General features: G+C 42.8%; 1 protein-coding gene across 1 annotated transcript; it reads right to left on the reverse strand.

The window, feature by feature from the left end:
• Window positions 1–11115: 11115 nt before the first annotated feature.
• IRS1 (insulin receptor substrate 1) lies at window positions 11116–75956 on the reverse strand. Its single transcript, XM_040349140.1, has 2 exons — window positions 72004–75956; window positions 11116–12207 (listed from the first exon to the last, which is right to left on the reverse strand). Exons 1-2 carry the CDS (start codon window positions 75260–75262, stop codon window positions 12203–12205), a joined length of 3264 nt encoding a protein of 1087 aa, XP_040205074.1. The 5' UTR covers window positions 75263–75956; the 3' UTR covers window positions 11116–12202.
• Window positions 75957–144179: the final 68223 nt, after the last annotated feature.

The raw sequence follows: 144179 nt of genomic DNA on the forward strand, positions 1-144179 counted from the left end.
TGAGAAGCAGACTCCTCTGGGTCACTGAGGATTATAGTATCTGGAACTGCCTCCTCCCAGTCACGTTCTACTCCCAAGGATTCTGTGGATGGAAAACCATCTCTTACTGTTTGACGTATGTCTTCCTCTGCTTCAGTGCCTCAGAAACTGCCAGAATCCTCTCTCTCCTCTTGCGTGTTCTGTGACATAGGAACAATGGTGTCTGCTTAAAGTCCTGCTTCCTCCTTCTGCTCTGCCTCGTGTGCCTTGTCCATAATGCCACACAGAGTCTGGTCCAGCAGGAACACAACAGGGATTGTGTCACTGATGCATGCATTGTCATGGCTCACCATCCTTGTGGCCTTCTCAAATGGTGACAGTACAGCGCATGGCTCCTTTATGAGCAACCATTGGAATGGGGAAAAAAAAGCTGAGCCTGTCCTTGTGCCATACTTACACAAGTACTCATTTATGTGCAGCCGCTGCACTGCCAAAGTCGAGTTCCACCTGGTGGGCATGACACAAATAAGGTGGTTTACGTCAAGGAATTTCAGCCAACCGAGCACTGTGTATGACCACTCAAAATGGTTACAGACTCTTCTGGCCTTCTTTAGTAGATCTTCCAACCCAGGGTACCTATTTAGGAAACGCTGCACCACCAAATTGAGGACATGTGCCATGCATTGGCACATGTGTCAACTTTCCCTGTCTAAGGGCGGACAGGAGGTTTGTGCCATTATCGCACACCACCATTCCTGGCATTGAGGAGGAGTGGTAGAGCGAACAAATCTTGCATCATCACCAGATGCTGTATGGAGACATGGGGCACAACAAGCTGCAGCACTGAACCCTGTCCTGAATACTTCTGCATTGCAAGCAGAGTTACTCAATGTGCTGTGAATGAAATATATTGTTTCTGGCCATGCTTGCTGGACCACGTGTCAGCAGTAACGTGGACTTTGCGGCTGACTGCCTTGCCCAACAATGCAACAGGATTGCCCTCCACATGTTGGTAGAAGAGCAGGAATGGCCTTACATGAAAAGAAATAGTGGCTGGAAACCTGACATTGTGGTAAAGCACATTCTGCAAATTCACAGAAGGGGGGAAGGCAGAAGTTGTAGAGCCAGCAGCTTTGACAAACTTACATTTGGGCATGTGGGTGGCAGGGACTGTATTTTTTTCGCGCTGCAGCAGATGGGGCAGAGAAATTTGCCAGCTATAGTCTACAGCTGGTGGTGTGCTGCTGGCAGATGTGCTCCAAAGACCTGGGAAACCCTGCGCTATACCATCATCCTTGTCAGTGGAGGTTGCTGAAAGGTTATGAGATATAGCAAGGACAGACTGAGGTGAGTAAGGAGGAGGGACAGATTTGTGCCTCTTTTGTGTGGCTTTTATTGTGCTCTTGCCAACCGGCTGAGTTGTGGGAGGTTAAATACCTTGTCAAGCATGTGATACTCAAATGGTTGGTGTTCAAACAACAGCTTCAAAGCAACAGTGCAACAGTGCAATCGGCTGCACTTGTACAAAAAAAAATGCCCAGACAGCTAAGCTGTGGGAAGTGGGCCAGGAGATAACAACTTAACAATGTGATGGAATAGGGTGGCTGCTCTATACTCTTCCATGATGGCTGCCTCGTTGGGGTTGTGTCTCACCCTCACTTTCCTCTTCTGCTCTATCCGGAACCCATCCTTATTACCACTGGAGACAACTTGGAAATACGCTGCAGCTGGGGGAACATGAATGTCAATTTGTGTACCAGTGTTCTCCCCTCTCTGTAGGCTCATGTTCCTGCTTTCCTAAACCTCAGAACCAACATCTGAATCGAGTAATGGCTGTGCATCATCAAAGAACAAGAAGCTGATGCTGTGTTCAAATAACTCCTCCACGCCTGATAGCATGGGCAACATCACTAAAGAGAAGAAAATTATGCCCTGCCTGAAGACTGACCACATTCACTTTTGCCTGTGGATACATACGCTGCTGGCCTCTTTACAGTGCCATGGGAAAGTCTGCCTCTCCTTGCTGTCCTCCCAGACATAATGGGGTTGTGCTTATTAACCAAATGTAATAAAGATGTGTAAATGGCTATGTGGATGCACTTTAATCAATGGAAAGTGGTGTTTGGTGCACTTTATTTTGAGTATTCACTACACAGACACACTCCACGAATACACTGCAATATATTGCATCAAACTTGCAGTAACGCAATGAAATATACAGCGTTAAACTTGCAGTAACGCACAGAACTAAATGGTGTTAAACTGCAGTAACGCAATGAAATATACAGCATTAAACTTGCTGTAATGCAATAAAATATATGGCGTTAAACTTGCAGTAACTCACAGAATTATATGGCGTTAAACTTGCAGTAACAAAATTAAATATACAGCGTTAAACTTGCAGTAATGCAATGAAATATATGGCACTAAACTTGCAGTAATGCATTGAAATAAATGGTGTTAAACTTGCAGTAACGCAATGAAATATACAGCGGTAAACTTGCTGTAACGCACTGAACTGTACAGCGTTAAACTTGCAGTAATGCCCAGAAATGTACTGCGTTAAATTGCACGTAACGCACTGAAACGTGAAACGTGTTAACGGTCACTACACTCACACTGTTAAATAGAGGGGGCCTATACCGCGCTAAAAGTGAGAAAATTACAAATTATTCATGTGAAAAAAAGCTGCCACACAAAAAACACGCGATATCCATGCAAGATAAATAATGTAAAGAGAAAAATAGTTGCGCTACTTCTATACAGTGAATGTCTAAATATAAATAACATACACTGAGTGAATAGTTAAATTTGAATAACCATAACACACGACATATACAGTTGTCCACATATTCTGTTACAGACTTGGAGCAGAGAGTTTTGGAGGTTGAACGGCTGGATAGAAGCCAACTTTTAACAGAGGCAAGTGGCGGTGGATGGACAAAATAACTTTGCGTGGCCGTTCGTCACAGGCTTCTCAAATAAGCATTTCTTAGTTAAGAAATTGATACGCAAACACTGGCATCTAATTAAAGACGATGCGATGTTGGGTTCCATTCTTCCTGAGCAACCTCAAGTAGTCTTTAGGGGAGAGTCCCTTCCCTTAAAGACTCCTTTTCCCCTAGTGATTGTGACCCCCCAAGCAACAAACCAATGTTCTTTCAGAACTTGGTGGGTTACCATGAATTTAAAAAATCTGCAGCATAAATCAAATCAAAGATCGAAAGACCACTAGTTTTGTTTCTAAGGCCCCGTACACACGTCCGAGGAACTCGACGTGCCAAACACATCGAGTTCCGTGTTGAAGCTGCCGAGGATCTCGGCTGGCCGACTTTCCTCATTGAACAACGAGGAAATAGAGAACATGTTCTCTATTTGGCCCGACGAGTTCCTCGTCGGCTTCCTCGCTCAAAAGTGTACACACGACCGAGTTTCTCGGCAGAATCCAGCTCCGATCGAGTTTCTGGCTGAATTCTGCCGAGAAACTCGGTCGTGTGTACTGGGCCTTACAGTACTTCTCAAAAATTTAATATCAAGCTTGCTCTATAACCCATGTGGTTTATCTTTTAGTCTGTCCATGTGGGTTACAGTATATTGGGCGTACTGTACAACCTTTCCAAGTGAGACTGAACAAGCACATAGGGAATATCAGGAGGGGATTTAGGGGACACTCAGTCTCTAGGCACTATTTGGAGGTACATAATAGGGACCCTAGAGGCACCTCCTTTTTGGCTATAAATAAGCTCAAGCTTCACTGGAGGAGTGGCCCTAAGAGCAGGGCCATCTCCAAACTGGAAATGAGCTGGATCTAGAGGGTTAAATGTCTCAAGCCCTTGGGCTTAAATGTAGATATCGAGATCAACGCCTTTATCGATAATTCTTAACCTGTTCGAAATGACAGAGTGAGGTAAAGTGTTACATCCTTCTGTCTTGATTGTTATGAAATATATTGATGAAAAGGTATAAATGTGTGTACAAACAGATGTTGTATCTTAAATTGAATCTTAGAGTATTTTTTTGGTATATCGATTTATTCGATTTATATTTCTCCGGCCCTTACGAGTCTCCAATTTGATCATAACAAATTCTCAAATTGCGTTATCAGTTTGGATTTCTATTGTTTTAATTGAGGTGCGTTTTATGTTTTTGGTGCAGATTTCTCATATTCTTTAAAGAATATTATGTGTCGTACCATCGTCCCCAGTCACTGTATTTGTAGCTGATTGACTCAGAGGTTCAGTGAGATATGATATCTGTTTTAATGTTTTTATATTCAAGTATGGAACTAAGCTAAAAAGGTTCTACTTTAATTGCCTTGGTTCGCCCTTTTGATATATAGGAGTGAAGCTTGGTCCCGAATGGCCCCATTGACAGGTGATGGGCAGGAGTATTGGCCATCTGTCCTCCCTCCCTCTGACCATAATAACTGAAATCGAGATGTGGCTTATTGTTATTAAGATGGCCGCCATATGTGAAAGAGGCTTGGGAGATGGGGAGGAGACCTGGTCATACATCCTGCCCCGTCCCCATCTAAAATGAGGCTTGGTTTATTATCAACAATATGGCCGCCATACGAGAGAGCGGCTTGGTTGCCTCCCCGTAAATATTTAAGGTGACAGTTTAGTGCGTTGCCCGTGCCCTTTGAAAATTTCACATGTGACAAAAGATTCAGGGCGGAGCTACGCATTGCCGTCACCATGTTTTACATGACCCTGGAAGCACAGCTGTTTTTGTATTTTTTATTAAGTGTGCTGTGGAATCACGGTGGTGACTGAAGCATTTCATGTGTAGCAGATTTATGCCTTAATTAGAAGGACATAGACTTGCTTTTTACCAACACAGTTCCCACTAAGGATATACCACTATATATATGGACTACTGATCATAATAAGTCTGGGTACTATGGCGCAACTCTAAAACCCCTATTTTTTCCTATATCTCTCTAGTGCATCTGCACAAGAGCTGCTGCCTTCCTTTTCATCTGTGTCGGTGCAACTTTGGGTTGACATCGACTATTATATATATAATTATTTACTTATTTATATATTTTTGTGATAAGCGCAATTTTTTCTTTTGTTTGTATTTTTATTGCCGGCAAACTTTTAAATAACTTTTTGTACCTACTTTTTAAGGATAATACACTATTGGAGCCTTTTTTTTTTTATTCCTCTACAGGTCCCGTTCTGGCCTGAGAGAGTGCATAGCTTTCTATTAGAGGGAAGGTTCCTCCCCATACTGTACAGAAAATTGGCGTGGTGAGCAAAGAAAACGCTAGGAGTCCAAAGGGATCCGTGTCCTGGACAGACCAAGGACCCAGCAGAGGATTGTATCTGCAGGCGATAACGACCTCGCTACCAACAGGAGGTCCATCACATTTTGTAAGGGTCTCTAATTAATTCTGATGTGTACTCCAAGGAGAGGCCTTTCCTTCATCCCCTCGGTGGTGGTGGAATTACTTTTCAACTTTTATCTTCAACGCATCTTCTTTCTCTGCTCCACTTTGGAATTGGACTCATTATTCATCATATTTTGTGCTTAAAATTTCATTTATTCACTTTTTTGCACTATTTGATATAATATTTAGTATATGCGGACAATTTTCAACTGTATATGTTGTGTGTTATGTTTTTTCAAATTTAACTATTCACTTAGTGTAAGTTATTTATATAATATATTTAGACATTCATTGTATAGAAGTAGAGTGACTATTTTTCTCTTTACACTACACCTCACACTGATTGAACTATCCCTACATTCACACTAATGTAAAGATAAATGGTCGCACTACACTCACACTGAACTATCCCTAGATGCACACTAAGCTGATATTCTGCACCGACAATAGAATCAGAATAGCACACTGTCTAAAAGCACTGAACAGAGCCTGGTTCTCTCTCCACACCGCTATCACACTACAAGTGGCCACTATGGAAGGAATACTTTTATAGTGTGGGGCGGGATTAAGAGAAATAAGGCATGATTGGATACAGTCATCATGACAGCATCCAATCATGGCTCCGACAGTGCTCTGTGCACTGATTAGGTAAAGCTTTCATTGCTTCAGCCAATCAGGCTTTCAATGCACTGTGCGGCAGCACAGTGCATTGTGGTCGTTCGGCAGGCAGAACTACCCTATAATTTTGGTTGTTCGTAGAATGTCTGAACAGCCAAAGTTCGGGCCGAACTGGTTGCCATCCCTACCGACCACTATACATACAGTGCCTTGAAAAAGTATTCACCCCTTAGAATTTTTCGTGTTTTGTTGCCTCACAACCTGGAATTAACATGGATTGTTTGAGGATTTCCATCATTTAATTTACAGAACATGCCCACAACTTTGTAAATGTTTTAGTTTTTAATTGTGAAAGCAAACAACAAATAGGACAATGTGCATAACTATTCACCCCCCTAAAATCAACACTTTGTAGAGCCACCTTTTGAGGCTATCACAGCTCCAAGTCGCTTTGGATAAGTCTCTATGAGCTTGCCACATCTCTACCACTGGGATTTTTGCCCATTTCTCCTTGCAAAACTGCTCCAACTCCTTCAAGTTGGATGGTTTGCGCTTGTGAATAGCACACTTTAAGTCTGACCACAGATTTTCTATTGGATTGAGGTCTGGGCTTTGACTAGGCCATTCCAACACATTTACATGTCCTCCCTTAAACCACTCAAGTGTTGCTTTAGCAGTGTGTTTGGGGTCATTGTCCGGCTGGAAGGTGAACCTCCATCCTAGCCTCAAATCACTCACAGAGTGGTACAGGATTTGCTCAAGAACATCCCTGTATTTAACACCCACCTTTCCCTCCACTCTGACCAGTTTCCCAGTCCCGACTGCAGAAAAACACCCCCACAGCATGATGCTGCCACCACGTTTCACTGTGGGGATCGTGTTCTTTGGGTGATGTGATGTGTTGTATTTGTGCCTTTGGGTGATGTGAGGTGTTGTATTTGTGCCAGGCATAGCGTTTTCTTTGATGGCCAAAAAGTTTGATTTTAGTCGCATCAGACCAGAGTACCCTCCTCCATACATTTTGGGAGCCTCCCACATGCCTTTTCGCAAACTCAAAATGTGACATTTTGTGTTTTTCTGAAAGTAATGGCTTTTTTCTGGCCACTCTGGCATAAAGCCCAACTCTATGAAGTGTACAGCTTATTGTTGTCCCATGTACAGATACTCCAGTCTCTGCAGCTCCTCCAGGGTTACCTTAGTTCTCTGTGCTGCCTCTTTGATTAATGCCCTCCTTGCCCGGTCCATGAGTTTTGGTGTGCGGCCATCTCATGGCAGGTTTGCTGTTGTGCCACGTTCTTTCCATTTGGTTATGATAGATTTGATGGCGCTCCTAGGGAATCATCAAAAATGTGGATATTGTTTATAACCTAACCCTGGCTTGTACTTCTCAACAACATTGTCCCTTACTTGTTTGGAGAAATCCTTGGTCTTCGTGACAGTGTTTGGTTAGTGGTGCAGCCTCTGGGGCCTTTTAAAAAGGTGTGCATATGTAATGACAGATCATGTGACACTTATATTGCACACAGGTGGACATCATTTCACTAATTATGTGACTTCTGAAGGTAATTGGTTGCGGCAGAGCTTTTTATGGGCTTCATAACAAAGGGGGTGAATACATCTGTTGCGTACATGCCAATTATCATTTTTTTATTCCTGAAAAATTGTTTTATATATATTTTTCAAATTTTACTTCACCAACTTAGACTATTGTGTTCTGATCCATCACATAAATTCAGATTAAAAAAACATTGAACTAAAGGCTGTAATGTAACAAAATAGGTAAAAAGACAAGGGGGTAAATACTATTGCAAGGCACTGTATTATAGGATACAACACCTCCTACAGCATTCCCCTTTCCATGAAATAAAACTCCCTAAACAGCTGGTGAATTTCTCTCACTTCCAACCAAGTGTCAGTAAATTTCCCTCATTTACAATATACTACAGAAGAAATTGATCTTCAATAAATCAAAACTATTTCGACAACGGGAAGAGGACTTAGACACCACCTCAGTGTGCAGCAATGCCTTAAGGACGATTTCTAAAGCCACACACTGTGTACAACACTAGGAGTTGACACAAAACGTTTCCCTCGGCTGGTATTTCGTCTGGCCCAGATAACTTCTGCAGTCTCCCCTTTCTTGGAGAGGATGTGTCCAAACAGGGTTTGTTATACATATGGTTTTGGTCATGCAAATGCATTGTGAGCTTCTGGAAAAATATATTTCAAATAATGTCTGTGATAACAGGACTGATATTGGTGCCTACCCTTCATTTAGCGATCCTAAATGTATGCATTGATAACGTGACTTACCAGTTATGCACAGAAGTGACACATGTACTCGTTGCAGCCAGACTCACGATCACCAAAAACTGGAAAGCCCAATATGATAATCCTTCAGAAGTAGTGGCCCTTACCAAACTCCACCACTCATATGAACGTACCTTGGCTGTCTGGAGCAGGCAAAGAACTTACTAAAGAACCAATAAATTAAACTGTAGAATATATTGTACCTTGACTGTTGTGGATTAACTTACAAAATGTATGCATATGTAAGGTTACATGAAAACAGACACTGTTGGTGAAACACGATGACTGGTTTGGAAAACAGTCTATTGACTAGTTTGTAGATAGAAGCAGGAATCATTTTATATTCACTTAAACATCTGTTAGTAAAGGAAATAGTTTGGGCCAGCTTGGCTATATAAAATCATGGTAAACTTAGAGGTATGTTTTAAAGTGCATCTAAATCCAAGAAGGAAATCGAATATATATTCAGACTTCTTTTTTACCTGGTAATCCTGTCAGTAACAGACTGTCCTAGGGTGAAAACAACTCACTGTACTGCATGTATGCTGAAGGAGCATTGTCACCTTAGGCCACCGCCTGTTACAGAACACCTCCCCTCTCAACATGGGAGCAGGGTGTTCTGTAGTTCACAGATATGAACAGGGCAGAGCTGATAACACTTTTGAGATTTCTCTGTAGCAGTGGAAGGGTGCACAAGATATTACAAGCTCACTGGATTTCTGTCAGGACAAATAGATTAGTGCAAACAAAAAAAACACCTAACAGATTGTTTGTAGTGGTGCATTGCTGCATGAGGAGCCACAGTGGCTATTATGCAGCTGGAATTATGATAGAGGAATCAGCTTGGTGGAATATTCGGAGAGAAACATCCATAAAATAAGGTAAGACCCCTTTCACACTGAGGCGCTTTTCAGGCATTTTAGCTCTAAAAATAGAGAGCAGATGCACGTGGCTGTCGGCCGCGATGTCTGCCAGCGACCCATGATGGCTCCTCAGAGAGCCAGAATGGGGATCTGTCAATGCAGACAGATCCCCGTTCGGTCAGGAAAGTAGAGAGAGATTGTCTGTTCCTAGTGACCAGAAACAGAGATCTCTCTACTCCCTGTCAGTCCACTCCCTCCACAGTTAGAAACACCTCCCTAGGACACACTTAACCTCTTGATCGCCAAGTGTTAACCCCTTCCCTGCCAGTGACATTTATACAGTAATCAGTGGCTATTTTTAGCGCTGATCGCTGTATAAATGTCAATGGTCCCCAAGAAAGTGTCAAAAGTTTATGATCTGTCCGCTGCAAAGTCACCGTCCCACTAAAAATTACTAATCACCGCCATTACTAGTAAAAAATTAAAATGTCATAAATATATCCCCTATTTCGTAGATGGTATAACTTTTGCCCAAACCCATCAATGTACACTTATTGTGATTTTTTTTGTTACCAAAAATATGTATAATACATATTGGCCTAAACTGATGAATATTTGTTTTCTTTTTTTTGGGATATTTATTATAGCAAAAAGTAAAAAATATTGTCTTTTTGAAATTGTCGTTCTTTTTTGTTTATAGCGCAAAAAATAAAAACCGCAGGATGTGATCAAATACCACCAAAAGAAAGCTTTATTTGTGGGGGGGGGGGGGGGGGGGGAAAGGACGAAAATTTGTTTGGGTACAGAGTTACAGGTTAAAGCGAAGCAGTGCCGTTTTGCAAAAAATGGCCTGTTCAGGAAGTGAGTAAATCCTTTTGGGGCGGAAGTGGTTAATCTGTGTCGACAAGCTTTTAAAGCTGATCAAAAATGTTAACTCTTAAAAGTAAAAAATATTATATCATTGGTTTCCCCTCAAAAGACACTGTTACTTTGCCTATACAGAGTTTGCACAGCATATACCCAACTAAACTTTCCTGCCACCTTCCCACATTGTTGGAGCTCTGGCTAGTGGCGTTTCTGGATATTGGGAAACATGTGACCTCCTGTATGTTATAATGCTCCTGCTTGAGCAGCCATTCACTGTCACAACATCTTCTACATCTAATCTCTGACACTGGGGCTTAAACAGGTGGAGACTCTGCAGCTAGGTGGTGTGGTTGGGTACGTTTACCTGCTTCGGGGTGGTGGGCAATATGCAGACACTGTCACTGTGCCCTGAAATGACAGGGTGAAAGCATATTTTTTAAAGCGGGGGTTCACCCTGTTAAAAAAAAAAAAAATGTTTTTTTTTATTATTCCATTACTTTCGGCATCGTAGCGCGAGCTACGGTATGCCGGTCCTAAATTTTTAATCCCCGTACTCACTGTGCTATCGTTGATTGAAGAATCCGGGGAATGGGCGTTCCTATGGTGAGAGAAGGTGATTGACGGCCGGCCCTGGCACGTCACGCTTCTCCGGAAATAGCCGAAATAGGCTTGGCTATTCACGGCGCCTGCGCATAGCCTGTGCGCAGGCGCTGTGAATAGCCGAGACCTACTCCGGCTGTCTTCGGGGAGCGTGACGTGCCAGAGCCGGCCGTCAATCATCCTCCCTCTCCATAGGCACGCCCATTCCCCGCGGGAGTCGGATTCTTCAATCAACAATAGCACAGTGAGTACGGGGATTAAAAATTTAGGACCGGCATACCGTAGCTCGCGCTACGATGCCGAAAGTAATGGAATAATGGGGTGAAGGAGGGTGAACTACCGCTTTAAAGATCCCACTCACTGGGAATTCAAAGCTGCCATGCAGTGAATAGTAGCAGAATCCATTTCACAGAAATATGCTGATAATTGTCATGTAAACCCTTGTGTGGGATGATTATAACATACAACACGCTTGCCAGAAAAAAAAATTAAACGGTATCTAGTTTATTACATATAGAAAGATTTTCCAGAATTTACAAACAACCACATTGTTCATTCCAGGGTGTTTTCATTTTTAGAGTTCAGACAAGTTCTACTTTCTTCTCTTTTTCTTAATTTTTCTCACACTTTTTTTGCCTTATTCTTATACACTATTTACATTGGAAGACTTGAATCAATATATATTTTTACTTTTAACCTGTGCAGTGAAAAGATCTGTGTTTATTCTAAAACCTGTGAGTATCATGTATTAAGGGACTTTCAGTTCTGATAATGCTTTTAGTGAAAACTGTAGCCCTATCCGGCACAGAACAAGTTAAAGCACAACACTGCAAGGAGTGCAGAGCTGATGTATTATTTTATTATTATTATTATTATTATTATTATTATTAAACGCTCATATTACAGCCACCACTAAATAGCACTGAAAATAAGAGTCCAAGTAATCTAGGACCCTTTTTAAGTCTTACCTTAGAAAGGAGAATAGTACCCTACCCTTTAATTTTCTTACTCTTATTTAGCAATTACCCAAAGTCTGTTTACAACAGAATACCTCATAGTCCCATGTAAAAAGATGGGCTCCAGCAGGAGGGAAGAAAATAATAAAAGTACATGTATAAATCAAAAACCTATGTTAAATATTTAATTCTCACCAATCATTATTAACAGTTTGTCGTACTTAATAATTTACACCATTGATTTGTAATACAGTTCTTTTTCTTGTAAATTTCAGCAGCAACTTAAATAGAGTTGTGGACAATGTGCGGGTTAAGCGAGTCCATGGGCACCATGGCTTGGTGCTGGGAGTACCAGGTCACTGAGGTTGACTCCAAACATGAAGTAGAGCAGACTGTCTGTCGTCACAGTGCTTTTTGCTTGGCACAACAGGGAAGGTGCAGTTCAGTCAGCTGACTCCTGAGGTTTGCGTGTATAGTAAACAATGTGAAGTGGATGCAGCGTACCATCTATTGAAGAAGAGGATGTGAGGTCCTAGTTGTGATGTGTGAAGGCTACTGAGAGTCCATAATCCCTTGAGATTGAAGGGGTGATTTGCTGAGGTTGTGGAGGTTGTTTATTCTGGAAAGAAATCACCAAAAAATTCCATTAAGCATACAAAACATGTAAAATGCAGAGAATAGTCAAACATTGCATGAAAAATGAACATGCAAACTGTTATAGTGCCAGCAAAATATCTTCACACAAAAGATTTAAAAACATTGACCATTATAAAGCTTTGCCATGTGTCTGGGAACTTCCAACTCTAAGACCAATACAGTGTATGGTAAAATTGACTGCAGACTGGGTGGTCAATAACCGAGAATTGTTGGATTACAGCGGGATTATGAAAACATGAGAATACATTATAGCAGGGAATTTATAAAAACTGGAGCACCAATCAGCTTCTATCTTCAACTTGTTCAGTTAAACTTTGGAAATGAAAGACAAGAGATGATTGGCTGTCATGCACAGCTGTTTCAGGTTTGATAAATGTGTCTTAACCCTTCCCGCCACCTGGCCCTTTAAGAGCTTCAAAATGCCAGAGGCGGGCATTCGGGTCATGTGACCTTTGTGATTTGCTGTCACACAATCGGAAAGCCCACGATTGAAGTATGCATCGGGAGCTTTCCAGTCCCTGCTGACGACTGTGCTGAGAGTTCACAGGGTGCACAGTTTCAGCACAGAAAAGGGTTTAAATAGGGCTACATATATGTAGCCTCTGCATTAGGGCCCACCCTCCGAGAGGCTGCATTTATGTGTCAGCGGGAAGAGGTAAAAAAAACATCCCCACTTTATCTTAATGCTTAGTTGAACAAAAAGTTAACTATTTCTGTGGGCTGCTTTACCACCTAAGCAAATGATAAGCCTCTTCTCACCTAATGTTCTAATGCACAACAAAGCTACTACAATACTTTTTTCTCTAAGGCTGCATTCACACCTAAGCGACAAAACGCCCGACGCGGGACGCTTCTGTCGCTAGAGGGGAGAATTCCCATTGCCGTCTATGGAGATGGTTCACATCTCATAGACGCGCAACGCCTGTCGCCTGAAAAAAAGTCCCGGACCCTTTTTTTCACGCGACAGGCGCGTTTTCCCATAGACAGCAATGGGAATACTTTAGAAAAAAAAAAAGATACATTTGTAATCGCGGCAAATCTGCCGCTACACGCGTACGCGGCTGTCGCTTAGGTGTGAATGCAGCCTTAGGCTCCATTGGGCTTTTAACCACTTGCCGACCTCCTCATGTAGATATACGTCAGCAGAATGGCACGGACAGGCACATCAACGTACCTGTACGTGCTCTGCTTGACGTGGGGGGTCCGATCGGGACCCCCCCACTACATGCGGCGGTCGGTAAGCCTCGGGGAGCGATCCGGGACGACGGCGCGGCTATTTGTTTATAGCCGCTTCGTCGCGATCGCTCCCCGGAGCTGAAGAACGGGGAGAGCCGTGTGTAAACACGGCTTCCCCGTGCTTCACTATGGCGGCGCATCGATCGAGTGATCCCTTTTATAGGGGAGACTCGATCGATGTCAGTCCTACAGCCACACCCCCCTACAGTAGTAAACACACACTAAGTGAACACTAAATGTTACAGCGCCCCCTGTGTTTAACTCCCAAACTGCAACTGTCATTTTCACAATAAAGAATGCAATTTAAATGCATTTTTTGCTGTGAAAATGACAATGGTCCCAAAAATGTGTAAAAATTGTCCGAAGTGTCCGCCATAATGTCGCAGTCACGAAAAAAATCGCTGATCGCCGCCATTAGTAGTAAAAAAAAAAATGCAATAAAACTATCCCCTATTTTGTAAACACTATAAATTTTGCGCAAACCAACCGATAAACGATTATTGCGATTTTTTTTTACCAAAAATAGGTAGAAGAATACGTATCGGCCTAAACTGAGGGAAATTTTTTTTTTATATATATGTTTTTGGGGGATATTTATTATAGCAAAAAGTAAAAAATATTGCATTTTTTTCAGAATTGTCGCTCTTTTTGTTTATAGCGCAAAAAATAAAAACCGCAGAGGTCATCAAATACCACCAAAAGAAAGCTCTATTTGTGGGGAAAAAAGGACGCCAATTTTGTTTGGGAGCCACGTCGCACGTTCGCGCAATTGTCTGTTAAAGCGACGCAGTCCCGAACTGTAAAAACCCCTTGGGTCTTTATATTGGTCCGGGGCTTAAGTGGTTAATAGACGTTTTAATAGGCATGCAAACAGTTTAGTAGCATTCTGTAAGATGATGACACTATCCAACATGCAGCTCATTTTCTGATGCTTTCACAACCGAAAATATATGGCTGACGGCATAGACAGATTCAGTGGACTGTACACTATATTGTGGAAAGTATTGGGAAGCCTGCTTTTACACGCACATGAAGGTTAATGGCAGCTCAGTCTTAGTCCGTAGGGTTCAATATTGAGTTGGCCTAACCTTTGCAGCTATAACAGCTTCAATTATTCTGGGAAGGACGTCCACAAGGTTTAGGGGCGCATCTATGGTCAGGCACTGATGTTGGACGAGAAGGCCTGGCTCACAGTCTCCTCTCTAATTCATCCCAAAAGTTGAGGTCAGGACTCTGTGCAGGCCCAGTCAAGTTCCTCCACCCCAAACTAGCTCTTTTTTATAGACCTTGTTTTTGCACCAGTGCACAGTCATGTTGGAACAGGAAGGGCCATCCCCAAACTGTTCCCATAAAGTTGGGAGCATGAAATTGTCCAAAAAGTCTTGGTATGCCGACACCTTAGGCCCCTTTCACACTGGGGCATTTTTCGAGCGTTATTCAAGTGAAGCATCATCTGCAATACCAATGTGCTGGTAAAGCACCGCTAATACCCTAACATTTTAGGGCGTTTTTGCAGTGCCTCAGTGTGAAAGGGCAAGGCGTTTTTACAGCGCTTTCAATTCATTTCAATGGAGAGGGGCGTTTTTGAAGCGTTTTTTTAGCGCTCAAAAGCTGCTCCAAAGATGCTGCTTGCAGGACTCAGTGTTAAAACTTGTGGAACACATTGAGTCTTCTGCGTTAGTTTAGGAATGGGGCTGTTCAATAGATCAGTTTGATGCTGTAGTGCCTTCACCACACACCTGCATATAGTCATTTGAGTGTTTTTTGTTTTTTTTACATAGGGGTCATGATAAATGTCCTCATATGACACCTTATTGTGCTTAAACTGTACAGTAAGGTTTTCTGGACCTGTAGTTTTTAGCACAGAACTGTAAAAAGGCCTCAACATTGCTGAAAGTAGGAAGATGAGAGCATTAGCAAATAAAAAAAATAAAAAAAGTACACATATAATCTGAAGAGATTATAAAGCTGAAGCATGCTGCTTTGATGTCTGCAAATTCCAATCGTTTGCTTAAAATCTCTGAATGACTTCATAAAAGTGCCTCTCAGTCTTGCGCAGCATTACAACTTTCACATAATCTACTGCTGTAAATCCCACTGGTTATGCCTAAACGGTTCATTACAGCCATGTCAAAGGCTTCAGAAACAATAGCTGAAGAGACGGGGAGAGCTAAAAAATCTGTGCTTAGATCACAGTCTGGACTCGCCATTGTTTCTCATCAACAACAGTCAGTATTTCCTTAACAACCTATAAAACAGTTCTCTGCACAACTGGCTTAGAGCAGGGGATCTCGGGCTACACTGAGCTCAGCGTAGGATCATTTAATGTCACTGACATCACTGCTGGCAGCTTTAGAACAGGGAAAACCTGTGTTTAATCTATTTCCTACTTACCGCCAGCATTAGCTGGAGTCCCCGATAATACAGCTTTGTGGTTGGGCCTGAACATTTTTGCTAGATTACTCAATCCTTCCTGGCAAGTAAAACATGTAACTGAAGGCTACATGGGGTACATTTTATGCAATGGTGTATGTTTCACATCTGCTCTGAGGTGTGTTTAAAGGAGATTGAACCTACCTTTCAATTATATCACAAAAGCAAAGATCAGAAAATGCCAGTTCTGTACAGAAGAGACAGACAATATGTACACAGCGAGACTACTACAAAGTTCTCTTTAATAGTATATTATATTTCATCTTTACTAGTTTCATAAAAGCAAGCCTTTCACCTTAAAAAACACCCAGTCTTACTGAAATACAGAACCAGGCAGAGGCCATAGGCACTACACGCAGAACAAGGTTCTAGCACTACTAGAGGCATGGTAGGTGGTCTTAATAGAACGCTGCAGACAAACCAATTGTATCAAAGATGAAATCTGCTAAATCTTTTAAGCTTCTCATATATTGAGCGGAGTTATCAATGCTTCGTTTTCAGTTCAATTGCTACAACTAGCTTGGTAGGCGACTGTACCTACTCAGCTTTAAGATCTATAACCTGCATGTGTTTTATTCTTCACATAATATGCTCCAGTCAATCAAAGCATTAATGAACTGGTTTTATAGAGTTAAATTGTAGGCGGTTTTTAACCACTTCCCGCCCGGTCAATAGCATATTAACGTCCGGGAAGTGGTTCTGTTATCCTAACTGGGCGTCAAATGACGTCTAGCAGGATAACATGCCTGCGCGCAGCGCGGCGATCGCCAATGCTGTGTGTCAGTCTGACACCCCGCATCTCAGATCGTGATAAGAAGCCTCTGTCAGTTTTCTTACCACGTGATCAGCTGTGACCAATCACAGCTGATCATCGCGTGAACCAGGAAGTGCCGGTAAACAGTATTTCTCGGTTCGCACTGACAGGGAGAGCCGATCGGTGGCTCTCCCTGTCAGAGGGGGGGTTTGTGCTGATAATCAGCACGTTGATTATCAGCACAGCCCCCTCAAATGTACAAATCACCTGCAAACCAGTGCCCCAATAATAAACTCTGCAAGTGCCCACCACAGTGCAAATCCATGCCCACTACAGTGCCAATCACTGCCCAGCAGTAACACCTGTCAGCACCTCATCATCAGTGCTGCCCATCAGTGGCCATTTTTCAAAAATGTTGGTCTTTTTTGGTTTGTTTAGCAAAATATAAAAACCTCAGAGGTGATCAAATACCACCAAAATAAAGCTTGGGTTAGTTTGGGTACAATGTTGCATGACCGCGCAATTGTCATTCAAAGTGTGATAACGCTGAAAGCTGAAAATTGTCCTGGGCAGGAAGGGGCATAAGTGCCTGGTATTGAAGTGGTTAAACTCCACAATAAATGTTACGGTTATGCATTTTTAGAAAGGTTCTAGGAAAACATGCCAAACTTTAAATAATATACCATAGCCTGTGACATCATGAAAGTATAAAAATAATACCTAAAAACTTGCAGTATACACACACACACACACAATGACAGCTAACATTTAAACATTGCTGCTCTCTGCGGGTAAGGCAATATATTACTATGATCTTGCATTTTTCTTCTAAACGATAATGTCTACATTAAAGCGGGGGTTCACCCTTAGAGGGCACTTTTTCCCCTTAGATTCCTGCTCGTTTTCTCTAGGGGAATCGGCAATTTGTTTTAAAATATGTGCAGTACTTACCCGTTTACGAGATGCATCCTCTCCGTCGCTTCCGGGTATGGGCTGCGGGAATGGGCGTTCCTTCTTGATTGACAGTCTTCCGAGAGGCTTCCGACGGTCGCATCCATCGCGTCACGATTTTCCGAAAGAAGCCGAACGTCGGTGCGCAGGCGCAGTATACAGCCGCACCGACGTTCGGCGTCTTTCGGCTACGAGTGACGCGATGGATGCGACCGTCGGAAGCCTGTCAATCAAGAAGGAACGCCCGCTCCCGAAGACCCATACCCGGAAGCGACGGAAGAAGATGCAGCTCGAAAACGGGTAAGTACTGCTCATATTTTAATACAAATAGCCGATTCCCCTAGACCGAACGAGCAGGAATCTAAGGGGAGAAAATTTTTTTTTTAGAAATGGGTGAACTCCCGCTTTAACTAGGGGCGTTGAATATAATTGCTGCGAGTTGATCGATTTGATGTCTGGTGATGTCATCTGTCGCTCCGTGCGGTGCTCCGCCTCTCCAGGAGAAACACAGAGGCAGAGCCTGCCTGGTGGATAAAGCCTTCTCCTCTTTACTGAAGCAGAAAGTCAGCCGATGAGCTGACAGCCAGTAGAGTGAAGGGGGAGGAGCTCAAGGAGACCCGCCATCAGGAGAGGCTTCACTGAAGGCACCGGAAGGAGAAAACAAACTGAGCAGCATTGGAGGAGGGAGAATCGACTGACACAGAGCAGGTGAGTGCCCGTGTCACTGATCTCATCCCTCCACTACCATCACTTCACTGCCTCTGATCCCAGCCATCCCTCTGCCTCTGATCCCAGCCATCCCTCTGCCTCTGATCCCAGCCACCCCTCTGCCTCTGAAGAGAAATGCAGTTTTTCTGACTGCTTGAATTTTTGGATAGAAAGCTTTTAACCATGCGCAATAATCATGATGCATCGCAGAATAAAATAGTGGACAGGATAATTATAACCTAATCGTGAGACCAGTGAAGATGCGCACCCCTATTAACCCTTTTTATAAAAACAAAGTATTTTACTAGCAAATGACATAAATAAGATTTCCTTAAAAGAAAAAGCGTCAAAAGAAAAATGGAGGCTGACTGTTGCTCTGGGTCAGTGACTCAAAATATTAAAGTGAAACTGAACTCAAAAAGTGAAGAAGGTTTACTATGTTATCCACTTGAGGCTTTTTTTTTCTGGCACTTTGTTTAAATGGAACAAAAAAATCACTTAGAACCCACAAACATTATATATTTTTTAAAGCAAAGGCCCTAGCGGATACATTTTTTGGGAAAATATAAATGATTTTTTACGCCAAGTAAATAGATACCAAACATGTCATGCCTGTGCGACGGCGACAAACAATGTCAATTTTACTATCCCTAGGCAATTCTTTAAAATCCTTTACAGGATACCACTTTAGATTTACAGATGACGTCTACTGCTAGAATGACTGCCCATGGTCTGACGATGGCCGTTTGCTTGCGTGCTAGACCGACGTGCATGGAGGCCTTTGTGTGCCAGCACTTTATTTTTTTTACACAGTTGTTTTCAATTATTTATTTTTTTAATCACTTTTATTGCGGTCACAAGGAACATCCTTTGTGACAGCAATACACATGTGACAGGTACTCTTTATGGAAGGATCTGGGTTCACATGATCACATGTCAGTTCCTGGGCCACACAACAAAATTGATATATTTACATTTCATATTAGAGGGGGGGAGGAACCTGTTCAGTGAAACCTAGATAAGATTCAAGAAAGAAAACATGTTATCCGAGCCTAGGCTGGCAGTGTCACCAAAGAGCTTAGTTTAAATTAGTAGCTGAAAAGATAATAGTATACTGGGCTCTGAACTATGACCTAGATCTTCACATCAGCGATAGATTTTGCTATAAAAAAAAAATGCAGCCTAAAAAATAAATAAAAATAAACAATTTAAAAATGTTTTGGAGGAATCAGTATGGAACTTGTTAAAGCAAAACAAAACCCATCAATTTAACGGTTTCTTAAAACCATTACATTGGAAGCACCGTCACAGTTGCCTATGCTCTTAACCAAGCTGTAAAACCATTAAATGTGCAGAACCATGGCAACTGCAGATCAAACAGAGGCTAAGGTGGTAGCCAACTTGGCTGTAAAAGGACAGAGGGGTTTAGTTCCACTTTAACACAGTCTCAAAAAGGAACAGGTTGCCCAAAGCAATCTCACTGTAACTCACCTTATAGTGCTGAAGTAAAAAAAAGAAAAGGTTTCTGACACTTGCTGTTCCTCCAAGTGTATTGGGCTTATGTACAGTATATGACAAACAAAAGAAAACAAAGTGATCCCAACACAAAGCAATTTCTAGATGTGCAGTTAGCGGTTTCTACGAGAAACACAATCAGCATACTTGCACATAAAATCTGGGTTTCAGCTCTGCCTATAATTCTGAGAAAGAACTAATGAGGCCGAGAAAAGACGTCATGTCTGGTTTCATCTAACCATCTTTAGAAGTCTTGCAAAAGTGATCATTAAAGTTACGTTTCCATATGTGGAAGCCTTGTTCTGGGCATTGCCTAATAATTTAGCCATTACAGCATTCAAAGCCTTGCAAAACAGTACACTGTCAAAAGGGTACGATTAAGATTTTGGTCAGAGCCTTCCAGACAAAGCGAGCCTAGCAAAGACTTTCCAGAAAAGCAGACTAAATTACTCCATTAAACGTATTTTCAGGAAAATAAAAATGTTGCAGTCTTATTGGTGAATGTGCACTGGTGAATTTGACTGATGGTTTTAAAATAATGCACTTCACAATGGCTGTGCCTATGCATGCCACCCATGAAGTAGTGTCTACCAATGTGAACAGGCCAATAACCAGGGCAGACAATGGTATAGGGAGAATGTGACTGCACAAGCTAGGGAAAGGAAAAGGATAAGTGACAACATACAGTTGTGGAACACGTGGCTTGCATGGAACAAAAACGTGGCCAGTAGGGGACAGGATGTGGCTGGAGGGGAATAAAGAATGTGGACTGCCCTTGTTGGCAGTCAGCAATGTACTTGCATTACTGGTAAAGACACCGCTTGAGCTGCTTCTTTGTACAGATATCATGACGATTGTCACAAAAGAAACACTATGAACGTCTCTACAACCTTACCACCAATATAAATGTACCTTTGGTAAAAACACTTTTTTTTTCTTTTAAAAAAGGTATAACTAAAGGCAAAGCATTTTTTTTTTTTTTTAGTTTTGAATTAAATGGAGAGGGACAAACAAACACCAGTTTGTCCTGTTTACCCATATCACCAAGGTTGAATGTAACAGAAAATCCTACATTTTGGGCTGCAACCGGAACAGGAAGAGAGGAAAAATCTTACAACAGTGACACTATTTATGGCGATGCTGGTGACAACCAGGGGTTCTCGCACACGGGCGGGATTTCCGCTTGTTTCCATTTTTGACTAAGGGGTCTGGAAATTAAGGAAAATATCCCAAATGGAACACCAATGGCAGAAAATCCTCCCTTGATGTATCCAGAATAAAAAAGGGCATTATGCTTACCCACAGGTGAACACTTGCCTTTTTTTCACATGAACACTTGCCCTGGAGAACATCCTATTTAAAGCCCTGTACACGCGTGCCAAATATTGACTGAAATCAGCCAGTACAGTTTAAAACAGCCGACATTTGGCCTGCGTGTACAATGCCCTGTAAAAACACAATCGCACAGCAGGGAGAACGCTGCACTAACATCACATAGTTAGTACAGAGATCGCCTCAGTTTTTTTTTTCATTCTGCCCGCTAGATTGATCGAAAAAAAAAAAAATAGAGGCCCCTTCCACATTGACTGTCTGATCAAGTTCGCCTGTCAGTTTTTCAGGTGGATCTGTTTGGACCCTCCAGTCTAAATTTGAAACATCCCAGTGTACCATGTAGTGAATTATTACAGAAACAATGAAAAAGGTTGTTCCCTTTACTATGGGGGAGTTAGAAGCCCTTTGAGTGTATGCCAGGGCCAAACAAGCACAGTAGTGGGAAACAATATAAAAGATAATTTGTCAAAGGTGGATGGGATGTATAATGTCCATCAAGTTTACCTTTATTATGGTCAAAATCTGGTGATCTAGGTTTTTACTGGAGGAGCTCCAGAGAGTAAAGTTCTACATCCATCTCAATAGCACAGTTTGTATCACAATACATGACAACAAAAGCTAAAAAGATTGCTACAAAGATTGAAGCTAGAAAATCCACAGGCTCTGCTCAAATGAAGCCATCTTACTAGTTTAAACTAGAGGCATACACCATCTATATATAGAAGTGATGCCTCAGCACCAACGCTTTGTAGCATGCAGCATCTTCAGAGCCAGGAAATGCCAGGATAAACCCTCAGAAGAATGTTCAGCTAAATAGATGCAGCATAAACACAAAACAAAAAAATGGCACAGAAGTTAAAGAAGCCCTCATTATTTATCATTTCTCAACATAACCATTTGATCATCTAACAGGTTTGTAAAAAAAAAAAAGGTACAGGGTCAGACTACTATATCAATCACAAATGTATGCAATATCAAAGTGCCCTATTAATTAACACACTGGCATCAGAACAGCCAAGCAGAACATGCAATATCATAGCAGCTGTTTCATGGTAAATAACAGGTTTAATAATATCACAAACAATATCATAATAATACTGATTAGACAAAGATTTGCAAGGTTGCTCGCCCGACACGATCTCCGAGTGTATGTGGCAGCCTCAGCCAGCGCTGCTTCACACCCACTGACGCATTTTGCATCGCCCACCAGCAGGGGAATACATTTTACTTCTGCTTAGAGTGGCACTACAAGACATATGAAGGTCACACTGATCAGACAAATTAACAAAAGCTGGCCATAGATAGAATGAATCTCAGCTGGTTCAGCAGGGACCGGCTGAGATTCAATGAATCTATGAGGAGGCTGTTTTTACCCAAACTGATCAATGGATTTCACTTATAATTACTGCCAGCTATAGCCACTATCAGCCATCATTTTTTTCTGCCGGCCGAGAAGGGTCCCACACTGACAGAAGACAATAGTGCTGCGGAGGGGATTCCCCCATCAACACTGGCAGGTATAGCACATGCAGCAGTATTTAAAGCAGATTTATCAGCATATAAGCATTGCATGCATGCATGTACTAATGAGTGAACGGGGGGGGGGATGAAGAGGGACAATCCATATTATGGTGATTGCTTTGGCTTTGGTTAAGCAGGTTTTAAATATTGCTAAATGAAGGTGAGGATGAAAGCGCTTCAGGTCCGAAGTTCAAGAGCCAGTACACTCGCTATACAAGGCAACTAGAATGAACTGACACCATATGGTACCTGCTGCTATTTGGGGGGGGGGGGGGGGGGGGTTTCAGCTTTGGTTGGAGTAAAGGATGGTAATGACCTATGCGTTGTGGTAACACACAGTAAAAACGTGGATACCACTACCCACTAAACCAGCAGACAAACTTGCGGACACCCACAGCACCTAGGTTACAGCATAGCACAGCATCCTATAAAATATTTTCTCTGTCTGATTTAGTGATTGGAAATCCACCACACGCGCGCACCTGCTGCTAACCCATGCTGTCACTGGTTACAGCGGAATTTTGTCAACTGGTCCCGGCCAACAATTTACAGCTGAGACCTGCTGATCGGCTGTTGCCAATCACAGCACAAAGCTCTGCAAAACAAGAAAACACAGCCAACAACAGTATATTGTGCACACAATATACACATTACAATTAGGCACACAGTTAACCCTTTGATTTCCCCTTGATGTTATCCCCTTCCCAACCAGTGTCATTAGTACAGTATATAATTATATATGATCAATGTATTAGCGTCACTATTGATGGCAGTGCCAGTTAGTCAATTAGTGTACCTCCTAGTGAGGGTTGGTAAGCATCAGATTGCCCACCACACTATCACAGTCCCAATATTTATCGCCATAAGCATAGTGTCATAGCTGTGTAAATTCCAGTATATACACCATAGTTTGTAGACGCTATAACTTGCACACAGATCAAATAATATACACCTATTGGGATTTTTTTGTTTACCAAAGACATGTAGCAGAATACATTTTGGTCTAAATTATAAATTATAATTTTTCCCTCTCAAAATTAAAATCAGTCTTTTTTCGTCTTTATAATAAAAAACCCAGTGGTTATCAAAGTATCACCAAAAGAAAGCTCTATTTGTGAATAAAAAAAGATATAAAACTTAATTTGCGTGTTACATGACTGCGCAATTGCCAGTTAAGGTAGCGCAGTGCTGAATAGCAAAAAATGCCCTGGTCACGAAGGGGGTAAAGGGTCCTTTGATAACGTCCCAGGGGAGGGACGAAAAGCGCCAGTTTACCACGGGTGACGTTAGGTTCGGCCGGTGAGACGCAAGTCGCCAAACACTTCCGGTTTTAAGCATTCCAACGTGTTTTAAGATGTAAGTGGATATTATTTATTTTTAATTAAATAAAACTGAATTACACCATCAATTTCTCTCTGCCATCTGTTACCTGAACATACTCAAGAGGGCATCTCAAGCTGCTATTGGAGTTCCAGCCTGCAGGACAACAAAGCCCAGCCATCAGTCTAAGCGTTTGAGACTTCTGTCATAGAAGTCCATGATATCTGGTGAGAGTAAGGGCACACTGGAGGGGAGCACAGACTGCACAAATTGAATCACAGCATTACTTGGCACTTTATTATTTGCACGTGGAAATGGTTATACACTAAGAAGATTTGGAAGTTGTTTGTGAATATTTTTTGTGGACTTCATGAACTGCATTGTTGTACATGCACTTTAAATTGATTTGATAGTTGCACAGTTTTTTATTCATAATTTGTAACGTGGGGTAGTGCTTTCTAACCAGCTACATATTTAAAGGCAAATGCACTTTCAGAAAGCAGCAACCCATTTAATTCACCAGTACACACATATAATCTATTAATTTGAAACACATATTATTGTTGTTGCACATATTCTCTACTAATCGCAGGAAGTATCAATTTGTTATACACAGATTGATTGGTACATTATGAAGGGGGTAAAATCTGTGGTTAATAATGAAAATGTGAGCTCTTCCAATCACTTTAATTATGAACACAGCAGTGAAAAAATAGGGTCAAGCAGCCTTGAATGAACTAAATAACGGAGCACAAAGAAAGCCATTATAATCCTGTGTTGTGAGAAAAATAGTGAGATCACAATGGATATAAACTTGCCCGGGATACCATCTTCTGTTATTTGTCACTCATCATTTACAGATACTGTATACACCAGCTCCAAGTATTCCTGAATGCCACTGGTGTTTTCACATCTGTCAGATATTTGCATGGAGATCAAAATATGCAAGGAAAAGTACATTGTGAGCAATTCTAATTATTCAGTGGTCTCAAGACTATAGTAAAACACTGCATTCATCAGCAACGCTGAAACTTTCTCATGAGCCAAGTATTTCATGTAGCCTTGCCCCACAGGAACACCAGAATGCCAACGACACTAAAACAAGGCCTCAACACAAGGTACTGCATGTTCATCTAATGGCAAAGTTAATGTGGCAAGACTAAAATCTATATTCAAGAGCAACTTTGGCAAGCCACAAGTATGTGTATCCAATCACATGTTCACAGGCGCATTAAACTCCCCGGGGCAGGTATTTATATATATAAAAAAAGAAAAAGGGTATACAACACATTTAAACCTGGGAAGAACTGGTTGTTCTTGGTTGCGACATACACTAAATCTATAATACTTCAGATGTAAGCAGTTAAACACCCGTAAAAGCCATTATTCCTGGGTGCACACATTAACCTTTGGGAGAGTGTTTAGCTTAAAAAAAAACTACAGCGCTTACTAGGCATAATGAAGTTCAGGCCATCAGTCCAGATTTTGAGATGTTATAATCCTGTAACTCAGGGGTGTCAAAATCAATTTCATTGCGGGCTGCATTAGCATTGCGATTTCCCTTAAAAGGGCCGGTTGCATCTGTAAGATTAGATGTCCAGCGCATCCCCTCCCCTTACATTACATTTCAAGAGCATCACAAGTTGAGTCCCCCACTCTCCCTTACATCACAGTGCACTCTTTCCTTGTGCTGCTGCTGTGAAGAAGCTGGATGCAGTGCTTGAAAGCAGAAAGTAAGGGTCTGGAGGAGGACCAGAGGAGGGCTGGAGGCAGCTGCAGGAGAGGTGCAAGGGCCACATGCAATAGCCTGGAGGGCCGGATTCGACCCGTGGGCCTTGTGTTTGACACCTGTGATGTAACTGAAAGAACACTTTGCCTGGAGCTCTGCCCCTTCAGAATTTACCAACGTTGTTTTGAGAACTAACATACATCCTTCAGTTTGTGGCTTTTTTCACCTTTATTTCGTCAACTGACTTCACTTCATTTGATCACACAGGAGAAGGCAAATTTATCCTCCACAATTCTGGTACATTCATACAATGTACAGACCAGGTTTCTTACAATTAGACTGGCTTTAAACTTGTGTTTAAACAAGCATTTTACTACGATGCTGCAAAGCAAAGAGAATGCACCATCAGCGATGCAATGAAATTCATTCAGAATGGCACTTCTACACACTTTGCAAACACACTTCAATGCACGTGTTCCAGTGCGCCACAACACACAGAGGTCAAACATCTGCATTGAAAAAGTATTTTTTCGTGCATTTTGGCGATTTGGCATTCCATTCCAATAGTCTACTTTAACACGTAGAAATATACATGTTATAGTGCAAGAATGAGCTGCAAGACAACAGACTAGACTCAGGCAGCAACACGTAGCAAGAATGGATTCAGAATTTACCAGTCCCCTCAGTCATGCAGAGAAAAGCTAGGTTAGATAGTGTGCAGCCCCATGGCTCCAAATAAACTTACTTGAGAAAGTGGCCATAAGGCACTTTTTGCTAGCATTATAAAACAAATATCTACCTTTCTAGACCACCTTAAAGGAAAAGTATTGTCAAAGCTCCTTTGGCTATACATTTGATTACAGGAGTGAAGTTCATTCTGCACTCCTGTGACCCCTTTCCAGCCAACAGCGGGCTGAGGGGCAGAGCAAAGAGTCGGTGACCGACAGTCACCACTCTCTGCTCACTGACGGAGAACGGATAGATTAGTGGTGTTTGATCGCTCAATTCTCGGCGTAGAAGCGCGGGGGGGCAGATTCAGCATCAGATCGAAGCTGCATCCACATAGGCGAGTATAAATATTTTTTCAAAGTCCATACTTCAAGTTTGTTCTTTACATTAAATATTCCATTACTGCAATGTTTAGGTGAGTATTAACAAACTGCTGCTTTACCACCCATCCTCAAAGTGAAAAAGTAAAGCTGTTGTGCAATTAAACATGGCCACAGATGAATAGAATTTTAAACGAAAAAGCTTAGGAAAAGTATTTTATTTGCTTTTAACATTCGATTTTGGAATAGAGTTTAACAAATGAAAACCACATATACTATTAGAAATTGGTTAGTTTAAAGAAACATTTCCCATCGTACTCCTTTGAATTTTCACATCACTACAGTCAAAAACAATCATCAATTTGACCCCAATAATGACAACGTTTGAAATTCTACCAGTCTATGACCAGCTTAAAGCACAATTAGAGTGTAGTGAAGGTATGGTCAGTTGACGTAACATCTTTTGAGATTATCTTTACTAGAGCAACCATGAGCCCCGAATACTTGGGAAATCTGATATACAAATCTCACCATCTCCCAGTCTGCATCTTGAGCTTTGCTATTAGCCAATTACTATGGTGGATGGCTTCACTAACCAACAGTGAGCTTAAGGAGGCAAGAGCATTGGCATTTAGGTAGCTGGGAGCACATCTGAGCACCCCAGTATCTGGTGTTCACTGGGCAATGACTTCAGGTACCTGAATTGTCACCATTGCATGATTCATGACCGTTTTGCACAGCCGGTATAAATAAGTTTTAGTTTTCCAAGCAATGCCATATATTGAATCTAGTAACAGATGCTGGCCATGCATTAACATAGGTTTGAGCAAACAAAAATGTGTTTCATAGGTGCTCCATGAAAACTTGTGTTTTTCTACACCCTTAAAACAAGCTGCAAATACTGGCATTGGTCATTGACTAACTACTAATCATACATGTAAATTTAAATAATAAAAATTTTACTTTTAATGCAACTGGAAGCTTCCACCTGCAGTTCACACAGGGCGGCTGTGGACTGAAACTTGTGCAGAATCGGTGGCATTTTTGTTGGTAGCGACACATATACCACCCATAGTAAGTATTAGGGCATGTTCACACTGCTGTGATGTTAGAGATCGGATGTGAATCGCACCGCACTGCAATGAAAATCACATGCAATCTCTGTGCGATGCGATTTCAGCTATAAAGATGGTATTGACTGAATTTGCATCAAACTCACACAGGACCCTTTTTTGTCCGCAGTAGAATCGGATCGCATGTTTGAGTTTGCAGATCGCACTGCAATATGCAAACCGATTTGGGGGTGTCATTAACTTTTAACTGACACTCCCAGCAGTTCGCATAGGGCAGTGTGAACGGTTGCTGGGAAACATACGATGCGAGAACCCGCAGTGGATTTGCAGGGTTCCCGCATTGTAGCAGCAGCGGGCCCTTATACAGATCAGAACAGAAATGTTGCAGGCTGCAGAAAAACAATGTAAAATGTAAAACACCTTTATTGTTAAACACTTCAACTTCTTAAGCCTAATAATAAAAAAAAGACTTAGTTTCTCACGGTTTTAGAGCGAAGTCAAACACATGATGTTCTGCGAAGGATCAAGAACACCACAGAGAATACATATTTATGAATAACCACTAAGGAAGTTATTTGAACACTTCACATTTCGAACTCTGTTTAGCACTTGCACATCACAAGAGTCCTTTCCTAGGTTTGACTTTGAATGGTGCTGAAGTGCTCTTGGGATAAGGTTACGCATAAAGTAAGGCAAGGAGCAAAGAGGGAGTGTACCAGCCAATACTTCCCCTGGATTCTCACAGGGCTGATTCAAAGCACTCTGCTCCTGGAATGCTGCCAGCTGGGGAACATGACGCACTCACTAGCATCAAAACGCATGTGGGCCAGCATGTGTGACAGATGCATTATTTTTAAACCACTCATAAGAAGGGGGAAAGGAAATGGCCTATAGCTGTTCATTAATTATACTTAAGGGCTGAGGACAAAAGAGAACCATCTGCAACATACATGGAGCAGCCATGATACAATCAATTATTTATTACACAACACTTGTGCAAGTGACTAGCATCTATCGTGCAGAGTGCAGTAGGTAGCACTCAATGCTGCTATGGCAACAGTAAAAAAATGTCTTACAGCTTTAATAAATGATCCAAAGAAATGTGTATTAAAAAACGTTATCTGACCATGGTCAGTCTTCCAGCTTTAGATATTAAATCCGCTGTATGTACTAAATGCCTTTGCAAAATCAGTTAGTGTCTTGTAGCATCATCACTGTGCTGTACATAGCGAGTGCGGCTCCACCCTCTACATACAAGTTACATACAGAAAAGTACAGTAGGGGGTGGGTACAAGACCAGTCACCCTGCACAAAGAGAAAGAGCAGCATTGATTGGTCTTTATTACAAGAAGATTACTAAAAAATTACTGCACAAGACTAGAAGAAATGCATAAAACACACCAAGATTCAAAAGAAGAATACGCATGCCTTTTGCATTTGGATAAGATTTGCTTTTTTCTGAAGTTCAGCCTTAACTGAAAGGAAGTGCGATTTGAACAAAGCAAAGCCTGTCTTAGGCTGCATTCACACCTGATCATTTTGTCGCCTGAAGCGCGACACCCCAAAACGCTAGAGGGGAAAAAATACATTATTCTCTATGGAGATGGTTCACATCTCCACTACAAAACGCCTGACGCCCAAACAAGTTCTAGACCCTTTTTTGTAGCTCGAATTTGGGCATTTGGGCGTTTTACATTGGTGACCCTAGACCTGTAAAACAAAATGCGGTAAAAAACGCTGCGTTTTGTCGCGGCAAATCACGGTAAAAAACGCTGCGTTTTGTCGCGGCAAATCGCGATAAAAAATTCCGCAAAACGCTACGCTCAGGTGTGAATGCAGCCTTATGGTCAAACATTCATTTTTACCATAAAATTGTAAAAAAAAAAAAAAAAAAAGGTCAGTGCTAGTTGAAAAGCAGAATTGGCGAGAATCAGGCACACTCAACTAACGCTAATAGAAGAGACTAAGGCCCAGATTCTCGTAGATCGGCGTAAAACTGGGCGGGCGTAATGTATTTGATTTATGTTACGCCGCCGCAAGTTTTTCAGGCAAGTGCTTTATTCACAAAGCACTTGCGTGTAAAGTTGCGGCGGCGTAACATAAATCACCCAGCGGAATTCAAATTCGGCGGGTAGGGGGCGTGTAGCATTTAAATGAAGCGCGAACAGAACTGCGCATGCGCCGTCCGTAAAATATCCCAGGGTGCATTGCTCCAAATGACGTCGCAAGGACGTCATTGGTTTCGACGTGAACGTAAATGGCGTCCTGCCCCATTCACGGACGACTTACGCAAACGACGTAACTTTTCAAATTTCGACGCGGGAACGACGGCCAAACCTAACATTGGTTGCGCCTCATATACCCAGGGGCAACTTTACGCCGGGACAAGCCTAACGTTAACGTTGTAACTTTACCGAGTCGGCCGCGCGTACGTTCGGGAATTCGCGTACTCGACGGGGAAAACAACAGAAGCGCCAACTAGCGGACAAAAAAAAAATGCATTTAAGATCTGACGGCGTAAGACTTACGCCTGTCGGATCTAATGGATATCTATGCGTAACTGATTCTAAGAATCAGTCGCATAGATACGACGGCCCAGATTAGGACTTACGACGGAGTACATGGCGCTGTGCCGTTGTAAGCCCTTTGAGAATCTGGGCCTAAAATCCTGCACACTGCAATGGTAGCAGCGAAAGAAAGAAAAAAGAAGAAAAAAAAAAAAGCGGTTTCTCCAGGTCTTCTGAGGTGACTTTTGACACTCTTCAGGAAACACCTTGTCCGGTCTGGTCTTAGGACATAAAGCAGTAAAAAGAAATGATCACGCACAGTCAAGTGACCAAAAAAAAAAAATCTTTTGAAGTAACATTCTGACTGGCTTTAGGCTTGCAGCATTTTGCATGATTGGTCTTTTCATTCCCTATTAAATTAGCTCAAGTATGTATCAAACAATGGACTCTAATAGTGATTTGATAAACTAGACAAAAAAGGCAAATAGTAACGTAATAAGTAACATGCACAACAGTTTTTCTACCAAAAGCACAGCAGATGCTGCACGTTTTGAAACATTAAACACTAATTAGAAAATGCTTCCCATTGTGCCCAGATCCTGCAGACCCCCCCCCCCCCCCCCAAGTCTCCTGTAGTTGGAGCATGCATAACCATTTACACAATAGAGAAGTGCAAGCTAAGCAGGCACATGCACAGTGCTCCCTACACAACATAGCTGTATGCTTCAAAAGCATTCAGAGCTGCCATGGCACAGCAAGGGATGTCAGATCTGCCTGGGCTACAACCCACTAATGGCTTTTAAACATGTCAAGCAAGAGACATTTATTTTTATTGTATATTTTAAAAACAATCTGTTAGGGATATATAGCTATGTAAAAGAAACACAGAATCACAACTTTGTGACTCATTACAGACTCCGTACAACAGTAGATGGAAATCAACAAACAAAAAAGCCTTTTCTGCTGACTGGCAGATATCAAAGAAAGAAACAGCGATGTGTACCTACATCTATTCATACTAGAAATCAAACATACGCTGTTTGAGTAGAAATTACAGAAATTCAAAATGTGTACATTACACCTATAGGCCCCTTTCACACTGGGGCGTTTTTACAGCGTTTTAGCGTTAAAAATAGCGCTATTAAAACGCTCTCCATGCATTTCAATGGACCCTTTCACACTGAGTCCTGCAAGCAGCATCTCTGGAGCAGCTTTTGGGCCCTGAAAAAACGCCTCTCTCTATTGAAATGAATTGAAAGCGCTGTAAAAACGCCTTACCCTTTCACACGGAGGCACTGCAAAAACACCCTAAAACGTTAGGGTCTTAGCGGTGCTTTACCAGCACATTGGTATTGCAGATGAGGCTTCCCTCGAAAAACGCTTGACTAACGCCCCAGTGTGAAAGGGGCCTAATTGGAATACATTTGAAAATCATAGGTGTAAGTTGTAAACCTAAAATGTAAATTATACTTCTTACTCTATGACAAGCTATCATATTTATAGAAGACTAAAGGTCCCATGCAAACAGGGCATTTGCCCAGCTCTCCTAAATGCCTTTCCTCCTGGCAGATGCGTTTTGCCAGAAAAAACACTTGACACGAGGTGTGTCAAGTGCTTGAGCATTAGTTCATTTCACTGGCCAGATTATTAATTTATTCTGGCCAGTGAAATTAATTTATAAACCAGAGCTACCATATGTAGACCACATGGAGATCTAGTTTATCATACCTTTCCCTTTGAAGTGGCTGCTCCATTCTTATTTGTTTTCTCTGTGGCGCAGTGTTAGGATCTTATGTAGTGGTTCGTTGTGAGATCTAAATGTGTGTATTGAGTGAAATGAATTAACGCTCAAGCATTTGACGCACCTAGCGTTCGTGTTAACACGCATTTACACACATCAAGCGTGTTTTTCTGCAAAAACACTTCTGCTCCTGGCCACAGTACTGGCTCTGCCTCTAAATGCTTACATGTGCATGGACAGTGCATTGACATGTGGCTTACATGTGCATGGACAGTGTTTTTAAAGCTCAATGTGCATGAGGCCTTAAAGTGACACTAAAGATAAAAAAAAAAATGTTTTAAATAACAAACATGTTATACTTACCTCCACTGTGTGGCTCGTTTTGCACACAGTGGTCCCGATCCACGTCTTCTGGGGTCCCTCGGCAGCTGTCATGGCTCCCCCTCCACAAGAGCGTTCCACCTTCATGCGAGGAAAGCACTTGCGGGCACGCTCCATTGATACAGTGGCGGCCATAGCCGCTGACTGTATCACTCAGCCCCGCCCCCATGTCATTGGAAGTGATTGACAGCAGCGCCAGCCAATGGCTGCGCTGCTATCAATCCGTCCAACCTAGCCAATCAATGGCCAGGCTGGGAACCGAACAGGATGACGGGGACGAGCACGGTACTTTCGAGGGGTGAAGTAAGTAAAACGGGGGCTGGGGCATAGGATGCATTAAGGTGAAAAACACATTTACCTTTACAACCCCTTTAATTATAAATTAAATATCTTAAAAGAGAAGTATGGGTGTTCTTGTTATTTCAGAATCATACTTACCTAGGTGGATGCAGCATCGGATCGCAGACCCTCTAAGACTGAGAACCCGAGCAGTCAAACACTGCTGATCGCTCGGTTCTCTGGGTTCCCTGAGCAGAGAGCTAGTGACTGTCAGTCAGTGACTCTCTGCTCCCCTCCCCCCACGCTAACTGAAGCACTGGGCTGTGGAGGGGACAGGAGCAGTCACCTCAGGCTCTCAGCGACTCGCTGAAAGGCTGATCCGGGTGTCGGTCCAGGCATGTGGGCGGATCCCGACCATATGGTAGTGATCTTTCCCGAGCCTGGCCCGGCTCCGTCACTTCAGCCCACAACGTGCTTTAGCTCGCCGTCTGCTGAAAATGGGGCACAGGAATGCAGAACGAACAAATATATAAAAAAAAAAAAAAAAAAGGCAAATATACATGAATAAATGATTTTATGAAGACTAGCACTGGGATTACAAAGGCAGCTTATGAAGGTGAAGAGAAGTTAAAAGATGGCACATTTCACAGCAGAAAGCTATTTCCTAGAGCAGTGGTCTCCAAACTGTGGCCTGGGGGCCGGATGCGGCCCTTTGCTTGATTTTATCTGGCCCATGGGGCATTATTTCATTCACCGACAGTTCTTCCCAATGACACCAACAATAACACCAATGATGGGGGACCATTCCTTCCAATGACACCAACATGGGCCACAATTCCTCTCAATGACACCAAAGATGGGGCACAATTCCTCCCAATTCTATTAACAATGGGGTCCAATGACACCAGTGATAGGGCATTGTTTACACCAACTGATGCTGGAACTTTTTCTACTCCTGATGGCCACAGTCCGGCCCTCCTAAAGTTTTAAGGAGAGTAAACTGGCCCTTTGTATAATAAGTTTGGAGACCCCCTGTCCTAGAGAATCAACCATCAATTGACCCTAAAGCTAGTCAACCCTTTCACTACCCAGTAATGAAATTGTCAGCTTTAAAAAAAAAATGCCTAAATGGCAATACACGCGATGGTTTCACTGCATAAGATTACTCTTGTATAATTTACAAATTGTGTGTGTGTGTCACACACACATACACACACACACACACACCTACTTCCTTCCCCACTATTCCAACCAAGCGATCTCTTGCAATATACATGCACCTTTTTCCTTGACAACTGAAACCAAGGTATGATTCATAAAATGCTTTTTTTTTTTTGAACGGGCATGTCAGATCATTGTCAGACAAGAGAAAGCAGCAAGACATTTGTTTGGAAACAGTTATGAAAAGGGACAATTTTCTCTTGTTTCAAAAAACAATCCAAAGGAAACAAAAAAGGAAAAACTTGTAGCCGAGTGGCCCAACCACACCAAAATCATAGGTTATGTATGAGCACAAAAGCTGCAATCTCATTAAGCAACACAGAACTGCAAAGCAGGAAAGGGAGTGCTGTTTTCATCTTCAATTCACTGCTGCCTCTATGAAAACCAACACCTCCAAGCTGCACTGTGTGTTGTTTATGTGCAGCTAAAGTTAGCAGCTGAAACAGGCACCACAGAAGATAAATCAAAACTGTATGTTGGGTTGATGTACATATGCTCTGCAGAAAGGTAAAACACTGGAAAAGAAGAAGAAAAAAATGATACAAAAAACACGTTCATTGCAATGTGCATACAGAATAACATTCAGTAAAGGCATACAGCTCAAAATTCTGGCAGGATCGACAATGATTTTTTTTTCACTTCTCAAAACAGAACAAAAAAAGTTCAATATTATATTTAACAGACCAAGACGTACAGTTATACATACACTTTTATATAGGGCTAAGTGTTCGGTGAGGTGGGATGATGGCATAGCCAAATGGTCAAAAAACAAACACATACTAGAAGCCCCACATATGGTAGACTTCCTTGGAGGAACAACTTGGGGATGATGAAATAGATGCGCTTTACTTCCCCCATACAATCAATCACCTGAGGCAACAAACAGAAGCCACCCAGTAATAATTGCCCAGAGAGAACATGATGTTCTCTCCAAAATTGGCTCATTTGAAATGCTCCTGACATAACCAGATCAGCCAGTCTCAAAAAAAAAAAAGAATTACCTAACTTGTAACAGTTCTGTTCTTTTTGACTACAAAGAATTAATGTTTGGCTCTCATATTTGAGCGACTTTATAGCAGTTGTTACTTTATTACAGAATACAATGAAAGGGTCTACTTTAAGCTGGGTACACACGGTCTTAAATCAGCTAGTTCAGCAGGTGGAACCAGACAACCTTTGGTCAGTGTGTACAGCTGCCTGGCCGGTGATCTGCCGATATGGTTCCTCCTATCGATATGGTTCCCCTCTTGACTGCACAGGCGCAATCTGAGCCGACTGAAATCACAGAACCTGAGCAGCTGTAGTAAGAGGTCCAGGGCGACGTGGAATTTGCTGTAAGTGGCCAGTCGGCTTCACGTCCTCGCTTCGCTCGGACGGCCCCATCCACAGGGATGTTAAGGAATGAGCCTGGATGCCGCCCGAGGTTCGGAGATTTAGGTGGGCTTCATCTGCGCCTGCACAGTCAAGCAGGGAACCATATCGATAGGGGAACTAGATCGACAAGACGTTGGCTTTTGTCCAAGAGGCATGCTGGAAAACCATCATTTGATCAGTGCTTGCAGCAGCAGTGCCAATGGCTGTGAGCGCTGATGAGTGTATTCTGGCGACTATGTATTCTGTCTAGGTTGAACGAAAATAAACTTGCAATGTGTACCGGACACTTGACAATGTTAGCTCTTAAATGGCATTTAAGCAGCTAATACTGTACATTTCCATGAAAGGTTAAATATGCTTCTGTTTATCTAAACCTCTTAGCAGTTACCGGTAAATAGGAAAAATGGCACCTCACCATAACTCTAAATAAAAAAAATAAAAAATGATATGAATTTTGTTTAAAATACAAGATCAGTCACATAGCATTCCCAAGCATTTTGTTTTGCTCTAGTTGTGACTATTTTTAGTTCTTTTCATTGCAATTGCTGCATTTTCTCAGCGCCTTCCTTTTATATCTCCTTGTGGTTTTACAGTCTTCACAAGTATGCAGAGCTCCAAGAGTTTCTTTCCCTGGGAAGAATAGAGCATAAAGTCGTGCCAAAAACATTACAAGCAAAACCGCATAACAGAACCATTTGTGCCACGCGTCAGATACCCGTGGTTACAGAACTTCAAGTCACCACAAAGATTTAAAAAGAAAAAATACATTGAAATTCATTTGTTCAGTTTGAATGTGCAAGTCACAAGTATTGGAAATCTTGCTGCCAACCTGCACAAACACCACATTTACCTGCACTTTTGAGAACTTGATTTCCGGTTACATGGCCACAAAAAAGTCTAACCCTTTGGCAAGCCATTTAGATATTCAGCACAAATTTCCCACACAATAATTGGAATAGCACCTTGTCATTAAATTGGTTGTAAAGGATGAAGGTTTTTTACCTTCATGCATGCATGCATAAAAAAAAAAAAAAAAAAAAAAAAACATTGTGCAGCTCCACCCATCGCCCCAATACTTACCTAAGCCCGATCTCGATCCAGCAATATGCAAGAGACCCGAGGCTCTCCCAGGTCTCTCCTTCGGATTGGCTCCCGCCGCTGTCAATCACAGCAAGTGAGGTGGTGGGGGGCGGGGCGCTAAGCCACGCTTTGTGTCTTATGGATGCAGAGAGCCGCCTTGGGAGTGAGCAGCAAGAGTGCCCCCACAGCAAGCGGCTTTATACAGGAGAACTCGACAGGGGGAGGGGGCCAGAGCACCGGTAGGGGAACCCAAGAAGAGAAGGATCGAGGCTGCGCTGTGCACAGCGCAGGTAAGTATGGCATATTATTTGTTTTACCATTTAAGAGATAACAATATACATTCTCCTAACACATAAAAAACAATTATACACAAACACAGTCCCTAGAGGTAGATCCTACAATAATCACTGAATATGTTATAAACCATAGATGCATTTTACTATTTTACAAATATGCATCTGTGTGCTTTCTCCTTTTTTTCGTCCATTTGTTTCTCCCTTTTAATTTCTCTTGCTCTAAAACCATTTATTTCTAAACAAAAGGGCTCAACACCTTTGTGGGCAGAACAGTGGTATAGTGGTTAGCACTTTCACCTGGAGATTTTGACCAAAAAAATAAGGTAAGCAGAAGGCAAAGGACTGTATTACCCGCAGGCTCACTGGAACTGATATTTCCCTAATCTTGATAGAGGAGAGGAAGAAACCGCAGCAGAAGGAAGAAAGCACAGAATGAATGCAACAAAAGCAGGGAGATTTTTACACTGCAGCTTTCTCTCCAGCAAGAGCAGTACAATAGGACCAATACCACCATCTCATAAGACTAGCAGTCATAGGCAGCAAGCAGTGCCTTAGATCTCACACTGCAGATATACAGATAAGATACTAAAGACACAGTGCTCTGATATTTTCAAGAGAATTCAAGATAAAAGAGTACATTTTTGAGGCGTACTGCCCTTCCACAATTAACATTTCCAGGTGTTCCGCATATGATAGCAAATTTTCACCTTTGAGTTCAATACTATTTTAAAAAGATCACCATAAACAGTAATCTCAAAAATAAGTCTGCTCATAATAAGATAAGAATCACCTCACAACAGTCATACTACAAATATTGTGGGGTGTCCAAATAAATCATGCAAGACTACAGAGCTCTTATCACTTGTGGCTCTCAGGCCGCGTACACACGGTAGTTCCAAACCGATGAGAATGGTCCGACGGACCGTTTTCATCGGTTCACCGCTGAAGTGGCCTGATGGTCTGATGTGCGTACACACCATCGTTCCAAAAATCGATCGGGTCAGAACGCGGTGACGTCAAACACAGGACGTGCTGAATAAAACAAAGTTCAATGCTTCCAAGCATGTGTCGACTTGATTCTGAGCATGCGCGGGTTTTGAACCAATGCTTTTCTGTACTAACCATCGGTTTGGACCGATCGGGCAGCAGTCCATCGGTTCGGTTTTGAAGCATGTTTTAAAATTTTGGACCGAAGAAAAACAGACGGATGGGCTGTACATACGGTCGGTTTGGACCGATGAAACTGAACCTCGGTCCATTCTCATCGGTTTTGTCCGACCGTGTGTACGGGGCCTAAGAGATCAGTCAGTCTGGCTCAGCCATTGAAACCATAGTTTGTTAAACTGAAAATGAAAAGAACAGATTGCAAATCTTCCACAACACACTAAGCATTTAACCTGTCCCCTCCTGTAACTTATGTGCAGTAGCAAAAGGGTGAGCTTGAACATGTGTCACCTAGTAGTAATCAATTATTCCAATTATTGTGTGGGAAATTTGTGTCACCTAGTCGCCATTAGTAGTAATTTTTTTTTATAAAAATGACAAAAACTATCCCCTATTTTGTAAACGCTATACATTTTTTGTGCAAACCAATCGATAAACGCTTATTGCGATTTTTTTTATCAAAAATAGGTAGAATACGTATCGGCCTAAACTGAGGAAAAAAAATGTTTTTATTTTTTTTTATATCTTTTTTGACGATATTTATTATAGCAAAAAATAAAAACCGCAGAGGTGATCAAATACCCCCAAAAGAAAGCTCTATTTGTGGGAAAAAAAGATGCCAATTTTGTTTGGGAGCCACATCGCACGACCGCGCAATTGTCAGTTAAAGCGATGCAGTGCCGAATCACAAAAAGGGGCAAGGTGCTTAACCTGCATAATGGTCCGGCTCTTAACCGGTTAAGCACCCACCTGTGACCTGCCACCAATGAAAACACTCTGCATGGAGATTATTATAACATTTGTATGTGTTTTTTTTTTCAGGTGTTCCATAAATGTTTTGGATTTTAGGACAAAAATTGGAAATACAACCAGCTTACCCAAAACCTGGCCCTACTGTATATGCTTGTGTGCAGGACTGTTAACTTTAGATTCTAAGACTCCAGTAACACTTGTACAGCTGCAAAGTTGCGCCGACTTTGGAGTGCAATTTGGATACAGCTTTGGCCTTCACCAGTGACCATGGACAACTGTTGCAGACAAGTCCTGAGGGTTAATATTGAAATCTATGGCCCTCAAATTGCATGAAAGTCGGTCCAAAGAATTTCATGAACCACTTTGAAGTTGCTGCAACTTTAAGTAACGCATATATGAATGGTTATCACTGGAAAACATGGGGAAGGACTTTCATGCAAGGTTGATGTCCAAAGTTGCATGACAAGCCAAACAAGTGTGAATGGAGCCTAAAGCTACTTAGGAGGCAGGGGTGTGATGTGAATGGTTCTACTTTCTCTGTCAAACACTGCACTACATGCCATTTATTGCTGTGGTCTCAGTGCTCCTTCACACTCTGTGTCTGCCCCAAATTCAGTTTTTTCCACTATATGTGCACAATCTTACAACTAAACATCCCAAATGACACAGAACGCTGTTATAAGGAATGCCTCCCTGATAGATCACCCTTCTGATACTTGTGTCTGAAAATGGCATCTTGAGCTACTGATCATCAGTGTAAACAGGCATTTTAGTTTATGATTTAGGGCCCTTTCACACGTACGGACAAACGGTCCGTTTATTACAAGTCCGTTTACGGACTTGTAATGTATCTCTATGGGATTGCAGATGTTAGCGGATGATGCATCCGCTAACGTCCGCAACCATCCGCGTCCGCAAAGATCCGCTTTTGCGGACGGAAGAAAACCCTATTTTTCTTCCGTCAGGCGGAACGGATCGGATAAATACGGACACACGGTCCGTATTCATCCAATTCCCCATAGGGGAGAGCGGAGGAGAGACAGGGCAGTCTCTGCACTGTGTGCGGGGACCGCCCTGTCCGCCGACAGCTCAGCGGGGATTTACGGAGGAATCCCCGCTGAGCCAAACGTGCTAATGGAGCGGATCAATACGGATCCGCTCCGTGTGAAAGAGCCCTTAATGGCAGAGAATTATGAAAAATAGATGTGCAATGAAATGAAAACTGTGGACCGAAACCAGAAATTCAGGGTGCACTTGGCTGAAAACCAAACTGGACAAATATATATTTGTATTATATTTGCATTTTTGAATAATATCATGAATTTAAAATGAATATGAATTTATTTTCAACCATTATCGGCACCTTTTATTCTATTGACAAAACATTGAGAACACCATTTTCACTTTCAGTGGTCGATATATCGGTAAGAAAAAAGAAGTCGCGCTAATTGAGATAAATATAAATATGGTGAAACACCAGTGACTATTAAAACCAAATAATTCAATATATGGTGATAAGCACCATCAGTGAAAAGTGCAAATTATATATAACTACTAAATGGCATAAATGTCTCTATAATTAATAAGAACACATTGACAGTCCAAGTGAGCCAAGAGGTTAAAAGCAGTCCACAGGTGTGTGATGGAAAGGAATCTTTGGGTAACAGTGATAGCGACCACGCTGTGTTTAAACCAACAGGAGACCTCCACCACAGATAGTACTGACTCTTAACAGAATTCAATAAAAACTAGGCATGAAATCAAATCCAGCAGCAGCACACAGGATAATCTTCAACCAGCGGTATCCATGTATTGATAATCACCATTAAAATCCTGGAAAATTCGCATGTCGCCGTAGTGCTTCACACTGTGGTACAGAGAGTTGAATGGAATGCCTCTTGGCTCACTTGGACTGTCAATGTGTTCTTATTAATTATAGAGACATTTATGCCATTTAGTAGTTATATATAATTTGCACTTTTCACTGATGGTGCTTATCACCATATATTGAATTATTTGGTTTTAATAGTCACTGGTGTTTCACCATATTTATATTTATCTCAATTAGCGCGACTTCTTTTTTCTTACTATGTTTGTTTGTGCTGTATGGCACACTTAAGACGCGGCTGTTAATTTATTTATTTTTGCACTATATGCTGGGTCTGCGCAACAATTTTCCCTTTTTTTCCGTCGATATATCGGTGCATCCCTAATGAAAAGAATCCAAAAGCGCCACCTGTTGGTCAGACAGAAGACTACATAACAATCATGACGTTTCAAATTATCGTCATATTCAGAACATATTAAAAAAATGCAGTCCTGTGACCCGTTTTCAGCAGAGAGCGGTCTGAAGTCCGCTGACATCACTGGAATCAGTCCAGGCACCGCATCATCACCACAATGAAGTCTGGATCTGCCAGTTGCCTGGACTGATACCTGTCTCAGCCTCTCAGCAAGCAGTTGAGAGACTTAAACAGTCGATCCCTGCCACTCCACAGCTCAGCGCTCCAATGAGCATGGAGGAGCAGAGAGGAGAGCTGCTGATCGACAGTCAGCAGCTCTCCTCTCAGGGATCTGTGAGGACTGAGACATCGGTGGTGTTCGATCGCTCGTTTCTCCGTGTAGAGATGCTGGGGGACAGATGCAGCAACGGTCCCATGTTGCAGCTGCATCCACCTAGGCAAGTATAAAAGGGGGGGGGACCTCATACTTCTCTTTTAAAGTCATTGTAAACAATCGCCTTGTAAAACAACCCATTCAGTTTAAAATAGAAATGAAAAACATTTTGTATAGATATAAAAATAAAAAAAAACATTATAAATTCCTTTTTTTTTGCATAAGAGCCTGGGGAAGAGAAGCTTCTCAGTGAATGGTTGTGCAGCGTGGCTTGTCAGTACAAGTTTGATCATTGGAGGAGAGTATACAGGAGTTCCCAGCATACCTAGAGAACTGATCAAGGTGTGCTCTCCTGCTTAGTGTGGTCAGTTTTAATAAGAAAGCAGAGAGACTGGCAGGAACACCAGGGATTTCACGTTAAGGAAGCAATACAAAAAGAACAGAACAGGATACTTTCTCATACAAGTACATGGTACAACAGGCACATATCAGGAATATGAAGAGTTGGGGTAACAAATGCTTTAAATGTTCTGCTTTTGTGGCTGCGATTTACAGGTGTAAACATTTACTATACATTAACCATTTTATATACACATGAAATGGCCATCATTTAGAATAAAACATTTAGGAATAAGGGAGCAGCTTGCTTATTGGTACAGTGCATGCTCAATGTACTTCCAACAACAGGAGGTCAACATGAAACGTCTACAAAGAACTGACCCAAATCTCCCAAACTTTTAATGTGTATTACTAGATGACAGATCTTTGCTTGCACACAAATAGCGACGTTCTGATAAAAAAAATCCTGAAGAGTATAAACACAGCAGCGAGCAAAGTCGATAAGAAGCAGACTCAAATGGAGCTACTCTACATAAAGATATTTTGCCTCTACAGGCATTTGCAAGATCTTTCTCCAGAAGATCCGGTTTATACTAAAACCTCCAGCTTTGTGGGGGCGGAGAGCGCTATCAGATAGCTGTGAGCCGTGGCCCAAGGCCATTAAATTCTTTGCTGCTCCCTGCTTTCTCTGCGTATCGTTTTCCGATCGCACAGAGTTTCCATCAGCTGCGTGACCTCACGTTTGAGGACACATTTTGAAAGTAAAGCCCTCTTGGGGTTTCCAGCTCACAGCCATCGTGGCTACGCACAGAGCCAAACGTGCTCTCCAGAAAGATGTTTACAGTCTAAATTCCAGTACAATTGTATTACACTATGCACCATCTGATCACAAGTTTTGTAGCAATAAGTAAAAAAACTTATGTAAAGAGAACAAGTCTGTTTTAGAGGATTACAGCCTTGTCAGTTTGATTTGAGAAAAAAAAAAGGCATAGTTGGCATTTGGCATCTTTTGGCACGCACAAAGCCTAGACACGCCCAGTCTATGTATATCAAACTATTAATTATCAGCTTAAAGTGACAGCAAACTCTGGCTTAAAAGAAAATATATTCAAGTGTATTTTCTGCATTTTTTGCTGCTGTGATCTGACTTCCTGTAAAGCTGGCCACATACGGTTCAGCAGGGACTGGCTGAGATTAGAACAATGTATGGGCAGGCTGAATGTATTCAAGTTGGATCAACTTGGATACAACCAGCCTGTCATATTTTACATGCGATTATTGCTAGCAGTTATTATAGCCGCTAGCAGTAATCACTGAGTATATGGCTCCGTGGGAGAATGGCTATACTGCCTTGATACGTTATGGCTGTCATATGACATTGATGAGGCAGGGATTACCTACTGGAATCTAATGTATACAGTTGGCAGTTCTTGGTTAAAAAAAAAAAAACTCAAAATTATTGTGAGGATAATGGAAAGCCAGGCTTGCCAGGGTATATAATCAGGGGTCTTTTTTTTCCCGAATGTACATTAAGCTAGAGGGAGACCATTTAGAACCAGTACAAACATACATACAAAATGGAAGAACTAAAAGAGGCTATAGAGGGTAACAACATCTTACAAATCACGAAATGGGATAAATGGAGGACTTTCAAGAAATCGTGGAGTTACGCAGAAAAATTAAGGGCAGATACTTAAAAGATATATCAGAAGAAAATTAGAGAGAACTAGAGATATAAGAGATTGTTTAAGGTGAGATAGGGGGGGATGGGGGGGAAGGATTAGGGGGGGGGGATAATTGAAATCACAATTACTTTGCGCCTATTAAGCATGAGGAATGATATTAAATAAATAACTATAATATATACTTATATTTAAAGAAAGAAAAAAAAAAAAAAGGGAAGAAAAAAAGCAAATTTCCACACAAAAGAAGCGACACTTATGATGCAAAACCAATATAGAGATGCAATGGGCTGGTACGCAGAACATGAGCATATAATGCACACTCTATGAGGTTGAGTCTGAAGTGGAAAAAAAAAAAAGAACCAGTACAATTTGTGTGTAAGATCGTTTTTTTCCAGACCATAATATCTTTTCCCAATGTAGCACTACCCCCGTAGGAGCTGCTGGATTAGATTTGGGCCTTGCACGTTACCTCAACATTCGTTGTCTAGGGGAATAAAGTCTGCAAAGAACTCCAATGTCCACACAAATTGTAAAACCTTTCGTTGTTAGGTTTATTTTTCTCATAACTTGAAAGTAGAAGGATGGAGGAGCAGGTGAAGGTTCAGACGCATAGTACAGATCCCTGGGGAAAACTTCTCAGCTGACAAAAGGGTCACTCACCACTTTCTCTCAAGTGGGTATTGCTCACCCGGATAGGCCCCTCTCACCTGGCCTAGCAGCCAGGATGATGCACAAACAAAAATAGTATCAGTCTCTGCCACAGACTGATTGTGAGCATAAGTGAAGGATTCCGGAATCCTCTGCCACAGGATTGGGTACCCGGATATCCAGCCTTACAGTCTTAGAGCCCTTAAGACAACCGGGCACACTGTAAGGTTTCGTAGAATACTGTGCATCCTCCAATAAGGTTACCAGGCCTCTCCCAAAGTACCAGCCTTCCACTCGGTCCTTTCTGGGACAGGTCCTCCCCTGGTTTTGTGGCTTCGTCCCGCAGGACAGGCAGCACAGGATCACCTTCAAAGTGTAGGCCCCAGTGAGGACAACTGGGCCTACCTGGCAGAAACGCAGCCTCAGGCCAGCATGACCCCGAGGCTAAAAATCATGTAGCACATACCTTGTGCCAGGAGGGCCACGAGACAGAAAAGGACCCAGGAAAATGGTGTCTGCCCCTTAAGTATCCTTCCCCACCATGCCCAGCAGAAAAAACACTCCCACTGGGCTGGACTGGACACCCAATACACCCTGACCTGCTTGAGTTCCAACATTGGCCTATGGTGGTAATGCCACCTATAGGCAAACCTATAGGCAAACCAAGGGAAATATCTCCAAGCACAGCCAAAGCCGGAACAGAGGCTGTTTTAGCCTTAATTAACAAAGTCTGAGCTAATTATCAGCTCAGACACCCACTAAATTTGAATATAGCGCCTGGTCATCAGGAGCAGGGCGCTACACCAACAATACTCCACGTAGATATAATTTCCAGCAGCTCATTGCAGCTTGCAGCGGACACTGATTAGCGGTCTGCTCCAGCAGACCAGTAGTGACGACATTTACCTATCTGGCTGACTAAAAATTTTGTTTTAGTTTTTTGCACAGACTTGCTCATCTGTGACATAATGAAAAGGAGTTGCCACGCACAACTTTTCCATTCTTTCACATGTGCCTAACAGAGGCACAAAGATTCCATAAACGGGTATTGTGTTTTCCCCAAAAGGTTGTATTTTCATTAAATTGCACTAGGGTAAAGTTATGCCAGACAGTTTGGCTTCAAACCATTACTGGATCTTTTTTTTTTTGCAAATTAACTGGGTGATTATTCTTTATTACCCCGCTAGTTTGATAGCCCACTTGTGAAAGCATGGCATAGCCAGTGGAATGCAAAGTGATCATTATAATCCTTGTTAAGTCAAAAGGAAACTTGTAAAAACATAACATAAATTGCTGGCACTTGTGACGCTTGCTCTACACAGCAACCACCATGCAGTCATCATGTCTTCAGTGAGAAGTAAAAGGAGAGAAGACCTTGGATGCATCATTTAAATGCTAACAGCTGTTTAAATACTTTTTAGGTGAGAAAATGACAGGCATTGCAGGCACTCCTTCACCTCTTCCCTACCGAGTCATATTAAAATGACGTCGGGCGCGCCCCCGCCACATTGCTCGGGACCCGATGCGTGTGTCCGGCGGCCGCGATGTTCGTCGGGCACCCGCGATTGCCCGCAATCACGGCAGGACCATGGATCTGTGTGTGTAAACACACAGATCCATGTCCTGTCAGCGGTGAGGAGACTGATGTGTGTTCCCAGTACAGAGGAACACACATCGATCTCCTCCCCTTGCGAGTCCCCCTAACAGTTAGAACACACTTTAGGGAACATATTTAACCCCTTCAGCGCGCCCTAGTGTTAACCCCTTCCCTGCCAGTCACATTTACACAGTAATCAGTGCAGTTTTATAGCACTAATCGCTGTGTAAATGTGAATGGTCCCAAAAATGTGTCAAAAGTCTCCGATATGTCCGTCGCAATGTCACAGTCACAATAAATATCGCAGATCACCGCCATTACTAGTAAAAAAAAAAAAAAAAAAATGCCATAATTCTATTCCCTATTTTGTAGACGCTAGAACTTTTGCGCAAACCGATCAAATACGCTTATTGCGATTTTTTTACCAAAAATATGTAGAAGAATACGTATCGGTCTAAACTAAGGAAATTTTTTTTTTTTTTTTTAAATGATATTTATTAAATCAAAAAGTAAAAAAGATTTTTTTTTTCAAAATTGTCGCTCTTCTTTTGTTTATAGCGCAAAAAATAAAAAACCGCAGAGGTGATCAAATACCACCAAAATAAAGCTTTATTTGTGGGGAAAAAAGGGCGTCAATTTTTTTTGGGAGTGACCGCGCAATTGTCATTCAAAGTGCGACAGCGCTGAAAACTAAAAATTGGTCTGGGCAGGAAGGGGTGAAAATGCCCTGTATGGAAGTGGTTAAATTGGTTGTTAAAAAATAAATAAAAAATCCTGCAGGACAAAGGCATAAGTAGAGTAGATATACTTTATTGTCATTGTATACATACAACAATTTTTTTCCGGGCACTCTTTACAGAAGCAATAAAACACTTCTCAACAAAACAACACATACATACTTCTAGCACATGCCCACATATCTATTTAAATTAGGGTTGTCCCGATACTAGTATCGGTATCGGGACCGATACAGAGCATTTGCGCGAGTACTTGTACTCACGCAAATGCTCCCGATGCTTCACCGATACCTATTTTTTTTATTGTAGAGAGGGCGGAAGGAGTCAGTGTCTGGGGAAGGCAGGAGAGGATGGGGGGAGTGCAGGCGGAGTTTGGCTGGAGAGGGGGCGGGCAGCACACGCTGGGGGTGTCAGGCCAGCGCCCCCCCCTTCCGCGACTGAAGAGAACTTAGCGTAAAGACAGCGGGCGGCATGGCGGTGACAGGGAGGCAGCAGCCATAACCGTGGCACACAGGCTGAAGCCTGGCTTTGCGGGGGGGGGGGGGCTCCGTCGGCACACCCGGAACCCGGCCGCAGCTCTGACAAGTCTCGGCTGTGACTGTCTCACAGTCACACAGCCGAGCAGACCGAAGCTGGGGGGGTGTCTGTGTACCATACAGGCGTCTAGAGCTGTGGGGGACTGTGTAATGTAAAGGGGTCCAGTGGTGCAGGGTGCTATGTAATTTAAGAGGTCCAGAGTCCTGTGTAATGTAAAGGGGTCCAGAGTGCTGTGTAATGTAAAGGGGTCCAGAGTGCTATGTAATGTAAAGGGGTCCAGTGATGCAGAGTGCTGTGTAATGTAAAAGGGTCCAATGATGCAGGGTACTGTGTAATGTAAAGGGGTGCAGGGTGCTGTGTAATGTAAAGGGGTACAGGGTGCTGTGTAATGTAAAGTGGTCCAGAGGTGCAGGGTGCTGTGTAATGTAAAGGGGTCCAGAGGTGCAGGGTGCTGTGTAATGTAAAGGGGTCCAGAGTGCTGTGTAATGTAAAGGGGTGCAGGGTGCTGTGTAATGTAAAGGGGTCCAGAGTGCTGTGTAATGTAAAAGGGGTGCAGGGTGCTGTGTAATGTAAAGGGGTCCAGAGGTGCAGGGTGCTGTGTAATGTAAAGAGGTCCAGTGATGCAGAGTGCTGTGTAATGTAAAGGGGTCCAGAGGTGCAGTTGTGGAAAGGGGGTTATACAGGGTTATACAAAGAGATATGAAGGATGCAGAGGTATGCAGGGGGCACAGTGGGGTGTTTTTACATTTTACTGGGGGGGGGGGTGGCAGATATAGGATCCGCCCTGGGTGCCAAATGCTCTAGGTACGCCCCTGGTGGGCAGAGTCTGTGGAAGGAAATGCGGGCGAAGTCTGGCTGGAGAGAGCGGGCATAGTTGGTGGACGGAGTTGGCGGGAGGAGAGCGAGTCCTCACCTGCAGTTAAACTTGGTAAGCTGGTAGGGGTGTAGGGTGCAGCTGCATCAGGATTGGTGAGCAATGCTGTCACATTCAGTCGCTGTCAGCGGCTGAATGTCCCTACGCTCATCTTGGTACACCCTGCACTCGGCTGCAAAAAGTATCGGTATTCGGTATCGGCGAGTACTTGGAAAAAAGTATCGGTACTTGTACTCGGTCTTAAAAAAGCGGCATCGGGACAACCCCAATTTAAAGCGGGGGTTCACCCGGACATACAACTTTTTACCCTTAGATTCCTGCTCATTTTGTCAAGGGGAATCGGCTATTTTTTTTTTTAAATCGAAGCTGTACTTACCTTTTTAGAGAGCGATCTTCTCCGCCGCTTCCGGGTATGGGCTGCGGGACTGGGCGTTCCTATTTTGATTGACAGTCTTCCGACAGGCTTCCGACGGTCGCATCCATCGCGTCACGATTTTCCGAAAGTAGCCGAACGTCTGTGCGCAGTATAGCGCCGCACCGACATTCGGCTTCTTTCGGCTACCTTACCTCTCCACCTCATCCAATCAAAGAGCACTTTGCATTCATTCAGAAATTACAAAGCATTCCCAGAACAGTGCCTGTGCCGGGCAGCCGACCTCCAGCATTCACAGTGCAAGAGAGCAGCCACTTGTCATGGGACTAGGACGCAAGTGTAGATCACTACATTGGTAATGTCTACTTCAGCTTCCAGGAGCATTGGGAAGGTATGTTCGTCATTTACATAGTTACACTGTATAACATGTCGATGCCTGGAATTAAGAATTTTTGTTGCTTTGCCTCTACAGGGAGATTAAACCGGAAACAGCTTTTACCTCTTCTGTGTACCATGGTGTTGGTGGATTCTGAAGGGGAAACCGCACTGCCACATGAGCAATCACATGTTAATCTTGCTTTCCCTTACATCAGTGATATGCAATTAGCGGACCTCCAGCTGTTGCTAAACTACAAGTCCCATCATGCCTCTGGGTTTCATGCTTGATGCTGTCAGAGTCTCGCTATGCCTCATGGAACTTGTAGTTTGGCAACAGCTGGAGGTCCGCTAATTGCATATCCCTGCCTCACAGCTACAGATGACAAATAGCTTTTAATAACAATTGACAAATCCTGGTCACAAAGGTCACCATGGCAACTAAAAAACAAAACGTGAACATTACTAGACCAGGGCACTGGCCATTATTGGTGGTCATTTAGTGGTTACCCCTAAGCAGTCACCCTTCTGGCAAGTAAGTTTGCACATCAGAGCTTTTTAAATAATACCCACCATGTCTGACCTTTTGCAAATCACTGCGTGAAACAAAACTGTATTTATTAAATATTGTACCTTCAATTATGTGCAAGAGCCAAAATTTAGAGCTGCATTATAAGGGTTCTGTGAAAAGGGAGGAGCACTGTATACAAGATGGCTATAGGAGGCGGAAACTGCATACATCAGATCTAAGCTGCATTTTAGCTCTTCAGGAATATATACAAAGGCTTGGCTTTCAATTTACTAATGTGAGACAAAACTACTATAAAAGAATTAGACAGGAACTGCATCCATTCTCAATGCTCCGCAATTTCTGTAATGATAATGAAAAGTTAAAAGCCAACAGGCCTTTAAACCCGTTTACACATTTACATTAATTATAACTTATTTAGTGGCAAAGGATTAGGAATCTGTCAGTCCACAACCTGTTCCTGGGGCCCGACAGTCAAGGAGTCAGGTTGATACTTCATTAATTTCATTGCAATATCCTGGACCTAATCATACCCGTGTGTGTCTGAGCTTGCCTGTACTAGACTTCCTTCTGCCAAAAGTATGGAGTCAAGTGGAATCGAGGACACGAATCACAGAAAATGTTTAATACCGTCTAGGAATTCAAGGTCAGAAGGTTTAAAAAAGGTGGAGGGTAGTAAAATACTTTTTCATAGTGAATGAAATTTAAAAAAAGGAAAGCAACATTATTTAAACAACATATAGAAGTCATGCTTGAAAGTTAGGAATGCAAAAAATGCCCAAATACTGTACAACCCTTTCCCATTACATTCCTGTTTGTGTGATCCAAAAATACATAAAAATAACCAGCTTGTTGATATACATCAAAATTCAGAAATTCTTATTGGCTTAACTAAACTTGTGAGTCTAGAGTTTAGGCCAGGGTTTGACAAATTTGCTTGGCATCTAGGAGCCAGCTAAAAAAGTTAGGAGACAGAAAATGTGCCCCGTCCCGACGAGCTCGCGCGCAGAAGCGAACACATACGTGAGTAGCGCCCGCATATGTAAACGGTATTCAAACCACACGTGAGGTATCGCCACGATCGTTGGAGCAAGAGCAATAATTCTAGCTCTAGACCTCCTCTGTAACTCAAAACATGCAACCAGTAGATTTTTTTAAACGTCGCCTATGGAGATTTTAAAGGGTAAAATTTTGTCGGCATTCCACGAGCAGACGCAATTTTGAAGCGTGACATGTTGGGTATCAAAAAAAAATTGGGATAACTTTACTGTTGTCTTATTTTTTTATTAAAAAAAGTGTATTTTTTTTTACCAAAAAAGTGCTCTTGTAAGACCGCTGCGCAAATACGGCGTGACAGAAAGTATTGCAACGATCGCCATTTTATTCTCTAGGGTGTTAGAATAAAAAATATATATAATGTTTGGGGGTTCTAATTAGAGGGAAGGAGATGGCAGTGAAAATAGTGAAAAATGACACATTAGATTTGCTGTTTAACTTGTAATGCCAATGGCCACCACCAGATGGCGTCAGCTCACAGAAGGAAGAGCTTGGGACTTCACAAGGCCACAAAGCCGCGGCCTCAATTACCGGGCATCGCGGGCCTGCCGAGGTGTGGGCGTACGGAGACACAGGATGCTGTGCCTCCGTGCGCCCCCACCTCCCCCGCCGCACAATCGCGGCGGGCCTGCGGCGGCCGGTAATTTAGGCCGCGGCTTCGCGGCCTTGTAAGCCGCAAAGCCGCGGCCTCAATTGCGGGCGCCAGGTCACAATTTCTTGTCACCAATGCGACCTGGCGCCGGGATATTGTCGACCCCTGGTTTAGGGGGCTCCCAAGTGGCCCCTCGTCTCTTTCCATGTTATTATAATAGTAGCATGTGTAAGGGGTAACATACCCTTGCACGATTAAATCCCAAGCTAGCTTCTTTAAAGCACTACTCTAGCCACATTTTGTAAACCCAATATTTCATATTCCTGATATGTGCTGCTGTATCATAAACATGTATGAAAAAGTATCCTGCTCTCTTTTTATTTCTTCCTTTGTATTCCTGGCGATTCTGCTAGTCACTCTGCTTTCCTATTAAAACTGGCCACACTAGGCATGAGAGCATAGCATGGTCAGCTTTCTATCCAAGCTGACAACACAGCCTGCACTCCAATGATCAGACATGTCCCGAATCCCCCTTCACAGCTATTCAATCTGTTGTTTTACCTCTCTGAGCACCTTATGCAGCTGATCACTTTTTCCTTTCTTTTTTTTTAAAGGAGGGAAAAAAAGGATTAAGGTTTTTATACCTATACACAAATGTTTTGCCCTTCATAGAAAAGAACACAGCAGGAGTCCGGTGCATCTCCAGTCACCATTTCTGGTCCAATTTAGCCTGAATTCGTACCTGAAAACAGGCCAAGAGACGCACAAGACTCCTGTGCAATTTGCACTGGATCCGCTGTGGAGATGTGTGAACTGGCTGCATAGAGAGCCGGTCACAATCTCCTGCTATGCAAATTGGAATGCGCAAAACCCTCATCAAATTCACACTGGTGTGAACCCAGCCTTAAAAAAGAAAGAAAAATAAATACAGACACCACTACAACCCACTTCATGAAACAAAAGTGTAGGCAACCACTGACTTTACATGCAATGTATATAAAGCATACATGTATAAAAACACCTTGTCATACAAGGCTTGAATTTCTGCAAAATTCACTTGTGGGAACTGTGGCCGTACTCATGCACTCGCGACAGAAACAATTGAGTACTGTCCATGATACTTTATTTGCACTAACATATAATTTTTTAGGACAAGCTTTTGGGGTATGTACCCTTCTTCAAGGTCCCAGCGGTAATCAAATGGGAGTACTGATGGGACCTTGAAGAAGATATACCCTGGAAGCTTGTCCTGAAAAACTGTATGTTAGTGCAAAAAATCATGGACAGTACTTAATTGTTTCTGTCAAATCCTGCTAATCACCAAACATTCAGGCTGCAGGTGGCCTTGAGGGCACCACCAGTTTTGTTGACTGAGCCAAATGAAAAATGGCGAGCCAAACAGAGGTTGCATCCAGTCAGATGAAGCCTGCATTGATGAATGGATGTGAACATAAACTATTGCTTTCACTGTCCCTCATATAGGAGACTGGTACTGACTTAATTAGTCAGTACCTTAGACTTAATTAGACCACCCTGTACTCTGGGTGGTCAGACTTTTTCCAGACCAGTCGGCCTACAAATGGGAAATTTTGAAAACCCTATCTGTGGATAGTATAGAGGGCCACTAGTTGGGCCTCAGTAGCCCACAAGGTTCTGGTCAATTCTTAGATTATAAGCGCTAACAAGCAAGGCCCTCCGATTCCTCTTATTGAACTGTATTGTAACTGTACTTTCTGCCCTAATGTTGTAAAGTGCTGCACAAACTGTTGGCGCTTTATCAATCCTGTATAATAATAAATTATAAAACTTGAGGTGTTGGGTGGCAAAGGGGACCTCTCAGCAAATACTACAAACTGATGAAATTTAAGCTTCATGTACACGGGATGTTTTTACAACCTCTCCTGAACGATTTAACTTGACAGATAGTAACCGATGTTTAAAACGTTTGTTTTGCCGCGCTTAGCCACGTTTGCGTTTTTTCCAATAGCCAAAAATGAAACAAAAAAAAACGTCTGTAAAATGAAATGTGGTTAAACGCGAGTTACCGTGTTTACAAGCTATTACAAGCATTTGGTATTTCAAATGCCTCTAAAACATCCGTCCTGAACACATTTTTTTTGCATTCCGAAAAATGCTTCTAAAAACTCAAGTGCCTAGAAACAACTATAAACGACCCTGTGTACATTTACCAACAGAGGTGAGCTTAGGGGCAGCTGAAAAAAATGCCCAACTGCTCCTAAACATCCGTTTACCAGCAGCAGTGTACACGAGGCCTAAACAACAAGCATAGCATTATGCAAAACAAAACGTGACAACAAAAGTTCTCTGGACTCTATTCCCAGGGGGGCATTTACCATACCTAGGATGCATTTATAAATATGTAGAGAAGTGGTGAGGTAAAACAGCAAAGATTTTATTTTCCCTAATCAGACTAGTAGAACAGCACAATAGAATATCAAATAATTCTAAAGTATACTGGCTGCATGCCAGTTCTGCAGTTAGTCGGCGACTCAACTGTGATCTGATAGATTAAGCCGACATCTGCACTGATCTGTCTATTTCAAGGGAATATTTACAGCAAGATACCCCAAGTGAAAAAGCCAATGAATTACTACCACAAAGCTAGTACGAGGCACAGACGTCAGCCACTTCAATTGGAACAAATGAAACAGAAAGGGGTCTTTGCTTTGTTATATACAGTCCCTTAAAAGATATGATGGCAAGATGATATACAGCTGTGCACGTTGTGCTTTAACTGACACAGCAGACTCAATGTGCACAATATTTTCCTTTATGTAATGAATAATCACAGCATTACGCCAAACCTCCAGCTCCAAAAAACGTGGCTGGAAGACAAACAGGCTTGGCTATGTTTGATGAAAAAAAAAAAAAAAAACACATCAGATGTTTACTGCATCTTAACCAACAAAGGCATTGCACAAAGACGGGATGATATATTCTTCATTTAGAGGTTTTACCCAACTATGTATTTTTAATGCAAGCAAAATAATAGAGAGCTATTCATTTAAAAAACAAAAACAAAGAACGACTGCTACTTTTCAAAGATTTCTCACTAAAATCAGATTCCAATGCAATGTTCTACTCAATAAAACACTGAAGCCCCGAGGATGAATAGACATCGCCACCCAATTAGATCAGAATGGGAAGGCTGGAGGGGCTTTGTAAGAGCCCAATAATAGCAAGCCTCTGCCCCACAGATCCGGCCCCATAAAGGCCTGTGTGAAACAAGCTTTGAAGACACAATAACATTCCTTTGTTGAATTTCAAGCCTCACGGGCTCAGCAGCACCAAAAACAGCTACTCTCTTTTCCATATGAAGCACATTCCTAACCAGAAGTTCAAAGGCCTGCGAGATAACCTGCCAGAGCTGCACCTTTCTGCTTAGGATGATTAACCTGTTCAGTGCAGCACTACATCACTTTAAGGCACTATGGAACACCGACATCAGGATATTTTCCTGCAGATGACGCAAAGTAACTATACTGTAACCTACCCCAGAGATGGAAAGTGATCATAAAGAAAAATATAAGACTAGCGCATTATCCTCAGTAAAAAAAGTTTTATTAACACAGATAGGAATGGAAAGTGATCATCTACCTTTCACACAAACACTGCCAGTCCCAATTTGTTTTCTTAGATAGGTAATTCATATTTACAAATGACATTTCTTAATTATATCTGGTTTTACTCCAATTACCTCACTGCCGTGTCAGCTCTAATCATCCTGTTTTCAGGAGACAAACATCTTGCTTGGTTGCAGTTATTTAACATGCAGGGAATCTTCACAGGCTGTATATTACTTGCCCTTTGGCTGCATGAGAGATTAGGCAATGCCGACTATAGACAAATGGAGATACAACATCAAGACAAACATCACGCAGATAAAAAAAACACATTCAACTCCCATGCTAAAAAGTGGTGTTTTTTCACACTGAAATGGTCTGCAAAAACATGATTGGTAAACAACTTGAAAGATAAGTTCACTTTTGCAAAAAAAAAAAAAAAAAACTTTTTTGCAGCTTAAAGTGGAGGTTCACCCAAAAACTTAATTTTTAACATTAGATTGATGCTCATTTTGTCAATGGGAATCGGGTGTTTTTTTTTTTAAATCTAAGCAGTACTTACCGTTTTAGAGATAGATCTTCTCCGCCGCTTCCGGGTATGGGCTGCGGGACTGGCCGTTCCTATTTGATTGACAGGCTTCCGACGGTCGCATACATCGCGTCACGATTTTCCGAAAGTAGCCGAACGTCGGTGCGCAGGCGCCGTATAGAGCCACACCGACGTTCAGCTTCTTTCGGCTACTCGTGATGCGATGTATGCGACCGTCGGAAGCCTGTCAATCAAATAGGAAGGCCCAGTCCCAAAGACCATACCCGGAAGCGGCGGAGAAGATCTCTCTCTAAAACGGTAAGTACTGCTTCGTTTTTAAAAAAAACACCCGATTCCCCTTGACAAAATGAGCATCAATCTAAAGTTAAAAATAGTTTTTCGGGTGAACTCCCGCTTTAAAGCGAAGTTCCACCCACATTTTTTTTAAACAAACTCCTTTACTATAGCAGAATGTATATTAAACAATTGTTACTCTTATCATTATCACTGCATTCCTTATTTTTTTATTAAAAAAATTACCTTAGATTTAGCCTTCTCGGGCATTCCCATCTTACTTGTGGGCAGGCGAAGCCCACAAGCATATTCTTCTGGGATACGGCGCTGCTGTATTCCCAGCATGCACCGCCCATTCTCGCACATGCGCAGTAAAAGCACGTAGTGGCGCAGGAAACTACACAGGTTGCCATCACAACAGGCGTCGTCGTCAGAAGTGCCCGCCCCGTTTTGATGGCCAAATACTGCGATTCTAGCCCTCTGCACTACCCATTGACTCCTAGGAAATGATGGCATCTCCCAGGAGCAGTAGCGAGCTGAGGCAATCAATGTCAGGAGCCGCGGTGAGGAAGGGGAAGATTAGAAGGGACCACATAGCAACAGGCATGAAACAGTTAGAAAAAAATAAAACAAATTGTCCAAATGTCGTTGGTTAGGTCATTTGCTGCATAGTAATGTAAAGTTATTTTTATGAGTGGAACTCCGCTTTAACCATTTAAGGACCGGTCCTCTTTCTGAGATTTTGTGTTTACAAGTTAAAATATTTTTTTTTTTTGCTAGAAAATTGCTTAGAACCCCCAAACATTATATATTGTTTTTTTTTTTCTAACATCCTAGAGAATAAAATGGCGGTTGTTGCAATACTTTGTCACATCGTATTTGTGCAGCGGTCTTGGAAGCACTCTATTTTTGGAAAAAATACACTTTTTTAATTAAAAAATAAGATAACAGTAAAGTTAGCCCAATTTTATTCTGTGTAATATAATGTTACGCAGAGTAAATTGATACTAAAAATGTCACACTTCAAAAATGCGCCTGCTCGTGGAATGGTGACAAACGTTTACCCTTAAAAATCTCAATTGGTGATGTTTAAAAAAAATTCTACAGGTTGCATGTTTTGAGTTAAAGAGGAGGTCTAGGGTGAGAATTATTACTCTTGCTCTAACGATTGCAGCGATACCTCACATGTTTGGTTTGAACACCGTTTACATATGTGGGTGCTACTCAGGTATGCGTTCGCTTTTTTTTTTTTCTTATTTATTTTACACTGTTCTTCCCCTCACGCCCATCTTCCCCTCACTCAGCTCCATACCACAGAGGGGAGAGGACGCGATCACCTCCGCTGCTGCCAGTGGCTACGCTAAGTGGATCGAAGTGTGGCGGGCCCCCTCTCCCGCCACCGATAAAAGTGATCTTGCTGCGAATCCGCCGCAGAGACCACTTTTATCCGAGACCGGACCGCTCACTGAAGAGGCTACTGGGGTTATGGCAGCTAGCTGCTGCTATAACAACAATATTCCTTCTCAAAGTGCCGATGTATATCATCGTGTGCCGCGTGGCCGGTCTGGAAGTGGTTAAAAATGTTGCATTTTTTTATTTTCTTAGGACTCTGCAGAGAATTTCACTTGCAATCAACAGATTAGGGGTACAATGTCAGGCTCCCACAGACTCTCTGTACAGCGGTCTGCCCACACCTCCTGAACAGGCAGATGGATAATGAAGAATGGGAAGGATCAACAAACTATAAGGGCGATCACCAGCTCCCTTGCAGTTCATTGACAACTACAAGCCGTCTTCCCTCGTTGCAGATGGGACTTGTGGTTCATTCACAGAACTCTGTGAATGAATGATATGGCAGAGTGGGTGGGGTCACACTGTTTTTAAATTGTAACAGCGAGTGTGGGGAGAGGATCCCTTGCCTTCTGTCACTATGGGAGATTAGGGGGGATGTGGGGCTGCTACTTTAGCAATATGTTAGACAGTAATAATGGGTATTACATGTAATGTGTTACTAAAGGTGAACTAATGCCGCGTACACACGGTCGTTTTTTGTGATGAAATAAAAACGTTTTTCATCATGAAAAAAGACGGACGTTTTTCCAACTTCATCATAAAAAACAACGTTGCCCACACACCATCGTTTTCTGAAAATGCTCTAGAAAAGCGCGGTTAAGTACAACACGTACGACGGCACTCTGTTCCATTCAAGCTCCCGTCTCATAACTTGCTTCTGAGCATGCGCAGGTTTAAAACGTTGTTTTAGCCCACACACGATCATTTTTTATGACGCAAAAAACGAAATTTTGAAAAACGACATAAAAAATTGAAGCATGTTCGAATTTTTTTTTGGTCGTTTTTTAGAAGACAAAAAAACGATGTGAAGCCCACACACGATCATTTTAAATTACGTTTTTAAAAACGTTGTTTTATTTCATCACAAAAAAACTACCGTGTGTACGCGGCATTAGCCTTTAAAAATCTAACAACGTATACGTGGGACTCTTGAAGACAAACACGTTTCTTAAATAACAGTCTCATGCTGACTTAAAGGAGTTGTAAAGGCAGTTTTTTTTTTTTATCTTAAGGGCCCTTTCACATGTACGGACAAACGGTCCGTTTATTACAAGTCCGTTTAAGGACTTGTAATGGTTCCCTATGGGATTGCAGCCATCCGCGTCCGCAAAGATCCACTTTTGCGGACGGAAGAAAACCCTATTTTTCTTCCGTCCGGCGGAACGGATCAGATGAATACGGACACACAGTCCGTATTCATCCGATTCTCTGTCTCTGCACTGTGTGCGGGGACCGCCCTGTCCGCCGACAGCTCAGCGGGGATTTACGGAGGAATCCCCGCTGAGCCAAACGGGCTAACGGAGCGGATCAATACAGATCCGCTCCGTGTGAAAGAGCCCTAAAAGTGACACAGATGTGTGGGCAGAGCCCTGTGCAGATGCGCCGATTTCAAAGGTGACCACGACTGCAGGGGAGAAAATCCCCTGCATACTGTTAAAGGAGGGGCCGCTTAGCATTGCGTTACACCCTAAACACTGATGTAACATGTAGCTAAAGCTGGCATTATCCTTTAAGGATTTATTTTAGGAGTTAGGTTACTGTTGTGCTACCAATATCTTTGTAAGTATACGATAATTACTTTATGTACTGACATCCACTGACATTTAAAATTTGTTTAGAGAAGCAAGACTTTCATAGAAAATATCCAGCATTTGGTTTTGAATGCCAAAAAGTATTGCACAGCTATGCAAATGTGGAAAATATGTAGGGCAAGTCTTTTTTCACAACTTTAAAAACAGAAGTTGTAATAACCACATGACTCAGCATAGGTACTACTCATCTTCCCTGTGCTCCCCCGCCACACCATGAAAAACAAACTGTGCTTCCAGGTTTAAGTAAACATGTGTGCCTCCTCTCTATCCTTAATCCCGCATTACAGCGTTTAGTGCCTGAGCAGCCAATCGCCCGGCCAAGAAATAATCCAATACTGAAGAGGGAGAGTCCTTAATATCAGCGAACTTATGTATTTTGGAAGGGCTCCAATGGGTGACAAGACAGATCCTCTTTAAAGAACAAGTATTACTTTTATGGTATTCAGTTCACGATGGGCCAAAAGTACATGCAGTACTTTGCCCATCTTCCTAGGTGCTCTGTAGTGCTAGCTGCATTGTTGGACAGGGCGTGCACAGCTTCCTTCCAATGCACAGAAGCTGAAAAGAAACCTGTATTAAAAAAAGGGAAAATATTTGGACTACCACTGCTGGCATCTTTTTGAAAATGCAAGTAACCTGGCACTTTCTAGCTTCAGGACTTTGGAGAGAGGCCAGAACTCATGACTTGCACACCTGCTCTGGGCCAGTGACCCAGCCATCAGGTGACCATGATAGTGTGGCAAACAACCTATTAGGATGAAAGGGGGTCAGCAATGGCAGTAAAAAGGTTGTATAGGCTAGTGTTTTTTTTTTTTTTGTTTTACATTAATGCATTCTCTGCAGTAAGGTAAAAAAAAGAGCAGCACAGCTGCAGTCTCTTTCGTCTTACTGGCTCAGAGAAAGCCATTGGCCCCCGCTGCTGTCAATCACAGCTTGGAAGGAGAAAGTAGGGGGGGGGCCCAAGCCTCGCTGTCTGTCTTTAGGACGTAGATAGTGCAGCTCAGGGATTCAAGAGGAAGTAAACTCTGATGGGTTTTACGTCCTCTTTTTTTCCCCCTGCAAAGTAAAAGCATAATGGGTGTTAGTATGCATTGCATATTAGCCCATTATGTGGCATTTAACTGCAAACCTGCTGGTGGCCGCAACCATCTTCGCCCCTCTTCCTTCTGTCTGCGACTGGCCAGAGTCGCAGGAGCCCTCAGTCACGGCACTTACTAGCGAAGGCAGTTTCTTCACAGCGCATGCGGCAATGAAGTCGGCGCCAGCGTATATGGTACATATCTCCTAAACTGTGCAAGTTTAGGAGATATTTACAGTACCCACAGGTAAGCCTTATTGTAGTGGTGTAACTAGGTTTTCAACCACTTTCAGCCCGCAAGCGTGCCAAAATAAGAAGCAGCTTCCTATGGTAGCACACCAAGAAGAGAAGAGCAAATAAATATAAACCTGTTATTTTGTTTTAATTAGCCTTTACAATCACTTTAACATATTTCCCCCACAAGTGGCTGCCTCTCGCACGCCCTGCATGAGTTTTTATGGCTTAGCCTCTATTCTGCATAATTCATTTTATACTCCTATCAATAATAATTTGATAAAAGTGCCATCTGCGGTAAATATGTTCACAATCAAATTTTCCAATTTGGCCGTTTTCTAAGGAAGAGCTTTTCCAGCAAAGAGGAAGAAGGTCATAGGTCCTTTTAACTAGCTTCTGGGGAGTTGATGCTCTAAGAGATTCCAGAACAGAAATGTATTCGTTATTACTGCCTGGAGACCAGTTTAAAATGTGCTTGGTCCAAGAAGAGGTGAAAAAAAAAAAAACACGGAAAACCAGCAACGTTTAATTTCAAGGTGCAGACTCCCATTGTCGACCTTAAGTGATCCTCCTCCCAGCAGATTAATTATTAAGAGATTAAATCTTTTCATCATATCTGTGGCAGTAGGTAGTGGCGCTGTCTGCCTGTCGAACTCTTTGAAGCAATAAGGGATTTTCTCAGACATCGTGCTAATTAGGACACTGCAGGTGGGATGCAAATCTGCAGCTGGCTGTCAATGTTGTAAAGTGGTGATAAAACTAGAGATGCTTGGCAAACACAACAAACACGGTCTGGCACAATGACTGAGCAAGTCCGACATGTTGGCGTCTAGAAAATCAAAAACTATACCTGGGGGTCTATTTGAGATAAAATTTGCTGTGTATTGGCATTCGCACAAAAGTTGTGAATGATATCCTTGCAGACATTTTTAATATGTGCCATGTGATATTTTCTCAAATTTAGGTCGTCTTTCACAGGACAAATGTAACAATCATTTGGTGAATCTGGTTTTTTTCATGGTTATCAAATCAAATGCAAATTATACATCTTATTGTATGGCATTCTCTGGTAAGCATCTTTTTTATTTTTATCCGATTTGTGATCACAAAAATTAGCATTTTACCAGAACAGTAAAATAGGGAATTGTAAAACTACCTAAGTCCCCTTCCACGTGGGGCAGGCTCCGCTGATCCCCGCTGAGCACCTGGTCCGTGCCCACTTTGCTTATGCAGAGCGGACACAGCCCGCTCTCCTCTATGGGTGGTTGGATGTAAAAAGGGACCACCTGTCCATTTACACCCAACTGCCATCCGATTGATGAAAGGGGTACAACTGTTTTTAGCAGATCGGACCGGATTGGATGTTTAGACCCGTCGCTCCATAGGAGTAAAATGGAGTCTAATTGGGTTTGCCTTAAAAAAAAAAATTATAAGGCAAATTCGATTGGTCAGCTCATGTGTAAAGGGGCCATAATTGGATACTTACCTCATGGGCAGCAAAATTATCCTAACAATTCCTGTGTGGAAATCATACAGCACTAATATTTTAACCTTAAATCTTAATTTCATCATCTAGGGGGAAGTTATTGAGCCTTTGGATATCCTCAGCTCTTACAATTTAGGCACGAATAATGAAACGTGTTAATTCTGACATTAAAAACACAGAATATCTGTCAGCAAGCTACATCATTAGTAAATCCTGACTACTATTGTTTTCAAGAGTGGATCTATGCATATAGCCAAACAAAATTATATGTCAAATGAAATTACCCTTTTAAAATGAAAATACCAGTAAATAAAAATAAAAAAGCAGGGAGGAGAAGGAAGAAGAAGGTAAAAAACTACTTTCACTTGAAGGAAGTCATTTAAAAAAGCAAAATTTTTGACACCACTGAAAATTTCCAGCGCATCAAAACATTGTTGTGAAATATTACATGCAAAGAGAACATCTCCTAGCTACTTTAAGGATAAATCTCTATAGACATCTTCTGAGGAGTTGACCCAGATATGTCAAGCTATATCAGAAAATTGTGCATCATTACATCTCTGAGCTTTCCAGCAAATAAGATAAACAAGTGGAACACTCATTCCCATCTTACAAAAAATTAGATATTTACATAGCAAAAAGGGCAGTTTCTAGAGACGCGGCATTAAATCATTCAGTTTATGTTAAACACCCTTTTCCTAAATGCACTTTAATTGTGAATAGAAAGCAAGATTTACAGAGAATAAAATCAGCAGCAACCAGAGTATAATGGTGAAGTGTAGAGTTACAGAAGTATTACTAAACAGGGTGGCCATATTAGACATAAAAGTGATATTTGTTAAATGGCTTATTGGTCTTTAACACGTTTCACTGGAATGCTAGGCAAGTAGGCCCATTCAGTTTCATAAAACTAGTAGACAATAATGAATAGTGTACTAAGAGGAAAGTTGAAGACGTACAAGCAGCTGTCAGGAGCCTTCAGCAAGGGGAAGCAATTTTATAAATGGTTTATTAATGTTATTACGGTTTCACTTTCTTTTAGCAAGACGTTCCGGTGAGGCATTCCTCACAAAATCAGCTTCTAAAGTTCACAGAAAAAAAAAATAAAAAATGAAAGTTGTAATTTGTAGCTAAATCATTCATGTATCAAGACATCAATTGTCTGGCAGGATCAGGATCTCAGGATCAGATGGGAAGCTGGACACTGGTATCCTCTGACAGATCACACACACTTTAAAAACTATTACAACTATTCTCTTCATCGTGACCTAGGAAATTCAGCTAAAGGTTAAACAGAGTGATGTCCTGTCCCAGAACTAGCATGCAGGCCAGGATTCGAGAAGCCTCCATTTTTCGCTTATCATTTAGGCATTTTTCTTCATGACAGATTACCTTTAAGATGATCCTCTCAGGATGGCATTATGGAGAGCATAGTTCTTTTTAATGATGTAGACTTACTTGGGAGGCTGTAATCCTGACTGTGACTTCACTGACCTGGCATGCAGGATAGGAGCTAGAGCTTTTCAGATTCCCCTGGCTTTACTATACAGTGAAGTAAGGATAAGGATGACAGCCCTGGAGCCTGTTTAAAAATACAGTCAATAATGGACATTTCCATATTTCTATCCTCACAAACTCTTTTACACACGCTGTGGAAGTACTTATAATCAGCAATTGTATGTAAAAGGTACACGTTTGTACACATTGCTTTGTCAGCCTTATTAACCACTTGGGATCCGCGCTATGGACGAAAGACGTCCACAGCGCGGCTCTCAATTGCCAAGTGGACGTCTTTGGACATCCTATTGTTGTCATTCCCCGTGCGCGCCGCTGCCGTGATGTCCGCCCGGTACCCGCGATCGTCGGTGACACAGCAGGGACGTGGAGCTCTGTGTGTAAACACAGAGCTCCACGTGCTGTCAGGGAGAGAGGAGACCGATCTGTGTCCCTTCACATAGGGACACAGCATTGGTCACCTCCCCCAGTCGGTCCCCTCCCCCCACACAATAAGAACACACCCAGGGAATACATTTAACCCCGTCCACACCCCCTAGTGTTAACCCCTTCACTGCCAGTCACATTTATACAGTAATTAGTGCATTTTTATAGCACTGATCGCTGTATAAATGTGAATGGTCCCAAAATTGTGTCAAAAGTGTCCGATACGTCCGCCGCAATATCGCAGGCCTGACAACAAAAAAAAACGCAGATCGCCGCCATTACTAGTAAAAAAAAAAACACAAATCTATCCCCTAATTTGTAGGCACTATAACCCTTGCGCAAACCAATCAAAAATATGTAGAAGAATACGTATCGCCCTAAACCGAGGGAAATTTTTTTTTTTTTTTTTTTAAATTGGGATATTATTATAACAAAAAGTAAAAAATATTGTGGTTTTTTTTCAAAACTTTCTGTTTATAGCGCAAAAAATAGAAATCGCAGAGGTGATCAAATACCACCAAAAGAAAGCTCTATTTGTGGGAAAAAAATGATAAAAATATAATTTGGGTACAGTGTTGTATGACCGCGCAATTGTCATTCAAAATGAGTCAGCGCTGAAAGCTGAAAATTGGTCTGGACACGAAGGGGGTCACAGAATCACAGAATCACATTTTAAGTATAGGTCCACTTTAAAGCAGAACTACACTGCATCCAAGCACCAAGCCAAAAACACTATTTAACTAATTATCATTATTCAAAGAACCCCCCCCCCCCCCCCATTCAGGTCTCCATGCTTTATTTTGCTGAGAAATCACTTTTAAAAACAACCCTGATCCCTTCTGACCGTAGCCATATTGAGTATGTGCAGATGATTCATCTAGCATATACTTACTTTTATCCATCTGCCCTTAGCTAAGGCATGCAGGCAGAAGGGTGTGCTTAGCTGGAAAAAAAAAACTGCTCCCCTCCTAAAGACTCTGGACATCTCTATAACATCATTTACTTTGGCATGGAAACCAGGAAGTAACTGAGGAAAGAAAATTGTAAAACAAATAGTCAATGTTGATTGCAAGAGTAAAGTTCTACTTTATAGGGTAACTCCACTTTCGTGGAAAAAAAAAAAGTAAATAAAGAAAAAATAATATAGCGTATATATATATATATATATATATATATATATATATATATATATATATATATATATATATATATATATATATATATATATATATATATATATATATATATATATATATATATATATATATATATATATATTTTACATTGTCGCTCTTTTTTTAGTTTATAACGCAAAAAAAACAAACACAATTTTATTTGGGTACAGCACTGCACGACCACGCAATTGTCAGTTAAAGTGACGCAGTGCCGTATCGCAAAAAAATGGCCTGGTCAGGAAGTGGGTAAAACCTTCTGGGGCTGAAGTGGTTTATTTTTAAATTAATAAAGGTTTACCTGTAGGTAAAATGAATAATATATTCATCGCCGTCAGTGGCGCCTACGTTGTGAATGCCCGGCAGACGCTGCCGGACCTTGCCGGGAAGAAGACTCCCGCCACTCACATCGCTGGAGAGCCGCGAACTGGGAAGAAACGGGCAAAATCTCAAAAACTGAACAAAAATTCACAGTGCAGCAGTGTGAGGCTCGGTTCACACTGCTGTGTTGTGAATTTGTTCAGTTTTTTGTCCTGTTTTAGGTGCAAATTTACTGCGAATTTCAGGAGTTGGACATAGCTGCGATTGATGTTCTAAACAAAGGAATCATAATGTAAAAAAAAGTTAACCTCCTGTGTACTTCCTGTTTTTTGTGGAGAGTAGTGTGGTGGAATTCAAACATATGTGAACCATCAATTTGATTCCAGAACGATTTACATTGATGTCTATGGAGACTAAATTCACAACGCAACACCGTGAACTCGCACAAGACCCTTTTTTAAATCGCATCGGAATCGAAAACGCATGTATGTGAACGACCGCCATTGAAAACAATGACTTTATGCATGACATTCAAATTTAGAATATTTTTGACGCATCACATTCGTTATGAGCTCGCATCAGTGTGAACCGGGCCCTTATACCCAAGGAACACTGCGCTAAAATGTTAGAAAAATATAACATGTAACAAAATAATCACTTGAACAATTATTCGGTAGCAAGTTCAAAAGAAGAAAGCCTTGTCTGCACAGGATATGAACAAATCCATAGATGTGTGGCTTGAACAATAAAAAATAGAAATCCGGGAATGGAGTTGCATTCCTCTGGTTTAATTAAGTAAGAAATACTCCAGTAGATTGGCCAGAACATGGGAAACTGATATACCATTCTCAGCAGTCAATCACTTCTTCAGTCTTTTGCTGGTTTGGAAAGAGAAAACAGCCTGGCCTGAGAACAAAAACTATAAAAGAGGATTTCAGAACACACAAACACAAAACAAGAAGGAAAACAGCATGTGACAGGTTTAGATCAATCGAATGCTTGCCAGAAAAAAGGAGAAAAGAAGATACATCAGCATCTTTTCAGCCACTTATGAAACCCCACAAGCAATCCAAAAGGAAGAGTATGCAGCTACATCAAAACAATATTTCACAATGTTACCCTCTGTCATTTTTCCCAAGCACCTCCAGTTGCATATGCTATAATTTACTGTGCGATTTTTTCATGCACAGAATTCAATGCAAGTTGCACATGAAATCGTCAAGAATAGTGCAGGAATATTTCAAATCGGTGCAAGTCGGAGTCTCAACGATTTAAACTGTTCCATAAGCACAAATAGGGTGTGACTTGTCATGCAATTTTGATCTGTCAAATCGAAAGGCAAGTTGCATCGGTGTGAACAGGGGCTAGAGATGAAACCCCAGTGTCGATCCAATTGAAGAGGATATGGCTACAGAAACAATATCGTTCGCAATCAATGTCACCCTGTAATTTTTCAAGCACCTCCACATACTAAATTTATACTTTTTTTTTTGCACAATTAAAGTGTAAACTATTTTAATTAAAGGAAGCTTTAGTCTCCCCCCAAAACAAAGCTTTTTTTGCTAACTTTTTCTAAGTTTAGCCGTTACTTTTCAATAAAAGGAGACTGACCACCTACTCCACCGTGCAAGTCGCGCTTTACTTTATGAATGGTCTGACTCCTGCAGTCTTCTGGGGCTTGCGATGTCTGCGGGCAAAGGTGAAGATCCAGAAAAAGCTAACCAGGAGTTATCAGACAAAAAAACACTACCTTGAAGATGAGGGCCACCATGTCCTGAGAACATTGTTATTCAAATATAGGTCTTTGGTAACTTTTCTGGGTCTTATCTTGGCTTTCTCTGTGATTGGATTTACACAGTACCACCAATTAGCCATGCATCCACCTACATAGGGGTCTACAAGAAGTCTGTGCATTATGCTTTGATGCACTTTGAGGCTGAGATCACCATCACCCTTTAATTTTTTTTCCCAGTTGTCGCTGGACTGTAACTGTAAAAGTAAAAAAATGTCACTTATTTAGTTTTTAGCTATTCGTTTTCACGTTCAACAGGGACATGGATACATAAAGCTGCCCTCCACTGACAGCTATCTTAGCAGGCTTTAAAAAAAAAGACACTGCTGAAATCACAGAAAACAGTAAAGTAAAACCTTGATTTAATAATCATAATTAAAGAGGAAATTAGGTGCGATAGGGTAAAAAAATAAATAATTATGCATTCAGTTGCTGCAAAGAACTTTGTACAGACCTAACTCCCACACACAAGTACTCCGTACAGGAGTATGAGATCACATTACCTTGTGTGACTTCAGTTCACCGAGCACACATCTCTGATAGCTAGCATATAGTCATGCCAAACAACTGGACCAAACTCCTTCTACACTTGTATATTTGTTTACCCAGATCACATTACTTATGATAAAATGAAATAGCCTCCATGGTGTAATGCGACAGGATACATTATCAGGTATTATAAAAGTACACTCACATTGCAATAAATATTGACACTTTCACAAGAAGTTCAAGCTATAAAACGTTTAAATGACAGGGATTCACAAATAACCCCTATATAAAATGAATTACCAAATGCTATTATATAAAAAAAAAAAAATGTAACTGTGTATTAGGAAATCAGCAACTTTCTAGTTGTTGCAACATGGCATACTGGTACTTTAGGGTTCCAGAAGAGCCTAATGCCCCGTACACACGATCCAAATATCGACAGATCGTACAACTTTTTTATCTTAATAGTCGCAAGAAGAAATTAAATAGGTTACAAAAATCTCGTACGACAGAAAAAAAAAATCGGAAGTGATGTAATGTATTTGTATTGTAATTTCGGACGACAAATGTACTGACTAAACGAAAATTGTATGATCTGGTACCATGCGAGAACATTTTTCGTGCATGTCCAATAAAATAATATCGGATGAACTGTCATGATCGGCTCTCGAAAGCTCTGTACTAACAATCCGATTATCGTACGATTCTTCCTTGGACGAGATTTTTCGTACGATATTTGGATTGTGTGTATGGAGCATAACGTTATTCACCTCTGCAGATAAAAAAAAAACACACACACACACACTAAAAAAGTATGCAATACTGAGCCAAGTCCAGTATGTCCTAAAATCAGCAAATGTACAGCAAGACATGGTTTATTATCCATACAAGATAGTGAAAAAAAAAAATGGAAGAAAGGAATGAGCAGTACACATAAGCTTATTAACTTAAAGGAAGGCCAGGCTAAAAGAACCATATGGTCTGCCATTGCTGATCTCTGCATCGGATAATGCTAGCTGCTTGGCTGCCATGCTAATCCAATAGATTCAATATCGGGAGTCACTACCTCATTGCATGTATTCTGATCATTTAATTTAAGCCAGAGACAGCCAGGAAACATACATTTTCAGTCAGGAGCATACTGCTGCTCTCTGGGTGGTTCCTTTTTATTTTTTTTTGAGAAACACACCAATGTTATAACTCCATCTTACCAAGAGACATTTCACACTTTATTTGCAAGGATGCAGTTATGAAAGTTAACCAATAAAATATGTATAGCAGAAGTGAATGTGGCTGTGGTGCCCTGAAGAGGGATTTCAATGTGAGATTCCTCTTTAAACTGGCATGCAGGAGGCGGAATATCACCTTCTGGTTGCCTGCTAACTATGGATGAGCTGCTGCTGACAAAGAGATCCACTGCAGATCGCGGGTCAGCAACATTACACATGTGAAAGGAGCCTTAAAGGGTTGAAAAAACACTTAACACTACAGGGGGAGTTCAGCTTTGTTAGTGAAGTGTTTCAAAACCTTCTAATGCATTTAACACTACCAGCTTCCCAAATTAACAATGTTGCTGTCTAAGAGTGGCTCTGTTGCCCCTCCAGCCAGTGTGGATACACACTAATGCAGGAAGTTACTGGCCGGATCACCACATACAAAAAAATAAAAAAGGCAAAAATTAACCTAATAATAATTACAACAACAACAACGCAGCCCCCCCCACAGCACCAATGCTTACTCGAGTCTGATTCAGCGATGTGCACAAGAGCAGCAGCTCCTCATTGGCTGAGACAAAGCAGCGGGAGCCATAGGCTCCAACTGCTGTCGATCACAGCCAGTAAAAGAGGGAGCAGGGGGTGGGGTCAAACCACGCTCTGGAGCGAGCATGCACAAGTGCCCCCAAAGCAAGCAGCTTGCTCTGGGGGAACTTAGCAGGTTGAGGGGGGGAGCCAGAAGCGCTGGCGGGAACCTGAAAAGGAGGAGGATCAGGGCTGCTCTGTGTAAAATCAATACACAGAGCAGGCAAGTATAACAGGTTTGTTATTTTTACAAAATAAGAAAACAGCCTTTAGTGTCACTTTAACCACTTAAAGACCTTAGGTGTTTTTCAGATTTGGTGTTTGCAAGACTAAAACAGTTTTTTCTGCTAGAAAATTACTTAAAACCCCCAAACATTATATATTTTTTTTTTCTAACACCCTAGAGAATAAAATGGCGGTCATCGCAATACTTTTTGTCACACCGTATTTGCGCAGCAGTCTTACAAGCGCACTTTTTTTGGAAAAAATTCACTTTTTAGTAAGCTGCAATATATGACATTTTTGTTTTGGCATTTAACGTTGCATTATGATACATGTTACCTTCCTAGCCCAACCTTAACATTACACAAAAATGGAAAGCCAAGTCGAAATTAAAAAAGGAAGCAATCGATTGTTTTCCTATGCCATGTTAATGTAAACATTTAACAAATTTAAAGCAGCGGTTATCCCAATTTGGCTGCAAATGTCAAAATACACTTTAAAATTAAAAACTAAAATGAAAGTCATACAAAATTTATATATATATATATATATATATATATATATATATATATATATATATATAAATGATATCTTCAGTTTTCAAACTGAAAATGTAGCTGTAGCCATCTAGAAATTGCCATGAAACATAGCTGGATTAGCATCTTTTTCCAAAAAAAATGTCACTCCCATGTTAGTTATTTACTGAACTGTCTTGCAATCAGCTCTCAGAAAACGGTCTGGCAGAGCAGAGCAATTTACAGGTGTGCACTGGAGTGAGGGTTTCAGGAAAACAAACTGGTCAAACTACAACCATTACATGGTCTCAGATTGCAATGTTGTTGTTTGAGTGGTTGCAGATCAACTTGGAATGGACACAAAAATGTAAATGAAAAAAGAAAATCGGGGCTTTAAGTTAGAGTAAACATCAGCTATTTCTACATTAGACACAACAAGCAGACAGGGTGTCTCTTGAATACAAGCAGTAAAAGCACACACCTGCCCACAAGTGAAGCATGTGGCAGCCAAGATTTCCAATGTCTTCAGAAAGTGATGTGCTTGACTCTTATCTGCAAACTGGGTGAGTCAAGAAGGCTTTCAGTGTGTAAAAGGGCCATTTATTGAGACACGTAGACAATTAAACCAATGAAATTACAGGTAAACAACTTTAAAAGAGAAATAGTGCATCTAAAGATCAAACAGGTTTAGTTTTCAGTCACTTCATTCTTACTTTGGATTCAAGAGCAACATGGAATAGTAATCAGCTGATGACTGGTTAAAAGGACAATGTAGGGTCTATGAAAACATACAAGCAAATAGCAAACTGTGTTGGATTCAGGAGGAAAAGTAAACAACCAGATGCACAGAAGGGTGTCCTGCCAAATGGTTATGTAGAGGCTTGGGGGTTAAGCGGATATGTGCTAATAAGAAGGAAGAGAGGGCGGGATAGAAGCAATGAGCCCATGAAATGATAGATTCCCACACTCTAATTTGTTCATTCATGAAGCACTGAGCTAGTCATGTTAGTCCACATGGAAATGGTGAACAGAAGCAAAAAAGTATTCCAAGTGGCCATCACATCCTGCACAAGACTGCAATATTATTCTAAGACAAAAGATACATAAAAACCACATACACAAACTCACTGCAGCCAAGCATTTCTAACTGCTAACGTGCAAGAAAAAAAAAATGCTGCAAGGTCAAATTCAGAATCAAATATATTCAAAGTTCTAAAACAGAATAAGTTTCTTTAGGAAAGCATAAAACCGGGAAGTGTAAAAAAGCACCAATTAAAAATAATAATTGGATATCGTGGGAAAAAAAATAAAAATCCAAGACAAGTTTTGAGCGGACTGCATCTAATTGCATTTTTAACATGCAATTAAACTTGTAAAGAGCACTGATATGATTCCAAGCAAAACCCGTTAGGATTTCATTTTGTTATTAAGTTTCGGAAGCATCAATAAACACTGGATCTTAAGGGAGTTGTTCTGAAGGCGTGAAAATGAGCATTCAGGGATTTGTGAAGCCAAGCATCTTCAATTGCTTGAAAGGAAGAAAAAAAACCCTACATGCAAGTATTCAAAATTATTTTTACTTATCTAATGGGCATTCAGTTCATTCATACGCGGTTTGCTTCTCAAATTACTTGTAGACAAAATGTTAAACATGAATAGACACTTAACAGACGCTAAACAGAACACCCTAAACATCTCTTAAAAAAAAAAAAAAAGTGCCTGAGAACAATTAAGTTGTACGTTCTGAAAACGGAGAACATTTAGTGACTCTTCAATGACTTCTACACATCTGCTCTCTCAAATCCAGCACAGACCATATAGAATTCAATCAGGGGAAAACAACCATGTGGCATCTCATTCCAAGTTTCTACAAACGTAACCTTCCAAAGTATGACATAATAAAGTTCCAGACTATAGTTTTGCAAAGCATGTCATAGGATTACATCTACATTTTCTCATCCATTTCTAAATGTTGCATAGTTACAAAATTACATAAAAATAATTTTACAACTTTCTTAAGTGCCACTTTAAAAGGAATAAAAAAGAAAAGGGAAGGAGCAGCTGTTAAGTTTTAAATAGTGACTAAAAAGGTGGGCAAATTCCAAAATATATGTAGCAGCACTTGGCACAGCATCTACAAAGTTTGGTGGCTTTGTAAAACTACATTTACATTTTATCTACCAAGATCCGATTTATTTTTCCCCATACCAATCAAGCACACTGCTAATCAAAATTATAATACAAAGTGCAAACCTTCTTTCACATCTAATCAAATAGAAATAAAAATGGATAAAGTATAGATTTAAAGAATCAGTATACCATAAAAAGAGGTTTTGAGGAACTACACATACAGCTCAAATCTAACATTTGTACAGGTTGTCTACAATGTGTTTTTGAGGACATAAACGAATGTTAGATCAGACTGCTTAGAGTTTACTGTGGGACACATTTTTTTTTACAGACAGGCATTTAAGGATGGATATGGCACTTAATAATTTAGAAGAGCATTTCTCAACTTTTTCAGCATGGGAGAGCCTTTGAAATAACTTTCTGGTGTCAGGGAACCACTGCTAAAAATGCTGATACATTAGTGTGATAGTCAGTGGGAAAAATTAACCGATAGTTAATAGGAACCCCTAGCAACATCGGGAGGAACCCTGGTTGAGAAACCCTGACCTAGACAATGCAAACATAAGATAACTACAGTGCATCTGGGGCTGGCAAAAAGCTCTGCTTAGATTTGAGAAAAAGAGAGAAACCTACCTTCTGTTTCTGCCTGGCTCCTATGTTCTTCCAACTTATGGAAAGTGATGCTAGCATAAGCACTCAGTTCCTCTGAGGGGTGAGTGATCCCAGGCTGATGAGAGTTACAATGTTCCAGTCCACTCAAATCCTTGACGAGATCCAGGTCAATGTAATTGAGGCCATTATGATGGTGGTCTGAGGGCTGCAAAGATTCTCTCCGTGTAGCATCACCTGGCCTCAGCCAAACATTCTCAAAGGAAGCAGAACTGTGTCTTTTTACATCATCCCCAGAAACAGGGCCAGCATTTACCCGGGCTGTAGTAGGGGTAGAAGAAAAGGTCTCTGAGCTATGTCGCCTCCTGCCCTGTGGGTCACCGGCCCTGACAACTTTGGCACTCTGGTTGCGGTTGGGGCTTAAACTGACTCGAGTAAATGCACTGGGGCCAGAGCCCTGGCCCAGAAGAGAGGAGCAAGCCGTTTCAGTTAAGGTTGTATTTCCAGGAGAAGGTGAAGCAGGTAGGTTACCAGGATTCCCACCGATTGACATTTCAGCATAATTACTTTTACAAGAGGGAGAAATTGGCTTGGCAGTGATCCTGGCAGTTGGTAACTGGCTGTAATCTGAACATATGGTACCTTGCTGCATGCTCATATAGTCCCTTGTAATTGGCTTTCCTCGTACAGGTGGGCGACTACTGCATACATCAGAAGAGCACACTGTATTTGCAGGTTTACATGACTGTTTATATGATGGCGTACAGGAGACATAGGAATTTTTGGCCTTCCAGTGCTTAAGATCCATGTTCATATATTCAGATATATTTTCTCTCTGTGGTACCACTCGACTCTGCACATAAGGTGGTGAATGCATGGAAGATATAAAACCCCCAGGGAAGGCCTTCTCACTAAATTCAATGTTGACATATTCACCAGGACTCTTAGGCTCTGGAGGTAAAGCAGGCTCCCGTGCCCTTGGCAAAGTGCTTGCCTTACTACTGCTTTCCAATGATAGCCGCGTGGGCCTCATCAATCTGCTCTTCACCTGAGCACAAGATTCTCCTTTCCTGCAGTGCAGGGTTTCTTGTCCTCCTAGACTATCACTACTTGTGGAGGAAGAAGAAGATTCTTCATTGTATAAAGGATGATCAGAATTAACAGATACCCGTGAATTACCATCTTCGTTTTTCCTGTGAACAAGCTTAAAAGACCTTGGCAAAGAGAAGTATGAATAAACAGGTTTGGATGGCTCTTCAACAGAATTGAGAAAGCAGTCAGGTGGTGTGCTTGTAGTGGATCCGCTGGCTGGAGACATGTTTATATAGTCACTACAAGGCAATTTGCCATCATTGCTCTCTATGGACAACTTTGGGTTGGTTCCATTTGTCCAAATCTTACTGTAGGCACAGCTGTCTGGGGAACAGCTACCACTGGGAGACATCATCATATAACCATTCAAATCCATCTGTGAATGGCGTCTTGGATTAATTATCTGCTGTGGAGCAGACACACTCTTAGGACTCATGGGCATATAGTCACTGTTTTTAGTAGGCACAGTGGCAACACCAGGTGACATAGGCATGTAACCATCATCACTGTGGTTTGGTCTATTATTTTCCAGGTGAAGGTCCAGGCACTCTTCAGGATATGAATAAGTGGGCACAAAAGCAGAGTGCCTAAAAGAGGCGAGGCGCACAGGATAAGAAGGCATCATCTCGGTGTATTCCTCAATTGATGACTGGGATGGGGTCTTCTGGTGGGAAATAGTAGGAGGAGAAGTGCCGGATGAATGCGTCCTCTTCCTGAAAACTTTGTCAAGGTCAGAAGTCTCCTCACCCCTACTTGACTGGCATCTCTGCTGTGTGCCTCTTTGAAGGAGACTACTGGATTTGCCCATGCTAATGTAATTATTGAGGTCTTCTTCCCGAGCTGGTGGCGTGTGCCCCAAAGAATCTGGCGTCACACTACGAAAAGAGCTTCTGAAATCACAAGGACTGGATCCATATTCATCAGAAGAGATAAAGCCACCATCACTAGGGGAACCAGATACAGAGGCACTGGATCTTCGAGGACACAAGCAGTCAGAAGTAGAACCATGCCCACTGGTGCTACTAGAGGATAAACTGACTGGACTTGTGGCTGAGGGTGAGCAGCGTGTTGTGGGCATGGGAATGGAGCGACTATGGTTAAGAGGTGGATGAAGTCGAGAACTGCCAGTGCGCCGATGCGACTGAGCCCTGCTTGCGCTGGGGCTTACAGGGCTGCTATCCATTGAGGCAGGTCTGGACATTGTGCCCTCTCCATCGCTTGAGGCCCGAACTCTGAATGAGGAAGAGCCATGTTTCATATTTCCTCCAGCAGGAGATGTGGCTGTGACACTCTCGGTGCGGGCTCTCCGATTTAGCCCCACCTGGCTGGGTGGCGGATGGTTGAGGTGATGTCTTCTAAGAGGAACAGAAATTGGATTGGAGCAATTAGATGAAGACTGGCTTTTACTCCTTGGTCGAAACTCATCGCTCAGCGCTTTCATAGCTTCTAGGATGGTCTCATGCATATTCTGTGCCACCACAGAGTCATCCACTTGCATCCAGAACTCACCAGCCCCCGTGACAGCAGAGCGACCAACCTCAATGAAGAAGAAGTTCTCTGAATGGCCACATCTCCGGATGTTCATGAGCTGCAGTACCACAGCCGCTGCATCAGAGTTGAGCTTTACCAAACTAATGGTTCGGTGGGTCAGGCACAGTCGGTAGATTCCAACAAGATTCTTAAGCTGTCCCAAACCCTTCGGTTTCATGATCACCTGCCACACTTCCTTAAAGGCCAGGCCAGGAGGGTTGACCTCGCCATAAACATCTTCCCCATTTATCCCATCGTGCGTCCCGTTGGAAGCCCCTTCGATGTAATGGTGGGGGTGCGTTTTCCCTCTGTTATGCAATTCCACCAATGCCTGGTACCATCCTTCCTGTTCTTGTTCACAGTCAGCAGCAATGGCAAAGCACTCGTCTTTCGTGTACAGAGCCACCAGATGTTTGTTCTTCGAATCCGCCCTCTTGTTGATATTAAAGCAGCTCTCGAGTGGAATGGACCTCTTTGGGGCCCCCGACTTATGCCTCCACTTCTTCTCGTTCTCGTAATACTCCAGACGGGCTAAGCCCGACTCGCTGGCGACCCTGAGCACGAAGAATCTTTTGTGCATGCTCTTAGGTTTTCTAAGGTAGCCCACCTTCTTGATGTCTGAGAAGTTGTCCTGAGGCGGAGGGTCTGTAGGGCTAGCCATGGTACCAAAAGAAAAAAAGTATAAATACTATTTCAATCCTATAAATAGTCAAAAAAAAAGGAAGTCCTTGTAAAAATAAACGTACAGGTACGCTATGCAAATTCACAGATCATTCAGCACCAAAAAAATTGCAGTCCTAAAAAAAAAAAAGAAAAAATGATATAGAGAGAAATCGTTCTTGTAGGGAGATAAATCCACTGTAGAGTTCCATCAGAGAGGAGCTGAGCTTGTCTGCAGGGAGCCCAGTACTGTCATGGTGTGCAGGGGGTAGACGTGGTGTACACACCCGGGCATGTTGCTTGGCATGTGTCTGCAGAGCCCCCCGGTGCTCCAAGTTTGCAAGCACTGCGGTGTCTGTGTGGGCTTAGTCCTCCCAGCCTGTGCACAATCACTGCCGCCTGTGTACTGTGTCCCCATTCAGTCCCATCGCGTTGCAGAAAGTGGCATCTGATGGGAAGAGGAGGGCAGGTAGCTTGCTGCCCACCCCCGGCTGCCAACTGACTTCTCCTCACCCCTCCTCCTTCTGCACTCACTCCGGGGTGCACGGACCCTTGCCGGCCAGCCTGCAGCAATGAGAAATGCCCGCCCGGTGAGGAGAAGGTGCTCGCCGCTGCTCCCGGACTTGCCGGAGTTGTGTGCCAGGCTTCCTCTCTCCCCCCACCTTTCCTTGCGAAATAAACCAAAACAAGCTGTGTCTGTGTCTGAGTTCCCGGGAGCCCGCACAGCCCCCGCCCCCCTCCACTGCTCCCGCCACCGCCTCCTTCTTCTCAGTCTCCCTCACAGCGCTACACGTGACCACCGCCACACACACTATACAGTACACTGCATGGAGCCGCCAGCCCTTCAACCTAGCCTGCTAGTCTCCACAATGCAGCAAATCAACGCCCCCTCCCTGTTACCACTATGGAGCAATGAGAAGGCGTTGGAGGCGAATGGCGCCCTCTCATTGGTGCTGAGCGATTGTCCCTTTTTTTCAATATCCCTCTCCCCGCCCAAGCTTGGTTGAGGGATAGCGTAGTAAAAAGGCGTAGACGCATTATAGAGCGATGTTATTTATGAAACGTGAAGCGGCTGGGTGCTGCTTTGCCTAATAAACTCCCGTTCTCATACAATATAATAAAGGCTTACTATGTGTTCACACCGAAATACTTATGTAAATATATCATTCTTTGGTAATAGAGGGGTGCCCTGGGCTTGCTGGCCATTGTAGTTCCTGTCAGACTGTCTTTTCCAATGGTTGGTATGCAGTGAATGAAGGACGTGGTGCCTCATAACATGTCCTGTTTACTCCTGTAGTGAGCAGCAGATGTCATATTCCATTATTAGTATACATCAATGCTTCACCCCACCTGAGGATAAACTACACTCCACCAAGCTAATAACTGGCCCTGTAGGATAATCCAGACATATTTACTAGTCTATGGAGTCCAGCGTCGTCTTCCATGCAGCCCTGAGCTTCAGACGGACTGCTGTTCTCTGGGGCCACAAAGGTCTTCCTTGATTAAGGTGACCAGATTTTTCAAATGAAATCCGGGGATATATTTTTTCTTTACACTAGTAATGGCAACAATCAGCGACTCTCTGCCCGTCGCCGCCCGCCTCACAGCCTCTCAAGTCTAAGGCTGCATTCACACCTCAGCGTCGGTCGTTCGGTCGTTTTTTCTGGCGTTTTTTTCCGCCGTTTTGTCGTGCGTATTCATGCTTATTTGCGCGTTTGCATACAGTGTCGTCCGACGTTTTTGTACTTCGACGTTTTTTATTTTAGCCAATAAGAAAAATGATCATCTTTTCATCACTTGTTGCTATGTTGGTAGATTTGTTTAATCTTCTGCCTGGGTGAAAAGTTCTATTGATTAAAGCGACGAAGCGCCCGTAGCAAACGCTCGTTGTCGCGCTAGTCGCTTGAATCAAGCGTTTCTATTACTTTCTATTAAATGGAAACGCTCCAATACGCCCAAACCGCCCGATACGCGCGTCAAAAAAGGGTCCGGAACTTGTTTGAGCTTCAGGCGTTCGGCGTCAGGCGTATTGGCGTGCAGATGTGAACCATCTCCATAGGGAATAATGTATTTTTTCCCCTCTAGCGTATTTGAGCGTCGCGCTTCAGGCGTCAAAACGCTCAGGTGTGAATGCAGCCTTACTCTTCGGGCCCCGGCTACTACTGGATGGGGAGCGGAGGAAGATCACTCCACCAGGGAAGGCAAGGAGATAGGCAGGTGGCTGGCCAGGATTTGAGCCAAGGCAGAAGAACATGCGAGCGAAGCTGAATGGGCATACACCCGAAACTGAAGAAATATTCCCTCCGCTCCGACCAGCACATGATCATCAGAAAGGGGCACAGATAATGGGAAAAATACAACCCCCCTATGCTAGTAGGCACGGCGGAGCGGGGGTGTGTAATTCAATTTTTTTTATTTTAATTCTGCACTGATTGTCTTTGAAATTGCCCCTGCCACCTATTAAATCCAATCTGGGGACAAAACCAGGGACAGACTTGGTCTGTGGACAGTGTCCTCAATCAGGGGACTGTCCCCTGAAACTGGGGATGTCTGGTCACCCTATCCTTGAAGCCCTGATCTCCTCGTCTTCTATGCTGCCATCTTCAAACTTCTATTTGCACATTCACAGAGGTGCCACAGGTCTCTGCCATGTATTCGGAACCTTACAGTGTCTGTGAATGCAGAAGATCCCATGCATGCGCAGACATACTGTAGCTCTTCCAGGCCACAAAGGTCTTCCTTGAAGCCCTGAGCTCCTCATCTTCTATGCTGCCATCTTGAAACTTATATTTGCACATTCACAGAGGTGCCACAGGTCTCTGCAATGTATTGGGCACCTTGCAGTGTCTGTGAATGTACAAGATCCCATGCATACGCAGACATACTGCAGCTCTTCCAGGCCACAAAGGTCCTCCCTGAAGCTCCGAGCTCCTTATCCTCTATGCTGCCATATTGAAACTTCTATTTGCACATTCACAGTGGCACCACAGGTCTCTGCCATGTATTGGGGACCGGAAAGTGTCTGTGAATGCAGAAGATTCTATGCATGCGCAGTTGAACCGCGGCTCCTACAAGCCACAAAGGTCTACCATGCAGCACTGAGCTCATCGTCTTTTATGCCGCCATCTTGAAACTCCTATTTGCATATTCACAGAGGCGCTACAGGTCTCTGCATGTATTTGGAACCTTACAGTGTCTGTGAATGCATGAGATCCCACACATGCGCTCACATACCACAGGTCTGGCACGCCACAAATCGCATGATAAACTGTCCCTGAGTGGAACACTGCTTCCTGGGTTGTGTGATGTGGACATCCCAGGAGGCACCAGGGGGGCGACCCCCTACATCACCCTCACCAAGGTGAGAGGTCAGGAAGTAGCAAGCTGCACCATGATTCAAAGTAATCACATTAGGCCTCATTCACATGGGCTTACTTTAGAATACACCTGTGCGAGGGCCATGTTTCCCCACACAGGGATGCATAGGCGTTCTGTACATTCCTGTGCATACAGTTCCATTCTTGTCAATTGGGAAGCAGCTGCACAGGCACAACCTCTGCTTCCAATTTGGCCACAAAGCGGGTGCAGGTCTCAATTGACATGAATGAGATTGCCTGCAGGGGGATGTACAGAACACCAGTGCAGGCAAAGAAAACAATCGCAAAGGCATATGCCATACTATGCCCATGTGAACAAAGCCTAACAGAAAATTGTACTGAATACTTACTGTACCGTAATTTTCCTTTCCTGGTATGTATGGTAACATGTATCGTGTGCTGCCATTTTAACGCCCCCTGTATTGTAGCATCATATCCATATTATCTAATACCATCTCTAGAGCAATATGTAAGATTCTTCTGCCTAAAATCAAATTCAGAATTCCAGTTCTGCATTCCAAATCTTGCAGAAAAAATTCACAAACCCATGCTAGTAGTAAAACACAAATATCCATGTCCCCGGACACATATACATGATTCTTACATTGTCCTACTAAACCAGTGGGAGCACATGAGGTAGAGACTCTCAAAATGCACCCTGTCCAAATTGCGCATCAACACAGTGCACACTAATATATGCAATTTGCCATTAAGGTAGCCCCATGAATCTGTATAGGGGGCTACTGCTGATCACTCATTCATAAACAGCTGCTGATGATCATTTAAAGTGGAACTAAACCTCCCTAAAGCCAAGTAAGCTGCCATCTTAGCCTCTGTTTGATCTGACAATGTCATGGTGCGCATGTTACTAGTTAGTACACCAGTCATCTGATGGCTTGACAGTTTGGTTGGGAGCGCAAGCAACTGTAACAGTTATCATTTGTGGCTTGGAATGTAACCGTTTTGGGAGACCATCAAATCAATGGGTTTAGTTCCATTTTTCCTCGATAGGATAAGGAAGAGTTATATCCCCCGTTAGTCTTCTTTTTTTTTTGCCAGCTGTGGGGGGTCATTCACTAAAACTGGTGCACATAGAATCGGATGCAGCTGTGCATAGTAAGCAATCAGCTTCTAGGTTTTATTGTCAAAGCCTTTTTGAACAAGTTGAGGTTAGAAGCTTACTGGTTAATATGCATATCTGCACCATATTCTGTGTACACTAGGTTTAGTAAATCTTCTCTTGTGTCCTATTGGGAAGATTCCCTATCACTTCCCATCTTTTAGATGCCCATAGCGTCGGCGGTAAAACCCTGCTATTTTTATGGGCGGATTTCCGGGGGAATTTCAGCTGCCCCCCCGCTAACGGCCAAGAAAGGGTTGAAGCAAAGCATTGCAGGCGGTATAGCCACGCTGTCCCACTGATTTCAATGGGCAGCAGCGATGGAGGAGCGGTAAACACGCCGCTCCTTAATGCTCCAAAGATGCGGCTAGCAGGACTTTTTTTACCGTCCTGCTAGCGCAACGCTCCAGTTTGAAAGCCCTCGGGCTTTCACACTGGAGACAATGGAGCAGCTGTTTGAGGGCGGAATGCAGGCACTATTTTTAATGCTATAGCGCCTGCAATACGCCCTTAGTGTGAAAGGAGTCTAAGCCACAACAAGAAGCAAGAGGAAATATTTTTCAAAATTAAGAAAATCTTGGTAGTCCCAGGACTAGTGCCCCCTTAGGGAGATTTCCCTCTGTTGCTGCTTTGATGACCACTCAGATTTGGGGTTTTCTTTCACTTTCAGTGATAATGGTCACCAGGACAAACAGAGAGAGTGGATCTAGTATCTCTCCACTGTATAAAAAAAAAAAAAAAGATGTCCATTTTCATCTAGTCATCATACCCCGATCTCATCTTCGCAAACACATGCACAATCACCCAACACAGTCAAAAGTATGAGAACGATTCTGCCTTGGTGCATAGTCTATTTGTATTGATCTTTGCATAGAACAAGAGGTGGTTATGTGTATGACATGATAAAGGAAAATTCAGTCCCCATTCACACCAGAAGAGGCAGTGAAGTGCGCTTTTACAATGCATCACTATGTTTACCTTAACTTTATTGAAATATCACAAAATGATGACTTTATACACGGCAGCGCCATGTGAAAAGGTGTAGTGTGTCACAAAGCACTGTTCTGCATAAAAATGCATCCTGTTCTACTTTTTTGAGTGCACTCCAACACACGCAGCACATTGGTGTGAACCAAAATATTGAGATATAAGACAACTTTCCTTGTCTATGCGTTGGGTCTGTGTGGTCAATTATGCCAAACGCATTCCAAACACATTTGGTGTGAATGGGCCCTGAAATTTTGTATTCATCCTCAGTATGATTCTGGAAAAGTTTAACTTGTTTTTCCACACTTTCACCCAAGAACATGCCTTTCAAAAAGCAAAGAAAATGGTGCTTATGTGTATGATATGATGAAGGGACTTTTAGTTCCCATTCACACCAGTAGAGGCAGCGCAACATACATTTACAAAGCATCACTATTGGGCCCTGAAATTTTGTATTCATCCTCAGTATAAATCTGGAAAAGTTGACCTTGTTTTTACACACTTTCACCCAAGAACATGCCTTTCAAAAAGCAAAGAAAATGGTGGTTATGTGTAGGATATGATCAGGGGAAATTCAGTTCCCATTCACACCAGTAGAGGCAGCACAGCATACTTTTACAAAGCATCAATATGTTTACCTTTTTTAACTTTATTGAAATGTCTCAAAATTACAATTTTATACACCACAGCGCCATGTGTTAAGGTGTAGGGCATGGGTCTTCAAACTATGGCCCTCCAGTTGTTCAGGAACTACAATTCCCATCATGCCTAGTCATGTCTGTGAATGTCAGTGTGTTACAATGCCTCATGGGATGTGTAGTTCTACAACAGCTGGAGGGCCGTAGTTTGAGGATCCCTGGTGTAGGGCATTGCAAAGCACTGTGCTACATAAAAATGCATCCTGTCCTACTTTTATTGAGCGCACACCATCACACAAAGCACATTGGTATGAACCAAAATATTAGGATAGGACTAGGGCTGCAACTAACGATTATTTTCATAATCGATTAGTTGGCCGATTATTGTTTCGATTAATCGACTAATCGGATAATCTTAAAAAAAAAGTGTGGTGTACAATTTAGTTAATATGTAAATAATAAAAAAGAAGGCAATTTATTCTTAAATGTTATAATGCAGTGGTAAATATAAATAACCAACTACAGTAATTGTAATGCCTTCTTTTACCTCCACTTTCTCTGGGTTCAGATGCTGATCTTCCCTGCACAGTCTTTAATGTGATTTTTTTTTTAAACAAACTTGTTATACTTACCCGCTCTGTGTAATGGTTTTGCACAGATCCTCTACTTCTGGGGTCCCTCACCGATGCTTCTGGCTCCTCCTGCCTTCAGAGTGCCCCAATAGCAAGCTGCAAAGTATAGTATAGAGCGCCCGCTATAGCAAGGTCAGAAAACTTCTGCCTTTAGAACCACTCACGTCCTGCCCAGGACTACATGTCCCATGAGGCATTGCTCCTCACACTTTCACATTCACAAATTCTCAGGCACTTAGTGACATGTATGGATGGTGTACTGAGCTGTATGTGTGCTGCACTTTATTTGCTGATATGTAAACAAATAATGCATTCTATATGCAGGCCAACTAATCAACTGGCCGATTAATCGATTATGAAAATAGTTGACAACTATTTTCATAATCGATTAGTTGTCGATTAATCGATTAGTTGTTTCGGCCCTAGATAGGACATAAGAAATTGCCTTGTCTATGTGTTGGGACTTTGTGGCCAATGCTGCCCAACACATCTTAACACATATGGTGTGAATGAACCCTGACATTTTGTATTCATTCTTAATACAGTATAAATCTAGAAAAGTTGACCATGTAATTCTGCACTTTCACTGGAGAACATGCCTTTCAAGAAGCGAAGAAAATGTACTTTAATCTACGTGTGTCAACGTCTGTTTAGGAATGTAAGGATGACTTTTGTACTAAAGAAAATATTTCTATATTGTGTAAGCTTAAGAAATGGATTGAATGCAAAGGAACACCCTTTCACTGTGACACGTCCCCCTCCAAGTACATGGAAAACCAGTCTGAACACTTATTGCGCAATGCATTGTAAATGACAAATGAAGAAAAAATGTCCATTCACCATTTCGCCGAAGCTATGAATGGGTAGATAAACAGACATTTTCCAAGGGTTTGCAGCATTTTCAATGAAAACACTATTAAGTCTCACAAAGTGTGGGCAGAAATAGACCCATCTTCTACTTACATCTGCCACAGTTTGAAAATTAAAATTAGAATGAGATTCCTGTAACACTAGAATGCATGGAAATGGATTGATTATATAAGGCCTTGTTCATACAGATGCTGGAAAATTTTGTTTCAGAGCTTGTTCATACGTACGGCAGCTCTTGCTGCCCCTCTAAAAAGCGATTTGTGGTGGGTCGCTTTTCAGAGGCCTTTTACAGGCAGTGAAAAGGTGATATGTGTTTTAACAGTGAAAATGCTCATGCACCACAACCGTGTGCATTGCCCTATTAACTTAAACGAGTCACGTTCTGTGGCAGTACTGCAAGCCAAATGCAACGTGACGTTTCATTTTTGGCATGCCCATTAGCATGTGTACAGTGCTAAAAGGCTGCTTGCCTTGTTCAGTTGGGTGGTCGGGGACAGTAAAAAAAAAAAAAAAAGCCCTTAAGATGATAGGAGAATTAATGAGAGTTGATGGGTTCGTAGCATCTGGTAGCATTCAGGGAATTAGGAACACACCTTTTAGCACCAATGTAAACTGAGCCCTTATAAAAAATGTATTTTTATTTTTTTTAGACAAGCTTTAGCTACACCCAAGCTTTTAGATGATCAGTCGTGCTTTTTGTAGGGCCCACATTTTACTTAAGCTGTAAATGCTTTGTTGATTTTTCACCACTCAAACACATCTTGTAAAATCAACTATGTCTTTGTGTAATGGCAGCTTTAGTGTTTACAAATCCTTTTCTATAGGATACCTCCATGGAGTAAGCGTCCATTGATAAATCACTGTGAAAAAACATGGTCTGTGATATAGAAACAAACACAATGCTGCCATCTCTTGGCCACTTTGATATTACACACTGCTTTCACATAGTAGACTGCTTAAAGATTGTGTAAAGTTCTATATCTATATACTTAGCACCAAGGGCCTTATTTCTCAAGCTTAGAAGAAAAAAAGTGATTTTACTTTGCCAGAGTTTGCTGAAGTCTCACTATATTTTGATCGTTACTTTTAGTGTAAGCGGTACTAAACCCAAAACCAAAAATGTTATATGTTGCAGCTTACCAATCATTAGATGTGGTGGCTGCATAGGCGTGCGCACAGGGTGTGCCAGGTGTGCCCAGGCACACCCTAATCACCCTGTGCAGAACAGATTCTCCCTACTGACCTGGCACCTCCTCCTTCCCCCCACAGCACTGCCAGCTTCCCCCCTCTCCCACCGGTTGTTGCTGTGGATGTTTTAGGATGAGTGGGGGAAGGGGCCAATAAATATGCCATTTCTCGACCCCTTCCCTTTCTGAATGAACATCGTGAGTGTTCGGTAGAGTGTGTTTGAACTTTGGGGTGCACACCCTAATGCCAAAAGCTGCACACACCTATGGGTGGCGCTGCATTGGTTTTCTTTATTCAGGCCTCGTACACACGGCCGAGGAACTCGACGTGCCAAACACATCGAGTTCCTCGGCCAGTTCAGCACTGAAGCCGCCGAGGAGCTCGGCGGGACGAGAGCTCCCATAGAACAACGAGGAAATAGAGAACATGTTCTCTATTTCCTCGCCGAGCTCCTCGTCGGCTTCCTCGGCCGAAAGTGTACACACGGCCGGGTTTCTCGGCAGAATTCAGCCAGAAACTCGGTCGGAAGCTGAATTCTGCCGAGGAAACTGGTCGTGTGTACGGGGCCTTAGACTTTTTCCTCTCTGTTTTCACCTGGTGATCAGCGAGTAATACACCTCCTTTATTAAAGTGCCCCCACTTTGGAAGAATTAGGGGCACTTGAACGGTCATGCAACACTGTACTAATATGACATTTTTATCATTTTTTTTCACACAAATAGAGCTTTCTTTTGGTGGTATTTAATCACCACTTGTTTTTTTTATTTTTTGATAAACAAACGAAAAAAGACTGAAAATGTTGAAAAAACAACAACATTTTTCATAGTTTGTTATAACATTTTGCAAACAGGTACTTTTTCTTCTTCACTGATGTGCACTTATTAGGCTGCACTGATGGGCACTGATAGGTCGCACTGATAGGCACTGATGGGAACTGATGAGGCGGCACTGGTGCGCACTGATCAAGAGGCACTGATGAGGCTGCACTGATGGGTGGCACTGATTGGTACTGATAAGTGCCACTGATGGGCACTGATAGGTGGCACTAAAGGGCACTGAGAAGTGGCACTTATAGGCAGCACTTATGGACACTGATAGGTGGCACTGATAGACAGCAATGATAAGTAAAACTGATGATGAGGCACTGATGGGCACTGATAAATATCTGAAAAGTGAACTCCTTTACTCTGATACCCCTAACTAAAATCTAGTGGAATCACTTGCCTTCTTAAGTCACCTACTGTGATTAGTAAGTAGAGTCCACCTGTGTGTAACGTAATCTTAGTAGAAATGCAGCTGTTCTGTGAAGCCCTTAGAGGTTTGTTAGATCATTTTAGTGATAGAAGTCAATGCAGAACAAATTATTTTAGTTTCCATTGACTTCTATGGGGAAGCTCGCTTTGATATGCAAGTGCTTTGGATTACGAGCATTCTCCTGGAATGGTTTATGCTCGTAATCTGAGGTTCCACTGTACAGGTTTGATTAACACATTAAAGGTCAACTTCATTCTAATGGAAAATAATATAGAAAAAAAAAATTATGTAGCATATTAATATGAAAGGCAATTGGATAGTTTCCAGAGACAGAAAACCATGCAGTCTCCCAGTCCCACATAAACAGTGAATAAAAGAGTACAGAGAGAGACAATGCTCTCAACAAAGAAAATCGGGATTTTAATGGGAGACACCAGTTCTGTTTGAAGGTGAGTACACTGAGACAATAATTTAGAAAAATATAAATTTATTAATAACAACGTTAAAAGAGTTGATAGATTTTACATAGACCATAGAAGATATTGAAACAAAAAAGCTATATTGTGCACTCAGCCAACATGTTTCACACAGTTGTGCTTCATCAGGGCTTTGCACTTGTCTTTGGTTTCATCAGGTCTGTACAGGACATAGAAATATATGTCATTAGTATCAAACAATATTATAATTAAAAGCACATTATTGCATATGCATTCACTTGTATCGCACTCAAAGATGCAAAACAAAATTAAACCATGTTCACCTAGTTAAGAGAATTGGATAAATCGACACAGCTCAACAGAAATGCATCACAGGCTGTTGGTGGCATTGGTATTTCTGTTGAGCTGTGTGCGATTTATCCAATTCTCTTAAAGGGGTGTTCCAGGCATTTTTCATGTTTATTAAAAGTCAGCAGCTACAAAAAGTGTAGCTGCTGGCTTTTAATAAACATGCACTCACCTGCTCCACGTTCCAGCGACGCGCCGGCCGGAGCTCCGCTCCTCTCCCCCCCTCTCCGGCCGGCGTCCTCATTGCTACTGTGGGCAGCCGGCCGTGACAGCTTTCAGCTTCACGGCCGGGCACTCACTGCTCATGCGCGAGCAGCGCTGCGCTTTCTGATTGGACAGGCGATCGCCTGGGACCTGTCACGTGTCCCAGGCGATCGCCTCCAGGGAGGGTTCCGCCAAAAGGCGATATGACGTATCGCCTTAGCGGCCCCTCAGCGGAAGGAGGAAGTGGGACAAGATCTCCCACTCCTCCTGAAGCCCCCACTACCCTCCAAAAAAATTACATGCCAAATGTGGCATGTAAGAGGGCGAGGAGTGGATTAAGCGGAAGTTCCACTTTTGGGTGGAACTCCGCTTTAACTATGTGAACATGGTTTAATTTTGTTTCGCATCTTTGAGTGCGATACAAGTGAATTCATATGCAATAATGCGCTTTTGATTATAATATTGTTTGATATTAATGACATATATTTCTATGTCCTGTACAGACCTGTACAGACCTGATGAAACCAAAGCCCTGATGAAGCACAACTGTGTGAAACATGTTGGCTGAGTGCACAATATAGCTTTTTTGTTTCAATATCTTCTATGGTCTATGTAAAATCTATCAACTCTTTTAACGTTGTTATTAATAAATGTATATTTTTCTAAATTATTGTCTCAGTGTACTCACCTTCAAACAGAACCGGTGTCTCCCATTAAAATCCAGATTTCCTTTGTTGAGAGCATTGTCTCTCTCCGTATTCTTTTATTCAATATAGCATATTAAATTGCTACACGAATCACGTTTTTAAAAATGTTCTTTCCTTTTCATTCTGCAGCAGCTTCAATTTTCTTTATAATGCAATATGGCAACCTAGAGGTGTTCGGCACATTGTTGGTCTATAAAGTGCCCCCCGAAACATAATGTTCTGCTTGTGTGATTGGCTGACTGAAGTACAGTGATACAAGTAAAATTTTAGTCACCCCCTTCAATAGGAATTTCAATACTGCATGTGGCCAGAGGTAGGGGGGGGGCTGGGAGAGCCTCAGAAATGCTCGGGGACAGTTCGGCTGACCTCTGAAACCCTTGGAAAGGCTTGGAAACACCCGGGAACAGAGTATTTCTGAGTGATTCTGAGTATTTCCGAACGGCTCCAAACCATTCCGAACTGTTCCAAGTGTCACTGACGCCCCTGTACCTCTGGCCAAATGCGGTACTGCACACCCCATTAGCTTGAAAACACTTGCAAACCGAGTCAGAATAAAAAAAAAAAGTTGCTCATCTTTCAAAATGCTCGTTAACCGTGTTACTCCAACGTTCCACTGTACATTGATCACCCAATGTACATTGATCTCAACAAAAGTGAAGTTTCTCTTTAATTATTGCAAACCTGTATTTTTTGTTAAACTTACACCTTTCTGCTAACATAAATGGTTAACTTCAGGGTTTAGCAGGCACCTCCAGGTACTTGCACACATTTTAAGACTTTTTCCAAAGTGCCCTGAGCTGATCTATTATGCATATGCCAACCAAAGTTGAAATGGTCACACTCTGGCCTGTCTTCTGTGCCTCACTAATGACTACTAAATGTGGTACACATAAGAGAGAGTAAGTGTTGGCACCAGAAACAGTGGGAATACAGCTAAAAACAAATAAAAACAGGTGAGCTCATGGGATCTGATTAAAAATTTAGACTGTTGACGAAGTCCTTTTAGTTCATATTAAAACACTTGCGGGCAGCCTAGTGAAGATAGGAAGCGTATCTGAAGGCAGCTGGAAAGGAAACACAATGGCGCCACTCTAAGTGTAATAAGTAGTGTTACAGTTATTAGATGAAAAAAGCAGCAAGCTTACTCACAAACATAGGTGAGATTGAGGCATATCACCAGAGGAACGTCCACGGGGGTCACTGCATGCGGCTATGTTGTGGAGCTGGTGGCGGCGGTGGTTGCCATCGCTTCCTATGTCTCTGACACACTGGGAGCCGGGCTGTGACGTCAATTACGGATGGACGTCAATTACGGATGGACGTCAATTACGGATGGACGCTGAGTCAGGTGGATGACAATGAGTCTAAACATGGCTTGAGAAATGAGCGCATGCTTACTGGCTCCCCCCACTTCACCCAGAAGCATTGTCATCCACCTGACTCAGAGTCCATCCGGAATTGACGTCACAACCTGGCTCCCAGTGTGTTTCCTCTCCAACTACTAAATGTGGTGGCTGTCATCACTTTCAATGTCCACTCTCACCTGGAGGTGCCTGCCAAACGGTCCTCGGGCCATCATATTTGAAAAAGCTTCAGGTAAACTCTGATGCCACGTACACACGATCGGTCCATTCGATGAGAACGGTCTGATGGACCGTTTTCATCGGTTAACCAATGAAGCTGACTGATCGTCAGTCGTGCCTACACACCATCGGTTAAAAAAACGATCGTGTCAGAACGCAGTGACGTAAAACACAACGACGTGCTGAAAAAAACGAAGTTCAATGCTTCCAAGCATGCGTCGACTTGATTCTGAGCATGCGTGGATTTTTAACCGATGGACGTGCCTACAAACGATCGGTTTTTTTCTATTGGTTAGGTATCGATCGGTTAAATTTAAAACAAGATTGCTTTTTTTTAACCTATGGATAATTAACCGATGGGGCCCACACACGATCGGTTTGGTCCGATGAAAACGGTCCATCAGACCGTTCTCATCGTTTTGACCGATCGTGTGTACGCGGCATAAGGTGCATATTTAAAACAGTCTAAATGTCTAATTGATGTGATAGTTTGGTATTCAAGCTGAATCAAAAAACATGTACATACACTATATTGCCAAGCGTATTGGGACGCCTGCCTTTATACACACATGAACTTTAATGGCATCCCAGTCTTAGTCCGTAGGGTTTAATATTGAGTTGGCCCACCCTTTTCAGCTATTACAGCTTCAACTCTTCTGGGAGGTTAGGTTTAGGAGTGTGTCTATGGGAATGTTTGACCATTCTTCCAGAAGTGCATTGGTAAGGTCAGGCACTGATGTGGATGATTAGGCCTGGCTCGCAGTCTCCGCTCCAATTCATCCAAAAGGTACCGTATTTATCGGCTTATACCGCGCACTTTTTTCAGGGCAAAATACGTGGGTGCGCGATATACGCCGATACCCGCTTCCCGCGCTTTGTTCGAACCACTGCGCCGACATATACCGAGCGCAGTACACTCGGGTATAGTCGGGCAGGCTCGGCTCCTCTCGCGGTCACGTCCTGTACGTCCTTTATGCGAGAGGAGCCGAGCCCGCCCGACTATACCCAAGTGTACTCCGCTCGGTATATGTCGGCGCAGTGGTTCGAACACAGCGCGGGAAGCGGGGATCGAGCGGGGATGGCCGCAGAAGGACGCCGGACCGGACGAGGCCGCCGATGGACGATGGGCAGGACGCAATGGACGACGGGCAAGACACCGACGAGGGGCATCCAAACTGTAAGTATTTTTTTTTTTGCAGGAATCTTCCTTCAAGTTTGGGGGTGTGCGCTATACGACAGGGCTTGACCCCTTAGTTCCAGTGAAGGGAACTCTTAAGGCTTCAGCATACCAAGACATTTTGGACAATTTCATGCTCCCAACATTTTGGGGATGGCCCCTTCCTTTTCCAACATGACCATACACACGGTCTGATTTTCTGCGGACAAAGCGTAGGACTTTTGTCCAAAGGGCGTTGGCCGTGAACTTGTATTGCATACAAATGGCAAATAATTGTCGGCCAACAAACACAAAACTACGTGTTTTTTCAGCTCTTTAGCGCCACCCTTTGGGCAACTTCTACTGATGTTGTGTTATGGTTAGCATTGCTTCTGAGCATGCGTGTTTGTACTTTAGATTTTTTTACAAAGAACTTCTGTACACACGATCGAATAATCCGACAGCACACTTGTCGAAAATTTTAAAAGCATGCTATCCAACATTTTTTTTTTTAAACGTTTTATTGAAGTTTTTACAATAAAAAAGTCATAAAAAACAGTATCAGCCATGTCATAGTCACTAAGACAAGGCAAATAAGCAGTATCAGCAATGTCATATAGTCAGTTAGAAACATTTGTTGTCAGAGAATCCGATAACAATTGTCTGATGGAGCAGACAGATTTTCCGACAAAGCCTGCCATCACACAATTCCCGTCGGAAGATCCGATCGTGTGTATGGGCCTTTAGACCCCTTTCACACCCCTTTCACATTGGGGCGTTTTTTAGGCACTTTGGCGTTAAAAAATGCACATGTAAAGCGCCTGAAAGAAGCCTCATCTGCAATCCCAATGTGAGTGCTTTCAGAGCCATTTTTACACTGCCAGCACCTGAAATACGCTGGTAAAGCCTACACATGACGGCATGAAAAACGACTAGAAAAAATAGAGCATGTTCTAAATTTCTAATGCCCATTTTTCACGTCCAGAAAAATGCTCTGGAGCCTACACACGATCGTTTTTAATTACCAATTAAAAAAATTGCATTTTTTTTTGTCATGAAAAACGGTCGTGTGTACGCGGCATATGTTTCTGAATCGAGGATGTACATATCTTCTCTCTTCAATTCCTTTTTCTTAGTATAAAAAAAAAATAGTAATATATATTGTGGCAGAGCGAGGCTCTGTCCCTATGGAAATGTTGTTGAAATTGACACAGGGTCTGCATATAGCCAGATTGCAGAGCTGCAGAGCGCAGATTTGAAACAGAGAAAACTGCTCTGGCAGTTTTCTCCAGATCTTGCTATTTCTGAAAGGGGCTCTTTAGTTTGGAGATTCCTCAGAGATATGGGTGGGACGGGATCTCCAACCCTGTGTCCAGATCTTATAGATAGCCTGCAGGGTGTGTGCCCAGGTGCACACAGCGCCATATAATGAGGGACTGGTCAGAGCAGAAGAGAGAGGAAGGCTAAATTGGAGCAGTGGCTGCTAGTGAGAGTCTCTGTGTGAGAAAAGGCGCTGTGTGCATTAAGAAGTTCAAAGCTGTGTGCGTTGAAGGGCTTCAAGCTGTGTGTGTCCAAGGAGCCAGAAGCTGTGTGCATTAAGGGACTTCAATCTGTGTGCGTTTAACCACTTAAGCCCCGGACCAAAATGCAGCTAAAGGCCCAGGCCAGGTTTTGCGATTCGGCACTGCGTCACTTTAACAGACAATTGCGCGGTCATGCGACGTGGCTCCCAAACAAAATTGACGTCCTTTTTTTCCCACAAATAGAGCTTTCTTTTGGTGGTATTTGATCACCTCTGCGGTTTTTATTTTTTGCGCTAAAAACAAAAATAGAGCGACAGTTTTGAAATAAATGCAATAATTTTTACTATTTTCTATAATAAATATCCCCCAAAAATATATAAAAAAACATTTTTTTTCCTCAGTTTAGGCCGATACGTATTCTTCTACATACTTTTGGTAAAAAAAAAAAAAAATCGCAATAAGCGTGTAACGGTTGGTTTGCGCAAAATTGATAGCGTTTACAAAATAGGGGATAGTTTTATTGCATTTTATAAATTTTTTTTTTTTTTACTACTAATGGCGGCGATCAGCGATTTTTTTCGTGCCTGCGACATTATGGCGGACACTTCGGACAATTTTGACACATTTTTGGGACCATTGTCATTTTCACAGCAAAAAATGCATTTAAATTGCATTGTTTATTGTGAAAATCACAGTTGCAGTTTGGGAGTTAACCATAGGGGGTGCTGAAGGAGTTATGTTTCACCTAGTGTGTGTTTACAACTTTAGGGGGGTGTGGCTGTAGGTCTGATGTCATCGATTGTTTCTCCCTATAAAAGGGATGACACATTTGATGCAGCCGCCACAGTGAAGCACGGGGAAGCCGTGTTTACATACGGCGAGGGGGTGGCTAGAAACGAATAGCCGCCCCCTCATCCCGGATCGCTCCCAGACGATTTCCAACTGCCGCATGTACCGGGGGGGGGGTCCCGATCAGAGCCCCGACCCACGTTTAGGCAGGGACGTACGGGTACGCCCATCTTCCTGTACGTGTCATTCTGTGGACGTATATGTACATGCGGCGGTCGTTAAGTGGTTAAGAAGCCCAAAGCTGTGTGCGTCCAACACTGTGACTGGAAGATCTGGTGGTTTAAGGTACTAGTACCTATAGCAGCAGTGCCGTTGAAGAGTAGCCAGGTGGGCTTGTATTTTCAGTTATCTCTGAATGACGTTTAAACCCCTGCGTGGGATTCCTGAGTGGACTTTTGTTTTGTTTTTTCTCATTTAATAAACGTGGGCTACCACGCCCTTAACGATACATGCCTGTTTGGTGTGGACTCACTACATGAAAACGCCACGAGAGCTAACAATCCCCTATGTCACAATATATATATATATATATATATATATATATATATATATAATCTCCCAAAACTTTAATCTCATGCCTTACGAGAAAATGTAATATTTATACGTTTTACAAAAATGTAACTATAATATTTATCTTGTTACACAGGAAAATACACTCATATATCTTGACATTTTAATAGGAGTATTACACTCTTTGGGCCAGATTCACAAATGAGATACAACGGCGTATCGCCTGATACGCCGTCGTATCCCTGTTTCTATCTATGCGACTGATTCATAGAATCAGTTACGCATAGATAGCCATAAGATCCGACAGGTGTAATTGTTTTACACTGTCGGATCTTAAGATGCAATACCGCGGCCGCCGCTGGGGGGAGTTCGCGTCGTAAACCAGCGTCGGGTATGCAAATTAGGAGTTACGGCGATCCCCGACGGTTTTTCGCGTTCGCTACGTTGCCGCTAGTCTAGTTTCCCGTCGCAAAGTTAGTCGTTTTTTTTGGTGCCTTAACTTTACACAGCAATCGTATTGCTGTGTAAAGTATGGCCGTCCTTCCCGCGTCGAAATTTAAAAAATAACGTCGTTTTCGTAAGCCGTCCGGGAATATGGAATTACGCTACGCGCGTCGCCGTTCAAATAAATGACGTCACTTCGCGCAAAGCACGGCGGGAGTTTGGAAACGGAGCATGCGCCGTAGGTCCGGCGCGGGAGGGCGCCTAATTTAAATGGCACACGCCCATTTGAATTGGCCCGCCTTGCACCGGAGGCCGCCGGCGTAGGTTTTCATCGCAAGTGCTTGGTGAATCAGGCACTTGCGATGAAAAATTGCGGCGGTGTAACGTATCTAGGATACGTTACGCCACCGCGATTCTACGTGAATCTGGCCCTTTATACTTATTTTGTTGTTGTTTTATTGTTTTGTGTTTCGTTTTGTTTTTCCTCCTTATTATAGCTTGATATTCTGATATCTAATATGTAATACAATTCCTGTATACTCTTTAAAACCCTTCAATAAAAATAAAAAAATTGCTCCATTTATAGAGGATAAGTGGAAGGATGAATTTTGACCCACTAAAAGTAAATGGGAATTAATTTTTTTTGGAAAGAGGCAAACAAGTAATTGCAAGTAAACATTTGGAATACCTAAAGATAATATGGCCAAGTCATATTCAAGTCACAACATTGAACCCTACAGCAAACCAGGCAGTAGCTATATGAGCCTCATCACTGGGGGCAGATTGCCAACCACCAGCCCTACCAGTCAACAGCTATTGAAACCCACATTCCCTAAAGCAGATATTTAATACAGTATCTAGTAAAATATTTATTTGACCTTTTCTCTGTTTACAAAAGCAGCCACATAACCACATTCTATCTCATTCCCTAGTTCCCTTACTGGGCCAATGTGTTTTACACTATACTCTCTGATTTTACATGTGGCATGTACTATACAACTTCAGCAGCATGATTGCTGATAATTAAATATCATTTTATAAAGATGCTTTTTAACTAACTTTCCTAATATATGATCTGAGAGGACTGTGGGAGACTACTGACCTGTGATTGCATATTTACAACAGGAGCGGTATTTTAACATTTTTTACACTTCCATTTGAAGTAAACTTCCCAAACCGTTAGCAGAAAAGAAAATGCTGCTTTCACTAAAAATATAAATCATTTCTAATTGCTACAAGACCCATGTTGTGATTTAACGTTATTAGCAATGACATTTCATTTGGCAGCCAGCTATTATTTTCTGAAACTGACAAAAAATTTAAATGTCGCTTCCTAGCAATATGATTAACTAGGGTCATTCTGCATGTTTTTTAAAAGAAACTCCCCGAAAATAAAATGTATTGTCTGTAATTTCACTTCCAACTCTATACAGATTTACATTACCTACAACAGGAAATTTTTATATTGTAAGAATTTTCATGACTTAAAGTAGAACAAAGGGCAAAACTGATTTTCATTTTGTATAGAGTACAAAAGGGTTTTGCCATCTGTGTTTCCTTTTATTTCCTGTCCCACAGCCAGAACAGGAAGTTACAGCCAATCACTCCAAAGTTGTCACCAGGGTCCCGCAAACTATTGTCCCCATTGGAATATTTCCCCTATATTCATGTCCTGCTGACAACCCACAATTTGGGATTTTATTTTACTTTCATTTTTGGTATTAATTGTAAACAGGACAAAAAACTGATTCTCCCTAATGAGGACACAAACAGCAATAAAAACCTGAAAGTTGTTCTAATCCCATTCCATTGTACCCAAAACTATACTTCAACCACTATAGCACCACACGATAGGCAAAAGACGGCTACAGCTCGGTCATCTAGTTTTGGGAGGGTACCCATAGATGTTCTCTCTGAACCCCATCCTCCCCTGGTGCGCTCATCGGGTTCACTCTGTGACCACTGTTTTCTTTTGACGCATGTTATCTAAGATCAGGGTAAAGGGCCAATCATAGCAACCCTTTAACATGTGATCAGCTGTGTTCAATCACAGTTCATCACATGTAAACAGACTTGCCCATTACCAGCAGTCCTTTCCTCATGCACTTTGTCTATGTGAGGAAAGGCGAGACAATAACCGGCAAGGCTGTCAGCATATTGTTGACACTGATCAGCGCCGTGATTATTAGTGCAGCCCTATCAGTGCAGCTTATCAGTGCCCATCAGTGCCAGCTATCAGTACCCATCAGTGCAGCCTCATCAGTGCCCATCAGTGCAACCTCATCAGTGCAGCCTATCAGTGATCATCGGTGCAGCCTCATCAGCACACATCAGTGAAGAAGAAAAATTACTTATTTGTTACATTTTATAACAGAAACACAAAATGTTTGGGCTTTTTAAATTTGTTTAGAAAAAAAATAAAAACTCCAGTGGTGATTAAATACCACTGGTTTAAATTTTTTTTTATAAAAATTTCATATGTTTACAGTGTTGCATGACCGCGCAATTGTCAATCAAAGTGTGACAGCGCTGAAGGCCAAGGGGGTGAAAGTTCCTGGTATTGAAGTGGTTAAAGCGGTATTAAACCCTGTTTTTTCACTTTTCCCTACCAGTAAGCATATATTAGTCTCAGTAGGTGTGTTATAAATGGGCTAAACTGATGCCATTTAGTATTAACATGGCCTCAAGCTGAAACACTAGCACATGTGCAAAACATTCTGCATTGTGAGTATGCCATGTTTGCAGAGCACTGTACCACGGTGGGGACTGCTGCGTGCATGTGCAGGAGTGATGTGATTGCAGCCCGATCGTTCAAACAGCAGGAGAGTACAAACCTGTAGACATGTGCAGACTGGAATATTTCGTTTTGTTTTTTCGTTTTCGTTTGGAAAATAAATTTATTTAGTTACTCCCGAAAATCGTTTTGATTTATTTCATTTTTTGTTGGGGAATAGCTTTCGTCCGAAAAATCCAATAATACTTGGTTTCTGTCGAATGGTCAAAAGAATATTCGCCGGAACGTCGAATGTTTGTTGGTTTCAGTCTAATGGTCAAAAAATATTCGACGGAACGTCGAATCTTTACGTCGAATTGTACATTTCCGTTTGAATATTCCGCCTACAAGAATTCTAATGTTGTATGACTAGTAATAATGTCGAATCTATTCTCTATAATGTCGAATCTATTTTCTCATAAATCGAAATCTATTCTCTGTAATGTCGAATCTATTATTTGTATAGTGTCGAATCTTTTCTCTATAATGTCGAATCTTTTCTCTATGATGTCGAATCTTTGTCAAATCTCTCTATATCGAATTTTTACCGCAACGAAAACAAAGCATTTTTTATGTCGGATCTTTCGGTTTTCGTTTCTTGCACTTTCGTTATCGTTTGTTAAAACGATAACGAAAAAAACAGTTTTTCGGACGAAAATGCATTCTAACGAAAACGAATGCACATGTCTACAAACCTGAAAGACATACATTATTTTTTTTCAGAAAGTTAAGTCATAATTTTGTGACAATAAAACGCACAAGATATTTTTTTTGTTGCATTAAAATAAGAAGCCTTAAGGAATGATCATCAATAAAACTTGATGTCAAAGGTAACATTGAAATACCAAATGTATTTTAGTAGAATTGAATTTTTTTAAAGTAGAACTATGGGCAATTTTTTTTTAGTAAGGGAGAGTTATAACCCCTGTTAGATTTTTTTTTTTTTTTTTTTGCCATCTGTGTCCCATTGCTTAGATTTCCCTTCACTTCTTGTCCCATAGCTAAACAGGAAGTGAGAGGAAATCCTTGCAAATTAAGGGAAATCCTTGGGGACCTCCACGTCACCAGAACTTGTGTCCCCATTGGAAGATTTCCCCTCTATTACTTTTCTGGGGACAACCCAAAATGTGGGATTTTCTTTTAATTTCACTTTCAATGATAATGGTAAACAGGACTACTAGAGAGGGTGAATCTCCTTAATGGGGGGCACACATAGCAATATTAATTGAAAGGCATTCTAATCTCTCTCCACTGTTGCCTTTAGTTATACTTTAGGTCCTGAGACATTTCTATGAGACCCTATCTGGACAATAGGGACAGCTGGCAACTGTGCCAAAATTTTCCCATGAATGGTCGGCAACTTTAAATAGCAAATACACGTCCATGGCATTTTTCTTAGCAGTAGCAGAGAAAATCTCACAACTTGCATGTCAGTCTCACATGCCTTAAATTCCCCCTCTGGCTGACTACATAACGATTTATCCAGGATCAGTAGTTGTTGTCAAATTTCAAAGATAGAATGAATCAACAGATACCATCTGCCTTAAAGTATTATTAAAAGTAATGTTGCAGTGTTAAACTGGCCATAGACCCGAGATGATTTGAACATGAGATGATTAACACCTAATCAAGGCAAAATTTAGTAGGATCAGGGATGATCTCAATTCTGTAGACACCAACATACAGGAAGCAGTGTGTTTGAAAACATTGTCTAGTAGTCGCTGATGCTTTTCTAGTGGTGAACTGGCATGAGAAGATTCGGGAAACTCTTTTCTCTCATTATTCTCTTTATTATTATTGTTAACTTCATGGATAGGCGTGTTAAGGTGATGTCAACATGCATGATTGCAGGAAAAATAGACAGATCTTATGATGATTACCTCAAAATTCACCTTTAGTCAAGATTTTAGGTCTATTTTACAGAAGCAATGTAAATGGTAGTCCCAAGAGCATCATTTACAGCAAGAATTTTCGTCAGCTTTGCTGATGTCCTTATAAAGTTTTCCTAGTAAAAACTTTTTTTAAAAAACCAGGTTGGCAGGAACTGTTTCTACTCTGAGGGTGTTTGACAGGTGGTGAAGAGACGATATTTCACCTCATCACTGTCTGATTTAACCCGACAATTGTTAAAGTTTCACTACCGCAACTGGGGCGTTTACAGGGGGCACCATAGAACGGCATTGGTCATGTTCTGAGGTGGACTGCCTGCCGAATGGGAAATGCTGAATAATTTCTGCGCGGCATCACGCTCTTGGCATGCGCATAGCCGCAAGCAGCTGTATGATCAATGTTTAGGGGGGTAGTCGAAGAGAGGCAAAACCGTGGCACAACCGCTGGGTTTTACTGCCACCTCGTCTGCACGTGTGAATGAATCCTTATGCCTTGTACACACGACCGGTTTTCCAGTCGGAAAAAAACCCAATAGTTTTCCTGACGGAATTCCTCTCAAACCTGCCTTGCCTACACACGGTCACACAAAATTCCGGTGAACTTTTGACTCCCAAGAACGCAATGACGTAAAAGACTACGACAAGCCGACAAAATTAAGTTCTATGCTTCCGAGCATGCGTGTTTTTTCCCCCGTCAGAAAAGCATACAGACAAACGGTTTTCCCGCTAGGATTTTTCCTGGAGGGAAAAAAGACACCCTGCTCTCTTTTATTTCCATCAGTTTTCCCATCGGAAAAACTGCGATGGAGCATACACATGGTCGGAATTCCCGGCCAAAAGCTCTCATCGCAGTTTTTCCGACGGGAAAACCGGTCGTGTGTACGAGGCATAAGACTTAAATATAAAGTAAGGAAGGTTAAAAGCCACCAGGTTTTGTGTGTGTGTGTCTGTGTCCCACTGGGGAGATTTCCCTTCACTTTGTGTTCTGGAGATGTAAAGGGAAGTGAAAGGAGATTTTCTGAAATTAGTATAAACCCCCTCTTATGCCGCGTACACACGATTGGTCAAACCGATGAGATTGGTCTGATGGACCGTTTTTATCGGACCAAACCGATCGTGTGTGGGCCCCATCGGTTATTTATCCATAGGTTAAAAAAAAGCAATGTCGTTTTAAATTTAACCGATGGATACCTAACCGATAGAAAAAAAATCCAGGCATGCTCAGAATCAAGTCGACGCATGCTTGGAAGCATTGAACTTCGTTTTTTTTTCAGCACGTCGTTGTGTTTTACGTCACCGCGTTCTGACACGATCGTTTTATTAACCGATGGTGTGTAGGCACGACTGACCATCAGTCAGCTTCATCGGTTAACCGATAAACAGTCCATCAGACCGTTTTCATCGGATGGACCGATCTTGTGTACAGGGCTTTAGACAGTTATCAACAAAACAAGCTTCTCCATTGGAACATTTCTTCTCACCAGTTCCAGTGACAACCCTAAACATTTGGGTTTCCCATTATTTTTTTGTCCCAGTGACAGTAGTCACCAGAACAAATGGAGAAGGTGAATCTCTCCAGCAGGGAGTGTAGGTTAAAGAGGAGCTCCAGGCTCATGCAGAACAAATAGTTTAGCTGCTGACTTTTAATATTGGGACACTTAACTGTCCAAAAATCCATCTTCACTAAGGGAAACTGGCAGTGAAACCTTGCACTAGAACCAATTTAGACAGGAGACAATTAACCTACCAGCATGTCTTTAGAGTATGGGAGGAAACCCACGCAGGCACATGGAGAACATACAAACTCCACGCAGGTAGTACATGGTTGGGATTTGAACCGATGATCCTAGTGCTTCCAGGTGTAAGTGTTAACCACTTAGCCACTATGCACCTGGTTTTAGCTGCGCAGCACACCACACCACGATGCACTTCATTGTAGTGCTGTGTGTTGAACGTTATTGTACAGTGCATTGTTATGCAATGCAAAATTAATGACATTGCACCACAGAGCAGGTGTGTTGCAGGAACACATGGTTAAGCATGCATTTCAATGCACAACTGTGAAAAAGATCTTGGTGTTTTTAAAGATGTTATTTCACCTATGAAACAAACCAAGTATCTTGTAATTAGAAAAACATTTACAGTGACTTGTTGGTATATATTGTATACAGTTGTGCTCATAATTTTACATACCCTGACAGAATTTGATTTCATGGCCATTTTTCAGAGAATATGAATGATAATACAAACTTTTCTTTCACTTATGGTTAGTGTTTGGCTGAAGCCATTTATTCTTAAATACTGGAGGAACATTTGCATTCATCAATCAAGAAGCTGCACATGGGACGTACTTGGACAGTCCAACATGACAATGATCCAAAACACAAGGCCAAGTTGACCTGTCATTGGCTACAGCAGAATAACGTGAAGGTTCTGGAGTGGCCATCTCAATCTTCTGACCTCAATATCATTGAGACACTCTGGGGAGATCTCAAACGTGCAGTTCATGCAAAACAGCCCAAGAATTTACAGGAACTGGAGGCTTTTTGCCAAGAGAAAGGTTTTTGTTTTTTTTCACAGTAAGAGCTGTGAAAATGTGGAACAGACTCCCTCCAGAGGTGGTTCTGGCCAGCTCAGTAGATTGCTTTAAGAAAGGCCTGGATTCTTTCCTAAATGTACAGAATATAACTGAGTACTAAGATTTGTAGGTAAAGTTGATCCAGGGTAAATCCGATTGCCTCTCGGGGGATCAGGAAGGAATTGTTTCCCCTGCTGTAGCAAATTGGATCATGCTCTGCTGGGTTTTTTTGCCTTCCTCTGAATCAACTGTGGGTATGGAGTTTGGTGTATAGGATTGTACTGTGTTTTTTATTTTGTTTTTTTATTTTTTTGTGGTTGAACTGGATGGACTTGTGTCTTTTTTCAACCTGACTAACTATGTAACTATGTAACTGAGACTAAAAAGAGCCTCATCTACAAATACCACACAAGACTTCAAGCTGTCATTTATGTTAAAGGGGGCAATACATGGTCTTAGGAACAGGGGTCTGGAAACCTTTGATCAGGGTCATTTGGGTAGTTTCTGCTGTCATTATGGTTTAAAAAGAGTAAACACAGTTGATTGATAATAAATGGCTTCAGACAAACACTAACCATAAGTGAAAGAAATGTGTTTGGGTTGTCATTCATGTTCTCCGAAAAATTGCCAAGAAATCATAAATCCTGCCAGGGTATGTAAACCTATAAGCACAACTGTGTGTATAGATAGATAGATAGATAGATAGATAGATAGATAGATAGATAGATAGATAGATAGATAGATAGATAGATAGATAGATAGCTTTTTTTTTTTAGCAACCTGAAAAATGTATTTGTGTGAAATCCAATGAAATTTGTATTTCAATATATAAGTTAAATTCACACAGATGATTTATTTTGTTTAGTTATTTTTTTGGCACCACACCTTGCATAGCTCATATCTCTAAAGGCTCAACTCACAAAGATGCATACTGTAACACACAATCTGCTATTCAAGAAGCAGTGTTTACCATTACAAGTACAGCATAACACTATCAGAAGTTTAACAGGTTTTATGATAAAATCGATAAAAAAAAAAAAGCACAAAAAACACAGATTTCTTCAGGTTAGTGATAACTGAGTTTCAATATGTGCATGTTGAGGAAATCAGGTAATGGAGAAGTTTGACGTGGTGAAAAAAATAACACTTAAAGCGATATTAGACCCCTTTTTCACACTGAGGCACCTGAGAACTCAAGTGGTGCGCTTGCGGGGCGTTAGAAAAAGTCCTGCAAGCAGCATCTTTGGAGCGGGTTTTGAGCGCTGCAAAAAGCACTCCAAAAAGGCCCTTGCCCATTGAAATTAATGGGCAACGCTTCCAAAGTGCCTTAAAAGCAATTCGAAAGTACCGCAAAATGGGTGTTTCTTGGAATTATAAAATTGTAATTATTATTTTAAAAAAGCCACCCCGCTATGTGCCAGAAAAGCGCAGCATAACCCCGCTAAAACACTGCTTATACGCTGCTAAAGCACAACATTAGCTTTAGCACTGTTTTAGCAGAGCTTCAGTGTGAAAGGTGTCTTATACCTAAGAAACAAAATTTTATATATTGCAACTTGCTAGTTCTTGATGGCTGATTTTGTTTCTTTGGGCCAGATTCACAAATGAGATACGACGGCGTTTCTCCTGATACGCCGTCGTATCTCTGTTTCTATCTATGCGACTGATTCATAGAATCAGTTACGCATAGATAGCCAGAAGATCCGACAGGTGTAATTGTTTTGCACTGTCGGATCTTAAGATGCAGTACCGCGGCCGCCGCTGGGGGGAGTTTGCGTCGTAAACCAGCGTCGGGTATGCAAATTGGGAGTTACGGCCGATCCACGACGGTTTTTCGCGTTCGCTACGTTGCCGCTAGTATATTTTCCCGTCGCATAGTTACACTTTTTTTTTTGGTGCCTTAACTTTAGTCAGCAAGTGTATTGCTGTCTAAAGTATGGCCGTCGTTCCCGCGTCGAAATTTAAAAATCAACGTCATTTGCGTAAGCCGTCCGGGAATACGGAAGTATGCTACGCGCGTCGCCGTTCAAAAAAATGACGTCACGGCGCGCAAAGCACGGCGGGAGTTAGGAAACGGAGCATGCGCAGTAGGTCCGGCGCGGGAGCGCGCCTAATTTAAATGGCACACGCCCATTTGAATTGGCCCGCCTTGCGCCGGAGGCCGCGGGCGTAGGTTTTCATTGCAAGTGGTTGGTGAATCAGGCACTTGCGATGAAAAATTGCGGCGGTGTAACTTATCTAGGATAAGTTACGCCGCCGCGATTCTAAGTTAATCTGGCCCTTTGTTTTTTTGCCTTTTTTTTTTTTTTTTTTTTTTCCTGTTTATCTGGTCAGATTTTTTTTAACAGAACAAGCTGTCAAGCAAAAGTGGCAATTAGAGGCTTGATATAAACCATTTAATTCTGACAGGAGTGATTACATTGATCAGCTTTTATTTATTTATGTGAAACTGTTATCCCAAATGGAATTTTTTTTTTTGTTCTATAGCTGCTAAAATGTGGTGAAAAAAACCTAGGCCCAGATTCAAGAAGCTATTGCGCCCGCGCAACCATAGGTTGCGCGGCGCAATAGCTGTTTTGCTCCCGCGTAGCGAATGCCCCTGATTCAGGAACATCGCTACGCGGACTGCAGCCACGGACGACTTACGCAAACAACGTAAAATTTTCAAATTTAGACGCGGGAACGACGGCCATACTTCACATTGAGTACGCCACCAGATAGCAGCTTTAACTATACGCCGGAAAAAGCCAAACGAAAACGACATAAAAAAATGCGACGGCCGCGCGTACGTTCCTGGATCGTCGGAAATAGCTAATTTGCATACTCGACGCAGATTACGACCTGAACGCCACCCAGTGGGCGCCGAAGTATTGCATCTTAGATCCGAAGGCGTACACCTGTCGGATCTAACCCAGATGCCGTCGTATCTTGTTTTGAGGATTCAAAACAAAGATACAACGCGGGAAATTTTAAAGTACGCCGGCGTCTCAGTAGATACGCCGGCGTACTTCCTTTGTGGATCTGCCCCTACAAGTGCAAAGTGCACTTGGAAGTGCAGTCACTGTAGATCCAAGGGGAACATGCATGGAAAATAAAAAACAGCATTTTGGCTTGCACTTGATTGAATGATTAAATCAGAGCTTTCCCTCATTTCAGATCTTCCCCTCAGATCTACAGCGACTGCACTTGCAGTGCACTTGTAGTGCAAAGTGGACTTGCCTTTTGTAAATAATCCCCAATATGAATACTAGTATCTATCCTGTTAAATTTAGGCAAGTCTGAATGTTCAAAAACGTATTTTCCTCCTGTTTTTTTTTTTTTTTTTTTAGCTGGTCCTCGGTAAAAATAATACTTAAAGCAGAGTTCCACCTAAAAGTGGAAATTCCACTTAATCCACTCCTTGCCCCCTTACATGCCACATTTGGCATGTAATTTTTTTGGGGGGGGATTAGGGGCTTCAGGAGGAGTGGTACTTCCTGTCCCACTTCCTCCTTCCGCCCAGGGACTGCTAAGGCGATAAGTGATATCGCCTACAGCGGCCCCTCCCTGTAGGTGATCGTCAGGGACATGGACAGGTCCCAGGCGATCGTCTGCCCAATCACAGTGCGCAGCGCCGCTCGCGCATGTGCAGTGAGTGCCCGGCAGTGAAGCCGAAAGCTGTCACGGCCAGGTACCCACACTAAGACTGAAGACGCCGGCCGGAGAGGGGGAGGGGGAGAGGAGCGGAGCTCCGGCCGGCGCGTTGCTGGACCGTGGAGCAGATGAGTGTCTGTTTATTAAAAGCCAGCGGCTACACTTTTTGTAGCTGCTGACTTTTTAATAAACATAAAAACAGCCTGGAACTCCCCTTTAGGAGCTTTGTGCGTAGAATTCAGCAACCATCAGTGAACATTGTTTTGGGTGTGCACAAGATTTTTGTAAAACTCGTGACCTCGGTTGCACCGCATACATCTGTTCCTTTGGCTAAGAAAAACACTGAGCACATCATATGTATATTTTCATTCATTGCAGTTTTGTCAATGATATGTAATGTAAAAAATAGGTATAGAGAGGGCTGGTGTACAAATCCCCAGTGATGCAGATTTTTTGCACATCCTTTATCCTGTCTGTTGGCTTTATCAAAATATCTCAAACGTTGCTGCGAATTTCATCAAGCCTGAATGAGAGGCTTAATATAAACTGGAGGAGAGCAAAAGTCTGTGTGTCCCTCCAATCGGGTGTCGGCTTTCATTTCAAAATATTATTAGCTATTACTGTATATATGATATAGCTAAACTAGCTGGTTGCATTCAGAGTTCATTCTGTCAGTACTTATATCGCGTGAATTTTACAATGATGAATAAGACCAGAATGTACTACTGATGGTATGGGTTCTATGTGCAGATTTCTCATTAGGGCTCATTTACACTTGCTTCGGCTTCAACAAGGCTTCGGACAGGCATTGTTAATGATAGTCAAAACTCCTGTCACTAAATAAAATGGTTAACTTACAGTCCTGTTTACACCTTGCTTTTGCTTTGTTTTGCTTTGATTTTGCTTCAAAAATTATAACCCATGTAGCTTCAGTGGTGCTTCAAAGTGTCTTCAAAGCCTCCATAGAAGTCTATGGCAAAGCCTGCTTGAAGCCTCACTGAAGCTCCACCAAAGCCTTGTCGAAGCCTCACCAAAGCCCCACTGAAGCTCCACCAATGCCCCATCGAAGCTCCACCGAAGCCCCACCCAAAGCCCCACTGAAGCCTCATCGAAGCATCAAGCAAAAGCAAGGTGTAAACAGGACTGTAAGCTAACCATTTTATTTTGTGACAGGAGCTTTGACTGGCATTCAGAGAGTCTATCCCATTTTGGATAGACTAAGGAAAATTATTTTGCCAGCTGTGTCCCATGTGGGAGAATCCCCTTCATTTCCTGATCTATAAACACAACAGGATGTGGGTGGAGATCTTTCCAAAGTGAGAGAAATCCAATGGAGACAGTAATGTCTCCGTTAAAAGATTTTCCCTTTATTGCCGTTCTGGTGACAACTCAAAGTGTTGGATTTTTTTTTCCAAAAAAAAGTGAATCTCCTTTACTAGGACACAGACTAGCAGGGGTTCCAACACTTCCCCACTCTATTTAAAATTGGGAAAAATGGCTTTAGATAAACTTTAAATATGTCCCCCGGCAATAGAAAAATCACATTTCCAATCTGATTGGTTGCTGCGGGACATGTACACAATTGTTTTTATATGTCTGCCCAGAGTTTCTGTCTAAAAATAAAAAGGTGAGCCAGAGTTTTGTAACGCGTGCATTCCATGAAGCTTGATGTAAATGTCCCCACTTTAGAAGGAATTCGGAAAATTGGAAAGGAATGCTGAAGATAGTGGCAATTAGAGCAGAAACAAAGCCTTGAATGTTCTGGCAGGTGCAAAGTTCATCCTGTGTCCAAAAGGCATGTATGAAGGCTTAAGTGCTGGAGACACCACACAATAATTGTACTAGATAAGCTACTCAGTTAACTTGTCCCAATTAGGCAATCTCTAGGAAAATGAAAATGTGGCCTGGAGGATTGCCTCTGGAGGACTCCAATGTGATTTTCAGGTAACGTAGATAGAGTAAAGTACAGAATCTTTATAATGCCATTCCAACAGGTAGCAATAGAGAGACTGATTTACTAAAGGTGTTTAGAGTCTTCACACAATAAATTGAGATAAGCAGGCTAATTTACTACTTCAACCAATAAACTGTGTGAATATTCACTTAAATTAGCCAAAAATTCAAAAGTTTGTGTGTTTATTGTTTCATGTAACCACCACTTCCAGGCCCGGATTTACTCCCTTTGCCGCCCCAAGGCCGGGTCCTTCAATGCCGCCCCCCACACACACACACACCATCACATAGGGGCTTCTGAGCCCCCCCCCCATGTGATAGAATGCTCGTGCAGAGAAAGGGGCGGGTGTATTACTGTTATCTCGTGCAAGGGGCAGATCTGCAAGGGGCGGGTTTATTACTGTTATATGGTGTACATCCATAATACATGTTTAAATGCAGTGGCGGTTCGTCCACAGGGGGCGGCTTTCGCACAGCCACTGAAATACATAGATTCATGCATTGCATGAATCTATGTATTTTCGCCGCTGCCACCCACTATTCAGATGGCCAGATGGTGAGCGCCGGCCACCTGAATAACGGCAGCTGGCCGTACCGGCGGTGCATTCCTTGGATAAGACTGACAGGCGTCTCAGCCAATCAGGTTCACCAGTTCCGAGGGCGGGAGAAGACATCGAGGGACGTGGAAGGAGGATGGCTGACCCCCAGAAAGGTAACTGCCGGGGAGGGGCATTTTACAGGGCACAGTGGCGACAATGGGCACAGTGGTGACAATGGGCACAGTGGCGACAATTAAAGGGCACAGTGGCGACAATTAAAGTGGCTGCATTTCATGGCATGGCACAGTGGTTGCATTTGATGGCATGGCACAGTGGTGACAATTGATGGCACAGTGGCTGCATTTGATGGGCACAGTGAGGCTGCAGTTGTTTTTATTCCTGTAGCCATCCACCCCTTGCACGATATAACAGTAATACACCCGCCCCTTGCAAAGCCATCTGCCCTTACACCATATAACAGTAATAAATCCACCCCTTGCAGATCCGCCCCTTGCACGAGATAACAGTAATACACCCGTCCCTTGCTCTGCCCGAGCATCGGGAGTGTTCGCTGCATTGTGGTCAGTGCGCAGGCGCCCTGTAACAGGTGACTCACAGTTATTCATCTTCGGCTAACTTCAGAGTCTCCATTCGTACTGTGTAAGCGCTGCGCCTGCACAGTACAGAGGGGTCATCATCTGCCGGGGGATCTTTTTCGGCAGGACAACGGCCGGGACGGCAGGATTTTTTCACCCCCCTGTTGCCGTAGTGCCGCCCCTGCACCCACTGCCGCCCCAAGGCCTGGCCTCTGTGGCTGTGTCAGGAATCTGGCCCTGAACACTTCTCGAGGTGGCATTCTAGTCAAACCCTAACTAAGCCTAAATCTGCTCCCAACCCAGAATATTCTGTCTACCCTGTAAAAGAAAAGATGCTTATACTCACCTATTCTGAAGCTGAAGTCCAATCACATGACCAGCTTCCAGCACCGGCTTCCGTGTAGAGGAGAGGCAGTGACAACGGCTGCAAAACCTGGGCAATGATGTCACCCAAAGGCTTACTATTATTGCTGCCCCTCCTCTCCCCTGAAGCTGGCACTGTGACCTGACCGGAACACCTTCTGAATAGGTAATTATAAACATATTTTCTTTTACGGGGTAGATAACATAGTCTTAGGCAGACTATACACAGTGAAAATGTATTTCTGGCAACCACGGGTTACCAGGAAAGAAATTTGCATGATCCCCCCCCCATCAACACAGGCAGTGTTGACAGGGGATTCAGCAATTGTCTTCTCCCAGCTGGAGGGCAGGGGCAGGCGTGGGAAGCTGTCCCCACTGGAGAAGACATTGAGAAGACATTAAATCTGGCAGGCTGGTTGTACCCAAGTTGATTGATGCATAATCTTGGTACATTCAGCCTGCCCTTTCACAGTTGGCATCTCATCCGGTTCCTGCTGAACTGGCCAAGATTTGAACCATGTATGTCTCGCCTTTGAATGGAGGTGGAAGTAGACTTAGGTTTCGGTAGGCCATAGGGCACAATAATTACTGTTAGCGGCTATAGGTAAAAATCCCACATGCTGGTTGTACCCAAGTCGATTGATGAATTGACTTGGGTACGATCAGCCTGCCCATAAATGGATCGAATCTCGTCAGGTCCCTGCTGAACCAGCCAAAATTATGGCCAGCTTTAGTTTGGGTATGGCTGGAATTTTACTTTAATCTATGCAAAATACATCAACACCAATGAAACAGATTCATGCATTTTGGCATCATTCTTCTTTGCCCACAAAAATGACAATAAGCTAAGTAGTTCTATACGTTTTAATTTAAAAATTGTAAAATACAGTCTGGCCAGTTCTACATTATACTGTGTAGCGCCCCCTTGCTTTCAGCATGGGCACTACACTTTAATTTAGTGGGGAACGGGAGAGTTACCTTGCTTCCATTCAATGTTTGCCCAAATTTGATGATCTCTGTCATTCTGGAAGTTCCACTGGGTCAGACTGTGGTCAGGGAGTGCAGTGCCACCCCTGGCTGGCAGCTGGCGCTAGAGGGGTTCTGGCAGAACAAATCTTCTCCCAGCAGCCAATTGGAGGATGTTTTCCCTCGCGGGGCATGCTGGGGGAGGGTATATCTGTGAGCGAGGTCAAGTGTCAAACTTTCTGCAGGGTCCCCGTTCCAGGTGCGGTACCCACCTTCAGGGTACACGCATCCATGGACCCCACCGGCGTGGCCCACCTGGCCAGAGCCGAACTATGCAGCGAACCTCTTCTGAGGAGAGAAGGGACCCCAGTGCTCCACTGGGTTCCGAGGCCTATTGAAAGGATCCTAGTTTGGGATCGGGTGTCCGGACCACTGACAGGTATGCTTGCTGTCATCCGAGGACCATTTGCAAAAGAAGTTTATTAGGAGGATTCTCTGTCCTTATTTACTTTAAGTTCTCTATTGAAATTGGCCTGTGGCGGGGGCCCTAGAGACAGGTCCGTGTGGTAGATCTGGGAAAAGGAGTCACCGCTCCAGGTGGATCTTTAGCAGACAAATCAAGGAACCTCCCAGGAATCCAAGGTGCTAGCAATGCACTAGGCAAACATGGAAAAGTGGAAATGGATGGACAGCCGCACTCCAAAGGAACTAATGACTAAGCCATGACTAAGCACTTACTGTGTGCGAAATGCGTCGGCTGTCCCCTTATGTGACTGTATATTTGGATTTGCATGTCCAGTTTTTATTAATAAAGACTACTTCTTCAAGTTCCTTTGGAGTGCGGCTGTCCATCCATTTCCACTTTTCCGTGTGGTAGATCTGTTCCTCCCAGTACTATTCAGAAGTGACGCTCCGGCTGCCAGGCCTATAATAGGGGTCTATCCGGGGGCACTTTACCCACTCCGAGCAGAGTGGCGACGTGTATGCATTTAGTTTAATGCCGAGCAGAATATTGCTCAGTTCTATATCCAGGCCTGATACCGCATGGTTCTATTTCTTCCTTCATCAACCTTGACCTTCCTAATGTATGTTGATGTTGGCCGTGTTTGGCCTGGACAATAAAGTATTGAAAACTCTTTATTGGATGTCTGGACCGCCACTCATTGTTGCTATTCTCACAATTGCACCCTTAGACACTGCCAGGGTAACTTAGTAGGCCAGTCCCAAATCATTTAGCGGCTCCTCCGGGGGTAGCGCTACAACTGTATTTGGAATGAAACCATGCCATCATAAAATAAACTCATTCAATTGTTGGAGTATACTGGCTTGAACAATAAAATAAACTTTTAGCATATGTTTTATATAAAGACTTTTGTCTCTGTCCATAAGAATCTCCGATGGTAAAAGTTCAAATACTCAGCTTGAGGCAATATTTCAGAGCAAACTCACTGTGTGCTGCTTTGGAATTAACTGGCTATAACCTGGGGTACATGCACTTTGATATTATGATGATGAACTGTTAGTGAGAAGAAGGAGATGTACTTTCCCAGCACACGGATTGCTCCACAAAAGCATTTGTTCTCAGAGCAGAACACTCAGATCAGTGATTCTAAATGAACACTGTGAATCACAATAAGCAGCAATGCTCAGCAATCATAAACTCCATCTCTAAAATGTTACAACTTTTATATTTGAAATAAACATTTTTTTTCAATTCCTGCTTGGCTTCTAGTTCACAGCCTAATGAAAGTTATAAGCCCCCCACTCTCTCGGTAAACATTGCAACAAGTCATTATATTTTTGTTCCTATTTTAACAGCCTTTAATAATCTAATACAGAACATTTGAAAATAATATCTTGTTATGCTCTTCAACTGGCAGGTGCACGCAGCATATCACATACTATACATACAGTGCAGTGGCGGCTGGTGAAGTTTTAGGATGGGGGGGCGCAAGACCCCGCCCCTCCATGTTTGGTCCCTCCCACTTCTTGTAAGCAACACCCCTTATCAAATCCACCTACTCCGTCCCCTGTATTCCACTTGCTTCCATTCATCGTTTCAGGAGTATACAGCTCAGCATCACAGGACAGAGTATATAGCCCCAGCATCACAGGACATAGTATATAGCCCCAGCATCACAGATCATGGTATACAGCGTAGCCTTACAGATCGGCGCAAACAAACTGACAAAATACACTGTTGGTAATGAGGGGTTCCCTCCATAATGAGGGGTTCCCACCTGTAAATCGCACGTATCTGCATTCTGCAACCTGTATATCACACATATCTGCATTCTTCACCCTGTAAATAGCACATATCTGCATTCTGCACCCTGTAAATAGCACATATCTGCATTTTGCACCCTGTAAATAGCACATATATGCATTCTGCAACCCCCGCAATCAGGTCAGCTACAGTGCTACACTATAAACATTGTAGGGGGGTGGTGGACACAGCAATCACCCCCTCCCCCCTTCCCAGACTAACACAGGGTGGCAGGGCAGACAGACACACTCCTCCAGGCTCCAGCCTCTTCTTCTTACAAGTATAACACTACTACAAGTCTCAGCATTAAAAAAAAAAAAAGGCATGACCACTCATCCTCCTTGTAGTTCTCCTGGGGCTCAGGTGCATGCAATCCACCATCTTTGTCCAGTTTTTCTCTCACTGCTGGGACTTGTAGTTCTCCATCTTCCCCTGGGGCTCAGATGCATGCAAACCACCATCTATGAGACTACAAGTCCCAGCAGTGAGAGAAAAACTGGACAAAGATGGTGGATTGCATGCATCTGAGCCCCAGGAGAAGATGGGGAACTACAAGTCCCAGCAGGTTATAATATAAGGCTCTGAGGTGGATGGGTGTCCGGACACCCATCCACCTCGGAGCCTTATATTATAACCTGCTGGGATAAAATCTTGTGATTGCATTGACATGGTGCTTCCTAGTGCCTAATTTGATTTTGTTAAAGGACATTTTTTTTCCCTTAAAGGGCCCATTAAAATATATATATATATATATATATATATATATATATATATATATATATATATATATATATATATATAAATAAATTGTGCCTACAGGAGGGGGGGGGCGGCACCCGGGCGCCCCGCCACTGATACAGTGAAATGTAAAGGTACAGCTAAATTTGACACAGACTTTAACCACTTGCTTACTGGGCACATATACCCCCCTCCTGCCCAGTGAAATTTCAGCTTTCGGCACTGCATCGCTTTAACTAACAATTGCGCGGTCGTGCGACGTGGCTCCCAAACAAAATTGACGTCCTTTTTTCCCCACAAGTAGAGCTTTCTTTTGGTGGTATTTGATCGCCTGTGCGGTTTTTATTTTTTGCGCTATAAACAAAAAAGTGAGACAATTTTGAAAAAAATACAATATTTTTTACTTCTTGCTATAATAAATATCCCAATTTTAAAAAAAACAACATTTTTTTTTCTCAGTTTAGGCCGATACGTATTCTTCTACATATTTTTGGTAAAAAAAAAAAAAAAAATCGCAATAAGCGACTGGTTTGCACAAAAGTTATAGCGCTTACAAAATAGGGGACAGAATTATTTTTTTTTATTATTTTTTTTTACTAAAAATGGCGGCGATCTGCGATTTTTAATGGGACTGCGACGTTATGGCGGACACATCGGACACATTTTTGGCGCCATTCACATTTATACTGCGATCAGTGCTATAAATATGCACTAATTACAGTATAAATGTGACTGGCATTGAAGGGGTTAACACTAGGGGGTGAGGAAGGGGTTAAATGTATCCCTGCTTAGTGTTCTAACTGTAGGTGGAGGGGGGTGACTGGGGGAGTGACCGATCTGTGTCTCTATGTACAAGAGACACAGATCCGTCTCCTCTCTAGAGACAGCACCGCTGTCTCTGTGTAAAACGGCAATGAGAGATGATCTCATATGTTTACATATGAGATCCTCTCTCATTGGCCGCACAGATCGCCTCGCGAACGGCCACTCTGATTGGCCGTTCGCGGCGATCTGTAATTGGCTGTGTCCGAGGGACACGGCCAACACAGATTTTCCCCGCAGCGCGCTCTGGAGCGCGCGCGGGGACCGCCCTAAGGGGCGGACGTCAATTGACGGCAGTTTGGAGATTGGGATCCGCACTGTAGCCGTCAATTGACGGCAGGCGGATCCCAAGTGGTTAAAGCGTAACTCCACTTTTGTTAGGAAAAAACATGTACATTAGAATGATTTTAACAAATTTTGTTGCAGATTCCTACTTTTTTGTTTTTCTGAAGAAATCCCTGTATGTTCCTCTGTGCCCCTGTTCTCAGTGAGTCTAATGGGAGTGGTTTCATAATTATTAATAAGCTGTTGCAGCTGTAGGGCTCTAATGAGTAAAAAAGAAGGGCTTGAATTTAGCTGTGATTTCCTATTGGAAGTATCTTACCAAAAATGAAATGTTTGTTGCAGGGGATGCCTGAAATCTGACTTGTATCTTAGTACAGACTTCTGAGTAAATCAGGGAGCTAATGACACAAGCAGGAAATTATGTTTCTGTGGGGGTTCTGTACAAAGAATGTGTACAGAACACCTCTAGGTAGCCATATTGCATTGCATTGCATTTTACATTACAGCAGATGTAGAACATTACAGCAGCTGTAGATTTAAAAGGAAAAGCAAAGAATTTTTTTTGCAGTATTTTTTTTTCCCATGAAAGTGGTGTTGCCCTTTAAGTAGGGAAAATACAGCAGCAGTTGGTCGTGATGGCTTCATTTCAAATAGGACAATTGTGGCATCCATTTTCACTGCTAACCAATTAAAGGGAAACTAAACAATATCCTTATTCCCCCCCCCCCCCCAAAAAAAATCCACACATATCCACTACTTAATGGTCCTTTATTCCATTTTTCATTAAATTGTTTCTTTATTTTTTTTGTTTGCCTCCTTGTAACATCATCCATGAGCTACCAAACCTCTCCTTTTACCTTCACTCAACAGCAACAGTCGAATCCCAGCAGCAAAAAAGTAATTTGGGAATTTTAAGAACACAGAGAAAAGTAGAAAGTACTTTTTTGAGTTCAGAATACAAACTTGAATAGAATTTTTTTTAAATCAGAGTTAAGTTTCAGTTAATTTTAATTATGTATATAAACAGTGGACTAATTTACTGTATATATAACGCATACAAACACACACGCTTATAAATAAATGTCAGTAGGACAGTGTCAGTAGGGCGGTGGATGATGTCAGTAGAACAGTGGTTATGTCAGTAAAGCAACAAGGGGAATCTGGCACACCCGACACGCCCTGAGTGCACACTTATGAGTGGACTATAGGAAAATGCATGGCTACTGTTTATGTGGACTACTTCGATAAGTCATTCTGATACAGACAAGATGTGCCCAGACATGTACTGGCCATAGGGACCACCGGGAGTTTCCTGGTGGGCCGATGACTCAGCGGGCATTTTTTTATGCAGAGTTCAGCAGCAGCGGGAGCGTGGCAGGAAACAGCGGTGGGGATTTGGGGAAGGTGGCCAGCGAGCAGGGCAGTTAGATGTGAGAGCCCAGGGGGGAGAAGAGCTCCACCCCCTCCCTGACCACCGAAGAGGCAAACAGGAGCAGGTGCGGCCACCCCGGTGCTCCCATCATTGTAGTGATATCACCAACGCTCACTCCAGATATCTAGCAGCCAGAGACATATGGGGTAGATTTGCTTAAGTCAAGTAGACTGTGCAGTTGCTCCAGAGCTTAGTAAATGAGGTAAAGCTTCACTTTGCAAAAAATACCCAATCACATGCAAGGAAAATTTTTGCTTGCACATGTTTGGATAGTGGAAGTCAGAAGAGCTTCTTCTCATTTACAAAGCTCTGGTGCAACTGCTCTTGCAGGGTCAATTTCCCCTTAGTAAATCAACCCCTTTGTGCCTTAGATCTCACACTGCAGATTTACAACTATAAGGCTGTAGGCATAGGCGTGCGCAGGGAGTGTGCCAGGGGTGTCATTTACCAGCCCCTTCCTTTTCTAATTGAACACACTCACTCACTGTGTTTACTATGCTTCAGTTTGTGAATGAACAGAAATCCGCTCAGCACAGAGCACTTTCCATTAATTTACTGTTCAGTGCAGTTGAGTCTGCAGAGAAAGTCACATGTGTTTGAGCTTTGTGGTGCACACCCTAATGCAACAGGCTGTGCACACATATGGTTGTAGGCACAAGAGTTCTTAGCCACATTCACATTCTGCTTTAAGGCATGCCTCTAAACAAAAGCTTTACTTTAGCTGTGGGTAAGCAAATGTTTGCTTCAGTTGTGGATGAAGTGTGATCTGTCTGTGTTTACCTTGTGTTTGTGTCTGTTTCCTGCACCTCCTTGTGGCATACAGTATTGTCATGGGACAGGGAAAGGGGAGAACCCTCTCCAACACTGGCACAGAAAGCAGAAAAGTATAAAAAATATCGCTTGGACCAAATAATAAGCATCATAAATTGTGTGATTGAGAGTAAAATTACCTCCCAGCCAAAAGAAAAACACTGCCAACAATGGCTGCTTGCTGTGAATAACAGCTCCTGTACCCGCCACAGACTGTAAACAAAGGGTTGGGGGTACCCTGACAGACATAGGTGTGCACACAGGGATTGCCACTTGTGCCTGGGTACATCTAATTACCCCATTTGGTGCAGATTTCCCTGTTTAGACCCATTATATTTCACTAAAGCCCTCTAACGGGGCTCCTAAAAAAAAATGTAAAAATAAATTGTAAAAAATAAAATAATAAAAGCTACTGAAACCGTCCACTGCCCTACTAACATCGATCTCTGCCCTACTGACACCATCCACTGCCCTACTGACATCAATCTCTGCCCTACTGACACCGTTCACTCCACTGCTGACACCAATCTCTGCCCTACTAACACCGTCCACTGCTCTACTGACACCGTCAGTATATATACTCATGCACACACATGCATATGTGTTTGAGCTTTGGGGGTGCACACCCTAATGCAATAGGCTGTGCACATCTATGCTTATAGGCATCACTGACCAAATAAAGACGTGACTATATTGGGTCAAAGACCATATAAAAACCTCCTAGAACTGGTGTTTACTGTTTACTTACCTGAGAATATGTTCCTGGGCCCTGGTGCCTCTCTCCTTATTGACCTGGACTATACTAATGTATTTAAAGGTTTTAAAGAAGGAAACCGGGATATGTACAGTATATAAGAACTGTTCTTTTCACAAAAACCAACTGCATTTAAAAAAACAACAAACCTTTTGGTGTCCACATAGTTCTAACAGTCACTAAGAGACAGTCAAATTATAATATGCAGCTGTAGCCTTGCCCCCGTAAGGGTTTCTAAATGTTGTGGTTCACCTGTCACCCTGCCCAGCCCGGCATCCATCTTTCAGGCACTCAGAGACATTGACCAGTCCAAAAGCTCTTTTTTTATTTTTTTATTAAGTGCATGAACTTGGATGGGACTACTATATACAATCTTGTATATACACTCCAGGCTTCTCTCCAGCACAACTCTTGCTTAAGACCTCTTTCCTTTCCCTCCTTCAGCCTTTCACTTGCTGCTGACCGTTACTCCTCCAGACTAGCTAGGACTGCAAGGTTAGGCTTGACACCAACTCAGCCAGGCCTAAGTGAATTGCCTTTTGCGGGCAGGGGCCTGGACCCCTATGGCATAGAAATAGTTCAGGTCCTAGCCATCCACTATCCAACTACTGATCCCAGATAGCTCTCTTCAGGCCCTGCCAGCCAGCCTGCAACAACCTTGCTCCACTGCCCTTCCCACAGTCTACTCTTCTGGCTCTGCACCCATCTCAAACTGCAAACTCCCAGTTCTCTCAGGCGTGCCTTCCGATTGTGCTTCACTCACCAGCCCTCCTGGCTGCGACCAGTTGTCCTCCCTGGAGTCTCTTAGTAGTGTTCTCTCTCACTGTCCTCTCCTTGCTCTCTCATGTGCCTCTCTCCCAGGATCTCTTCTCTCCTCCTGGATGCACCCGAGCCTAGGCCCAAGGTCACCCCCACCACCCCCCACCCCCCAGACCGGGGAGCTCCCTGTGGGCCCTGACAGCCTTCACACTCTCTCACTTGAGCTCTTCCACCTGACAACTCCTCTTCAGCTCGGCTGACCCTAGGTATTTGAGGAGGTATGCCCCTTGCCAATCCAATTTGGGGATTGGTCAAGGCTCCTGAAGATACCCCAGGCAGCTCCACCTCACCTCTCCTCCTCTCTTTCTAGCACCTTCTAGAAAGAAAAAGGAGATGACAGTGATGCCATCTGTGAGTCACCCAGCCCTGCCCTTAGCCACTTCCAACCCAGAATGAAAACAAACAGGCGGTGGCTAGGCCTGCCTAAATTTTCCTACTCATCAGAAAAATCTTTACTCCTGCTCTGTACATCTCTGCTAATAAGTTAACGTTAAACAAAAAATCAGATAAAACCTGATATCCCTTTGTTCTCTACAGCAGTCATTCTGCCTTTCTGCCAGTAGACGATGCCATGCATTTAACAAATATATATAGGAAAATAACATATGGTAAAAACATACATACAGTAATTCCCTTCCTTCTTCTTTTCAGAAAGAAGCCATGACTAATATGCTTAAAATGTGTATATGTTTGCCTGACAATGTTGCTACTGTCCAAAGGTGCCCCCTTTGTCAAGAAATGATGTCAGAGCAGTGCACTACACGCAGTAGGTACATTTATCGGGAATCACAAAGGAGGCAGAGGAATGAGGAATCATTATGCACTAGACCAGCCTTGTCTAACCATGTCACATATTGGTCATAAGAAATTATATAACTTTACATATTAAATTATTAGACAAAAATGTTATATTATATTACTGTACTACAAATGAATGGGCTCTGTACTACAGATGAAAGGAGAGTATGCATCTCCATATTAACATGTGGATGCATCACCTAATAAACCTGACTTAATTTAAGAAGCATTTCTTAAAAGAGGTGAGACTAAAACCGGCACAAAACCAATTCCCTAGAGCTGGTTCCCAGGAAGAGAAGAAACACCCTCAACTGATGTGAAATCTAAATGTCAGTTGACAATTATAAATTAGCCTGCAGTGAAACGCACATGCTAAAATAAACATTTACCATCGCTCCTTTAAAGTCTACTGGCAAGTATAAACATCTTAATTCTTGGGAACCACATGGCAAAAAAAAAAAGATACCGTAATTAGTGTATAATTCACATTGAGGTTAAAATTACAAATATATTGTTTAAACCTTTATTGGGTATAGTATATATGGCATCAAATCACAAATATATTAGGTTTGATAAAGACGTAGAGCATATATAATATAATATCACAAGTATGCTTTAATTATTTTGTATAGACTACTCATATGTAGCATTACCCCTGTAGGAACAGCTTTAACCAGTTATTTCCCAAAACTGTGCAGAAGCAGCCAAGCATACAAAAACAATAATTTTACTCCAGCTTTGAACAGTCTAGGGGTTTGTCTTTTTGTATTTTATTGCTTGCTTGTAGAAGCAAGGGGGCGCCGCTCCCTCTCTCCTCGCCACCCCTCTATATGCAATTGATAGATTCATGCATAACATGAATCTATCCATGGCTGCCACAGCCACCCCCTATTCATGCATCCAGCCCCTTTCAGGGCACCGGGTGCATGAATTACAGCGGACAGTTTTTCCCAGGGCGTCTTTCAGGACAGCACCTCGAGAGATAGTGACTCCTCCCTCTCTAACAGGAAACACCTTCTTCACAAACTTTAAAGGGAGGCTCCTCCCAGCACACGTCAGTTTTTGTGTTTCCTCCGAGGGAACATCTTCCAGAGGGGAGTTCATGTTAAGTCCAGGGGGCCCTGGATTGCTTCCCTCTTACCTTTTTCAGGCGTCCGCCTGTGAGACATCCGCTCCCCGTGCTACCCGTTCGGCGGCGGTAGTAGCCGGGTTCCCCTTCCGCGGCTAGTGTGCTCAGTGAGGGCCACGAATAGCTGGGAATGGCGTCCGGCGGCCACGCGCGATTCGTGCCATTTTTTCTTTCAGCGCGGTCGCTGGGTTAGGGCGTCATTTCCGGCGCTTCGGGTAGAGGAAGGGGCGGGAGCTGGTGGCGATTTCCGCTTCCGGTCCGGCGCAGCGGCGCTATAGGTCTCCAGGAGCAGGTGTGAGAAGCCACAAGGTGAAGCACTGGCGTTCTGCGATGGAGACAGCAGAGAGTCCAGTGGTGGGGACAGGCACAGGCACCAGCAAGACCTCGGCGGGAAGCAGCGCAGTAAGTGGCCTTCCTTATGAGTTTCTGCCTCTTTCTTTCAGGTGGAGGGTCGGTCTCAAAACATTTCCCCCCCCCCCCAGTGGCTTGGGGGCCTGTCTGGGCACTGGATTGTTTACTTTCTTTCCTAGTGCACCTTTTAAGGGGTTCACAAATGTGAACAGGGTTCTCACTAGGGTCCCCCTGCTTTCTTCTGTGTTTTTTTGCAGGCCAAGTCTGACACTAAAAGAAAATGCCCGTCATGTAGATCTAAGATGAGCAAGAGTTGGAAGAAAGCACTTTGTAAATCATGTATTGATTCTTTGATTCAGGAGGAATCAGCCGCCATGCGGGATGATCTGATCTCCTCAGCAAAGAAAGAACTACTGACCACGATTCAGACTCTGCGTGATTCATTAGTTTTGCCTTCCACCCCTCAAGCCTCCACTTCTCAATCCTCTCAGGATTCAGTGATTGTACCAGAGTTGGTTACGGTAACGGACGATTCGGGACCCAGGGAAGGTTGCTCCCAGGTACTCGGTAGTGAGGACTCAGAGGAGGAAACGGTAGGGCACCCCTCAAAGTTTAAACTGTCCCTGGAGGAGGTGGATGGCTTAATCAGGGCCATACATGTAACTTTAGGCCTGAGCGAGGAAAAAAGGGATCTAACCTTGCATGACCGCATGTATGCGGGTCTGGGTGAATCAAAAGGGCGGGTCATTCCGGTCCATTCAGTTTTTTCTGAGACCATAGTTAGAGAGTGGCAGGATCCAGAGAAGAAGCCCTTTTTCCCTAAAGCACATAAGAGGCGCTTTCCTTTTGAGGGACATCCAGCCGCAGTTTGGAACAAGGTCCCTAAACTTGATGCAGCCTTTTCTCAGGTATCCAGGTCTACGGACCTGGCCTTTGAGGACATGGGTGTTCTCAAGGACCCTATGGACAAGCGCATGGATCTTCTCCTCAAAAGGTCATGGCAGTCTATCATGAATGGTTTGAAGCCCGCCATGGCTACGACTTGCGTTGCCTGGAATCTGGAGTTCTGGACAAATCAGTTGAAAGCTCATATTTTAGCTGATTCGTCGAAAGAAGAGAGTCTGGACTCTTTCTCTACTTTGACCGCAGCAGTAGCCTACATTGCGGATGCCTCAGTGGAAGCCATTAAGATGACAGCAAGGTCCGCGGCCCTGGCTAATTCTGCCAGGAGGGCGCTATGGCTAAAAACCTGGCCAGGGGATGCGGCCTCAAAGAACAAGCTTTGCGGTATCCCTTTTTCAGGAGACCCCCTGTTTGGTCCAGAGTTGGATAGTATCCTAGATAGGACCGCAGATAGGAAAAGGTCTTTCCCAGTTAAGAGAAAGAGGCAGCCCCCCAGACGTATTTTTTTGGTCAGCAAAGGGTGCAAGACAAGGGCAACAAGCCCCAAGGGGATAGGAGAGGTTGGGCAGCACAGAAAGCCAAATAAAAAAAGGGAATCCTTTTCAATCCCCCTGCGGAGTCCCAGAAATCGCAATGACTCGGCGACCCGGGTCGGCGGAAGATTACAGAAGTTTCTTCCGCGGTGGTCAGAGATAACCCCCAATCTTTACATTCTGACCACCCTGTCCCTGGGTTATGATATAGAATTCTCAGAGACCCCGCCGCAAAGATTTCTGGTAACAAATTTCCCAAAGGATCCAGTAAAATCCCTGGCCATGAAATCCTCTTTAAAAGAGCTGATACAGCAGGGGGTAATAGTACAGGTGCCCCAGGTAGAACAGGGGCTGGGTTTCTATTACCATGTTTTTTTGGTAAAAAAAAACACAGGAAAGTTCAGGATGATCCTAAACCTGAAAACCTTGAACAAATCAGTCAAGTACAGGAGGTTCAAAATGGACTCTATTTTTTCAGTCAGGAATCTATTGATGCCAGGTTGCTTCATGGCGTCAATAGTTTTAAGGGATGCCTATCTGCACATCCCGATCTCTCCACAGTCCCAGAGGTATCTCAGACAAGCGGTAAGGAGAGGAGGGGTGGTTCAGCACCTACAGTACAGGGCTCTTCCTTTCGGGCTCTCGTCCTCACCCCGGATTTTTACCAAGGTGATGGCGGAGGCCTTGGCCCCGCTTCGTCTGCAGGGGGTGGCGGTGATCCCCTATCTAGACGACCTGTTGTTTTTTGCCCCTTCAAGGGAAAGGTTGCTGATAGACTTGTCCAAGGCTCAGACTCACCTGGAATCCCTGGGGTGGATTCTGAATCTTTAGAAATTATCACTAGCACCTGAGTACCAGAGTTCTTTTTCTAGGTTATCAGGTGAACTCTCTGAGCTAAAAAATGTTTCTGCCCCTAGAAAAAAAGATCAAGGCCCAGGAGACCATCTCTCGGCTCCAGTCCAACCAGCCCATAACTATAAGACAAGTGATGTCGGCGTTAGGGGTCTTCAACTATGCCGGCAATCCAGTGGGCGAGACTGCATTTCTGGTGCCTACAGAGTTTCCTTTTAAGGTCGTGGGATCACAACCTCAACTCCCTGGACAAGCTTGTAAAGATTCCATCTCGGGTAAAAAGGTCCCTATATTGGTGTAAGGATCAGCAGGTCCTCTCAAAGGATCTGGAGTGGTCTTTTCCAGTGGGAAAAAGATTAACAACAGATGCCAGTGCGTGGGGATGGGGAGCCCACTTGGGGAAGGACTTCATTCAGGGCTGCTGGACAAAAGAGGAGTCAGTTCGGTTCTCAAATTGGAGAGAGTTAAGAGCGATCACATTAGCTCTAGAGAGGTTTGCTCCAGATCTTCTAGACCACCACGTTCAGGTGTTGACAGACAATGTTACGGCTGTAGCATATATAAACAGACAGGGGGGCACCAGAAGCAGACCTCTGCTGATGTTGACCGAGAGCACCCTGTTGTGGGCAGAAAAGAACTTGCGATCCCTTTCAGCGGTGCACCTGAGGGGATCCCTGAACGGAGTGGCAGATTTTCTGAGCAGATATCAGGTTCGGGAGTCGGAGTGGTCGCTAAATCCTGAGGTCTTTTTAGAGATCTCCAGCAGATCTCCAGCAGGTGGGGTCAACCAGAGGTGGACCTGTTTGCCTCGAGAGAACTCCCAGGTGCCTCTATTTTTCTCCCTAGACAGACTGGACGGGTCCCTGGGGATAGATGCTCTGGTGCATCCCTGGCGATTTCGCCTCTGCTTCGCTTTCCCCCCGTTCCAGCTGATCCGGTTAGTCCTGAGAAAGATTCAGAAGGAAAGAGTCCCAGTAATTCTGATCGCTCCGTACTGGCCCAAGAGAGCATGGTTCTCAACAATCCTAGGGATGGCTACAAAACCATGTTGGCATCTACCTCCCAGGTCAGACCTTCTGAGGCAGGGTCCAGTGTTTCATCCGGACTAGGGATGAGCTTCGCGTTCGATACGAACGTATGTTCAACTCGAACATCGGTCGTTCGACGAAACTTGAACAAAACCAGTCGTTCGCGCCAAATTTGAGTGACGCAAAACATCCCATAATTCACTGCGGCGTTGAGCGCTGATGATTGGCCAAGCATGCTGTATGTCCCGCATGCTTGGCCAATCACAGCGCGCAAAAAAATTAAGAGGCATAATTGGCCAAAGCCAGGGTGGCTTTGGCCAATTATGGCTCAGGGGGATTAGTACACGCCCCACACTATAAAAGGCAGCCTGCACGGCGGCCTCGTGTAGTGTGTTCCGAGAGAGAGAGAGAGAGAGAGAAGCGGACCTCCCCTTGCCCTTCTGTGACCTCCAACCCCACTAGTCCTCTCTGAAGCCTGCACCGAAGGTGTAGAAATAGGTGTGTCACAACGTAGTAGTGGTAGTACATGCGGGCAATCTAATGATAGTAACGGACAAATTTCCCTGCCCCAGCTGCTGCAGCGCCGAAAGAAGTACGCTCCCAGCCATCCACATGCCAAGCGGTTGAATGCTAGCTTAGCAAAATTGCTAGCACTTCAACTGCTACCTTTTCAGTTGGTAGATTCTGCCCCCCTCCGTGACTTTGTGGAATGTGCAGTACCTCAGTGGCAAGTACCCAAACGCCACTTTTTCTCCCGGAAGGCGATTCCGGCTCTCTACCGGCATGTGGAAGGCAATGTCCATGCCTCGCTGGACAGGGCGGTCAGTGGTAAGGTGCATCTTACCACTGACTCATGGTCCAGCAGGCATGGACAGGGACGTTACCTGTCTTTTACGGCCCATTGGGTGACTCTGCTGGCAGCTGGGAAGGACGCAGGGCAAGGTACCGTAGTTTTGGAGGTTGTTCCACCACCACGCCTCCAAAACACTACTACTGCTTGGGACACACCTCTCTCCTCCACCCCCTCCTCTTCTTCTTCCTCTGTGGCCTCTTCCTCTGGTGATTTTGCGCATTTTCTCAATTTGGTGGTGCAGCGGTTCTTGGGTAGGTACCCGGGCTTACAGGATGTCCTGAAGCAGGCCAGGAAAGTCTGTGTGCATTTCTGGAGGTCATATAATGCCACTGCTCGGCTGACAGACCTCCAGAGGAAATACAACCTGCCCAAGAACCGCCTAATCTGTGACATGCCCACCAGATGGAACTCTACGTTGGCAATGCTGCAGCGGCTGCACACGCAGCAGAGGGCCATCAATGAGTGGGGGCGTCTAATAACAATTTCTGATGCAATACTTTGCACGTGGCTCCTTGTTGCGCTCCAATTACAGTTATTGGCAGGGGTTGCAGTGTTGTGTTGTGCCTACGGACAAATTTTTCTGCCCCTGTTTAACAGGGGCGCATAATAACAATTTTTGATGCAATACTTTGCACGTGGCTCCTTGTTGCGCTCCAATTACAGTTATTGGGAGGGGTTGCAGTGTTGTGTTGTGCCTACGGACACATTTTTCTGCCCCTGTGTAACAGGGGCGTCTAATAACAATTTTTGATGCAATACTATGCACGTGGCCTAAGGCACAATTTTTCTGCCCCTGTTTAACAGGGGCGCATAATAACAATTTTTGATGCAATACTTTGCACGTGGCTCTTTGTTGTGCTCCAATTACAGTATGTTTGAGGGGTGCCCTTTTTTCTACAATTTTGCTTTCACAAAAAAATAATGGCCCCCCCACCACCCCTAAAATAATCAAGATATTGTATTAAATTACTTTGTTCTTATAATAATTTCATGTTGTGCAGGGACATTTCTAAACACGTGCCACTACTATAGACACACAGCAGGTGTGATATTTAAAGGAATTTTTCATTTTTTTTTTCACTTTAAGCATCATTAAAATCGCTGCTCCGGAAAAAACGGACGTTTTTAAAACTTTTTTTTTCCATTGATACATGTTCCCTGGGGCAAGACCCGGGTTCTGAAAGACGTTTTCCAACATTAAATTGAATATTGGTCTTTAAAATGAGCATTTTTGAATTCGAACGTTCGAGTCCCATAGACTTCAATGGGGTTCTAAATGTTCGCGCGAACCCGCGGTCTGTTCGAACGTTCTGGTGCGAACCGAACCCGGGTGTGTTCGGCTCATCCCTAATCCGGACGTATCCATTCTCTCCCTTTCAGCTTGGTTTCTGAAAGGAGGATCTTAAAAGATAAAGGTTTTTCAGATCGTTTGGTCTCTACCCTGTTAAATAGCAGGAAGAAAGTTACAAGAGCCATCTACGCTAAGGTTTGGAGAGTGTATACGTCCTGGTGTAACTCTTTGGCCATGGAGCCAAGCAGCCTTAATGCCATTCTAGAGTTTTTACAGGACGGAGCAGATAAGGGGTTAGCGGTCAGCACTCTAAAGGTGCAGGTGTCCGCCTTAGCAGTTTTTTTAGAAAGATCCATAGCCTCAGAACCATTGGTATCCAGGTTTTTTAGAGCCCTCTCAAGGGCTAGGCCTCCACAGGTTACGGGCTTCCCGAAGTGGGACCTATCAGTGGTGTTAAAGGCTTTAGCTGGAAAGCCTTTTGAACCTTTGAATGACGCTTCTCTTAGGGATGCTACCTTGAAGGTTCTATTCCTTTTCGCTATAACCTCAGCTCGTAGGGTTAGCGAACTACAGGCCCTGTCAATAAGGGAACCGTATTTTTCTTTATTTCCAGATAGGGTTGTGCTTAGAACAGACCCAACATTTTTACCAAAGGTAGCCTCAGCGGTCAATCGCTCTCAGGAGATTGTGCTACCCACCTTTTGTTCAAACCCCTCGGGGGAAAAATAATCGTTTTTTCACATGTTGGATGTGAGAAGGGCTTTGTTATGCTACCTTAAAATAACAGAGTGCTTCAGATGCACGGACTCTTTGTTTGTTTTGTTTGGGGGCAAAAGGAAAGGCCACCCGGCCTCAAGGGGTACCATAGCCAGATGGTTAAAATTGGCTATCAGAGAGGCCTATTTACATGCAGAAGTAGTCCCGCCAGAAGGGATCTGTGCTCATTCTACACGAGCGCTTGCAACCTCATGGGCAGAGAGAGCTGGTGCCACCCCGGAACAAATCTGCAAGGCGGCGACGTGGTCAAGTTTTAGCACGTTTGTACAGCATTATAGGTTGGATCTTATTTCTGCCAATGACCAAGCATTTGGCAGAAAGGTCCAGCTGTTGTCCCGCCCTAAGGTGGTAAGTCTCTGGTATCCTCTCGAGGTGCTGTCCTGAAAGACGCCCTGGGAAAAAGCAAGTTAGGCTCACCGGTAACTTGTTTTCCAGAAGTCTTTCAGGACAGCAACAACCCGCCCGTTTAATGTACTTGTTAATGTACCATGCTGTGACTAACCTATGTGTTTATATGTTCCAGCCGGGGCCGGAGGTTTCTCGGTAACAACTGACGTGTGCTGGGAGGAGCCTCCCTTTAAAGTTTGTGAAGAAGGTGTTTCCTTTTTTTTTTTTTCATATTTATTCTATATTTCCTTTTTTTTCCTTTATGTCAGATTCACAGGGAATTAACAAAAACATATACAGTAGGTACAAACACACATATATATATATATATATATATATATATATATATATATATATATATATATATATATATATATATATAAATCTTTCACAGTACACTTATATAAGGGTGACGGGGAAATGTTGGAGGTTTCCTCAGTTTAACATAAACAAAACACACCCATACCTCCTTCGTCCCCTAACCCTGTTCTCAAACCGCTTCCACTTTTTACCATTAGCTTCTTTTCCCTTTCTTAATACCACTGTATCAGCCTCCCCACTCCCACCTCCCCACAATTCCCTTACTCTGTCATACATGTGTTACTTAATCCCTCCCAACCCCAAAAAAAAAAGAAAAAAAAGAACCCTAGCCCCCCCCTTCCGAGCCTGAGACAGAGGACCCCCCCCTGCTTAAACCCCTTGTCCTATCCCACCTTCTTCCTACCCGATTGGATTCAGTACTACCCACTCTCCTCCTCCAGTAATCTCTTCCCTTCTTCAGTATTTACAAATTGGTTCCAACCAGTCCATGTTTCTACATATTGTTACCTTTTATTCCGGGCTGAGAGGATCAAGTCTTCAATTGCTCCAGTCTCTCTCACCCTATTAAGCCACCTCGCAATGGATGGTGGTCTACTGTCTCTCCATTGTAGTGTTATTCCCTTTCTAGCTGTATTTATCATATGACATATCACTGACTTTTTATACTCTTGTACTGGGATTTGTGAGCTATGGGGCAGAAACAGTGCTGGGTCCTCCGGAATCTGAAATTTCGTAAATTTTTGCGCAATCCTCTGGACCTCCTTCCAGTATTCTCTTACTTTTACACATGACCAAAATATATGCAGAAAAGTTCCCTGCTCCAAGCCACATCTCCAACAGTATTCTGAGTAACCTTTAGAAAATTTTTGTAATTTTTCCGGTGTATAATACCATTGGGACAGTAATTTATAATTGGATTCCTGTATTCGCGTGGATATTGAGGAATTTAATGCTAAGTAAATTATATGTTTACGTTGAGACTGTGAGAATTTTCTCCCCAAATCTCTCTCCCATTGTTGTCCCGCCCTAAGGTGGTAAGTCTCTGGTATCCTCTCAAGGTGCTGTCCTGAAAGACGCCCTGGGAAAAAGCAAGTTAGGCTTACCGGTAACTTGTTTTCCAGAAGTCTTTCAGGACAGCAACAACCCGCCCGTTTAATGTACTTGTTAATGTACCATGCTGTGACTAACCTATGTGTTTATATGTTCCAGCCGGGGCCGGAGGTTTCTCGGTAACAACTGACGTGTGCTGGGAGGAGCCTCCCTTTAAAGTTTGTGAAGAAGGTGTTTCCTGTTGGAGAGGGAGGAGTCACTATCTCTGAAGGTGCTGTCCTGAAAGACTTCTGGAAAACAAGTTACCGGTAAGCCTAACTTGCTTCTTTTTTTTTTTTTTTAAAGCACCTGATTAGAGCCAGAGGGGCAGATCCACAAAGCACTTACGCCGGCGTATCTCGAGATGCGCGGCCTAAGTGTATATATACGCCGGTGTAACTATGCGCCGTATCCCCAAAACTAGATACGCCTGAAAAGCGGCTTTTTCCGGCCGACCTAACTTTTCTGCGCCGACGCATCGTGGGCGCATATATACGCTGGACGCACCATTGATTTCCTATTCAAATATGCAAATGAGGGAGATAAGGCGATCCACGAACGTACGTGCGCCCGCCGCTCGTAAGTTGTACGTCCGGTCTAAAGTTACCCCTCATAAAGCAGGGGTAAGTCAGCAGCAGACATGCACAGGTCAGCTGGAGAGCAGCTTCAGCAGCACCGTTAGGGACGAGCTGAGCATCCATACTTGCAGGACAACAATCTGTATGCCAACATGCCAGGGGCATCCATGGTCATAGCTATACTACTGGCTTTACAGGCGCGTAGGAGGAGGGCACGGGAGCGGATATACCGAACGCGCCTAAACGTCTTTGGCATGGGGGATTCAGAGGTGTATCGCATCTTCCCTGAATGCATCCTGGAATTAACCACAACCCTAAAAGATGACATCACCAGCCAGACACACCGCTCACATGCAGTGGAGCCACTGGTCAAGGTACTGGCAACACTCCATTTCCTTGCCAGTGGCTCGTTCCAGCGTACAAGTGGAGTTGTGGCTGGGATGGCACACTCCTCCATTAGCAGATGTGTGCACCAGGTTGTCCCCGCAATCCTCAGATGCATGGCCCACCACATTGTCAGACCCACCCAGGAGCATCTGGGGCAGAAGGCAATGCGTGATTTCTACAGTATAGCAAGATTCCCATGCACCGTGGGGACCAATGATTGCACACATGTTGCATGCACTATGCCCCCCCCCCCCTGACATAGAGCACATATATCGCAATCGTAAGCATTGGCATTCCATCAACGTACAGGTGATAGCCGATGCCCAATGCCTCATATGGCACGTCCGTGCCAAACACCCAGGGTCCAGTCACGACAGCTACATATACTGTCAAAGTGCCATCCCAACAGAATTTGAACAGAACGTGTACAGGAACAGTGAAAGTAATACTGTAGTACTAATACACTAATATTGATTTGACAACTGAATTTTATATGTGCATATTTGCACATTTAAATCATCTAGTCTCCATTCAAGTACATTGTTCAGTAATTGAATTTTAAATTGAGAGTCATACAGTAGGAGTGTCCAGCTCAGGTTACTCACATTCATGACCAGACAGACATATTTCCAGTAGATTGGCTTGCAATAGGTTGAAGCCCATCAATAAATTATCTACTAAAGGTATTTAAAAAAAAAAAGAATGAACTTAGTAGGTATCTTATATGTATTATACAGTACTTAATTTATACTACATACTCCTACTGTATAGGATGGACCTGGTAATAGTGAAGAAGCCTCATAGTTAGTAATACAGAAGCAAAACACTGGAACCAAATAGAAACTAGTAAGTAAATTAGGTCTGCCTATTTTACTTTTTTATGAATGCAATAAAATTGTAAAAAAACATATGAGAATTCTTGGCATTTCTTTCATAGCTTTGTGTTCCTTATAAAATATGTTATTATTACTCCTGTGCTTTTTAATGAGCTGCACATGATGATCATATTGTACTTTGTAAATGTATCTCTTTCTTTTCCAGTGGAAAAGTCATAGGCATAAACACATAACTTGGCTGTCAGGGCTGCTATTTTCATCTTACACCTTAGGCTAATTCTCTGCATTATACAGTTGTGTGTTTGTACATGTTTACAGGCTTCTGGTCAAATATAACATCATATTCATTTACAATTGTAGCGCCTGTGTACTTTATAGTACCGGTGCTAGTTAAATTTAGAGGGAGATTCAGAGTATAGTTAAACTCTGATCCAAATTGTTATGTGCAAAACAGGGTCTCTGTCTCAGCTTGGCTGTGCTGCAGGCTTATTCTGTTGTACTGGGGTGTTCTTCCAACCCCGGTGCTGCAGGTGACAGTAGTGGAGTCAAGGTTTGGGTGCTCTTTCCCAGCAGCCAATCAGGAGGGGGTTTGACCTCGCTGTGCATGCTGGGGAGGGGTATTTATGAGGCAGACACCATTGGTTCTGGGTCTTCTTCTTCGAGTGTGGCACCCACCTTTAGGGTGACCACATCACGGCGCCCCGGCATTATGGCCTACCTGGCCGGGGTGTGCGTGCAACGCAGTGTTCCTGGTTCCGGGACCATGTTGGCCCGGAGCATCTGAACAGTGACGGGGACCCAGTGAGCGACTGGGTTCCCACCTTTGAGGATCCCAAGCTGTATTTGCTGTTCGGGATCAAGGTAGCCGGACACTGAAGGATTGATCACCTGTCAGTCGGTACCTGGGTGACAAGTTGAAGGAGATCCAGGCGTAACTCATCTAAGGAGGACTATCTCTGTAACTACCAAATCAGAGAGGGCCTGTGGCAGGGGTGTCTCTCTGAAGTTCACCAGTGAGGGTCTGTGGCAGGGACTTTTCCTCAAGTTCAAGTTCACCAAGGAGGGTCTGTGGCAGAGACTTTTATCCTACAAACGTTTGAGTGATACTTCGGCTGCCAGGTCGGTGAGAGAGGCCTGTCCGGGTATACTAGACTCACTCCGGCAGGAGTGGCGCAGAGAAAGTCTTGCGCTTGGGAGCAGGACTGTTTCCCTATCATCACGCCTGAATCTGCTGTTCACTTCCTTTCCTCACCACAAGTTATTGTTTTTGCCCGGCTGGGTAATAAAGAGCACAGCAAAGAGCACCTGTTGCAGACATTACTTTACTTCTACTAAATGCAATACGCATCATTCACCCCTAGGAATTCAGAAGAGCCATGAGGTAAATGTGCCACCCAAAACAACCAGCAGCTCCTCCAGGGGTAATGCTACACAATAATAACTGCCATGTCGAAATCATAGGTCTTTTCCATTTTATCTAGTGGAAAGTACTTATTGTGGAGTTCAGTTCAAAACCTACATCTAATCAGGGGAATAAACTAAGAGGACTTTGTTAGGGCTATACCACCATCAAGGTGACCTAGGTGGACATCTAAAGCACAGCAGGTGTTCAGGGGTCTCAAACTTTTTAAAGAAAGGGCCAGTTTATTTTCCTTCAGACTTTGGGGGGGGGGGGGGTGGACTGTTACTAGTGGGGCCAGATTGTGACCAGTGGGAGTAAACAACGGCTAATCGTTGGGATTAGGGGGGAGAAATAGTTGGTGTTTGTACTGCAATAGTGCCCTATTTTGTTGTCAGTAGCTAGAATGATGCCCTATTATTGGTGTCAGTGGCAAGGTGTTAATAAGGGTCCGATAAAAGCAAGCAAAGGGCTGAAATTTGGAGATCACTGTTTTGGATCAGTAGAAAATGTATGGGACAGCAGACAGGAACACTTATTAACTAATTAATTAATTAAACTTAAATAACAAAACACACCATTGTTGGACTAATACTGGCCGAGGCTGCTTTATTACTGGATTTCAGACAGATATATTTTAAATAAATACTTTAATAACTTAAAACAGCCTAGCCACTACGGCTCAGGCTGCACATAAATATATTCCAACTTTAAAATGTATCCAACAACAAATTTACTAAACAGATTTGTCCCCCTTTGTATAATATATATATATATATATATATATATATATATATATATATATATATATATATACCGTGTTTCCCCGAAAATAAGACCGGGTCTTATATTAATTTTGGCTACAAAAATCACACTAGGGCTTATTTTCCGGGGATGTCTTATTTATTTAAGGTATGTACAATAATCTACATTTATTCAAATACAGTCATGTTAGCATGACGATCTTAGAGTGGTTGTAACCCCAAAAAGAAAAAAATATATCCTGATCCTTTAAAGCATGATAGCCAGCACAGTGACCCGCTGTAGCTCTTCTTCTCCACTCTGAGCACTGCAGAGGAAGGGACCGCTGACCTTGGAGAGATCTCCAGCCGGTCACGTGAGCGCCCAGCGGCACTGTAAGTAAGGTATTTTTCAAAACAAAGTTACAAAAAGGAGACACACTGCACATTATATAATCTTTTTACAAAACGGATTACATGTTTTTACGATGACTTTAACTAGGGTTTATTTTCGGGGTAGGGCTTATATTGCAGCCATCCCCAAAAATAACGCTAGGTCTTATTTTCGGGGTAGGGCTTATTTTCGGGAAAACAGGGTATATATATATATATATATATATATATATATATATATATATATATATTTTTTTTAAACAAAGGTGACCATCCCACATAATTAGCAGCCGCGACAAAAATAAAAGAAAAAGGGGGGGGGTTGGGGAACACCACAATCCTGTCTTCTGAGGCGACTGAAAGCGGCTGACGGAACCTTACTTTTATACCCCTAACTAGTACTGGATTCAACCAGAACCAACTGGTACCAGGCCCTCAGCACCTAAAAAATGCGGGAAAAACACGTGTACCCCGATCCCAGGCTGCGTGATCACCAAGTGCTCACCAAAAGCCCGGGAAAATCACGTTTTTAAGCTAACTAGGCCACTTGAGGACCAGATGTTACCTAAAGAGCCCTAGTAAGCTCCCAAAGGGGAACTTGAAACAGTCACTATTATTTTTTTATTAAGTCCTGTCGCTTTCCCATGAGAAAAGGGGGAATTGAAACCTTCTCCCCCTTTTCTAACATTATAGTATACATTGCACACATTCCTTGTACCCATAAATGCAAAAAAAGGAGGGAACCTGGTACTGTGATGGTACCACACATTATGATCATATGTCACAGTCTAAAAATATAATTATTAAGTTAAAATTATAACTTTATCACAAAACTTATATAATATACCATAATATACATTACATATGACAATGCTAAAAACAATACTATACCTCATAGCCTCCACTGATATCATTCCTCCTGGGATAATTATAGAATATCACTATCTACAGTTTTATTCTCTCTATATATAGTGTACTGCCCTCATAGTTAAGCTGCTAGGTTAATTTAATTTTATTTTGCTCCACTGTAGTGAGTGGAGTGTTCTTTAATTGTTTTGAACTGATCAGGGTTCCTGAGATAGGAGTTTGATTGTTCCCCCTCGTTCTGAAATAAGCTTCCAGAGCATAGGGAGGGAGATTCAAATGATGAGGTGTCCCCATCAGTGTGCCCCCATACACCAGGTTCCCCCATCAGTGTGCCCCATACACCAGGTTCCCCCATCAGTGTGCCCCATACATCAGGTTCTCCTATCAGTGTGCTGCCATACATCAGGTTTCCCCTTCAGTGTGCCTATATATATAATATATAATTTATTTATTTCCCCCACAAAAGTGGAGCTACCCTTTTAAGCGTTACCAAATTAGTTGGTGCATTTAATTGTGATTCATCTACATCTGCACCAATACAATTTATATAGCATACATTTCCTGTACCCCCACCTTATATCACTTTTGGATGTTTGTAAATGGTTAATTTCCTTTCACTTACAAATGTTTAATTGAGAAAGATGATTTAAATGAAAAATATATTCTAGGAAATGTATTTGAACAAACAGGAGTGTTTACCCAATGCACAGTGCCCTATGAATAAATAAGTGTTTCCCTTTAGCATTGCATTAACAAGCAAATCCTCCTTTTCAAGGAGAAAGGTGAGAGAGAGGTGAAATCTGTCTGCTCTAATGACAATGGAGGATGATACATTCTGTAAAAGGAATATTGTCTGCATTGTGCTGTGGTCATTCACCTGCTCTCTGTTGCTGTGAGTATGTCAGAAATAATTCTAAACACAACTCTAATGCCGCATACACACGATCGGACATTCCAACAACAAAACCGTGGATTGTTTTCTGATGGTTATTTGCTCAAACATGTCTTGCATACACACGGTCACACAAATGTTGTCGGAAACTCCGAACGTCAAGAACGCGGTGACGTATGACGATTGTATAGTGAGGTAAGGGGCGCTATATCAAAATAGTGGATGCGTGTCACATTGTGCATTTGAGTAGTACACAGTGTAACTGTGTACCCAAATCTATGTGAAAAACCAAACAGATTATAGTCTAAACTCTATAAGTACAATAGTGCCAAATGCCGTGGAAAATAAATAAAATATAATAAAAATAAAAAAAATTTACAATGATTTTACACTATGGTGGTATCTCTTCTCCTTTCTTGGTACACCATTTGCTGCAATCGCTGACATTGGAATCCAATGAGACCCTGCTGATCCTCATTTAAAACAAGCCTGATTGACCATATTTTAAGTAATCTGGTCAACACCGTGTGGTAAGGAGCCATCCATTATTATTCTGGTGACCTATAGGTGAAGGCGGATCACTTCTTTCTCGCACTTTGGCTATTTTGAAGATTCACAAGCACTTTAGCATTTGCACTTTTCCCTGCGATTTGGGATTGGATTATTTGCATTTTGCACCTGGACTTGATACAACACTGGATCCATTTTGCACTTAACTATTTATTTGCTGGACATTCTTTTAAATTTTTTTATTTTTTATTTTTTTTTATTATATTTTATTTATTTTCCACGGCATTTGGCACTATTGTACTTATAGAGTTTAGACTATAATCTGTTTGGTTTTTCACATAGATTTGGGTACACAGTTACACTGTGTACTACTCAAACGCACAATGTGACACGCATCCACTATTTTGATATAGCGCCCCTTACCTCACTATACAATATATGCAAGTCAGTCACCTGATTTTATTTGGGAGCAGCTTCACTCAGTTAGTCACTTGATTTATCAAGTATATCATTTAGTGTAATTCATTTGGCGCGAGATTTATTTTTCCTGAAGACGTATGACGAGCCAAGAAAAATTAAGTTCAATAGGCAGTGCGGCTCTTCTGCTTGATTCAGAGCATGCGTGGAATTTTGTTGTTGGAAAATTTGAGAACCAGCTCTTAAACATTTGTTGTCGGAAATTGTGACAGCAAATGTCCCATGGAGCATACACATGGTCGGATTTTCTGACAACAAGCTCACATCGAACATTTGTTGTCGGAAATTCCAACTTTGTGTACACTGCATTAAAGTTTTACTAACCCCTCAACAGTAAAATCAGTCTGTACATACAGTAAAGCATGCTTGTTATACTCACTGTGGAACCTAAGGGATAATAATCCTGTGCATTGTGTAAAAAGGCTGTTTGATCCTGTCTTCTCTGATACTCCCCCTCTTTTACTGTTCCCAATCCATCTCCTGATAGTATATACTGTAGCTTTTGGCGTCACTCTGCACATGCTCAGCTTGGTGTGTGTTGCTAGAGATTTTTTTTTTGAGGAGGTGCATGTGATCAGCATAGGGCCAGACAGAGGGTCAGGGGGGATGCAGCCTCATGGGACAGTCAGAGTACAATGAAAACTCCTCCTACAAGATTAACTAGACACTGACAAAAGTCATAAGACTACTATATACTTCTAAGGAGAAAATGTATTTAGCAGTTTATATTTATTAAAATAATTGTATTTCCATGTTCTGTTTACTGTGGGAGACCAGATATGGTGAATGCAGGGTGCTGGGCTTAGTAACATTTTAATTGCTCAGTGAGTTTCCTGTACTTATTCTACAAGGGAGCCGATCATTGATTTGATAACTGTGCTGCAACCTTAACCTAGGGCTTGCCCGATGTCTGTTAAAAAAAATGAAGTGAGACTTCTTTACACTATTAATTGATTCACTGCAATGTTGGGACCAACCAATGATCTTCACATAGGATTTTTCACAACAGGGACTGTCATTCAGGGCAGTTCGGCATCGGTCCCAATGATGCTGTTTCCCAGGTTAGATCATAGCATCACCGTTATTGCCAGCATCACCCTCAACTCATATGCAGGCACCATGACAGGCAGCTACTATTTGAAGCTGCTTTTCTCATGAACTTTCCTGGAACTTCAGGGTTTGGGAGCTAGTGGCAAGCAACAAAATTGTGGTTCCCAATTGCAGTATAGTGATATGACCATATTTGCAACACTTGGTCCAAGACTTTCTTGGTTGAAGATTGTCTTCAACAGGAGAAACAATGTTCTATGCCCCATCAAAGCAGTAAATACATATTTTAATGAGGACAAAGGCCTCTTACTGACAACCCTGGCCGGGGGTTATTGAGGTCTGCGGGCAGGAGGCTTATTATAATATGGATGCCCCCTTTAACAAGGGAGTCCCCCAGATCCCAACCTATGTGAATAAGTATGAGGTACATTGTATCCCTACCGTTCACCTAAAAAAAAGTGTAAAAAATAAGTACATGAGTACACAGGTTTTTGACAAAATTATTTATTAAATCAGCTCTGTCTTCTGGCAATGTCTTCTTTCTCTGCTAATGTCTTCTAGCCCTCTCCGGTTCTTCTCTGTCCGTTGTCTTCTGACTTTGTCCACTGTCTTTTGCCTCTGACAGGTCTCCTCTCTCCCTCTGTTCTTCCTCCGATGTTGACTCAACGCTCTCTCCCGCACGAATGCTGGGTCAGCTGTGTGTCACTACTTATATTGGCATGGGGCGGGGCCACCGGGTGATGTCATCTGGAGCCCCCATCCCTTATGACGTCACTGCCCCATCATGCCCCAGAATAATTGCATTGATGTTTTTAATTTGTTTTTTAATGTTTTGGAATTAAAATAATACATTTTACACAATTCTTACAGTCGTTCTTTTCTGGTACCAGTAAAGTAACATTTTTCTTAGATCTTTTTACCATATTGTCTCAATGGATGTGGTACCAAACAACCACTCAAATCTCTCTTTAGGCCTGGTTCACACCTATACATTTTTTGTGCATTTTCAGTTTTGCTACACTACACTACAGTCCATTCAACATGGTCTCCTATGGAACACTTTCTGTAGTGCAAATCTACAAAATGCAAAAAGCACTAAAAATGCATAGGTGTGAATCAGGCCCTATGCTATGAAATCTAGCATGTAGCAGCTGAGACATCCACTGAAGTCTTCAGTCTGGTTTGAAACCACATCACTAAAAAGTTGACACATTAACTTGCAGATAGGGCTGTGCTTTTCAGTGCTGGCCTACATGACGCAGAAGGTAAATTCAATATTGGCCCTGCTGACTTGCAGTATACAAAGCCTGTGATTAAGGGTCAGCAGTTTTAGATCCTGTTCTCATGCCAAGCAGTGACCTTTCTCCTATAAAATCCTCAGAGGATGTGTACATCTTAAATCACATTATTTTCTTTACTTATCCATCTTGCTGACTACAGCACTGAGATATCTTGTATTTTCGCCTTTGCTGTAATGGTGAATCACTGCCACACCTGCAAACAAACTGATGAACAGTTTATCTATGTGTTCTCCATAGGGCAATAAATTGTTTATACTCATATGGAGGGAGCTTTAAACTTCATGCTGTGTCTTTTTATTTTTTTTATTTTTTTACGGTGCTTTGGACTTGTTTACACTTGTGTCAGCCCTCTGAATAGGCTTTCTGTGATGGATCACTTGTAGTGGGCATTTGACACCTGTTTTAACCCCTAAAACAGCGGGGAGGTTGCAGCACAGATTGCCCGGGACAGTCCCGCATTTTGCAGGTCTATCCCGGGCAGATTCATTCCTGGATAATACAGTGTACAGTGAAACTGTGTATACTGTAAAAAAACAAAAAACAATTTAAATACTTTTTTTAGTTTTATTTGTATAAGTGATTACATACTCTCTGTTCTCAGGTGCATAAATGGCTTAGAGAGGTGGGGGTGTCATCACCAGACTAGGGCATTGGAGGACAAATGGGCTGTTCTCCCAACCCAGCTAGAAAACTGACCACGCTGGGGAATAAAGTTGTGCTTTTATGCTTAGCATGGTCAGTAAGAAATAGGAAAGCTGGGGAACTGGCAGGATCACAGGTACTTCACACAAAGGAAGCAATGCAAAGAGAACAGGTTACATTTTGACACAAGCACATGGTAACATAGGGGCTGATTTACTAAAAACAATGCGCTGCGCCGGTTCATGGCTTAATTGGTGCGTCGGATAAATCCTTAATTGGGCGTATAAACCGGCGCAGCAGAGGCCACAATGTAATATGTAAAGCCGCCGAAGTCCCTTTAGAAGTCTATAGGAGAAATCAAAAGTGCTAATTTTAAAGGTTAATATGCTAGTTTTTGCAATTGAAGTTCCCGCTGTGTGACGCTCCTGTTCTTCTGAGAGTACTTTTATCACTGAGGACGTGGCGTCACCCGGTGACTCCTCTCCCCTCTGACACCACGGGGAAAGCCATAGGGAAGTCCCGTGTAGTACATGTGCGTCAGAGGGGGGCGGGGTCACCGGATGACACCGCGTCCTCAGTGATAAAAGTACTGTCAGAAGAACAAGAGCGTCACACAGCGGGAACTTCCATTGCAAGCGGGTCGTCCGGGGAAGAAGAAGCCGGTGCAAGATGCGGACGAGAAGACCCAAGAAAGAAGCAGAGGAAGAAGAAGATGGAGGAAGAAACCCGAATGAATGCACAAAAGAAGAAGCCGGTGCAAGATGCGGACGAGAAGACCCAAGAAAGAAGCAGAGGAAGAAGAAGATGGAGGAAGAAACCCGAATGAATGCACAAAAGAAGAAGCAGGTGCAAGATGCGGACGAGAAGACCCAAGAAAGAAGCAGAGGAAGAAGAAGATGGAGGAAGAAACCCGAATGAATGCACAAAAGAAGAAGATGGGGAAGAAGCGTTGAAAGAAGACATTAATAAAGGAATTGTCAAAAACCGGCTATTGTCTTTTTTTAAATTTTTGACACTTTTTTTGGTGAAATGATAGAGGTACAATGTACCCCATTACCATTTCACACAGGGGGGGCCGGGATCTTGGGGTCCCCTTTGTTAAAGGGGGTCTTCCAGATTCTGATAAGCCCCCCACCCGCAGACCCCCACAACCACCGGCCAAGGGTTTTGGGGATGAGGCCCTTGTCCCCATCAACATGGGGACAAGGTGCTTTGGGGGGGACCCCAAAGCATTCTCCCCATGTTGAGGGCATGTGGCCTGATATGGTCCTCTCGTCCCCCCCTCTTTTCCTGCGGCCGGCCAGGTTGCATGCTCGGATAAGGGGTCTGGTGTGGATTTTTGGGGGAACTCCGTGCCATATTTTTTTTACATTTTGGGTGGAGTTCCCCTTAAAATCCATACCAGACCTGAAGGGCCTGGTATGGATATTTGGGGGGGACCCCACTGCATTTTTTTTTAATTTAATTAATTTTTTGAGCAATGACTGTTCTCTGTATTCTTTATAGCCACGAGTACTTTTAAATTACTTTTTTTTCCCCTTCAGAAATTACATCTTGTACAGGGACAGTTCTAAGCACGGGAAACATGCACTACTTCACAGGCATAATATACCCCCCCGGTATGAAATTTAAAGGAATATTTCACTTTTATTGTTTCACTTTAACCACTTCCATACCGCGCCTATTCTGGCACTTCTCTCCTTCATGTAAAAATTTATATTTTGTTTCTGGAAAATTACAAAGGACCCCTAAAGATTATATATATTTTTTTAGCAGACACCCTAGGGAGTAAAGTTGTCAGGACCTGGATTTGAACCTAGGACCTCAGCTGTGTCTGGCAGTGAACCTTCTCACTGAGCTATCTGGGATGCTGGACAGCTCCCTGTCTGATCTGCTGGACAAACCCATTTGATCCATTGAACATTCCTGCCTTGTGTCTTGATTGTCTTGAACCTTGAACCCCTTGCTCCTTCCACGAACTTCCTGATATAAGCCATGTCTCTGCACTTCCTCCTTGCCAGAATATTGTGCTATCTCCAGCCTATATCTTGCTCCTGTCTTCCCTGCTGCCGTCCATATTTGCTACTGCTCGTTACCGACCCCTTGGCTTGTTATCGACTACGCTTCTGTTTGATCCTTACCTGCTTATCTGCTATTGTACCCCGGCTTTCTCACCTCCTGGTGGGGCAATCCAGAGGACCGCGACCTGGCGCTAACACGCAGCAAAATCCATCTTCACCTTCAGAAGCTCTAGTGAATACCGGTTAGCGCTTAGATTCCGCACCTCAGGTGACCCCGTGTCATCAGCCAGGGTGACCTGTTCTGCTGCTATAGCTACTGGCCTCTGAGCCTGACTCCAGACCGTGACAGAATATTCTGGCCCAAAACATGGAGGCCGTTGTAGCAGCTGCTGTAGCTCCTCTCAGGGTGCAAATCGCTGAGTTGCAGACGTTTGCTGTTAACTACCAGGAAAAATGATCTGAGTTACAAATTGAAGTGAAAGCACTACAAGAGGAAATCCTTGATATGAATAAACAATTGCGTGACTTTCGTGCTCGAGACACTGCTGCCGTAGATACTAATACACGAATGCCCCTACCACTTAAGTTTAACGGAGACCGCCGCCATTATAGAGGGTTCCTTAATCAATGTCGCATATACTTTCAGATGCAACCTGCTGCATTTACTTCGAACAGGAAAAAGGTGCTGTTTATTATCAACCTCCTGACTGAGGAAGCTTTAGCCTGGGCCTCCCCTTATGTGGAGAAAGATGATGTCGTCCTGGATAATTTAGATTCTTTTGTGACTGCGATGAACCAAGTTTTCGATGATCCTAACCGCTGCGCTACTGCTGAGGCAAAATTGCACAATTTACGGCAGGGTAGACGCTCTGTTGCAGAGTACACAACTGAATTTCGACGCTGGATCTCGGATACCAATTGGAATCCAGCAGCACAAAAGAGTCAGTTCCGTCAAGGACTCTCGGAACAAGTAAAAGATGAGCTTGCCAGAGTAGAAAGTCCTGACGGCCTTGAGGCTTTTATTAAATTGTGTATTCGAATTGATCAAAGACTTACTGAAAGGAGAAAGGAGAGACTGGGAATCTTAGGCAGTAATGGTGGCATGCGTTTTTCTACTACTCAGTATCCTCCTAAGGTTTCAAGATTTACTCCTGATCCTGACACTCCTGAACCTATGCAGGTGGATGCTCTTAAAAGATCTATTACTACTCAGGAGAAAGAAAGACGACGTTCAGAGAACTTATGTCTTTATTGTGGAGACTCCGGACATTACGCAGTTAATTGTCCCAATAAATTTAAAAGAACAATTGCAGCAACAGATATTACAGTATCTGAACAAATAAACTCAATTTCTCAGTCCGTCTCTCCTTTGATTCAGGAAGCAAATAAGGTTAATTCCTTATCAACTCATTTTGTCATCCCCATTAAGCTAATTTCTGAGGGCTGTGAAATCCCCTGCTCTGCTATGCTGGACTCTGGGGCTGGGGGAAACTTTATGGATATAGAGTTTGCCCACCAAAATAACATTCAAGCCATAAATACATCTTCTCCTATTGAGATGGAGACAGTTGATGGTTCACCCTTATCCTCAGGACCTGTTACCCATAAGACCGTTCCTTTGGTAATCCAGTTTGAGGTGGATCATCGTGAGACCATCAGCTTTCAGTTGATCACATCACCCAAATTTCCCATCATTCTGGGCATTCCTTGGTTCTCCACTCACAATCCCTCTATCAACTGGGGAGCACGGACCATAGATTTCACATCCTCCCACTGCAAGGAACACTGTAGGGAATCTTATCAAACAAGTTCTCCGCTGGTCAAGGAATTGCAAGTTGGTGTGGTAACTACCCAGTCATATGACGACTTGCCTCCACAATACCATGCATTCCGGGATGTCTGTGATAAGAAAAATGCAGATCAATTACCTCCTCATCGCCCATACGATTGCCCCATTGAGCTGCTTCCAGGGGCCGAAATACCTTTTGGCCGCCTTTTTAATCTCTCAGAACCTGAATTAAGAGTGCTCAGGGAGTGGCTTGATGAAAATTTAGAAAAGGGTTTTATTAGACACTCAACATCTCCTGCAGGAGCAGCTCTATTCTTTGTTGAAAAGAAAGACTCCACCTTGCGTCCATGCATTGATTACAGGCACATGAATAAGGTCACAATTAAAAACCGTTATCCACTCCCCTTGATCTCGGAAATGTTGGAAAGACTTCGTTCTGCCAAAGTGTTTACAAAACTTGACCTACGGGGGGCATATAACCTGGTCCGTATTCGTTCAGGAGATGAATGGAAAACCGCCTTTAGAACCAGATATGGGCATTTTGAGTCCTTGGTCATGCCTTTTGGTCTCTGCAATGCCCCTGCGACCTTTCAGCACTTCATAAATGATGTTTTTCGAGATCTGTTGGACCAATTTGTCATTGCTTATCTGGATGACATCCTTATCTTTTCTGATAACCTGGAAGAGCACCGCAAGCATGTTTGCATTGTCTTTGAAAGATTAAGGCAGAATCGACTTTACATCAAATTGGAGAAATGTGAGTTTGAACAAACCCAGATCCAGTTCTTAGGGTATATTATTTCTCCAGATGGTGTGGGCATGGATCCTGAGAAGATTAAAGCAGTGGTAGATTGGCCTGCCCCCGGAAACATTAAGGAAATCCAACGATTTGTCGGGTTTGCCAACTTTTACAGAAAATTTATAAGGAACTTCTCTAAGGTGATAGCTCCAATTACCCAGCTAACAAAGAAAGGGGTGCCCTTTGTGTGGTCGTCTGAGGCACAGGCTGCTTTTGGAAAGTTAAAAACTCTTTTTACTTCTGCACCAGTATTGGTACATCCCAATCCTGAATTACCTTTTATAGTGGAAGTGGATGCTTCAAACTCTGCCGTGGGAGCTATCCTCTCCCAACGACATGGTGAAAAGATGCAGCTACATCCTTGTGCTTACTTTTCTCGTGTAATGTCTTCAGCCGAAAGAAATTATGACATTGGGAATAAGGAGTTGCTAGCAGTTAAAGAAGCATTTTCTGAATGGAGGCATTTGCTGGAAGGCGCTAAGCATCCTGTAACCGTTCTCACTGATCATAAGAATCTGGAATTCATTAGTTCTGCCAAGAGATTGTCTTCTAGACAAGCACGTTGGTCATTGTTCTTTTCCAGGTTCAATTTTATTATCTCATATCGACCTGGGTCAAGGAATGGTAAGGCTGATGCCTTATCACGAATGTTGTCTGGGCCTCTCCAGGAAGACAACTCTGAATACACAGTCCTGCCTCAAAAGAACTTTCTAGGTGTCACAAGTTCTAAAGCATTCTTGAGTCTTCTCAAGGAAGGGTATGAGAATGACCCACTCCTCAAAGATCCTCCTATGAACATCATCCTTGATTACAAGAATGGCTTCTGGACTCAAGCACATCGCCTCTATGTACCTGAAGTTGCTCGGGTTGAAGTCCTCAAGTTGGTTCATGACTCCAAACTTGCTGGACATTTTGGAGTTTCTAAGACGGAGGAACTTTTATCCCGTTCCTTTTGGTGGCCTGGGTACAAAAGAGATGTCAAAAGTTATGTAGCCTCGTGCCTGGTCTGTGCTCGCAATAAGACACCCCGAGCTTCTCCTTTGGGGTTGCTCCAGCCACTCCCTGTCCCATCAAGACCATGGGGATCAATTTCTATGGACTTTGTGGTTGATTTACCCCCCTCTAAAGAAATGACCACTATCTTGGTTGTTATTGACCGCTTCACTAAGATGGCTCACTTCATACCAGTGAAGGGGGTACCCTCTGCAGAACAAACTGTATCTCCTAAGTCTCCTTTGTGTGGGCGTAACGTATGCTATTTACGTTACGCCTCCGCAACTTTGACAGGCAAGTGCAGTATTCAAAAACCAAAGTTGCGGCGTAGCGTAAATAGGCCGGCGTAAACCCGCCTAATTCAAATGTGGAAGATGTGGGCGTGTGTTATGTAAACTTATTATGACCCCACCTGAGTTACGCTGAGTTACGACGTAAAACGTGAAAAATTGGACGCTGTTCCGACGTCCATACCTAACATTGGTACGCCTCATAGAGCAGGGGTAACTTTACGCCGGAAAAAGCCTTACGTAAACGGCGGATCTCTACTGCAACGGCCGGGCGTACGTTCGTGAATAGGCGTATCTAGCTGATTTACATATTTCTAGACGTAAATCAGCGTACACGCCCCTAGCGGCCAGCGTAAATATGCAGTTAAGATACAACGGCGTAGGAGACTTACGCTGGTCGTATCTTATACAAATTATGGCGTATCTGATTCTTTGAATCAGGCGCCAAGATACGACGCCTCAGACTCAGAGATACGACGGCGTATGTGGAGATACGCCGTCGTATCTCCTACGTGAATCCGGGCCATCATGTTTAGCTCCGATTCAGTAGGAGATCTGTTCACATCTCCTGTTGAGCTAAGCGGACTCTACGCCAAGTGAAAGGAGCCTGTTTTATTAATAAAAACAATTCACGCAAAGTTATAAAGTGTGTTTCAAATGTTTGTATCAGTATAATAAGTTGGCTGTTTATCTTAGCACCTCCTGATTAATAAATAATCACAGTGAGAAACCAATCTCAGTTGCAGGCAGTGCCCAACCAAATCTCGAATTTCCATCATGCAGTCTGCCTACATAGTCCAAGATGCAGCCTGGAAAAAAAAATATTTAAAATGTGTTCTTTTTCATTATTGGTGTCCCTGTCTGTCACGAGATTGCAGGTTTGTAACACTTTTTAAAGTGGTGCTGCTGAGAACATGAAAAACAAAATGTGTTTCTTAAGCTGCCCATACACTGATCGAAATTCAGCCAGTTCAGCAGGGACTGGCCAAATGAGGATCAGCCTGTGGCTGTCCTTGTTTGACAGAAGTCAAGCAGTTGATCGAAGGGACAGCAAGAGCAGCTGTCAGAATACAATACCCTGGTGAGGTGAGGGGATTCCTCCATCCACCTCATTTATATGGATGGAGGAATCTGTAAAAAAAAAAAAAATTTCAGCCTGCTAATAGTGTATAGGCAGCTTTAGTGATACAGAATGGAACACAGGTCAAGGTCCAATCACCTGAAGGTAGCTGCAAATATCCCAGTTGTAATGATTAAAGAGCCTGTGTATCATACTGCAGGCCAAAGAAACATAGATTTCTGGTAAAAAAAATCCATCGTTCTTCACTTAACCAGCTTAGTCTAAAATGCTGACAGTTTCAGTTGTTTCCACAGCAAAAAAAATCTTTTTACATGTTTTTATTGCCACTGGTGTCCCTGTCTGACATAAGTTTGGAAGTCCACTTCACTTGGAAGTGAAACTGCTGGAAACATAAAAAAAAAAATCTATAAAAGAGTATTAAAAAAAAAATCAGACCCCTACACAGTCCAAGATCCTGATGGTTCTCACTGCTCACCAATATGCTGAGGTTGTCAGTCTATGATGCTTTTTATTTCTTT

The sequence above is a fragment of the Rana temporaria genome, chromosome 4 (genome assembly GCF_905171775.1).
Source record: "Rana temporaria chromosome 4, aRanTem1.1, whole genome shotgun sequence".
In the NCBI taxonomy this organism is placed as follows: Eukaryota; Metazoa; Chordata; class Amphibia; order Anura; family Ranidae; genus Rana; species Rana temporaria.

Bases quoted from the DNA above. Each gene is read 5' to 3' on its own strand.
- IRS1 (XM_040349140.1), bottom strand. From the start codon at position 75,262: ATGGCTAGCCCTACAGACCCTCCGCCTCAGGACAACTTCTCAGACATC.